Raw genomic sequence first — 120,036 nt, forward strand, 5'->3', positions numbered from 1 at the left:
GCAGACATGTACCAAGTGTCTTGGCTCCTAGCAGTCATTCTCTTGAAGACTTATCTTGCAAGTACTTAAGTTACATCAACATGTATGAAACACTTGTGGCACAATTTGACACTTACCAAGTGTGTGATGGAGGAGGGGGAAATGTGTGTGTTCTCCATCAAGTTGCATATTAGGTATACAATGTAACCGGCTTAATTGGATTACAGAACTGCACTCTTCTAATGTTTGGAAGTTACTGCACCTCACAGCTATTGAGCCTTTGCCTTATCAGAATTGGACCATTGTTTTGCACTTGTACTGCTTTTAATGTTTTAATGTCAACGCCTTAAACGGTGGTGTCACTTTGTATGGTTGGATCTCTCTGCACTGATGTATAGATGTTAGGTCCCCTCCCCCTGAACTGTTTGGCTTCCCTTTCGAACTTCAAGATAACAATTACTTACTGGCACTGTTCTTGAAACTGATTCCTATGCAAGAAAATGGGTTTGTCTATCTTGACAATAAAAGTTTATATTTTTACCTTTCAAATGTAGGTTGTCTTTGAGATCATTCTTCTCTCACATTATTCATGTGATGGTAGTGCCCAGGAGCCCCTGGCATGGACTGGAACCCCCTCATGCTAGGTACTGCACAGTTCCTGTCCCTAAGAGCTTGTGTTGTGTTGTAAAGCATAGAACAAGGAACAGATGGATAGAGGTATACAAGGGAGTATAAGGAAACAATGAAAGAATGTTGAAACTCTGTCCTGACTTTCGTTAAGCGTCTGGCTGGGCCGTGCTCCTTCTTTCCTCTAACTGCCACTGTAATCCTCCTTCCTCGCTGCAGAGGCCAAAATGGCTACCACTGACCCCTACTGGAGGAACAGCAGGAATCTTGTTTGCCAAGAGGAGATCTGCAGTAAGGGTGTTAACCCTTCATACAAGGATGATAGGCTTCATTAGAAGGGAGGGATGAGGGTCTGAGGGGGTCAGTATTCATTCCTATATAATGTAAAAAGCTTCCTGTGCACTCGGCGCATGGCACAGATCATGGAATATTCTTTCCAGCTTGGGATGTGGTGGTGTCCACTACTATAAACATCAAATGCTTCCTTAATAAACTACACAAATAACTATTTATAATGGCTCAAACACAAGTGAGGTGGACACATTAAACTTTTATTTGATTCTGTTATGCAAGCACTACCTTGAATCTTACTAGAGCCAGTGAGAACTGAAGAAGCCTGCCAACTTGTCTAGTAAATACTTTGTCTATTCTCCCCAAATACAGCTCCCATGTATATTCTAGCCACTTTGTAGATGACAGGTGCTTTCAGCAAACTACTGGCAACAGCCTCCCTGGTGGTAAGTCTCGGTGTTAAGTCTGGGAATCAGCTGGCTCCTGTAGAGTGTGGAGGAGCTAATTCTGGAAGCATTGTCCCTGTTAAGGGGAGAAGCTCCAGCATAGTCAGTCCTCCCATCTTTCACAAACGTGGGTCTTTTTAAAATAATGGATCCCTCTGTACAGAGGGATCCATTAGCGTATGACTATAGCGCTACTAGGTGCAAACTTTTACAACTCCTTTTCTAGGACTTGTTGATAGAGCAGGGTATCTAAACCTGCTCTTGACTAAATTCCACTGATAGTCTGGTTACCTTTTAAAACTTCCACTGTTAGTGGGAACTACACTATCGCTTCATATTGGGGCAGTGAGGGGGAGTCTGTTCACTGTAATGTTCTGAAGCAAGTAGTCTTTGCTTGCAGCGGTATAGGCTGGAGGCTGTATATATGCTGTATAAGAAATAATTCAATTAAGCAGACTGAGAACCAGATTTGTCAATAAGAAATAGATTTTTCCATTACAGCTGTTGTCACAGGGAGCGGTTAGGTGCAGATGCTGGACACTTATAATATATAGTGCAATTTTTATAATTGTTTATTGATAGTTGTATAAACTTATTTCAGATTTAGCTGCTTAACCAGAGTTTGCCTGACTGCATTATTGCAGAGAATCTTGAATGCCCTACTTATTAGGGAGTTAATTTTCTCTTACTGATGTTCAGTGGCATTCCTGTTTCCTTTTCTTCTGTCCCACCACCACCACCACCACTAGCGACAAGGTAGGTGAGTTAATGTTTTCTCTTTCACCAATGGAAGTTGGTCTGACAAGCTTTTTGAACTTACACAGAGCTCTTCTTTAGCTTGAAAGACAAGTTTTCACCCACAGAAGTTGGTCCAATAAAAGATAGTACCTCACCCATCCCCCCCCCACCCCCCGTCTCCTGGGACCAGATAGCTATGCCAACTCCCCATGTCTCTCACTGGACCTGGCTTACCTTTGGTGGTAGACGTATGACCCCCACCCCCCTCCCATTTGATATGATGAATACTTAGGTAATCATTTTAAGATGTAAGGAAGTAAATCAGTGAAGGTGTTTTGTAAATAACACACTAGTTTGGTAGATAGGTGGCATGTATTAACTACAGCCTAGACCTCAATGAGGTTTCTTAGAGGAAAGGTGTACGGTGTAGCTGCTAGTGCCGACTATAAATACTGAAAGCTACCTGGGCCTTAGGGAATAATAATTAGTGGGAAGAAATGCTTAGATATGTGAACTGCTTCAAAGTGCTTGACACTTCCCTTCTTTTAAAATTGAAAAGGTATACTTTGACCAGAAGTGCATTAATGCACCTTATGTACAAGAATAGAGTGCTTCACAGTTTATATTTTGATTGCAGAAGTGGACAAACCTGTTCTGGTGGTTGGGGTAGCTATTTTATTTAAATAAAAAGCCTAAATCTATATAATTAATGGTTCTAGCTTGACTTTATTTCCCAGCCTCAGGCAGGGATAATGGAACCATCACCCTTTACATACTATCTTGACCACTACACTATACACTTTTGAAAGAAAAAAAAATTGGAAAGAGCCTGTTAGCTGCGGTGATGACCAAAACTAGCATATACGTATGGCAGTTCCAAAAGTGCCTTCAACGTGGTAGTCTAGCTCTGTGGCTGGTGCTGTGCTGGGCGTACAGATTATTCTCTCCTTGCTTAAGGATCTGAAAGAAGAGTGAGAACCAGGGCTTGGGCCCACAGACATTTTCCTACATGCTTGAGAACTTAGTCTGAGTTAAAAATAGCTGTGTCCAAAACCTTACCTCACCCCTGCTCCGAGCCACACAATTTCCTTTAGTGCATCTTCATACGTCCCTCTCCATCTCCTCTAGCCCTGACAGGAGCAAAGGCCTATAACAACCATCATCAGTGCTGTGATGTTATACAGGAGTTATCCTCAGTTGAATCAAATAGGCTGGTGTGTACACATGCCCCTGGGGGAGAGCAGACCTGGTGTTTCTGTGCATAGCCCATGATGGGCTGGATATCGTAGAGAAATGCTTCAACGGGGGCGTAGGGATGGAGGTGCAGCACCTATTGTTAACCTGTAAAAACAAGTGAGAGCTAGCATTGCCCAGAGGAGACTGTTTGGGTGGCTAACAGACTGGAGGTGGCATTGAGCTGTTAAGCACCAGCAAGTTTCTCTCTCTCACTGGAAGCATGGGATAACAAGCTGACTCTCAGTCCTGGGCACCCCAGAAAGTGTCCATTATCTGTGTTGCTTAATGCGTTAGAAGGCAACTAGATAGCACAGGGAGGGCTTCAGTATAAAAACCTGAGTAGATACTACGTCCGTCTCAACAGTTCTGTCCCCACCTCCCCACAAATAAACTCTGCGCTGTCAATAATCCATTCCATCCTTCTGAATAAATCTCTTCTGACCCTCAAACCAAATCACTCAATTCTGCCTCTGCACACTTATAGTTACATTCACACACTTCCGAGCATCTCCCCTACTCTTCTTGCCTCCCTCCCGGGTATCCAGGGGGCCCTTGGCTCCCAGTTCCTCCTCTCCGCCATTGAAATCAATGGGACACGTGCCTGCTTTATACTGGGTCTGAACTCAGCCCTAATGTTTTCGTTACACCCGGTTCTGTACTAAGCAGCCTACGGGCAAGGAGCTGCTGCACATATATCTAACCCAATTCCCATTGTTGTCTGTGATTATTTGTTTATAATACCAGGAAAATGTCAATGCAATATAAATATCTTGTTTCCATGAGTGTCATGAGGAAGTAAAAACAATACAGCAGAGGTTACAGACATTGTCAGGCATCCAAAACAACAGTTTGAGTTAAAAGACCCATGGCTCGAAGAATGGAACCATTTTCTTTAATATTTGCCTTAACTCAGGCTATGGCCGGGTCACAGCTGCTGCACATGATAGTGCAGCAAAATTGCCAGCAAGTTTCCTTTTGTGTGACAGCCAAAGTTTGCAATTAAGCCAAACGCTAGGAACCTTGTCCAGTAATGAGACCATTACCCATGTTTGTATGCACGATTATCAATGTGCATTCTTATGCTATTTCCTCTGTTATATCAGTGGGCAAGGTGTGCGTGAGGAGACTTGCTGCATCTAGAAGTATTACCCTTTCCAGTTCATTCCATTTAATGTTTGTCATCTAGCAGTAACTGGGTTATTAATACTGTGAGATTAGTCGTGCGTTTTTTTTCTACCTCACTCAGCAAATACAACTGTGTAAACAGGAACCTGATGGACGGAAACAACATTTCTGTTTTCAAAACTTTTTTTTTTCCGATAAGGTGGTCTGTTTTATAGTTTTGTACACACAGTACAGGTTTTAATAACCCCAGGTGCAGCTTCACTATTCTGTTTTCAGCTAACAGAAATGTGTGTGTTTGAAAGTTATTAAAATCCCCGAATGCCCCCGGGTTACAGTGGTGTAAACAAAACTTGGCCTGCAGAGCTTTTTGCCCTGGGACTAAGCCAAGCCCTTCACATGTGTTGGCAGAAAACCCACTCAGTATCCTTCAGACCAAAGGGAAAAGTAGTAAACAATCCCATCAATCACTAGGAACTGCTAAGCACTGAAATGCGTAAGTTTCAACCACCGGTATAGAAAGACATTGATAAATTGCAATCCATCATCCACTCCCCCCCAGTACACACACAGGCTCTCATTTAGCTGTGTAGCATGGCAGAAATATGTAGCAGGGGCTAGTGCTAAGTATGAATAAAGGGTAGGCTGATTTCTTTTAAAAATACAGAGTATATAAAGCACTTTTTGGCAACCATCTCCAAGACTCTTATTTATTTTTTTATTTACTAAGCTGTACGGACTGCAGGCTTTGCTCCAGTGAGCCAGCAGTGGAGAAAGAAAGAAATGATGCAATCTATTTACTTGCTGTCTCTTGGTGGCCATGTTATAATTTTTGTTTCTGGCTGCAGCATAAGATTGTTTACTTCGTAATCCTGGATTGGATTTCTCCCATCATCCCGCTAAAGGGCTGTTGTAAAGAGCAGGCTGTTTTTAGTAGGACATCGCCTTTCAGGCAAGGAGTCCAGTGCGCCTGTCATTGGTGGACCTTTTTAAAGAAAGGTGGATCTGAGAGGAGAGAGCCTCTTTTTCCTGTTGGCATCAGCAACCTTCTAACTGAGGCTAATAATGTTGTGTTGGACAAGTTACAAAAGAAAAGAGAACTCCAGCAGCCGCATGTACAGTATGGGTATTGTTCCACTCCAAGGCGACTATCATTGCTGGCGGTTTCTGTTCTCCATCCAAAGAGAAATCTCCAAAGCCCCGGATCATATTCCTCCTTCCCCCCTCCCCCGACACACACACACATGCCCTTTTCCTTCATGCCCCAAAACCCCTTCGCTCAGGATGGCAAACAGCTCTACTCTTTTTCTCCTCAATGGGAAATGGAGATATGGCTCTGTTAACTAAAAGAGAGGATGCTTCATGATCCTTGGTACACCTATTTCTGTATGTTCACAGATGAGCCTCCTCTTAATGTCATCTCCCTCACACCACCACAAAAGGGTAGGCTGAGCAGTTCCTAATAACATCTTTCAGGCCAGGTCAGATGCAGGCATCCCTTCCAGATCTCTTTGGGGAGCTTGGCATTTTCTTATTATTATTCATTCAGAACTTCTCAGGAAAACTGATTCTCTTTATTTCCCCCACCCCAACCTTTCCCTCTGCAAGTGGCTGTCTGCTTACCGGGCACCTTAACCTGAAAGGATAAACTAAAGCAGGGGAGGGCAAACTATGGTCTGAAGGGCTGGATGTGGTCCCTGGACATTTTAATCTGGCCCTTGAGCTCCAGCTGGGGAGCGAGGTCCGGGTCTTGTCCCGCTCTGTGTGTGCCATGGATCTGCACGGCTCCCAGAAGCATCGATGTGTCCCTCCTTCAGCTCTAACGTGTAGGGGCAGCCAGGGGGCTCTGCACACTGCCTCTGCCCCAAGCGCTGCCTCCTCAGCTCCCATTGGCTGGGAACCACAGCCAATGGGAGATGCAGGGGCAGCACCTGCAGATGGGGCAGTGTGCAGAGCCACCTGGCCACGCCTCCATGTAGGAGCCGGGGGGGGACATGCCGCTGTTTCCGGGAGCTGCTTGAGGTAAACACTGCCCAGAGCCTGCACCGCTGATCCCCTCTCATGCCCCAACCCCCTTTCCCAGTCCTGATCCCCCCTTGCCCTCCGAATCCCTCGGACCCAGCCCAGAGCACCCTCCTGCACCTCTAACCCCTCAGCCCCAGCCCCATCCCAGAGCCCTAACCGCCTCCCCCCCGGACCCCTGCCCCAGCCCAGAGCCTCTTCCCACATCCTGAACTCCTCATATCTGGCCCCACCCCAGAGCCTGCTTCCCCCAGCCATTTCGTGAGCATTCATGGCCTGCCATACAATTTCCATACCCAGATGTGGCCCTCAGGCCAAAACATTTGCCCACCCCTGAACTAAAGGGTAGACCATATTTCTCTAACCTTGCCTTCTTAGTTCGCCTCAAAATGTTGGTTAAAGGCCTGAGCCCACAGGGCACTGAGCATCTCCTAGGAAGAGCTGAGCACTCTCAACTCCAAAATCGCTGGAAGTTGAGGATGCTCTGTGCCTCCCAGGAAGTGCTCAGTGTCTCATAGGATAGGGTCTGCAAAAATGTTTGAAACTATTTACAATATATTATCATACAATTGACTAGATGCGCTATAAAAGATATCACTTATGGTAAGCGTGTTGTCTCATTCATCGTGTGGTGCCATAACTACTTAGTTTTATTTTATGGTTCTCTCTTCTATACCACTGCAACATGGTATTCTTATGCGTAGCACTCGTTCCTGATTAGTTATGTTTGATACGCTTCCCCCACTTTCTGATGTAAAAGAACTATTCCAGACCTCTACTCCACACACTTTAGAGGAGATAATTAGTGGGCCTGAGGCTCAAGTGTGGAAATCTCTGGAGCTACAACATCCATCTGCATGGATGTTAAAGCTCCTATAACTCTTTTCTTTTGACTCCCCAAAGTATTTTGTTGCACACTGCACTACAACCTGCCAACCTGAAGCATATTCTCACCAGCAACTGCACACCGCACCATAGTAACTCTAGCTCAGGAACCAATCCATGCAACAAACCTCGATGCCAACTCTGCCCACATATCTACACCAGCAACACCATCACAGGACCTAACCAGATCAGCCACACCATCACCGGTTCATTCACCTGCACGTCCACCAATGTAATATATGCCATCATATGCCAGCAATGCCCCTCTGCTATGTACATCGGCCAAACTGGATGGTCTCTAAGGAAAAGGATAAATGGACACAAATCAGATATTAGGAATGGCAATATACAAAAACCTGTAGGAGAACACTTCAACCTCCCTGGCCACACAATAGCAGATCTTAAGGTGGCCATCCTGCAGCAAAAAAACTTTAGAACCAGACTTCAAAGAGAAACTGCTGAGCTCCAGTTCATCTGCAAATTTGACACCATCAGCTCAGGATTAAACAAAGACTGTGAATGGCTTGCCAACTACAGAACCAGTTTCTCCTCCCTTGGTTTTCACACCTCAACTGCTAGAACAGGGCCTCATCCTCCCTGATTGATCTAACCTCGTTATCTCTAGCTTGCTTCTTGCTTGCTTATATATACCTGCCCCTGGAAATTTCCACTAGTTGCATCCGAAGAAGTGGGTATTCACCCATGAAAGCTCATGCTCCAAAACGTCTGTTAGTCTATAAGGTGCCACAGGATTCTTTGCTGCTTTTACAGAACCAGACTAACACGGCTACCCCTCTGATACTTGACTGCACTAGTTGTCCACCTGGTAGCTGTCCATCTCCCAGAGGTAGCTGCATTTCAGTGGTGCTTTATGTGCCTAGTGTGTAAAGACCTTTCAGTTTCTTTGAGAAGAAGAGTGCTATAAATGTGTAAATTTTAGTTTTGTTAGTGTAATATATGATAGGGTATGATCCAAACACCATGGGCCATTCCATAGTTTGGTTTCCTACAGTAGCTTTCATCCAAAGATCTCAGAGCATCCCAACATTAAAGCCAACACATCTGTGGGGTAGGTTAAATACCATTGCACTCATTTTGTGGATGTGGAAATTAAGGCTCAGAGAGGTTGAGGGTTTGGTCCTGCCAGAGCACCCTCAAAGGTCATGATGTCAAGACTGCCCAGCAGCACCTCATAGAATTGGGCCCTAAATAACCTGCCTAAAATCACATGTTGGGTCAGTGGCCAAACCAAAGGTAGAAGTCGTGATTCCATGTATTCTAACAATTAGGTGCCTACGGCAGCTTATCCTGAAAAGAATGTAGAAAACCATTCCATTTATTGCCTCTGCGAACTGCTTGTGCTGCATTACAAACCAATAATGAACTAATGCTAACACAAATACCTCTTCTACATTAACTCTTTCAGGACATGCCTCTTCTTTTAATGGCAAATCCAATGTTTTGAATTGCAGGTCCAGCCCAACAGATGTCTGAAGATGAGGGTTAATAATGTTAATATCTGTAAAATATATTATGAGAAAGTTTAATTTAATATGAACTATTACACTGTTATTGAACAAAATGTGTATCTGTAGAATTTCAGTGAGATCTGGCTTGCTTACTTGCTTTCTCTCTTTCTTTCCAAACAAATATATGTTCTTCCTAGTCACTAAGTAAATGCAATGGCGAGGGAAGGCTGGTGGCAAATCACAAAAAAGTCCAGTTTTCTGGATGAGGCACATTAAAGTTTTGTCCCCGGATTAAAAATGGTGATTAGGGCAAATTGCAAACAAAAGGAATACAGTTGGTAATTGCTCCAGGGACACAGGCAAAGTAATCTGTAGCCTGTACATTGAATGTTTATATGTGCCATTGTGATGCTTAAGAATAATCTGTTGTATTCATGGGGCATTTCACAGTAGATCATTAAAAGAATTCCCAGAATCATTAGTGTGCAGGGCATTGACTGCTTTCAGACATTTAGTCAATGATTTGTTCATTACCATTACTGGCACTCCTGCCAGAAGCAACCATTGTTCTGTGTTAACTTTAAAAAAGAGACATAAAATAGTTATTTTATCCCTTTATAGTATTTAGGTCTCTCTCCTGTCCCCTTTCAAGTCAATGGCAAAATACAGCAGTGGAGCAGGATTACTTTGTGGGGAAACTGGCCCAAATCTCCCTCCTTACTCAGGCAAACCCCCACAATGGAACAAAAGTTCTTTGCTGCATTGTGAACACGGGCAGAGAACTTTGACTCTCCTGCACATGGCCATGATGTCTGGCATGTCTCCATGCAGCAGCCAAGAGCTGCACACTTTTTTTCAATTCTTTATGAGGACAGAGGATGTTATTCTGTCTGTATTAGGATCATACTAATTAGAGATGGAAGAGATCATTTAGAGGGCTGAGTTCTTTCCCACACCAGGACAAGATTCAGCTCCCCCAGGCCAAGAATTCCACCTGAAGCAGGAGTATCTGTAATGGTGGACTGTTTTTCTGCTTCCCTCATTTCCCCACAACCTGAGCAGGCCGGTCTGTGCTGTTCTTACTAGTTCGTTTTATTTTTCTCACCCCCACATTTCTGAAACTCATGAGTAGACTTAAATGGTGGTTGCTGAGCTAGGAAGCATTTTTTGCTTAGTTTAACAGCATATTCCTGAGCATTTGTGTCTGCAACAGAAAGGCAGGCAGGCAAGAAATCCAGGGAAGATTCTAACAGAGAAGCGGAGGAAGATGGAGTGGCTTCAGGGATAATACTGAACACTCCGTTGTTGGGTGTTAGAAGAAAATGATTCTTCCTTTAACGTTGTCACAGTACTACTTGTCACTTCCCTTGATTTGGCTGTGCCTGCCCCGGGTATTTAAACCCACCCCAGGTGGGCTCTGAGTCTCAGGCCGGGTCTACGCTAAAAAGTTAGGTCGAAAGAAGCCGCCTTAAGTCGACCTGTTAATATATGTGTCTACACTACTGGGTCCTTCACACCGAACTAAGTTGCCTCTAATGTCGACTTCTGTCATCCACCTCTGCGAGAGGCATAGCGCTTAATTCGATTTTCATGGGTCAACTGCGAGGTAGTGCAGACACTGCATTGTGTAATTCAACTTACTTGGCCTCCACAATGCTCATCTGTGACCACTCTGGAGATCATTCTCAACTCTGCTGCACTGCAGCCAGGTACACAGAAGCATGCCAGCTTGAGCACAGCTGATCATGGAAACTACATGCCCCAAACACACTCCAGCCTGCTCTGCACAGGAGGTGGTGGATCTCATCGCTGTGTGGGGAGAAGAGTCTGTGCAGGAAGAGCTCCAATCGAGCAGAAGAAACGCTGACAGCTATGCAATGATTGCTTGGGGAATGGGGGGAGAAGGGCTACACGAGGGACACGCAGCAGTGCCGTGTGAAAATAAAAGAACTTCACCAAATGTACCAGAAGGCAAGGGAGGTGAACAGTCATTCTGGTGTTGAACCCCACACATGCCGATTCTACAACGAGCTGCATGCGATTCTCGGGGGTGAGCCTACTAGCACCCCCACAAGCAACGCAGACACCTCACAGGTATGTGAGTCAAGGGACAACAAGGAGGATGATATGGTGGATGAGGAAGAGAATGGGAGACAGGCGAGCGGTGGATCCATTCTCCCCGAGAACCAGGAAATATTTTTAACCCGGAGCCAATTTACCCACTCCAAATTGATTCCCCACTGACTGGTAACTGTCTGGCGTTGCAAGCTTCCAAATAGCGATGGCCACTCGCTTCTCCAATGTCAGAGCAGCTCTCATTTTTGTGCTGCTGAACTGCAGGGCAAAGGAAAGTTCTGCACAAAGTTCCTGGAAGGTGGCCTTCTGCATTCAAAAGTTCTACCGCCACTGCTCATCATCTCATACCTGCAAAACGATGAGTCCCACCAGTCAGTGCTTGTTTCATGGAACCAGAAACGGCACTCAGAGTGCAGCTGCTCTGTGATTGCCAGCAGTAACTGTGAATTATTATTTTCAATGGCTTGCTGCAGGGCTGCTTGTAGGACATCGCTATGTTCCATGTGGCGGATCCTGCTTCAGCTCTGGAAATACTGCAGGAGAAGGTGTGAGGTGTTTGAGATGCTCACAGCGAGAGTGCACAACTGAGCAGGCTCCATGCTTCTGTGGTTACAGCTTACGCTTGGTGGTTTTAAGGCATGAAAACCACTGTGTTGTTTGCCATTGAACACAGTGCATCCTGGGATGCTGACACAATGTTCCCATTCTCCCCATGACAATGTCAAAAGGTTATTGTAGGGTGGTCAAAAAGGTGTCAGAAGGTTATTGTAGGGTGGGTTGCGGTACTGTTACCCTTACTTCTGTGCTGCTGCAGGCAGCGGCGCAGTCTTCAGAGATGGGTAGTTGGAGAGCAGTGGCTCCAGGCTGGGAGCCCAGCTCTGAAGGCAGAGCAGCCACCAGAAGCAGCACAGAAGTAAGGATGCCATAGTATCATATTGCCACCCCTTACTTCTGCGCTGCTGCCTGCAGAGCTGGGCCCTCAGTCAGCAGCTGCCACTCTCTAGCCACCCAGCTCTGAAGGCAGCAGTGCAGAAGTAAGGATGACATGGTATGGTATTGCCACCCCTTACTTCTGTGCTGCTGCTGGCAGGGCGCTGCCTTCAGAGCTGTGTGCCCAGGCAACAGCTGCTGCTCTCCAGTCACCCAGCTCTGAAGGCAGTGCAGAAGTAAGGGTGGCAATACCACAACCCCCTAAAATAACCTTGTGGACCCCCCTTCCCCACAACTCCCTTTGGGTCAGGACCCTCAATTTGAGAAACTCTGGTCTCCGCTGTGAAATTGGAACAGTGTAGGGTAAAAGACCAGATTTCTCAGTCTGTGATGGGTTTTTCATGGCTGTGAATTTGGTAGGGCCCTGCTAATCATTTTAATGGCATGTCAAATTATAACCATTTTGATCCTAAAAAACATGAACTAAATTTGTGAGCAATCTTTACTGGCCCTTGTATGTGGCTATTAGTACGTTTATGGAAGGTCTTGATATTGGTGAGTGGTGGAAAAGATGATAGTGCTTAACCAGTATTTGGCTGTCTCATAGTTTTGTGCAAGTGAAACATTGCTTCTCATATCTGAAGACATTGTAAGAGCTACTAGACACTCCTAGAAAGTATTAACTTGATTGGAAATCAGTAATTATAATGTACTCTGTGAGGAAACCAGATTATGCCAATGCTCTTCCCTTTCCACAAATACAGGGCTTGATCTTGTGAGGTGCAGAGCCCCTCCTGGTAAATGCTGAGCTCACTCAGCTTCCAGGATCAGAGTGATCTGGGTGACCTCAATAACAAAAAGAATCAAGCCCAAAGGCTGAAGCATTACAATTACACCTGCACATTTCCAGTATACTTTTTGTGAATCTTTTCATGATGCAGCAATTATACCTACATTTTTACTTTGCTGGCACAGTTTCGTCATAAGGCAGCATTTACCCAAGATGTTCAGTGGTATAAATTGCACATCCATGGAATAGTCTGAAAGCAAGGCCCCTTGCATTCTGTAAAATCTTTGACTCTGGAATTGTAGAAATGTATCATGGATAGTTTATGACAAATTTTACGTTTTCTACCTAGTTTCAAATCTCTCCTCTGTTGCTTTATCTCCCTGTTGTTCATGTTCACAGCAAATAGCTGATCTCTGAGACTGGCAGATGATGTGCACAGACTATCCTGTAGTCTTAGAAAAGGTGCTTCTGAAGAGCAAGGGTGATAGCCACAGCCAAGTGTTTCATCTTTTGGAAAGACACACGGCACGGCTTACGTCCTTAGTACTTTAATAAACTTGGCTCCACTTAGTGAAAGTATTTAATAGCTGGCATTATCTGTAAATATGGAGCAATTCTTTTTCCTGGAGACTGGCAAAAGCTGAGGGTTCATATTTAGCATTCATTAAAGGCTTCTCCGTCCTTTAAATCATTTGCTTCGCAGAAGAATAGTGAAGCAGAAGGTCTGAGGCTGAGTACCCAGATCACTCAAGAAGTGCTTATATGTGACACTTAAAATAACCAGTGGAAATATAGGGTTGCTGTCTGAATTCCAAGTTTTGTGGTGGTTGTCTCATAATTATGTTTCAGAATCCCCACTGAAGCTCAAATTGTTCCCTTAATTCAAGCAAGTTCATAATTAACCATATGTGATGTAGCAAAATACGTGCAATTAAAAATCATAATGAGGACTACAACATTTTGTTTAAAGTTGATAAAACTCCACCAAAGCAAACATTTCAGATTGTGTTTGATAGAATTTAAATGCCAGATCCTCAGTTGGTGTAAACTGGGGTAACTCCACTAACTTCAGTGAAGCGGTGCCAATTTACAGCAGTGGCGGATATGGCTCTAAATTTCTACAGCATTAAAAACTGGACAGGGGGCAGTAGATCCTGAAGATCTCTCAAGCTCAGCAAAGGTTCATTCCTTGGATCATGGAGCCTCAAAGGGGACCAATTTTTATATGATTCAAAAAAACAACCTTCTGTGATTTACTCTGTGATTTTTAGATGTAGTGATTACAATAGCCTTTTCATTCATTACTCTGTAGTTTTCCATCCATTCAAAAAAAGAAACTTTCTAAATCATACCTAGCAAGCAGAACCTCAGGAAGAAAACAGTTTAGCATCTTAGTTCCCGCTCACATTAGGAAAAAAGTCTGCTGCATTTATTCTTCTGAAAAGGGGCATAGTACAGTTGTTCCTTTTATTTTTGCAAGCAGCTTATGAGCAAATGAAATGAAGATGCTAGTCAGACACCAGGCCCTGTTTCAACAGTCCATCCTTATTTAGCAAAGCACATAAGCAGGTGCTTAAATGCTTTGCTGAACTGGGGCACTAGGGTGAAATTCTTCAGGAATACAATTTCAAACGGGTATTTGCTGGACTCAGCTCTTGCTTGGCAGCATCTGTGATCCAATCCCTCTTACCATCTTAAAAGTAGATTTGTCAGAGTTTGTGCAGAAACACTGTCACTTGGCTTGAAAATATTTAATAAAGGTCCTATGGAGTTTGAGTTAAAAGGCAGTGGACAGGCATTCTGGAAAACAAATGAGAATAAGGTAGCATTGTGCTGGATGACTCATATCTTTGAAATGTAGGTGCTGTTGTTTTTTTTAAGTTAACAGCATTACCCTGCAAGGCACAAATGAATAAATAGCATTCTGCAAAATGGGTTGACAGTCTTTTGACAGTCATGGGTTGACAGTCATTTTTCAATGGCTTTCAGTATTAAATCCAGGACACTCTTTCAAAGTAGTCACAATGAAGACTTTGATGGCTAACTATTAATTTAAAAACAAAATTGGCAGTAAAGCGATCCAGTCCATTTTAAGCTTTAACAGCACTTATCCTAATTTTGTTAAAGTGACTTTTTGCTATAGCTTAATTAAGTGACTGATAAGTGAAAGACCATAGAGAAATTGGCAGCTACTGAGATATGAGAAGACACAAAACAACCATTCAAGAAGCCTCCGAAATGTCGTGTGTGTGTGTGTGTGTGTGTGTGTGTGTGATAGAGAAAGGTGGGGTCAGGCATCCCAGTTTATATGTTTGGACACTTTTTTAAAACGTTATCCAATCCTTGCATTTTTAATAGTACAAGTGTTTGGTGGAATTTGATTGTGCAGCAGCCCTTTGGACAGAGTTTCAGCACCTGTGTATAATAAGAAATGCATGTATTGATTCTTTATTGGCTGAAAGAGACTGAAGGTACACTTGCTTGCTATAAAAGGCAATGCAGCAAATAATTGTGCTGTCACTTTATCCTCAAAAATGTGAAATTGACTTTTAGGATGCATTCTCAAGCAGAAGCTTTCAATAGTGACTTCTTGCTGCATATTAGTAAAGGAACACAAATGTCATAGCAAAGATCCATGACTGCTAGGAACAATTCACACTTACTCATGTAGGCTAAATTTGGCACAACTCACACCAGTGCTCTCTGTCCAATATTCAGATTCCCAGCGGCTCTTTGAATCTTTGGGATTTCTCCATTTCACTATCCTTCAGATGATCCCAGTCTGAATTTTGTTATCAGCAACTTTCTTTGTTTGTAGATATATTGTATGTATCTACTAATACAGATGGTATAAAATGCAGTATATGTTTTACATGTATACAAAAGAGACCTTTACAATGTGCATGGATTTCAAGACCCACTGTCATTAACTCAGCAACAAAATACAAACATGGTAAAGATGAAGAAACCCAGTTTTAGTTTGACCATATCCCTTCCCCCCAAGATTTGCTTTCTATTTCCTTCCTTCTCTGCCTTTGATTCAAACCTGTCGGGTTTTTTAAACTTTTTTTTTTTGTCATTAGGAACACCTGACTAGAATGGTCACAACACAGTGTAATCTGAATCTGGTTGTGCTATTTTCAAGACGATTAATTTAGATCTCAAATAAAAAATGTGTTAACTTTGGTTGCTCAATTATTCTATGCTTATAAAAACAGTTATGAAAGGACATCATAGCTACAGAGTTTAAGCACATCAAAATTTGGAAATTCTCTTTTAAGACTGGCAGTGAATATTAACACTCATTAGAGCAGGAGCATTCTGTACAGATAAAATTTTGTAAAGTTTCCATGTTAACCCCATGCTTTCAGTTACTCATAACTTTCTAAAACTCTTACCTTTTAGACTCACATTTTCTAAACTTGGATTGTGCACAAAGCCAAAGCATTGGAGCAGCTAGAACAAAGATGATTCAATTGTTTTCTGGGGCGGGGGGGTTGAGAATGAGAAGAGTGGGGAAAAAATACTTCCCCACTATATACAGATTTTAAAAAATTCTTGCCTCTCTATTTTGGGCTACTCTATATCCAACAAGAGTGATGGCAGAAAGTTGAAATTTCTCATGGAATGATGTGTCATTGAGAAAAAATGCCTTTGTGTATTTGAGTGAAAGTTGGACTGATCTGACTGAATATGGCCCTTTGAAAATAGCATACTGCAAGAGCACTGAATATTTTACACAGGGCTTTTGGTTAAATTCGTACAGAGTGCAGCTAAAGAAGGCTGTGGTGCACCTAAAGTTTGCAGGAGAGGGGCTTCCTACTGACAACCGCCTAAAATATGTTGATCCAGGGATGCCAGTGGAGCCTAACCAACAAACTAGCAATCGTGTATGAAAAATGCCATAATCTGGAACTATTTGCCTTGATGCTACCCGGCAGTAACAAATACTATACATACACTTATGCAGTTCTGAATACATCCAGCAGACAGCTGTGGTGTCACAGATGCATTAACCAGTGTGTTACAAATAACAACCTACCTTTTTTCATAATTGCCCTTATACACTATTAAGGAAAAAATATTGTAAGTCGTTGATTCTACAGATTTTAATATAGTGGCCCCCATAGATCCTTCCACAGACAACTGCCCTTTCTAACCTCCCAATGTCAAGTTCACACCTCCCCTGTGGCAATTAGAATGTTTGCATGAAAAATTAATATCAGGACAGTATTAGTGAAACACGAGGGAAAATCCTTGAATGAGGCCGCTTTGTTACTTCCCCCATTTTTTACGTTTGCTGTTATTTCTTCTTCCCGGATGTAAGACTGTTTTATCGGCACTGAAACTCCTCTGCTTGGCTGAAGCCCCCACAGCTCTAATCTGTCCAGGTCACTTTGCAGTTCAGTTCTATCCTTCTGTTTGTTCACTACTCATCCAATTCAACATCATAAAACTCATTGCAGTTGACTTAACAGCAAACACCTGACAAAGAAAGGCATGAAGGAACCAAAGCAGTTTACAGAGAAGTTATTATGTTTTCATTTTAGTTTCGTGGTCCTAAAAGAGTCCTGGGCTAGGCTCTGATGAGCAGGAAGTTCCACCAGTGAGACAGGAGAAGCTTCATCGACTGTCTGAGACCCACTCATAAGCTGCATGTGGTTAAATTATATATTAGAGGCCAGATGGTAGCCATAAATCTGGCAGATCTGCCATATGAGGATTCTCCCTACCCAGAGGATTCTTGGTGGGGGTATAGAGACAACCATCATAATGGTTCCTACACCTGCCTTCCCAATCCCAGTGAAAGGGGCATGGCTGAGGCCTCAGTAATTCCTGACTATTGGAATAGCCCTTTTAGGGTCATATGCAATGGGGCTTAGATTCGAGTAGCCATGATTCTGCTCTGACATATCCTGGAGACCAGACTAGCCAGCCTCTCACTGGCTTCAGAATCAGCTGAGCCAAAAAAGTAGCCTCAGGATCAGCTGAGGTAAAAAGCCATTTGTGGACCCTTCCTTCCAGTCTTGCACAGAACACACCACACCTGCACCAGTGGATCTGGGCCTATGTATTTTTTAGTCATAGATATAAAAAAAAAAAAAAGATTCCTGAACTTAAAGAGCTTTAAGGTGAGAAATCTTTACTTATTTACAACTCGTAAATGGTTTTCATCACATGCTTCGTCCATAGTCATGAAAAGAAATTTTACTCTTCCATCCAAGCCTCACACAGACTTTTAGGCCAACATTTCCCCAAAACACTTAAGTGCTAAAAATAAAACTTACAGTGCAAACCGGGTTATGGCCTTCCCCGTAATTGTGCTATTGTGAAAACTATTATTATTTTATTGATTGTATTACAATAGCACTAAGATGCTCCAGCTGCAATCAGGCCTCACTATGCTTGATACTGTACAAACACATAGGAAGAGATAGTCCTTGTTTGTGTGAGACTATGTAGGGCACTACTTGGTTCCTGGTGAATAATTCCAGCTGAGCTTTTCTCCCCTCTTGCATGGGTGATCTGGTGAACTCCTGTAAGAATGGCTGCTTTACAGATGGAGGGGAGAGAATACCTTTGAGAAGGGAAGGATCCCCACCCAGAGGTTATTGTACTGTCGAGCTTCAAGCTGGCACTATTTTGTGTTTACTTTCTCTTTAAATTTATTTTATTTTAGTGGTAGCCTTTAAGGAAAAGACCTTGCTGACTGACTCTCCCCTCTCCCTCCCACCCCCTCGAGTTATTCTGACTGCTTATATCTTATTTGATCCTAACTGCAGTATCTGGATTAGAGTTTGTGTTTGTTTTTATATCTAAATCTTTCCTTGGTGCTTGACATTTATGTGCCTCATATTAAACATACCTAAAAGATTCCTTGTTTTTCTCCTTCTGATGATCTGTAGTGTGCTGAAGTGGGTTGGTTGCTCAGATTCAGCCTTAACTTGAAGTTGTGTGCTAAAAGCCAAGTCTCAAAAAAGCAGCCCATCCTAATTGTTGTACGTGTAGACAGACTAGAAGCTTTCCTCATTTGTTGTGTTGCTCAATGCCACATAATTTTGTGATTCATTCATATATATATGTATATATGAATGAATCACAAAATTATATCGGGGTAGAGGTGTGTGTGTGTGTATATATACACACACACACACCTCTACCCCGATATAACGCAACCCAATATAACATGAATTTGGATATAACGCAGTAAATCAGTGCGCGGGGTGGGGGGGACTGCACACGCCAGTGGATCAAAGCAAGTTTGATATAAAGCGGTTTCACTTATAACGCGGTACGATTTTTTGGCTCCCGAGGACAGCGTTACATTGAGGTAGAGGTGTGTGTGTATGTGTGTGTGTGTACTTTGAAAAAACCCCAATCATTTTTAGAAAACTTGCCCATCACCTCTCAGCACTAAACTAACAGTGTGTGTACTGAGAGATAAGTGGTTCTAATGATAAAGAGTCAAGCTGCCACTTATCTGAAGTATATACTGTCTTCCAAGGCAATTCCCCCATTTCAAATGCTTATAATCTCAAAAAGCTCTAAATACCAGTCATTAGACCTCTGATCTTCTCCACAGTTCCCTGTAGCTGTTTTGTAAATACACACAGTAGCAGATGGAAAATGCTGTCTTTAAGCCTGGGCTGTTCCATTATTTTGAAAGGCACCACCTTTGAAGTACCCCAGGAAGTCAAAATGTGGTTTGTCAAAGGTTCAGAAAAATCTCTAAACCAGCAGAGTCCCATATGGCATGGCAGTTTGTCTGTTACACATGACTATTTTTTTCCACAACAGAGGAAAGAGAGTTGTAGAGAGGGCTCAGGTTAGTGCTAAAGGGCCATTTTCACCTTTAATTTACCACAGCGAAAATCAAGAGTAACTCCATGGCGTTGCTTTGATTTTACATCAATATTATTATTGAGAACAGAAGCTGGTCCAATTGATCCATTTATTCCATTTCTCTAACTTCCTTACTAGTGATGCTTCTTACCTTTAGCCAAAGAGAAAAGATGCCTTGGAGTTTGGTACCTGTAACGTAAGGCTCAACTCTGCTTTTACTGAGGTCAGTGAGAGCAGGATCAGGACCTCAACTGGCATGGGAGGTGGTCCGCTGTCAGAATTGGCTCAGCCTTCTCATCACACCCAAATAGAAAGGTATAATATCTCTGTTACAACTAGCCTCATCATCACTTCCAAACTTGGCTCTTTCATTCCTGCAGCATCTCTAGACCTGAAGCCAATTTTTTTTAGGCCAGCTAGAACCTAACATATATTTGCTGTTTCCCTTGCTTGTAATGACAGTTTTTGAACACCCAATTTGAGATCCCGAGGGCCCGCTTTTCAGAAGTGATGTGCGTCCTCAGTTCCAGTTAAAGTCAACAGAAGCTATAAGTGCCTAGGAGCTGTAAAAATCAGGCCTAAAGTGTCTCAAGCTGGGCTTCCAACATCAGAGGCTATTTTTGACAATTTTGACCCACATTTTAAGGCTACTTTGGCTTTGGAAGCCAAATTTGATTCCTATGGAGAAATTACACTAGAAGCACAGGCTAAATTTCTGGAAGCTGAGTTTAGTTCCCAATGAGAATATTCTTTTTTTAGAGAAAGTCCTAGATGGAAAGTTCAAAGACTTTCTGTATCTAATCTATGTATGCTATTGAACTGTCTCCTATCACCTGGGCATCTTTTGCTGGTGTCTTGATGGAGGGCAATCAGGGCCATCCCTAGCCATTTTGGTGCCCTACGCAGCCCCTCTGCAGGGGGGTGGCCCCAGGCCTCTGCAGGGGGGGGCTGGCCCCAGGCCTCCACGGGGGGGCAGGAGTAGGCTTGGGGTGCAGGGGGAAAACCACCCCCCCAGCACAAGCCAGCAGAGCGGGCTGGAGCCGGGTCGCTCCACTTCCTGCTGCCCGGTGAGTGCAGGGCAGGCCTGACCCCACACTCATGGGGCGGCAGGAAGTGGAGTGACCCGGCTCTAGCCCGCTCCGCTCTGCTCCCCTGGCTTCCAACCTTGGGACTTGGGAGGGTTGGGGGGAACTGCCCCGCAGCGCTCACCAGAAGCACAGCTGGGAGCCAGCGGCATGGAGTGGGCTGGGGCCAGGTTGCTCCACTTACCACCACCCAGTGAGTGCAGGCCCGACCCCTACTGCGGCCCTCAGGGGAAAGGGTGGAGTGGGAGTGGGGCTGGGGTGGGAAGAGGCAGAGTGGGGGTGGAGCAGGGGCGGGGCTTTGGGGAACGTGTGGAGTGGGGGCAGGGCTGGGGCAGAGCTGGGGTGGGAAGAGGCATGGCTGGGGTGGAGCAGGGGTGGGGGCCATGGGGGAGAGGTGGAGCAGGGGCTGGAGCAGCACACAGGAAATTTGGTGCCTCAAATTTCCTGGTGCCCTATGCAGCTGCATACTTTGCATATGGGTAAGGACGGCCCTGAGGGCAATGCCCTCACGGGCAGAAAACTAGACTTTGGAAAATGTACGTGAAAGTTGTAACCGGAGGCGTGTCAGAGAGGATGGACGAATAAACAGCTACATATTAACATGCAGACAATACTCCGAGCTATTTTGAATTTGACATTTTGACTCTCTTCTTGAAATAATTAAATCTATCGTTATTCCTATCAGGTGGTGAGCCAATGGGGTAGCCTCAAATGTTTTATTCCCAGGAAATGTTGCACTTTAATCATTTTATTCAATAACCCTGGGACAAGGAAAGAGTAATCACCAAAGTCTGGAAGAACAAGAGTTATTATTTCTAGGGTCATTGAGCTCAAGTATTACCTGACCCTAGGCAAAGTAACCCAGGCTCATCACAGGAGATTAATCTCATTAAAATAGGATTTCTCCAACCTTCAACTTGATGTTGCTGTATTATTCCAAGCCAAGATGCATGATGTATTAAGTGGGGTTGGGTGTGAGGGGGGGAGTCTCATATATCATTTAGATGAAGCTTGACCATTTTTTATTAGCTCAAGCTCAGAAACGGAAACCAAATGCTGGTGACAAATTGGAAAGTTTTGTGAGAAAACTCTGACAAAGAACTACCATCGAAGTAGTTTGTTCCAGATTTGTGGAGATCTTTTCCTTATTTAGGTGCCAATCCTGCAAACACTTATGCATGTGCTTAATTTTGTGTATGAGAGAATACTCCCATTGACTTCAATAGGACCACTCTTGTTCTTTAAGGTAAGCCCATGCAAAGTGTTTGCAGAATTCAGGCCTTAATTTTGATTTTTCTTTTTTTCTATTTTTCCCTGCATTTGTTTCCTGTGTTAACTTGAGTTTTTATCCTATAATATGTAACATGAAACCTTCTGAGGTCAGCTTGCAATGACCTTTATCTTGTTTGCTTGGACTTCACAATGAAAGAAGAGTGTAAGCCATTTCAATCAGTCTTCATTTCCCTTCCCCGCCTTCTGTTTTGCTAGGCCTCTGTGTGCCCTTTCCATGTAAAAATGAATGGGGTGAGTGGCAGAAGAAGAGAAGTGTGTTTTGTTAAGAGCTGTTTTAGCATCACATTCTCTTGTGTGTTGTGGAACATGCAGTGCTGCAAAAGGGGTTATGATGGGGCCAGCAAGCTATGCATAAGCTGAAAATCCATGTCTAAAACCAATAGAAAACCCCCAGATGTTATGCTGCTTGTTGGTAGCTTCCTTTCCTTTAAGCAACTTCAGTCTTCTCCAGCCTTCCTGCCAGGGGCGGCTCTAGACATTTCGCTGCCCCAAGCAGGGTGGCATGCCACGGGAGGCGCTCTGCCAGTTGCCGATCCCGCGGCTCCGGTGGACCTCCTCGCAGGCGTGCCTGCAGAGGGTCCGCTGGTCCCGCGGCTCCACCGGACCCTCCGCAGGCACACCTGTGGGAGGTCCACCGGAGCCGCGGGACCAGCGGACCCTCCGCAGGCATGCCTGCGAGAGGTCCACCGGAGCCACCTGCCACCCTCCCGGCGACCGGCAGAGCGCCCCCCACGGCATGACGCCCCAAGCATGCGCTTGGCATGCTGGGGTCTGGAGCCGCCCCTGCTTCCTGCTCCAGCAGCATGTTTGGCCTCTGTTAGCCAGAGATGGAAGAAGTCACTTTTGGGAACTGCTGTTGTCTGTTCATGGTTGTGAACACTAGAGTCTAGAATGACCCCAAAGCCCTTTCAGCACCAGGATCATTGTCTAAAATTTTCCCAACATTCTATGGGATTTACACATTTGTTTAGGTGTTTTGCTGAATAGGGCTTACGTATAGTGCTTAAAGTTAAGCATGTACTTTGTTGAACTAGGAACCAGATCCCTTAGAGGGGAGGTCCATACAGTCTCAGGGACCCCTCTCCACACAGCTATGGGCATCTGCCCCTTTGTGCCCAGCAGACCCTAGATGTAGACTCAATTGGGAGGATGGAGGCAAAACTTATGCAATAGGATCTGGCAAACTCTCCCAAAGGAAAACTGAAGAGTTCTATTTTCATCATCGTCAGTTTCCCTTATAAGGCCTACTTCCCTGCCTAGCACTACCCAAAGAACTAGGGCAGAGGAAATCCTACTGCATGCAAACTACGGGTAGCCCCACAACTAAACCAAGAGTAGGGTGGAGAATTTGCCTGCCCTTTTGGATCTCTCTTTCTTGTAATACTTGCCCAGCACCTAGATAATACTAGGCTAGGCACATTAGAGATGAAGATAGACTTGAACTGCTACAATGAAATAAAATTAAACTGAGGAAACAATCTTTTAAAATACAAATATAAAATAAAAATGTGCACTCCTAGCAAACTTCAGTCATTTCAAAAAACACAAAATGGGCTCAAGCCTGTGAGGAATGAGCTTCTCCCAGGAGATACTGCGTCTCAACTGCCATTGGAGGCAGTCATTTACAGAGAGGATGCTCAGCATCTCCCAAGATGGGATTCATCCTATGCAAACACAAGTCAGGAGGTGGGCTGTTTCTTTGTTTGTTTTTGGGTGGTTGGGTATTTGTTTGTTTGTTTTTGTACCTTGCATTATTTCATTGTTTCCTATTTGTATGTATGGTTGTCTTTTTCTTTATTTGTACGACCACTGTCCTTCCCATGCTGCTGCTTTTGGATTATCTCTCTGACATAAGTGTTCTGTTCTTCAAAGGTCAGAGAGGGGTCTTCTGTAGGGCAATTAGCTTCTTGTAACTCAAGTGGCCTCCCTCAAGTTTTTCCTTAAAACTCACTTCTCCCCATCCTTCCATTTCCAATGAAGCCTAGTTCTGTCCGCTCTGATCCTCATATCCGATCTCTAATAGTTTGTATTGTCTCTGCCTTAATTAGATTATTATAAGATCCTCTGGGCATAGACCTTTTCCTTACTCTGTGCTTGTAAAGTGCCAAGGAGTCAGCCCTTTGACTATGGATATAAAGGGGAAAAAGTTTCCACCAGCTATGGTTATGATGTTTCAGATGGGTGAAACAGTTCAGTTCCAGTCTAGTTGCAGACACTAAGCTGTTCCTTTAGCATTATATATTTTGTGTTGCTTTTATGTGGCACAATTGACTGCAACTACTGCAGGGACTTTTTGTCACTGGATTACTTTATTGAGATGTTTAATCCATAAGAGACTCTGTGCAATATGATATGCGGGTTTGTCTTAGAGGTAATAATATTGTATTGATGTTTTACTACAATGTTAACCCTGAGCTTGATGAGATATTACAAACAGCATTTATCTTGTATTGTATTGCTGATATGCATTTTCTTGCTTGGAGCTATCTTGACAAAGTGGTGGCTGATACTGGATAGAAAGCATTGTACTTCTTGTGCCTGCAATATTTATGTTGCTCTCGTTTTCCAGCTTTGTTGCTTCCCTCCCCACAAAATGGAGGATCGAGATACAGGATGTGGCATGCCCTTGTATTAGTGAGACATTTCTTGCTGTATGGTTATGATTTTCATCTCTTATCCTTGGAGCTGCATCTGTAGAAATGCAGTAATCTTCAATGCTCCAGTTTTTATAACCTTTTCCTTCATGCTATCTAACACAATAAAACAATAATAAAATCAATGTTTCTTCTAAAGAACAACTTTATATAAATATATTTGAATTTCATATAATTTTCCAAATAATGTATATTTCAAGCCACCACTCCCATGTTGTATATATTGGGTCCACTTTATTTTTTGAACTGGCCAATAAAAATGAGCCTAAATTATTTGAATACCAGTGGAGGAGAAAAGAGAGGATTGAATATGTTTGGATAATTGTGATTTTTAGATGATCAGTGGAATTTTCAATGTGCTTAATAGATGTTTGGGTTTGTGACCCTGTTTTGTATAATAGGAAGCTTTGGATAACTGAGCTTCAGACAATTAAGGTGGAACTGTATATTCAGAGATGTGAAAATTGGGATAGAACTGCTATATCAGATAGGCAATTACAATGCTCAAAACATGCCTGGCATAGAGCACTGTATTGTAGTAATATAAATATTACTATGGTATGCAGCAAAGTTTCTGATGGACAAATGCAATAATATCTTACATTTTATATGTTGTGCCTTTCATGGTAAAGTGTTTCACAAATTACATAAACAGTGGTGACCACTGAAATGCAGCCATCTCTGGGAGGGTGGGCAGCATCAATCATTTTGCTGTACCTAATATAACAATAACAAGGAGGGAATCTCTCTCTCTCTCTCTCACACACACACACACACACACACACACACACACACACACACACACACACACACACACACACCTCTCTATTGTTATAAACATTATCTTTAGTTGGGAATTGGTCCTGCTTTGAGCAGGGTCTTGGACTAGATGACCTCCTGAGGTCCCTTCCAACCCTGATATTCTATGATCTGGCACCTTTAATGGCCACCTCATACAGATGGAACTATTACTAAAGTCTCGTCTAAAGGACACCCCCCCACACACACAGTATGCCATTTAACTATATTGGAGGTGGTAAGCTGATCTATAGGGCTTTCCTGGTGTCTGAACCTTCCTCAACAGGGTCCTCTTGAGGTGGTTCTCCATTAATTTATAATTACATTAAGATGGTCCTTTGATAACATCATTTTAAACCTCAGTATGGATCATGATTTTTGTTCAAAACATATAGATTTTTGACCATTGACTGAATTTAAAGTAGCTGCTAAAGGACTTAGAAAGAACTATTCTAGCAATACAACCAGTGTAGAATGCACTTTCATAGTTCCGTATGAGAGCTCTTCCATTGCAAGCTTCCTTGCACACAGCAAAGAAAACATGGTTGTGTGCTAGTATTTGTGATAATAAAAATGTTATGTAAATTCATATGCAAAATAGGAGCAGCGCTTCAATTCTTGCAAATTTGCCAAAGCAGCTCCCGTTGCCTCAAAATTTGGGTATCCCATTCTAGCTTCTGTAACAACCTGTTATTCTCTTGGAGGAAAAGTAGCCATGGAGGTGAATTTAAGCTGAATAGGGTTCCATGTACTGCAGATATTCTAAAATCATCTAGAAAGGTGGTCTGCAACACATCACATCCCCTGGGAAGAAAGATCCCAGGATGATCAGTCAGCCCAGGTGAATGCCCAGAAGTACTGTGATCACTTACAATCATAGAAACCATAGACATGTAGGACATCTGTCTATCTATGGGTGAGAATAGTATTACTGATCTTTTATTTGATTAAATATTTAAATATCTGTAAAATGTTATAATTTATTTAGCTGCACTTTAGTCACCAGTTTTCATGACACTTGACAGAAGCAGATATTGTCCCGCCCTCAAAATATGTACAATCTAAACAAGACAAACATGGAAAATGGTGATGATGAGCAAGAAAGAAGAAGGAATGAGTGGGATGAAGGAAGCAACAAATATGATGTGAAACAAATGTTAGTGGTAGAAGTTTCCAAGAAAATAAGGAAGGACTTGTCAGAACCCTAGTATTGAACGCACACCTGATAGGTCCTTAAAATGGCAGCCTTAGCTGCTGTGCCCTGGCAGTGCATTCAACCACTGCTCCTGACCATCAGCCTTAGTGCTAAAGGCCCACCGACCCAGGCCTCAGCTTGGCTGGACAGACAGCATTCTCATTGGGTACCTATGAAGACCCCACCAGGAAGAGGAAGGTGTCTGAGAAATAGACCATTGCTGCTGTTTGCTCCCTACACTGCCCTGTTGCCTCACTTGACCTCACCTCCCTAAACAGCTGACCCAGTCCCTTGGATTGAATCTTCTGGCTACTGAAGAGAACTGCGAGGACTCTGACCATTGTCCTCCTGCTACCTGACCACCCACACACACTTCACTATTGCTCTAGATTGGTGCCTCAGCCACCAGGCATTACATGGCTAGAGAGGAGAAGCAAATGGCACTAGAGGAGAGATCAGATGGGCAAACCTGACTAGAAAAGGCAGGGAGAAAGGATGCTTTTCAATCATGGATGGACCTGATCCAATGCCCTGTGAACTCAATGGAAAGACTCCCAATAAATGACTTTTAGATTGGGCCCAGGGAGAAGGAGGTTATTCCTGGAAACTGGGACCCATAAAATAGGTACAAAAATGCAATTGGTGAGGGAGACACAGTGCCTCATCTAAAGCTCTTTTGAAGTCTATGGGGTAGACCTTCCATTGACTTCAGTAGGTGTTGGATCAGGCCCAAAGGGAGTAGAAGAGGAACTGGCTGACCAACAAGGTAGAAAACAAAGAGAAAAAAGAACTGAGATATAGGCAGGGGGAAAGTTGTGCCATGCCTTGGAAGTCAAGACAAGAAGTTTAAACTCAGTATGGAAAGAACTTCAATAGAGTGCAGTAAGTGAGTACCAAATTACAACATAAATGTATGTAGAACTCTGCAGCACACACGAGAGTACAATATACTCTTCTTTCCATACTTGTGTATGTACAGTACATTAAAGAAGACAAACCTTGTGACGCTGTACCCCATAATGCTTTATGGGAATATGACATAACTGGAATATGTTTTGTGCTGCCTGTGCCATGTAACATATCTCTGTAAAGGTTATGGTCCAGTATATCTATTCATCCTATTTGTACACATATATCATTTTGTACTTGAGGTTAAGAACATTGGCTGCATACTTGCTTGATTTCTAAGTAAGCTTTGTGAGGCATTTGGTCAGCTTCTTTAGGAAGAAATTCACAAGGTTAAGTACCCGGTCAGGAAGCACTTGGGGAACAATGCATCTTGGAATAAACCAATCCATATAAGTCTTCCTGGAGACATACATACCATGTGGACAATGGCTTCTGCCTGTAAAGACTGAGAGTCATGCATGGACATGTGACTTGCCCAGGTGACTCCAGAACTCCATCTTAGAGCTGGTATTTGCATGGGAGTGAGGAAGGGGTCTCCACACACAAGAGAGAGTCTATTTAGACCCCTCCATTTTGTTTTCAGCTGGCTAAAGAGGGAGCCTCTCCACCCCCCAGGATACTTGAAAGAAACTGGAACAAAGGACAGTAACTACAGGGGGTGTGAGTGATTGCTGGACCCAGGCAGGGAAGGCAGGGGTAGAAGTAGTCTTGGCACATCAGGTGGCAGCTCCCAAGGGGGCTTCTGTGATCCAACCTGTCACAAACCTCACTGAGGTTTTTTTTCAAAGTTTCCAAAGATTACCAGTAAATAAGTGAAATTACATGGATTTTCCCTGCTATAAATTAACACTTATGAGCTTTTAGATCAAGCATAGTATGATTTTAATATCTGATGTGATGTGCCTTCTGCAGCCTAACAACTTCCAGTCCATCAAGTACATCTGCCTGCAAGTCAGGTCAGAAGCAGGTCCTCCATCCTTAACTCATCTCATCAGGTTCAGGTATAGTGTATGAGTTAGAATAAATTAAAAGATGCTTCCAAGCTGGGATCTTATTTGCCAGTTTTCAGACTGGAAGGCAATTTTCCAGGCAAGCTCTGGCAGATAAAGCTTGGAGAAATTTATTTTAACTGAAGGTAGAAACCTTGAAAGGCTGTTGAAATTTTTACCAGATTGCTAGAATTATTACGTCCCTTTTAAGCTGTCGATGTTCCTAACATTTCTAAGTTGAAGTCATCCTCTTCCTCTGCCACAGTGCAAAAGCATATGCCAAACAGTGACCCTCATCCTGAGGCAACAGCTATAGTGTTGTCCACTTTTAAATGGCAGCATAGAATAAGTTTCAATCCTTTTGATCCCATCTCCACCATCTCCCAGTAAGACGGATCTTCACTTGTTACACTTGGCTAGGTAAAGAGTTTGGTGTTTTCCTGCATAGACAGCTCTGAGGCAATTTTCTCAATCAACATCAAAGTAATTGTCTTCAACTCTTCCTGAAAAAGGAGCATGATCCATTACATATGTTTGTCTTTCAGCATGTTGTCCGTCCAGTTTTTGTAGTTGCATTACAATTTTGTCAGGTCTCTCTTCCTAATAAAGAGCAAACTGGGAAAACAGACAATTATCCATAATACTTAGAGATACTCAGATAGGAGGAAAGGTGTTGTATGTTTCCCTTTTTATGTGGTGAGCATGAAAAGGAAGATTAGCTCTAAATGATATATTAATGTAATCTCTCTGATCCATTTTGGAGGGGCAGTTGTCTCAAATAGTGGAAAAACTGGCTCTGATTTAAAATTTAAACCCCGTGTTACAGACACTGTTCACTTCTGGGGTTTTGAAGGAAAAATAATATAGATAATTAAAATACCTGACTTTGAAAAGTGGCTATTCTGCTTGTGGGGTTTTTTTGTTTTTGTTTTTTGCAACTATTCATAAGGATTTTGGCTACAGAGTGTATGTACACAGCAGATGGAAATGGAGCACACGGACTTTGTTAATGTATGTCATATACTTTGTTGACTCTGGGAATGCCCCTAGGATCATCACTTTAGAATACCTCAGTACATTATGAATTGTAGTGGATGAGGATCTGGCTCTTTCTTTCATTAGAAGTGACAGCACTATACCACTATCTTTTAGCAGTTTTGAGGAGATAAGTGATGTCTCCCTAATGGCAATAAGAGCAAAGCTTTTAACTTGTGTACTAGCTGGCTGTTTGAATTTCAAAATTACCTGGCCCTGACTGAGGTTATTTAGAAGTTACAAAAGAATTGGAATATTTATCTACAACATGGTGCCTTCATATTGCTCTCCAAGTGATAAGATAAAGATGAAGTAATACAAATATGACCAGCTAGACCCTGAGCTGGTGTAAAGAGACCTTCAGTGAATCATTGAAGTAAATGGAGCTGTGGCCATTTATGCCAGGCAAGGATCTGGTCTCATAGACATTGGTTTCTATGAGCCCAGTTGTGAATGACTACACTCCATCAGCAAGAAGGGTTGGGTAGCAACAAGCTACCGGACCCTAGACTCTCAGAAGAGTAGGAAAGTGCACCCCTACCTTATGGATTCCTGCCCTGCATCATCAGGATTCTATTTGCAGAAGAGGTGCTCCCAGCATATCTGCTAATCCTTGTTCCTTTGTCTTGCCAGCCCAAGGCAGGATCTGGCTCATTAGGGTAATATTTTAATGTATAGCACTGCGTCCATCTTAAAGACAAATGATCGTTTTGTGACTACACAGAAAACAAACTCAAAATAGGTTTTAAAATTTTCACTTTGGTAAATAGGATGCTAGCATTTAATGGAAATGTTCTGTACCATCAGATCATCAACCATATCATGTTTGTATTAAGTTAGGGCTAAAAGGTAACTCAGACTACATGTGCAGGGCAGTAAGAAACAGCATCGTCCCTTACATCTCTACTCAGGTGACCTGGTCTAGGTACATAGGAATAAACAGGGCTGTATTTCCTCCTTGGAGCAAATGAGGAAAGAGGTGGGGAACAGGCGCAGACTTGGCTCCACTCCCCTCTTCACTGGCCAGAGTGGTTGAGCCAGTGTAGGGCTGTAATAATTTGCTGCTGGTGTAGGTCAACAGTCAGTTACTACCCTATGAGCAAGGAGGAAGCAGGGATGGAAGTGTTACCGGTAGATAAGTCACACTGCCTCCAGGGGTGGTGCAGCCATTGCTCATGGCTCTGCCTAAAGCTACATTCTGGCCCTTAGATAGAATCATCCTGCCCAACTTTATATTGTTCTTTGACATTTCTAATGGAGACCAAATTTTTAGAAAGCTAACAAGAAATATGATTTAAGAATAAAATACAGATTTTTCTCAGCATGAATTCTTATTGTGGAGCCCTTACGTCTATGGTGTTCATTCTGTCATTTCCATCGCTAACAAAATGCCATTACAAATTCAAAAGGATTTGCAAATGAAAATTGATATTTTTGTTAAGCCTGAGTTCTGGCAGTATAACTGAGGCAAATGGTTTGGTTTTGTTTTTTTGCAAAAAGTGCTAAATACTGGTTTGGAACGCCTGCTGGAAAGCACTTTGCACAGCACACTAATAAAGTGTAAATGCAATATTCATTTAGCATCTGCCCTTTAGAGCATTTTAAAAATACTAATGATATATCATTATACTTTAAAACAAAAAAAAAGGCAAAAAGCTCTTTGGGGAAATGATGTAGGGGCATCGTATACTGCTCAGTGATGGCAAAGAGATGAATTATAGAGCTGTCAGATACTCAGAATTGAAACTACAGCCCTTTAAACTTAGAATGCTTATAAAAGTGCATCAGTTTTAGCTTCAGGAAGATAGATTCTATGTCCTCTGTTTCTGGGGAGATGTTTAAATGAAGGCACTGAGATTCAATAGTGAGGTACATAAAATATAAACTTTATGGATCGTGTCTGCCCTCTGGGTGAAATTCACTTCCGTGCCAACAGACAGAATCAGACGTAAACTCTACTTTGGGATTTAAGTATTGCATAAGTGGCATTTATCCAATGCAAAAGCCTTTTGCTGACCCTTTGCAAAGGAGTGAATTTCACACTGTATTAGCGTTCACGCAGTACTGGCTAAACTTTTTACGTTCTGTCCCTGCATGCACTGAGCTTAATGTAAAATCTGGAATTTATTCTCAGGGGTCATTTCTCCTTTGGCTATTCCAAAGTTTTGATCAGAAATGTGGGGCATATTCCTCAAGACCTTACCGAGGAAAGTCAAAGATGGGCTATCCATAGGCTCTGGCTTTGTACATCTATTAAAAGATACAGGGAGAAATTATGAATAAAGTCCAAGTTATATTAGTTATGGAAATGGAAATCATTGCCCTCCTTGAATGCTGAATGATATCCCAAACACTTCGATATCGAATGACATAAAACTCTGCTTTGAAGAGCATTAGTTAGAAAACAAATTTCAATGAGACAGTTAAAGGACTGCAACTTGGACAAAAGCAGAGTGACTTGCTTCTTTTCTCACTCAGGCAGCTGGGCTCTGAGAGAATGCACCACAATGCTGAAAGGATTGGTGGCATATGGAAACGTTATGTTGTCTACACAGAGGAAGTGATCTCTTCATTGTTTATAGCTGAAGCGTAAACTCAGTGGATGGCCCAAAGAAGATTTAATTGTCAAAGATCTGGACACTAAGTATTCCTTAGACTACATGCCCATGTGGGGACATAAAGGGAAACAATACACATGTAGCCTTTCTTATGTCCCTGTTGGGACTACATGGGCCTGTGTGTCGAGGAATAAGTACAGTTGCTAACCCCTCAAGAGATGGGAAAGGGATAGAGAGGCTTGGCTCTGCTTCCACAATGTGCTGGCCAGCCCAGCTGGGCTGACTCAAACAGAGACGAGAGGAACTTGCTGCTCGTATGGACCAAAAGCAAATTACTCTCATTGCTCTCTGTCTGGAACAAAGGGGCGGGGGAAGAGGGAAATGTGCCTCTCTGAGAAAAACCACAATCTAGCCCTAAATAGTATAATTGTTCATAAGTATCTTGCGCCCCTCTCCCAAATCCCCTGCTGCTTTTGTTTTGGAGTTAAGCCAGAACCTTGAATCTGAGCTCCTTCAAATTTGGAGAGGACTGACTTAGAATCCACGAAACTGAACCTGCCCGTAAGATTTTTTGTTTGAGTTCGATCCAAACTAAAAGGATTGATGGAAATGGGAAGAAAATCATTTCCTGGCAAAGATGTGGCCAACATTTTGTAGGAATGGCCATTTTCACTATATTTCAGCCAATATTTGCAAAACAAAAAAAACAAAACAAAAAACCTGCCAGTTGCCCCAGGTTTCCACTGTTCAATATGCTGAAAATCTCACAAGAGTAGCTTGTGAGATATGGAAACTGTTCAGTCTGAATCCATACCTTTTATTTTAGAATGGATTAGCCTTGAATCCTGAACTTTAGCCTAATCCTAAAATAGACATGGATCCTAATTTTGGGCCTATTCTCCTCTGGTTTACACCAGTATAAATGAGGAGCGACTCTGCTGAAGTCAGCAGAGCTATCCTGGTGTAAAACTGGTCTGAGAGGAAACTCAGACTTGCAGTGTCCCTGGCCCATCTCTGGTTTACTAGTCTGTTATTTATAAAGTGAGTGGTGTTGCTACTGGAAAACTTTTCCAGTGAAAACACATTGCAGATGTCCAAGGGATAGCTGGTGCAGCAACTTCATGTATTTTGGCTATTTGACTGATGTCTGACTCAAATCACAATAGAAATGAGTTCTGTGATCTCATCATAGTCTTTTCTCTTCTCCCTCATGCTTGTGATGTCACAAAACCACCATTTCTATCCACCAGAAGCCCAGGCCTGAAATAGAAAGGGTGTTTGAGAAAGCTAAACCTAAGAGTTTGCCTGTGCTATGCTGGATTATAGCCAGAGCTGTTAAGTCTCTCAGTTACATGAACATTGAACTCACTCAACAAACTAAAGATAAAATCTCCAGAAGGAATTAATTAAAAAAAACAACACACTCTACATCAAAATATGCATTAAATTGACAAAAAGCTTTGCATACTTGGTTCTAGATAGAAAGTAAACCCACTCCCAGAGAACCCTACATACCTGTGGGCACAACACTGTGGTTTCTTTCTTCCCTTTACATCGGAACATTAATATTGTTGTTTTCGCCCCTGGTATCAACAGAGTTTAGCATGGGAGAGTGGGGTATTGGGATTTATTCTGAACAGAAGTTCAAGAAAACTGGTCTCCTTTTTTTTCTCCCCAAGCTTTTGAAAGTCCACTGGGGACCCCTAGTGTTCCTAGGAAGCAGACTCATGTATTTGAAGGTTACATTTGCAGAAGCCTGTTCCAAGATGTGTTTTCAATCGTTTAATATTCTTTTAATATTAGCAACAAACTTTGTTTGATTTTTCTCTCTCTTTTGAGAATTAGGGGTGGAAATATTTCTGGAGAACTCTGAGCACTCCTAAACTCTTGGGTAAAGTATATTTTTGAAGTGCTAAAAGAATAGCACCTGAATGAAAGGAGGTGGTTGGGGTGCAAAGAGTCATCTCTGGATGCAAAATCTTAGTGCCACCAGCACTAGTAGAGTAGGATTGCTCCCTCACCCCTCTACATGTGATAGGAACAGCATATATTGACATACAGTGACAAAGTCCACAGGAGAAGAAATGATTGAGTGCAATGGAGTATAGTTTGTTTTTCTTAACAATATCTACAAAGGATTTAAGTAAGTGATCATCTAAGAAAGAAAAGTTAACAAAATTACTGCAAGATGGCATGGTAATCACTTAACAGAAGCAAAAGCAAATAGCCATCATCAGAGATGTCCAAATGGATCAGGAACTGTTTTAAAAGCTAATAAGTCTCTTTCCCTATGCAGACATCAATGAAAGATTTCTAGGGATTAAGACCTTTTCAACCACTGACAGTATAGTGGTTCCCAAATACACTCACACATAGCTACCTTTCTCCTCGGCAGGAAAAAATCCCCTTTTTGACCTTTGGTGATTTGGAAAAATGAGGCTAGGCCAGGAAGTGGGAGCTGAGGCTGAGCTGTGCTAAGCATTATGCTCCCTGCCAAGAACTGCAGAAAAACTAGAGCGAATGCAGCATAAAGTTAACGTAGCCTAAAGAGGCATTAACTCCTCTGTGCACTCTGGGATCTCTCCCCTTTCCTTCCCTTCCCAGGTCACGTTGCTAAGGTGTGGGCTGCTGGCAGTGCAGGGGCGGTGGCTTTAGAGAAGGTTGTCAAGTGAGTCATTCCATGCTTCTAAGCCCGTATCCGGGTAAGACATCCTGCAGCTTTTGTTCGTGCTTTCCCTGCTTCCTCTATGCCCCTACTGGTGTAGTTGAGCAGGCCTGTGGGCGAGAGACGATGTGCAGACTCCACTTCAAGTCAACTGTAGAGTTCTTGTTCCATGCATATGGACCTAAATTCTGAAAATAGTCCAGTTTCAAAACTACCCCAAATTTCCTGAAGTAGTTTTTCTCCATAGTCAAATACCATTACAAAGGGAAATCCTGTAACTGAATTAATTAAGGTAGGCAACTACACCAAATTTATGTAACATTTGGGCTATTATAGCATTACAAATGTGATCAGAATAAACTGCCCCTTATCTTTCACATTCCTGTCACCAAACTGAAGTCAATCAGAGTAATTTGCACGTTATAAGTGGCTTTCTACATAATGAAAGTCAATTAAGGTGATTAAACCAGAGTTGTTAACTGCAGGTTTTCTTCGCTGATGCTGTTCTTGATGTGCATTCTGTACAGTTTTCAAGTTAGTGAAAGTGCATGGAGAGGAAAGGATTTTTTTAAGGCAGTTAAATTGCCTCTAATTAGCAACACTGTAGTCAAAACATAATGAGTGGATAATAAATTTATATTTGCATAATGGCAATGCTACCAAAATGTACTTCAGATAAACTGAGTTAGATTATAATTAGAGCTGTGTGCTGGGAAAGATAATCCTTTTAATTGACAACGTAAAGCTGATGCCAATGATAAGGGGATTGGAAGCTGCAAGATAAATCCAGGGTGCAGTTTGCAGGCCAGCACTATGGGAACAGGACAGCACAATTCAGGGTACACTTCAGAGGACTGTACAGTGAGCTATGCGAATAATGGATTTTTCAGTTAGCTGGCAATGCTGAAAAATAGGGAAAGAAATAATAATTTGGGGTTGAACCAAAAGGACATTTTTCAAAATTTTTGGCAAACCAAAAAGTTTTTAAAAAAAAAACAAAGTTGCTTTGGGTCAAACAAAATGTTTGGATTTGACAAAACTGAAACATTTTGTATTGATTTTGACCAGTTTACAGTGGTTTGGGTTGATTGTATTTCAAAATTTCCTTCGGTTTTATTTAAAACAAAAGGTTGTTTCAAACTGAAAAATCTAAATGTTTAATTTGACAACGTCAAAGCAAAATATTTTGCTGTTTTGGGATTTTTTTTGAGGGGGCATCTGAAACAGTTTGGTGGAACATACACAAATTGGCAAAACATTTCAGTGTTACTGAGTCTGCATTTGTTGCTGAACAAACGTTTTGGATGAAAAATGTCACCCAACTCTAATAACTGAGCGCTTGTGCAAACGTCCTACATTTCTTCCACAGCATGAGAAAAACCATAAGGCCAGTTGATCACCTTTGATTTATAAGCACTCACACTTCCCTTAACATTTGTGTTGTTGACCACAACAATATGAAATGAAATATAGTTTAAAATAATGTCTGTGCAGAGAATCTAGTTATTGCCATTACTTCATCACTTTCTTTATTTATCATGTGGTAGAATCAAAGGCTGCAATCTGGATCAGGGGCCCACTGTACTGAGCACAGTCCAAACATACAAGAAGTCATGGCCCCTGCCCCAGACAGCTTCTAGTCTAATTTAAAACCCATTGTGGCTAGAATTGAGTGAATTCTAGACAACCTCTGTAATAAAGATGAGACAAAAAGTTGTGATGAAAAGACACTGGTCTTTATTGCTTGGTGCCAGTTCCTTGACATGGAGCTCACATGGGTCAGGTTTACCTAAGGTTAATACCCAGTACTAACTGACTCCAGTGGCTACTGTTCCATCTCCTCTTTATAAAAAAATCAAATGAAAATAAAACACAATTGCAGCCAAACCCAACCAGCACAGACTAACCTGTCAGTAAATACTGCCTCTTTAACTCAATGTTTTTTTCATCACACAGCTACTTGTCCTTAAAACGGTTCCTTCTGCAGAGTGACCAAGATGAATCTTCCCCCGATGCCTGTGACCAGATGGGACATTGTGTTAGTGCTATCAGCACAGGAGCATTGTCAGAAGCATTTTGTAAGCCCACAAGAAACAGAGCTACTGTCTCCCTGAAGAAGTGAGGTTTTTTACCCACGAAAGCTTATGCCCAAATAAATCTGTTAGTCTTTAAGGTGTCACCACACTCCTTGTTGTTTTCATTTTGTTTAGACATGTCGCACAGCTTCTGTAGGCATGGCCCCCAGAATGGGTATGACATATGACCTGCTTGTGGATGGCATGCTGTTACCTGAGCAGTTTGCCAGCCATTTTATGTCTGTAATCTCTCCCGTACAATGGGGATAACCATGGGGCATTCTTGTTGTAGTATTCCTTCTGTCCTAGTTTCCTGATGTATTACTGTTTTGTAACTACTGTACATCAGAAGTAGGTCCTAGGGATTGTGTCCTCCTGTCATACGTTTTGGAACTCATGCTCCCACAGGAATGCATTGTGGTTCTCCAGTGGCCTTGGGCCTGCCACAGGTAGCAGTATGGAGGATTTCATTCTCTTTGATTTCTTAGCAGACCTGCCAGATGTTGCACATCTCATATAGCACGTGTGAAAAATCGGTACACTTTTTTCAGAGGGGATGTATAGTTGCCTATATAAGACAAAGTCCTTAATATCGGGGCATCTGGTCACCCTAATCTCATGTGACACACATAACTTCAGAGGCTCCACACCTTCCTCACATCTGCCTGCTGCACAGCTGGATTCTCATGCAGTGACTCCTCCCAGCCACTAGGGGCCAAGGTGGCACCTGCTTTCTGCCTCAACTCTCCCTAGCCACCATGGAACAGCAGCTGGGAAGTGCAGGGAGGTAACAACAGGATAAATGGTGGGGAGGGACCTGCCCTCCCAGCCCAGGCCCTGCCACCCACCCAGTCGACAGAAGAATTGTGTGTGTGTGTGTGTGTAAATATATATATATTCAACCAGCACTAATAATAGGAGAAATATGACTGCATAAATTGTCAATAAGAACCGGGTTTTGGCAAATTAAAATATACTCTTGCAGCACTAGAAATAATGAACCATAAACAAAAGTTTAATTGTTTCAGAGACTTTTAGTGTAATACAGTTTTTATTACAACCAAAAAGAAATATAGAAGAGACTAATTATAGAAACAGAAATAATTATATGCATAATGCTTTCAGTCTTAAGGAGTTGTTAGTAACAAGGTAAGATTTTTTTTTTTTTAAGTACGTAACTTTTATATTGACAATGACCTCTTAAAATACATTTTGTTGCCCATTTCCTTTACAAACAGGAATGTAAAAGTTAGAAAACTGATAGGCAAAATATATTAAATGATAAACACGCTGTTTCCTTTGGCCTGCTATAAGGATTGTGACACTTCTACACTGGTATCTTAATGTTATATTTATGAATCTTTCTTCCTTTACAGCACTGTCTCCAATGCTTGGAAAATTGGGAAAGGTGTGGCTGAGCTGAAAGCGAAACCAAAACTGTATAAAAGGAAAAAGAGACAAAAAAAGAAGGAAACTGGAAATAAGGAGAGACAGTGAAAGAAGAGATCAGACTAAAAGGACTTAAACTAGTTTTGTGATTTGGACATTAATGATGTCTCCCAATCAGCAGCAGCTATTTCTTGCTGTCCTTCTAGTCTTCAGTGGCCATGTCATGGGTAACAACCTGATGACTGGTAACCTTTCACAAGTTACATGTTCAATTTCAGGCCATGATCCTGTTGTCATAGGCACAGCCTGGGACTTTCCTATTCCACTAAAGGAGTTAGACATTCACGTGCATTGATTTTCAATAGGAGTTGTGTGCCTACCTCTCTCTGACCCCTTTTAAAATGTTTCTTTAACTCCCTACTTGTCCTCTAAACAGTTCCTTCTCAGAGGCCTGTTCAATGACTGAGATGAATCCTCACCCTGGAGCCTGTGACCAAGTGGGCATGTGTTGATGTTGTCTGCACAGGAGCACTGTCAGGAGCATCCTAGAAGCCCGCAAGAAACACTAAATGATGGGCAAGATGGGACCTAACTGTGTTCTATTTGAAGGAATATAAGTACCAAGAAGGTAGTGGGATGGCTTAAGAGGGCAGAGGGGACATAACTAGGAGTATAATTTAATTAATTTAAGAAAGGAAGCATATAAGACGAGTGTCAGGACAAATCTTCCTAGCAATGAAGCTGAACAATAGAATATTCTCCCAAAGGAAGCCTCATTGCTTGAGTCACTTAAAAGTTTCTCCGGCCATTGCACCAAACACAAACTGTCCTTTGCATAGAGTCTGGATGTTATAATAGATCTTTTCCATCTCTAACTTAGGCTATAAAATCAGTCATGGCCAATCTTCTTGAATGATAGATAGAAATAATTATTCTTTGTGAGGAGCTTTTCTTAGCCCTCGGCTAGTTTGAATGGACACCCCATCCTCTCTCTCCCCTACCCCCATTCCCACATAACTGGCTCCATGCCTTTGGGGCAGGAGAGAGGCTTCCACAGAGAGGAGTACTATACTAATGTAGGGCTTCCCTGTTTGGACAGGAACTGCGTCTACTGCAGAAGCAACACCCGCTCCACATGTGGAGGGAGGCGGTGGCAGCCCCTTGTGTTACTTTGCAGTATTGCTTTCTCCTCCAGACCTTTGAAACATCAAATGTCTTCACCATCATGACACCTACAAGGAGGTGAGCATGTCTTACACCTCAGATATTTTTGGTGGGGACATTTGGAGGGATTCTCATGAGTTATGTCTGTTCAGGATGAGAGAGGCATTTGTTCTCCCTGCTGGTAAAACGTGAAGGTCTTTGTCCCTACGCTACTGTGCTGGACCAGAACCCCAACCTTCAGGGGGGCACCATCTCCAAGGATGATAGTAATGATCAGTTAATTTTACCCCGTCTTGTAGTTTTGTTACCTAAACCATGTCTCTCAGGATGCCACCTACAGTTTCGTAGGCCATTTATTTTAGTTCCCTGTCTCCTCATCCTCGCCCTACCTGCATTGCTAAGCACAGCTTTGGCACTTCCCAATGTGACAGAGTACTAGGATCGTAGAGCTGACCAGCACTCTGGTCACTAAGATACAAGTTATTCCCATCCCCCACACAGTATATTTAATTGTAGGGGATGGGAACTCAATAGCTTAATTAGGCAGGGGATTAGTGAGCTAATGAGAACAATCAGTCCATCAACTGCAAACAGTTAAAGGACAGGAAAGACATGCAAGGGAGAAGGCTGGCAGGGGCAGGGGAGACAGGATCTCAAGATGAGGGTAGCTTTCCCTCTCCTTCTCTGGAAAGTGGGCTAAGGGGGAGTTTACTTCCATATACATGTTGCTGCACAAGGCTGAACTGGTGGAGGGGACTCAATAAATAATAATAATAAATAGTGGTGCTAGCAAATGCACAAGTGTCCAGGTTGTTGGAGGTGATCCAAAGAGTGGAAAAGCCAGCCCATTACACCCCAATATCAAACCTTTATGCTTTGATTTCTAATTCCCTTTCCATTTACCTAGCTCCTTGTCCCTCAAGTTATAGCTCTCCCAGCTGCTGTATTGCTGGAATGTCTTTTTTTCCTGTGGCTTCTTCACCGGTAGATCGCAGTCAGCTGGTGGTTGGATACAGGCACCAGACACTGATTGTAGCTGAATATGATGGGGAAATAAAATTTTCTAAAGACAAAACTAATTTGTCCATAGATGAGCTGAAGAAAGAAAATGTGTCCCTGGTTCTCTCCAGTGTCACCAAGCTGATAGTGGTGATTATACATGTAATATCTTCTGTCCATCAGAAAGAGCAACTGTGAGCATCACCCTCAAAGTTAATAGTGAGGAAAGATTAACATCATAAATGTAAATGGCTTTGTTGCTTCTCACATTTCTCCTTTCCTCATGTACTTTTATAACCTCTTCCTGTCCGCTCTGCAACTTTCTATATATCAGCATTACCAGCTTAGGAATTAAATTCACATATATGAGGATTGTCAGGCTACCTAACGTGGTTGTGAAAGGTTCGGTCACAGAGACCCTCTTTGGACTGTCATCTGATGTGCTGAGACTACCTCTGAGCCCATTTTCCCTGCCAGCTTGGGATTTCAGAACCCTGCCTTGTTGAGCCAGACACACCAGCCTGCTGCAAACCCAGGTCTGAACCACATCCCCCAAAGCTGCAGACTTAATTGAAAACAGCTTAAGAAGTGCTCCTATTTCCAGTACCCAGACACCCAACTATCAATGGGATCCAAACCCCAAATAAATCCATTTTACTCTGTATAAAGATTATACAGAGTAAACTCATAAATTGTCCGCCCTCTATAACACTGATAGAGAGAGATGCACAGCTGTTTGCTCCCCCAGGAATTAATTACTTACTCTGGGTTAATTAATAAGCAAAAGTGATTTTATTAAATATAAAAAGTAGGATTTAAGTGGTTCCAAGTAATAACAGACAGAAAAAAGTAAGTTACCAAGCAAAATAAAGCAAAAGATACATGTCTAAGCCTAATACATTTAAGAAACCGAATATAGGTAAATCTCACCCTCAGTGATGTTCCAATAAGCTTCTTTCACAGACTAGAACCCCTTTCTAGTCTGGGCCCAATCCTTTCCCCTGGTACAGTCCTTGTTCCAGCTCAGGTGGTAGTTAGGGGATTTCTCATGACTGCAGCCCCCTTTATTCTGTTCCACCCCCTTATATAGCTTTGGCACAAGGCGGGAATCTTTTGTCTCTCCCTACCTCTCCTTCTAAATGGAAAAGCACCAGGTTTAAGATGGATTCCAGTACCAGGTGACACGGTCACATGTCCTGTGAGACCCCAAGCCTTCATTCTTCCTGGTCTGACTCACAGGAAGGCTTGCAAGTAAACAGAGCCATTTACAACCAATTGTCCTAGATGATGGGAGCCATCAAGATTCCAAACCACCATTAATGGCCCACACTTTGCATAATTACAATAGGACCTCAGAGTAATATTTCATATTTCTAGTTTCAGATACAAGAATGATACATTTATACAAATAGGATGACCACACTCAGTAGAAAGCTTCATAATGATACCTTACAAGAGACCTTTTGCATGAAGCATATTCCAGTTACATTATTCACACTCATTAGCATATTTTCATAGAATCATATGGAGTGCAACGTCACAGTGGTACCGTGATTCCTATTTCAGAATCAGGATGTGCTATCCAATGTAGGGTTCAGCCCTTCTGAGCCCATGGCTCATATTTAATTTCCGTAGCATGGACAGTCTTGGCATTTGGGAGCAGGATGAAGAAGCAATTTTTCATTTCTCCCTCACCAAACACATAAGACTTTGGTCCATCATAACAGGATTTGGGGGAGGATTAGTGAGATAAACTTTGGGTGTAGCATCCAAAAAAATCAAGTGACTCACTTTACATTGATAGTAAAGTGTGTTTGCAGTGGCAGGAGATGTTAAGCTCTTGGCTTCCCCTTGATGAGGCTCTTATGTCCTACTGGAGATCTTGAATTTGACTCCTCTCTGGGGGACTTGGATGCCCTGCGGGACTCTCCTAAATTCCTTGGGCTTGGCTTCTTGAGTGGGTGATGGGAAAAGTAGCAATATTTTCCCAGGCCCACTCCTCATGGTGCCAGAAGAAGCTGTCCCTCTCAGTAGATTGGACAGATCTTTAACACATAATTCTCCCTCCCCTTTTTTCCAGGCATTGATGAAACATGAGCTGGCTACTGCCATCAGCCTTGTCACTGAGCATCAAGTCAGTGTGCACTGAGATGAAGGGGCAGTCCACACTTCTGAGTTATTGTTTCACATTCTGCCAATGCAGACAGACATCACTTTATCAGTTATACTTGGTTCCTATTTTTGAGGCTCTCTCAGCAGCTATAAGCTAGAGACTTCATTCTTTTAAAATGAAAGCTTAAATTCTGAAGAATAAAGTGGCAGCATGAAAGAGGTGTTCATGCTGTATCTGTGTGTACCAGCTGGCTCCCACTCCTTTTGTAACAGGGTAGTCTGCCCTTTTAAGAACCAAGGGGCCAGCCAGCCAGCCCTATTAAGGAGAAGATCCCAACAAGCAAGTGCTGGGCATCATCGGATCCAGCTGGATGGTATCCAGTGATTGGGTCAGATGATTGCCAGCTAGGGGATATAAATGAGGGCCCTAGAGCCACCAGGGAGCCTGAGACCAGGAGAGGGCTAGGAGAATGCTCCCCTGTGACAGCAGCAGACGATTTCTAGAGGGTGAGTAGATTCCGTAGACCCTCATGGACTGGAGAAGGTCCTGGTCATTAAGCTGCCAGAAGGCCCCTCAATCTTAATGGGAACAGGCCTGTTACTTGCTGTGTGTGTGTGAATAAACGAGGCCTTGCAGTAAGGGCTACAAACTGAACTGGACATGGTTGTCTGTCCCAGGCTGGTGATTGTGTCTACCAGCCTACACCTCTGCTCAAACAATTAAACTATCCCCCCCTCTCCTGTAAAGGAACAATGGGTAATGTCTATCTGCATATATTCCATCAGGTGGCAGTGACACAAAATATTACATACCATAGTTAAACAAATCAATTAGTCATCGGCAAGAGCATCCTTTAGGCTGCCTGGGGTCCTTGGCATTCTCTCAAGAAGGAGGGAAGGGCTAAGATTGCAGCTACTCCAGTGTCTTCTCTGCCAGCAGAGGTAAATGCTAATCAAGAAGGGGTATTGGTATGAACTGTAAAGCAGATTTGTGCTGTTCATTTTCTTGTCCAGAACCCTCTTCTCCCTGCATGGAAGGTGACACTAAGTCATCAGTAATTGATGATACCCTTCTTGGTGCATGCTATGAGGACTGCTGGCTGAGTGGATCCCATTCTGACTGTCCAGGAAGCCAGGGGTGCCATGCAGGACATGCGCAGATCCAGTAGGAAATGAGGCTTTGGGCTGCTGTTTGTCTTGTACTGAAGACTTGGTAACTTGCTTCCTTCTGTGGCAGATATTTATCATATCAGATGTTGATAGGGAGTGATCATTGAACTGTTCCTGTGGCTCTTTGAAGTTTGTTTCTGCAATAACGATTGGGTGCACAAGAGAGGCCAGTGTTTCCATGGTCACAGTGCTCTCTTAAATGCTATGCAGCTGTACCTTTTCCTTTTATTGTTTGAGCAGGAGGTTAGGAACTTACTTCCTATCATCAGTTTGAATGTGATCTCTCATCAGTCACTCAACTCACCTGTTATATTCTAATCATTCTTTATCAGATATCATGTTAGTGATTTCACTTGTGACATCATAAGAGCCTTGTATTATTATCCTGGGAAAAGCAGAGTCCAGAATACCACTCTAATCCTGCAGTAGTATTATTCTGTACTTCAGCTGTGGCATCATAGTCTTTCCATGTATGATTAACTTCAGAATAATTTCTTAATTCAGAAGTAAACCTGCTCTTGATTTATATACTCAGAGATGCCGAACAGACCATTCTAGTATGGACTAGATTTCTTTTTGTTGGTTTGTTTGTTTGTAAAATTTCCTAGAGTTCCTATTGTTCCTACAGCTCCACTAGGGTGAGCACTTGTGTAGATATGTCACTGGTGACTTCCAGTTTTTAATTCCCATATTGGCTAGAGCTGTTCTGGTAGGGCTAGATGACAAGATGGTTAGACTTGTCCCATTATTATCACTGCTGGAGGCAGTGTTGGAATATGCATTAGTACTGAATGCAGTTCTCAGGAATACAGTGGCTCACCTGACTGGAATTTCTGACTGTACAAGTCCTGTGCACAAGGATGCACCATAATGTACTTATGAGCATTAGTCTCCATTCCAGGGAGAATCGGGGTAGTGACAGTATACCTCAGGGAAGAAGTATGACCACATCCCAAGTCATGTAATAATGTAAGTCATTACATTATGGAAAGGAATTTCCCACTACATGTGGGAGAGGGACATAAAAGGGTGTCAGAATCCATTATACACTTGAAATACCTCCCCCCGCTCCCCTCCATGCAGTTTTAGCTTTCCAGAGAATCTTCTACACTGCAGGACTGTGAACCCTAAACAGACCTCTGCCTTGAAAACTGCCCTTAGAAAACTGGATGGATGACACCTGAAGAAGGAGCTGTTTTTAGGGTGTGGAAGCCCTTTTTCTCACCACCTATCAATTCTGTGCTGCCATTCCATCATTATTCTACTTAGCCTTTCAATGTGGCTACTATCAGTGTATGCACTGTCCAGTTTTTCCCTCTCATCTTCCCTCAAGCCCCTCGCTGCTCCAACCCCAGAAAATCACAGCTGGGAACCAGTTAACCAGCCATTGTCACTAGAAAATAGTCCCCTAGGTCTTATCACCTGGGAGAGACACAGAACAGATTCACCTTTAAGAATAATCTCACTTGCTACCGATTCTTTGCTTCTGAAAGTGCTGCTGAAAGAACTCCTCTGACGTTTACAGCTAACTGTTTGGAAATAACAGTAAGTTCATAGAGAGCTGCCTCACCCACTATCTGAACCCAGTACCATTCTATCACTTTATAAACGAACCCAGGACCCGATAAGCCATTCCACCCACACACATACACATTCAATGCAAGAAGCACCTTTTGATGTTGCTACACTACAGCATCTTAGAGTCTTAGCTGGGGTGATTTTTTTTAACTGTCTTTTTGCAGCTTCATATTAGCTACTGTAGCACCAGGCGGTCTCACAGCATGAGAGGGAACCTAGGAGGAGTGTCACAGCTATGATAGATTTTTCCATTAAGCATCAGTTGTAACACTGCAGGAGATATTTAACCTAAGAGGACCATTAAAATCAGGACAGATCTGAGCTCACCCAGGAGTGAGGCAATTTTACTTTTGCTCTGACATCTATAAGTCAAGGCAGCATAGAGGATGAATACAATTCCTGACCCTGAGCCATTCCTACCCTTCCTTATCCCTCTGTTTTCTGCTTTCTGTGCTCACAGCTATAGAAAAAGAACAGTCTCCTGGGGAACACTGTATGACTGGAAAAGATGGTGTTTATTGTACTTTATTGGTGGGTCACTGTTTGACAACATGCTGTTTACATATAGCACAGATCTAGTTTTCAAATAAAAGGACAGGATTGCAGTGCTGGAGCTAAAGCAGGTGTGTGTGGGTGGGGGGGAGATTTAAAAACAGTTGACAGAGGGCATGATACAAAACTCACTAACATCAATAGAAAGATTTCCGTCGCCTTCAAAGGCTCAGGCCTGTGGTTGGTAATTGTCATATGCAATGGAAACAAGATCCATTCAGATTCTAGGGCCAGAGAACTTATTTTGCTTCTGCCTTTGCTTTTCCTTTTTAAGTTGACATTAAGGGGAAGGGAGAAGAGGCTCAGGTTCTGTTACACTCTGCAGGTAGTGGCAGACACTGTACTGTCTTCTGTGTTTTCTAGACTTTAAAAAAGAATGTTAGGAAAAAAGACACTGGATGGGCCAGGAAAATAAACAATTCTAAATCACACTGAAATGGTTAATTTCAAATAAATGCTAGGCCTGAGGATGGTATAAATGCTTGAGCCAAGGAACATGGAGGTGTAACGTTTCCTTCTGGTGTTATCTGGACCAGTGATCTGCTAGGCCTCTCCAATCCTTAACTCTGGAAGCCAGCCTTACCCTGCTCTGCTGTGAGAACCCCCACTCCTGGGCTGTTCATGCACAGCCTCTGGCATGGAAGCTGCTCCCAGCTACTTGCAAGCGAATGACACTAGCACTGTACAAGTGTAGTGAGCTACAAACAAAAGGAAAGCTATTTATGTGCTGATCACTTCTATTATCTTTCTGTATCCCCAGAGCACTCTTTGTACTATGATCAAATTGAATAGCAGCTTGTTGTAAGACTGAGGCATGAGCAAATCTGTGCTGAGTGGTGATCAAGTTGGATTCAAGACAAAGTTCTGTCATGTTAAATCAAGATGGCTGGATATAATAGTATTTCTTCCTGCATCATACAATACAAAATGCCATTCATTCTAAGTACAGTGATTCAGTGCAAGACAAATGCAGTGTCCCATCGAAGGTTTCCAAAAGTAAATGACCAGAAATTGATCAAAGACAGAGAAGAAAAGATGTGCTACAGTACCCAAGTAAACGGACTAGAAAGGTGAGAGTGCTGCCATCTCTTTTGGGGTCCATCAAGGAAGATTTCTGTTCCTGATGATGACGTCTAAAAGTTCCTGAGCTTCTTGGAGCCCATGACCTGCAGCCGCACTGAGGAGATTTTCCACTTCCCTAAAGAATACACAGTCATTATCAAGGGAAAAAAACGTTTAAGAACAAAAGTACACAGATAGGAACGAATTAGCTGTGCTGCCTTTCTCTATATTCAGGCTTTTATAACAGCACCCATCACTGTAACACTGAAGAACTTCCTAAGGCCTGGTCTACACTACGGGTTTATACCGAATTTAGCAGCGTTAAACCGAATTAACCCTGCACCCGTCCACACAACGAAGCCCTTTATATCGATATAAAGGGCTCTTAATATCGATATCTGTACTCCTCCCCGACGAGGGGAGTAGCGCTCAAATCAGTATTGCCATTTCAGAATAGGGTTAGTGTGGCCGCAATTGGACGGTATTGGCCTCCGGGCGGTATCCCACAGTGCACCATTGTGACCGCTCTGGACAGCAATCTGGAGTCGGATGCACTGGCCAGGTAGACAGGAAAAGCCCCGTGAACTTTTGAATTTCATTTCCTGTTTGCCAAGCGTGGAGAGCTGATCAGCACAGATGACCATGCAGAGCTCATCAGCACAGGTAAGCATGCAGTCTGAGAATCGAAAAAGAGCTCCAGCATGGACCGCACGGGAGGTACTGGATCTGACGACTATATGGGGAGAGGATTCCGTGCTAACAGAACTCCGTTCCAAAAGACGAAATGAAAAAACATTTGAAAAAATGGTCCAAAGCCATGATGGAGAGAGGCCAGAGCAGGGACTCAGTACAGTGTCGTGTGAAAGTTAAGGAGCTCAGACAAGCCTCCCAGAAAACCAAAGAAGCAAACGGAAGGTCCGGGGCAGGGCAGCAAACATGCCGCTTCTACGCTGAGCTGCATGCAGTTCTAGGGGGGTCTGCCACCAGTACCCCACCCCTGTCCGTGGATTCCGAGGTGGGGGTAATCTTAGCCGTGCCTGAGGATTCTGCGGACGGGGATGAGGAGGAGGAGGAGGAGGAGGATGAGCTTGCAGAGAGCACACTGCACTCCGTTCTCCCCAACAGCCAGGAGCTTTTTCTCAGCCTGACAGAAGTACCACCCCAGCCCTCCCAAGCCACTATCCCAGACAATGAAGCCATGGAAGGGACCTCTGTTGAGTGTACCTTTGTAAATATAAAACATGGTTTAAAAGCAAGCGTTTTTTAATGATTAATTTGCCCTGAGGACTTGGGATGCATTCGCAGCCAGTACAGTTACTGGAAAAGTCTGTTAACATGTCTGGGGATGGAGCAGAAATCCTCCAGGGACATCTCCATGAAGCTCTCCTAGAGGTACTCCAGAAGCCTTTGCAGAAGGTTTCTGGGCAGGGCAGCCTTATTCCATCCTCCATGGTAGGACACTTGACCACGCCATGCATGTAGCAAGTAATCTGGTATCATTGCATGACAAAGCCTAGCTGTGTATGGTCCCGGTGTTTGCTAGCATTCAAGCAACATCCGTTCTTTATCTCGCTGTGCTATCCTCAGGAGAGTGATATTGTTCATGGTAACCTGGTTGAAATACAGGAATTTAATTAAGGGGACAGAGATGGTTGGGCTGTTTGCCTGTGGCTTAAAAGAAATTCTTCCCTGCATTTAGCCAAGCAGGGGAGGGGGTGATTGGCGCTGAGCTTTTTTGCGTTTGGCTAGCTGGGATCTTCCCTACTACCAGCCACGCATTGGGGGGAGGGGTAAAGCGATCATCCCAGAGAATTGGATGGGGGCGGTTCTGGTGCTGCACATTAACAGGAAAGAAGCAGCACTCAACGGGCTTTGCTTGCTATTTGGGAAAGGAGGGCGCTGGATATATGAAGGCTGCAGAAGCTGAAAGACAATGGCTTACCATGGCCGCATGCAAGCTGAATTCTGATGCCTGGACCTGCCTCTGTGATCTCTAACACCAAAGCCGCAGGCACTCAATATTAAGAAGCAAAATGCAACCTTGTAGTGAGATCACATGTGCTATGTAAGGTGAATAGTGTTGTTCACCGTGAAAGAGTATAAACATTTTACAGAACAATGGATCTTTTTAAATACTGCTCTCCCTTTTTTCCCTCCCTCCTGCAGCTGCAAATTTTTCAAGTCTCCCTCCTCCCGAAGGCTATCTCAGATAAGGCGGCGGAAAAAAAAGACGTGAGACGAAATGTTCTCGGAAATCATGGAAGTGACCCGCAGTGAAAGAGCTCATCTGAATGAGTGGAAGGACGTGGTATCAAAGTACAGGAAAGATGCCAGTGACGGTGAGGACAGGAGGGACGAACGTGAGGACAGGAGGGACGCTCGAGATGAGAGGTGGCGGCAGGAAGATCAGTGGTGGCGGGATGCAACTCTGGGGCTGCTGCATGAACAAACTGACATGCTCCGGCGTCTGGTGGAGCTTCAGGAACGGCAGCAGGATCACAGAGTGCCGCTGCAGCCCCTGTATAACCACCCTCCCCCCTCACCATGTTCCTTAGCCTCGTCACCCATCAGACGAGTAAGAACACGTGGAGGGAGGCTCCGTGCACCCGCCCATTCCACCCCAGTGGACAGCCCAACCAAAAGGCTGTCATTATTTTGAAATCTTTTTAGTGGCCTTTTCCTATCCTCCTACCAAACCCCACCCGGGCTACCTTGTCAGTTCTCTCCCTCTTTTTATAATTAATTAATAAAGAATACATGATTTTTAAACGAAAGTGACTTTATTTCCTTGGGAAGCAAGTGGTAATCGAAGGGGGAGGGTGGGTGGCTTACAGGGAATGAGTCAATCAAGGGGGGCGGGAGTTCATCAAGGAGAAACAAACACAACAGTCACACTGTACCCTGGCCCATGATGAAACTGGTTTTCAAAGCTTCTCTGATGTGCACCGCTTCCTGGTGTGCTCTTCTAATCGCCCTGGTGTCCGGCTGTGCGTAATCAGCAGCCAGGTGATTTGCCTCAGCCTCCCACCCCACCATAAAGGTCTCCCCCTTACTCTCACAGAGATTGTGGAGCACACAGCAAGCAGCAATAACAAAGGGGACATTGGTTTGGCTGAGGTCTGAGCGAGTCAATAATGTGCGCCAGCGCGCCTTTAAACGACCAAATGCACATTCTACCACCATTCTGCACTTGCTCAGCCTGTAGTTGAACAACTCCTGACTACTGTCCAGGCTGCCTGTGTATGGCTTCATGAGCCATGGCATCAAGGGGTAGGCTGGGTCCCCCAGGATAACTACAGGCATTTCAACATCCCCAACTGTTAGTTTCTGGTCTGGGAAGTAATTCCCTTGCTGCAGCCATTTAAACAGAGTAGTGTTCCTGAAGACGCGAGTGTCATGAACCCTTCCCGGCATCCCACGTGGATGTTCGTGAAACGTCCCTTGTGATCCACCAGTGTTTGCAGCACCATGGAAAAGTACCCCTTGCGGTTTATGAACTGGGTGCCCTGGTGCTCCGGTGCCAAGATAGGAATATGGGTTCCATCTATCGCCCCACCACAGTTAGGAAATCCCATTGCAGCAAAGCCATCCACTCTGACCTGCACATTTCCCAGAGTCACAACCTTTCGTAGCAGCAGTTTAATGATTGTTTTGGCTACTTGCATCACAGCAGCCCCCACAGTAGATTTGCCCACTCCAAATTGATTCCCGACTGACTGGTAGCTGTCTGGCGTTGCAAGCTTCCAGAGGGCTATCGCCACTCGCTTCTCAAATGTGAGGGCTGCTCTCATCTTGGTATTCTGGTGTTTCAGGGCAGGGGAAAGCAAGTCACAAAGTTCCATGAAAGTGCCCTTACGCATGCAAAAGTTTCGCAGCCACTGGGAATCATCCCACACCTGCAACACTATGCGGTCTCACCAGTCTGTGCTTGTTTCCCGGGCCCAAAATCGGCGTTCCATGGCTAGAACCTGCCCCATTACCAGCATGATCTCCAAAGCGCAGGGGCCCGCGGTTTGAGAGAATTCTGTGTCCATGTCCTCATCACTCTCGTTGCCGCGCTGCCGTAGCCGCCTCCTCCTCACCTGGTTTTGCAAGTCCTGGTTCAGCATAGACTGCACAAGAATGCGCAAGGTGTTTACAACGTCCATGATTGCTGTCTTGAGCTGAGCAGGCTCCATGCTTGCCATGCTATGGCGTCTGCACAGTTCACCCAGGAAAAAAGGCGTGAAACAGTTGTCTGCTACTTGCACGGAGGGAGGGGTGAGGCTGTACCCAGAACCACCCGTGACAATGTTTTTTGCCCCATCAGGCACTGGGATCTCAACCCAGAATTCCAATGGGCGGGGGAGACTGCGGGAACTATGGGATAGCTATGGGATAGCTACCCACAGTGCAATGCTCCGGAAAGCGACACTAGCCTCGGTACATGGACGCACACCGCCGAATTAATGTGCTTAGTGTGGCCGTGTGCACTCAACTTTATACCATCTGTTTTAAAAAACTGGTTTCTGTAAAATCGGAATAATCCCATAGTGTAGACATACCCTAAGAGTTAATTCTCAACATCACAATGCCCTAATTTCCTCCCTACTTCTCCCTAGGTCTTTGGAGCTATGCTTTGTTGTGCTTTCTAGCTCAGTGGAGTTACAGCTGGGCTGAATTTGTATCACTGATCACTCTAAATACACTTTTCAAACAACTGAGTACCTAACTCCACCAAATCTAATGCGGTGTTGTTGAAAGAGAAACATGGGGAAGAGATTTATGACACATAGTAGTTTCAGATCATATGGCTTTGTTCAAATCCATTTTTTTCCCGAAGCTTTAGTTTGAGTTTCAGGTTTGAATGAACCAAAAAACTCCAAAAACAAGAAACAAAAACTCAGTCAAATCTGCTGTGAAACTCATGTTCATACATGGTGATTGTACAAAACACCAAGCCAGGCAAGTTTTCTCTGGATTACTGATGTCACTGAACATTTCATGCAGCTTAAGTGCTCCCAGACACAACATAAAGAAAACAACACTTCATACAGAGAGAGAGAGAGAAAAGCAGGACATTTTCTCAAAGAGCTTCATCCAAAGCTCGTTTCTATTGACTTTCAGTGGCTTTTGGATCAGGCCCTGTCATGGTCTCACCCTCACTTGAAACTGGGGGGTTTCAAGTTGAGGACCAGCATGTATCCCCCCACCCTAAAATCCTAGGGTAGGTCTCCTTTTTGCCGCCACCACCCGGTCAATTACGTGGGCCGGGACACCCCTGTTTTCCCCCTCCTCTTTCCAAAGACATTCCCTGGGGGAAACACAGATCAACTCACAGAGGGAGAAACCTCCCCTCTCCCTTCTCTGCCCGGAGATAAGCCTGTCTCACCACCGAGAGAGAGTCTCTTAGCTCCCTCCCCCTGTATCCACAGTAGAAGGGATTTAATCAAATCTTTATAGAAAGAATTTATTAAAAGAAAAACAAGAAAATACACAATCTCTTTGAATCCAAGCTGGACATTCATAGGGTATAACCTTACTAATTTCTGGAGGGAATCCTCTCTCCTTCTCAGTACAAACAATACAGGCAGAATTAAGAATAATCAATAACAAACACACAGAATTGCAAACATAGGATTATTAGATGAGGACATAAAGTACCTTTCTAATACTCACTATCTTGACTAGAAGAAATTAGTTCAGAAAGATGGAAACTTGCAGAAGACTTGATTAAACATCTGGACCCTTGTAACTCCAAACGGCTAAGAACAACACACACAAGAACAGAGAGAAAAAGTTCCCTCCTAGGAATTTTAAATTCTCTTCCCTGATTGGTCCTCAGGTCAGGTGTTCACCAGGTACTATGTGTTAACCCTTTACAGGTGGAAACTTAACCCTTAACTAACTATTTATGACAGGCCCAAAGAGTGCTTTGACACGAGAAGGACAATTCTATCTGAAAATTTGACTCTCATTATTTCCCCCCCCTCATTGGCCTTGTCTACACTAGTATTTTTCTTAACTTTTCCTCACTATAGTACCATCATCAGCACAGTTCTACTGGCAGCAGTATTAATGTAGAGAGGCCACACGCATTTTAACTGCCATATCAGCTAATCCTGGTTTTAAAAAAGGAGCAGGTCTACACTAACTCTTCCAACCTTTCTATTACTGGAGGCGCTGCATGACTCACAGTGCAATGGTGGGTAGTTTCAACAAAAATGCTAGTGTAGACTCTCCGATTGATAGTGATATTCGGACATCATCTGAGGAAGGAACTAGGATTTAGAAAAGGAAAACGTTACCCTTTGTCAAGTGACATGGTCATGTTCTTCAGCTTTCCCACAGCCAGGTTAAAGGAGGAGTGGGGGTGGCCCTGCTCTGCGGCTTCCCTGAAAGACAAGAAAAAGGAATGTAAGAGGAAAGGGAAAAGAAGGAAACCCTGAGAGAATCCTCCCTGTGAATGAACTAACCCAGGAAAAGAGCAAAGAATGAGAAGGTATGAGTAAATTTACATTCTTAAGTGGGGTTCGTATTTAAAGTGTGAGACCCCCAATTCGGGAAAGCACTTAACCTTGTGTTTTTCCTCATTAGGGATGGCCTTATGCACACATTAGAGTGCTTTCCCAGATTAGGCCCTCTGTTGTTCGCAGGGCCGGCTCCAGAGCCCAGCGGGGCAAGCACCCGCCTGGGGCGGCCCTTTCCCGGGGGGGCGGCAGGCTGGGCCGGCGGACCTGCCGCAGTCATGCCTGCGGGAGGTCCACCGGAGCCCCGGGAGCAGCGGACCTGCCGCAGGCATGACTGCGGAGGGGGCGCTCGTCCCGCGGCTCCAGTGGTCCTCCCGCAGGCATGACTGCGGACGGTTCGCTGGTCCCGCGGCTCGGCTGGACCTCCCACAGGCATGCCTGCGGCAGCTCAACCGGAGCCGCCAGACCTGCGAACCGTCCGCAGCTGCGGGAGGTCCAGCCGAGCCGCGTGACCAGCGGACCCTCCGCAGTCATGCCCGCAGGAGGTCCGCTGCTCCCGCGGCTCGGGGGCGCCTCCCGGGCATGACTGCTTCGGGCGGCCAAATTTGTAGAGCCGCCCCTGGTTGTTCGAAATAGGATTTTTCACCCCTTAAAGAACTGCCGCTGACAAACTGTTTTCACCTTCTTGTGTGTCCATGAGTGAGTGAGTGTGGCAGGAATCAAAATTTGGTGTCTCAGTTCATTGGTGAAGTTACAGCGAGTAAAAATTAACATTTACCACCAGCTGTAGTTTCACTTGCTGTGGCAATTTCCACACTAAGGACCAAATTCTTCCTTCAGCTGTGTGCTCCACTCCTGTTAACTTCAAAGGGAATAGTACATACAGATATGAGGGCAGAATTCGGTCTTAAGCATAGCTAATACTTCAAATGCCATAGTAAAGGCAGCTGCTGTAGCAGGGTATATGTTGATATTTTGATGGTACCCACTATTTATTCTTTCTGGTGTTGCTCTAATGAAAACACATGTAATTGCTCCTGGAAGTGCAGACACACCACAGACTACTTATAATTCCTGTGTGTGTGTATCTGTTCACTGCAGGTTTGCTGCCTACATAAACATCTTCAGAAGTAAGTAGGGAACTATGGATCTGATTAAAAGACCACTGATGTTAGTGCTACAATGGACTTAAGTATATATAAAGTCTGATCCAATCTGCAGGTTCAACAAGCAGATACAGTAACTCCGCACTTATAGTCGTCCCAGTTAACATTGTTTCATTGTTACGTTGCTGATCAATTAGGGAACATGCTCGTTTAAAATTGCGCAATGCTCCCTTATAACGTTGTTTGGCAGCGGCCTGCTTTGTCTACTGCTTGCAGGAAGAGCAGGCCGTTGGAGCTAGCTGGTGGGGGCTTGGAACCAGGTTGGACCGGCAGCCCCCCTATCAGCTCCCCGCTCCCCTAAGGTTCCCTGTGCGGCAGCCGCCTAGCAGGCTAGCAATTGCCGGCAGTTCAGCTGTCCTTCCCAAAATGTGCTGCTCCTGCCCTCTGCCTTGGAGCTGCTCGTGCGAGCCTCCTGCTTGCTGTGCGGGGGAGAGGGGAGAAGAAAGGGGGGCTAATGTTAGGGTATGCCCCTCCCCCCTACTCCTGCCCCCCCGCTTACCCCTTCTCCATATAGAGCAGGGTTGGGACAGGACAGAGCTCAGGACGCAGCTGCTGTCTCAACTTCCTGATATACTTAAACAGGCAGCGTACTTAGAGCAGGGTCAGCGTACTTAAAGGGGTAATGCGCATATCTCTCTCCCACACACACTGTATGTGTCTCTGTCTGTCATGCTGTCTCCCCTCCCTCCATTCATGCTGCCTTGTAGAGTGTGAGGCTACATTAATAACAATGTGTGAACCCTTGAGGGCTCAGCCGAGTGCTAGTTCATCATTTAGCAGCAAGGCATTCCCTGGGAAATATCCCACCCTCTTCCACCCTCTGACTTCACCACCTCAACCAAGCTTCACAATCATCACTGCAGTGTGCAGTATTAAATTGTTTGTTTAAAACTTGTACTCTGTGTGTGTATATATAATAGTTTTTTGTCTGGTGAAAAAAAAATCCCTGCAACCTAACCCCCCACTATTTACATTAATTCTTATGGGGAAATTGGATCTGCTTAACATAGTTTTGCTTAAAGTTGCATTTTTCAGGAACATAACTACAACATTAAGCGAGGAGTTACTGTATTGCAGTCTGTGGTCTGAAAACTGTCTCCCAAAGTTACTGTTTCACTTTCCATTAACTGGGATACTCTTCCATCCATTCTACAATTCCCATGGCCCTATCTGTGCTAGCAGAACAACTGAGCTAAAAGTAAAATGTTTAAAAACCTGTGTTTGAGATGACTCTAATCAAAATCTCCTCTGAACCATTTTAATACTGTCTGATCATGGCATAAACATCTTTTGTAGAGGGACAGTTACCTTACTCTCACAGCAGAAAGCTTTCATGAGCAATAAATTAACAGTGGAGAAAAAAAATCATATGCTGCTGATGTCTCTAAATGCTCCTGAGCCTGTACATTTTTTTCCTCCACTGCCTGCCTGCTGTTCTAGTGTCCTCAGAAGGCTTTGTTCTTGTCCATCACAGCAGGAGCAGCACTCAGAGGCCTCTAGAATCTCTCTTTGTAGGTACTTGTATGGCCCCAATCACCTTAATATTTGAGCACCTGCTGTGTTTTTTTAAAAATAGAAATAACTGATGAGGGGGAAATCAGACAGAGAGGTGAAGCATCTTGCCCAAAGCCATAGAGGGAGTCAGTGTCCAAGTTAGACCATATTGATCTCTCATAAATTAGAGCAATTTGGAAACAAACTACAATACCAGGAAAAAAAATAGTTTGCTTTTCTTCCCTAATCCACTCCTGCAGGAAATCTTCTAAAGACACCTGTGGACCTTTACTCTGGGGACCAGTGTGGGAGGTTGCCACTTCAGTAATCTTTTACTCCACCTTACCTGAACCAATGCATGGCCATCTCCTCATTCTTTTCCACACCGGCTCCTGGATGTGAGACAAAGACATGGCAAAGAAATGAAGAGAATTTCAGTTAAAATGTACAATATGGGGGCCAACATCTATCCACAAGGTAACGTATTGTGTAACATGTTCACAAGTTCTCTATTTGCGCACACACGTATTCTGAAGCCGAGTTACCCTCTGACTTGGAGAAATGTTACCTTGCAGATATCTCTGTCCCACAATGTGTTGGGCATTGGGGTACCCCAGGTGGGCATACATATGAGCCACGTGGAAATGGAAGTTCTCATAGCACAGAAAGATGTAAAGCAGAAGGAGGACGGGGACAATCATAGCCAGCAACTGTAAAGGATAAGGAAAGAGTCATGATAGAGGGAGACATTAAAACTGGACCAAATACAGCAAATATTTCATTGAAAGCACTGAAAGCATCTTAGTCTGCTGCTTTCCAAATAGCAAAGCTAGGGAAGCTTCATGTAATAGCAGAAAATGTAATTTAGCCTTGTGCAATGGATACAGAACCTGATCCAACATCCATTAGAGCCTACAGAATGACTCCATAGACGACAAGAGATATTGGACCAGGCCCCTGCCTTGTCTATACAGCGTGGCAATGTGCACTAGAGGGGTGTGATTTCTAAAGTGCACCAAAGCATTGCCCACTAAGTGGCCCAGTAGACGCTGATGGTGGGCACTAGAAGTTCCCTAGTGAATGTTAACATAGTGCTTTGTGCACTAAAGAATGTTTAGCACATGCCAGTTAGTGGACAACATACTGCTGCACTTTAGAAACAACACCTCTCTAGTGCGCTTTGCCATGATGTATAGATAGGATTGCCAACCCTCCAGAATTGGCCTGGAGTCTCCAGGAATCTGCATAGATCTTCAGGTGACTACTGAAAGCAATCTGGGAGATTTTAATTGGCTATTTTAAGAAAATGACATTACATCATGTTCGGGGGGGAGTCTCCCAGAATAGCTTCAGTCAGAGTTGGCAACCCTATGTGTAGACAAGTAACCTTTGGCTCTGCTGTAGCAAATTAAAATAATTCCATTGTCTAATGGTTCTTTTGTGAGATGAATTTATTAGTTGGTAGCAGGTCAGGATGAGTAATTCATTAAGAAGGTTTTATGAGAATGAGTATTTCTCTTCAGGTGGATGCGTTCACATCCATGTCATCTGCTTCACGGGTAACTAGTTACTCTGTATGGGTCTGACAGCTCTCTTTATAAACTTTGTGATGAAAGGATTTATAGTTTCACCTACAACCAGTGGTGAGCTGGAGCTGGTTCCCACCGGTTCGCAAGAACCAGTTAAATTTAGAAACCGGTGTAGAACCGGTTGCTAAAGGGGTGAGCAGGTGGACAAACTCCGGTCTGCGGCCCACATCCAGCCCGCAGGACCGTTCTGTCCAGCCCGCCTGAGCTCCCAGCTGGGGAGGTTCCCCCAGCCCCTCCCCCCAGAGCTGCAGCGTGCTGAGCCGCTGGCGCCAGTGCAGCTCTGCAGCTCCTGCCACTTTGAGCAGCATGATAAGGGGGGCGGGCCAGGGCTGGGAGAAGGGGTTGGCAGGGCCGCTCGGGGGGAGGGGGGGGAAAGTGGGGCAATTTACCCCTTGCCCCAGACTCCGAGCCCCTCAGGGGCTCCCATGAGAATTTCTGAGGCTCCCCCCCGGCCCTGGCTCTGCCTCTGCCTTCCCCCCTCCCCAGCCCCCTCCCCATTCCTCATCCCCTGAATTAGCGATGAACTGAAGATAAAGTCATATAAGATCAGCGCTTCACTGTAATTAATGCTTAGCTCTTTACATGGCATTTTTCATCCACAAGACAAAGCACTTTGCGAGGAGGGTGATCATTATCCCATTTTACACATGAGGAAACAGCGCCCTGGAGAGATGAAGTAACTTGGCCAAAGTCGTGCAGCACAGCCAGGAATAGAATTTAGGTATCCTGTCTCTTAGTCTAGGGGCCGATCCACAGGACTCCTAAAATAATTATTTTTTCTTGTTTGTATTTTACAAATGATATGTTACTAAGTATTTGCTATTAAAAACATTGGTGTTTGTAATGTATTATTCTCAAAGGATTGTGGGATGTAGATGCAAGGGATTATTGGATTGGGATCTCAGCTAGTCATTGCGTCCAGTTTTGGAGTCACTGGTAAGGAAGATTGACAGCCCCTTCTTTAACTTACAGAAGAAACCTCTTAACTGGTACTTAGAATTGTGTTTAGATTCAACAATGAAAGGAAAATTTAAAAGATAGAGATTGGATAGAAAGAGAGTGGCAGAAGCAACCAGGATCATCTGTGCCATATTCACTAAGCAAGAGACCTGGTTGCAGTGGCACTTTACAGCATTGCAAAGATTAGGTCTAAATCCAAACTTCCTCAAAGTTCAAGGGCACTTGGACTCCTTGTTCAGATTAGTCCATTGTAGACACAGATCTATCCTGTGACATTCAGATCATGATCTGCATCTTAACTGTCCTGAAAGATTCATGGTGAGGAAACTTTGGACCCAGAGTTCTTGGGTTAAATCCTAGGTGCTGAGTAGCCATAGTTCTTATTAAAGCCATCTGGTGCTCAGTATCAGCATCTCCCAAAATATGGCTCCTGATTCAGGTCCATCTCATATCAAAGTTGAGAATTAAATTAGCCACAGGCAAGTGATAATGGAACAAACCTCCCAGTATTCAGATGTCTGGCTGACAAATTTAGGAACATAGGATTTGCTGCCCTGGATTAGACCACCAGTCCAACTAGTGTGTTATCCTCTTCAGGCAGTGACCAGTTCTTCATGTCTGTTACAGCTCCATTTTGTTTCTTAAAGCTGTCCCCTTACTCCATTTTGTTCTTGTTCTCCTCTGTGGCCGCCCCTCCCTGGCTGTTAAGTTGTTTACCAGGGCCTCTGCCCTTCTCAAAGGGAGGGCCCCTTAAGTTGTTTAACAAAAGCCATTGCCCTTCTCAAAGGGATGGCCACTTGCTAAGTGGGACCACTGCCCTGTTCAAAGGGTTAGTCCTGTTATCACCTTGTTAAAACCTGGGCTTGGTGTAGGGTAGGCTCTATCCAGAGCTGCAAGACTATTGTGTTTTTAAGATCCTGGGCATGAGTCATACCTCTATAAACAGACATTTTTGAACAGACTTCAGAAAGGTTCTTGCATTGCTGTTTGAGCGCCCGTTTTGAACCCCCTCCCACGAAGAACTGCTGCCTGAGAGATCTATCAAGACTGCTGTGAAACTTTCTGTACTTTTATTTTATTATTTTAGCTGCTGGCTCTGTCTCCCCAGCACACAGACTCAAGCTAAACCTTGGTCTGTGTCCTAAAACCTCTCTTACCCCCCCCCATCCTGGCTGCTGGCTCTGTCTCCCCAGCACACAGACTCAAGCTAAACCTTGGTCTGTGTTTTAAAACCTCTCTCTTAAATCCCGTGGCACTCTGCCACTGAATATAAGTTTGTGCTGCTGCTAAGTTCTGCTCCTGTGGGCTTTGCCTTGGACTGTTTTCAGCTGTATCCACTGCTGCAGTCACCCTCCCCCTCTTTGGAGCTGTGTCCTGGACACACACCACTCAGCCCTCTGGAACTATCCTTAGCATAAGATGCACGCATTAAGTTAAGTTTAGCATTTACTTTGTAAGTTAGGCTTAGAGAATTGTTGCATTGTGTTTTAATTTGTGTAGTCTTGGTTAAGTTAGCTCATAGATAAGATTTTTGCTGTGTTCTGTATAATTGTAATTGTCTGTCTTCCCACTGCAAACACCCCCCCCCCCGCTTGTTCTCTGTGTCTTCCTAGCCTGCTTGTTCTCTGTGTGTCTGTGCTCCTACTGCCAAACCTCAATTGTATTGCTGAAGTCTAGCACAAAACCCCATTGGTTACTTTTTTCTCTCTGATACCCCTCACATTCTACATTTACACCACTGTGACACATTTTTACCTAAAATTGTTTGTTATTTAACACATTTTATCCATAACTGTTAGTTGGTTATATGCTGCTATGACACACCTTTTTACATAGAAATTGCTAGCTACCTGTTATATTTATACCTCAGTGTTAACTGATTACCCACTGTATTGTATCCTGCTGTGTTGTACCCCACTATTGAAACCCCCTTACTGTTCACCAAAAAGAAACCCCTCCCCAATTGTCTACCTTAACAAACCCCATACCCCTCACTATTGAATTTTCCCTGTTTTTGCATTTTATTAATAAAGTTTATTTTGCACCCCACTCGTGTGGTAATTGCTCCCCAAGATCCCATATACCTGCTGGCAGGGACACTTCAGAGAAAAGTTATCCAAGAACCTTGTAACATACCTAGACACTCCAGCTGATTGCAGTGGCACAAATAATGCATGGGTAAATCTGTGGTGATACCATGGCAATTTTTTTAAGATGACATCCTAGATTGATCCTGTTTATTGCTGAACATCTTCGCAAGGGGAAGAGATGATGGACCACTCCTTGGGAAAGATCATGCAGAATACAATCATTCTGCAGATTGCAGGCCTGAGGGCAAGAAATCATTGTTTCTAAAATCAAGTGTTCTTTGATGATTTTAGGACAGTGCTCCAGAAAAGTCGCTAAAAGAAGGTGACAGTAGTTAATGTTTTACTCTTACAGACTTTTCTTGCATGCATCTTGAGACTTGTAGGAGGAAACAGTCACTTGAAAACCTCTTCCTTCAAACTCTGGAGGAACACAGCAACTTACACATGAATAATTACCATGGCAAATGCTAAGATAAGGCCAGCAATTGATGGTAAAGCAAGCCTGTAAGCTTACTTGCATAAGTCACTTGGGAGGGGACTCAAGAAGAAAGTCTAAAGGAATGTCCACAAGTGACCTCAGTTGAGTGGTCCTGCAAAACTCTGAATCCAGATGTGCGCAACTCATCTGACAGCATAAGAGTGAGATATTGGGAGACATTGCCAAGTTTTTCACCACTTTCCAATGACGCTGCTTATTTGTACTCTACAGGCATGGATAGATAGATTTCTCTATGTTGAAGTAGATGGTTAGCTGTTTTTTTGTTCTTTTCCGTATGGGAAATGACAGGCTAGCTCAGACCTTTTCATCAGCCTTTTGTGTAGGTCACCAATGAGCCAGCTTATCAGCAGGTTTGCAGGTGGCTGCTGCTAATTCATACAAAGCAAACAGGAAGAAAGCTCTATATTTTACAGAGAATTCAAACATCTAGCAGGCTGCCTCACCTTAGAAAGGGCCAATTCAGTCTTTTAAACAAAACCATGATAGTTCATTGTGCAGCACACAGTTGTTAAAGATAACCACTAACAAGGGAGATTCATGTCCCAAGAATCAGTTGGCACTGAGGAGGAACAGTTATAAAATGGAACCCTTGCTTTTAACAGTAACAAGGGAGTGGGATGAGATCCCCTGGTCTCCCCTCAGGCTCGGCTGATATTACCCACAACTGGCACAAACCATTGGCTCTGCTGAAGCATGTATTTGTGAAGCATATTTCAATGTTGTGCATTCAGACTTTGGGACTCAGATAACACCGAGATGAAAGAGGTGAAGAAAACAAGAACTCATTTAATGCCAGCTGCCATTGATACTAAGAGCTTCCCATGGGAGAATGCAGGGAAATACAATTAAATTGGTCCCAGAGTCAGGAAATGTGCAAGGCCTATTTGTCCCCCTTGCATTTAGGAGTGTACAAGGATCAGTGGCTCCAAAATCCTTCCTAGTCTTTCTGCTGTTGACTCATATTTAGCTTGTGGTCCACTCTGACCCCCTAATCGCTTTCTGTAGTACTCCTTCATAGGCAGTGATTTCCCATTTTGTATGTGTGCAACTGATTGTTCCTTTCTAAATGGAGTACTTTGCATTTGTCCTTATTGAATTTCATCCTATTTATTTCAGACCATTTCTCCAGTTTGTCCAGATCATTTTGAATTTTAACCCTGTCCTCCAAAGCACTTGCAACCCCTCCCAGCTTGGTATCATCCGCAAACTTTATAAGTGTATTCTCTATGCCATTATCTAAATCATTGATGAAGATATTGAACAGAACCGGACTCGGAACCGATCCCTGCGGGACCCCACTCGTTATGCCCTTCCAGCATGACTGTGAACCACTGGTAACTACTCTCTGGGAATGGTTTTCCAACTAGTTTTGCACCCACCTTATAGTGTCTCCATCTAGGTTGCATTTCCCTCGTTTGTTTATGAGAAGGTCATGTGAGACAGCATCAAAAGCTTTACTAAAGTCAAGATATACCATGTCTACCACTTCCCACATATCCACAAGGCTTGTTACCCTGTCAAAGAAAGCTATCAGGTTGGTTTGAGATGATTTGTTCTTGACAAATCCATGCTGACTGTTACTTATCTTATTATCTTCTAGATTTTTGCAAACTGATTGCTTAATTATTTGCTCCATTCTCTTTCCAAGTACAGAAGTTAAGCTGACTGATCTGTAATTCCCCGGGTTGTCCTTATTTCCCTTTTTATAGATGGGCACTATATTTGCCCTTTTCCAGTCTTCTGGATTCTCTCCTGTCTTCCATGACTTTTCAGAGATAATTGCTAATGGCTCATATATCTCCTCAGTCAGCTCCTTGAGTATTCTAGGATGCATTTCATCAGGCCCTGGTGACTTGAAGACATCTAATTTGTCTAAGTAATTTTTAACTTGTTCTTTTCCTATTTTAGCCTCTGATCCTTCCTCATCTTCACTAGCATTCACAATGTTAGACGTCCAATCACCACCAACCTTTTTGGTGAAAACCGAAACAAAGAAGTCATTAAGCATCTCTGCCATTTCCACACTTTCTGTTATTTCCCTCTCTTTGTCCCCCTCCCTGACATTGAGTAACAGGCCTACTCCTTCCTTGGTCTTCCTCTTTCTCCTAATGTACTTGGAGAATGTTCTCTTGTTACCCTTTATGTCTCGAGCTAGTTTGATCTCGTTTTGTGCCTTGGCCTTTCTAATTTTGTCCTTACATAATTGTGTTAATTGTTTATATTCATCCTTTGTAATTTGACATAGTTTCCACTTTTTATAGGATTCTTTTATTTATTTCTTTTTTAGGTCATTGAAGATCTCCTGGTTAAGCCTGCATGGTCTCTTGCCATACTTCCTACCGGTATATTTCCTACGCAGTAGGATTGTTTGCTCTTGTGCCCTTAATAAAGACTCTTTGAAAAACTGCCAACTGTCTTCAATTGTTTTTCCCCTTAGACTTGCTTCCCATGGAATCTTACCTACCAACTCCCTGAGTTTGCTAAAGTCTGCCTTCTTGAAATCCATTGTCCTTATTTTGCTGTTCTCCCTCCTACCATTCCTTAGAATCATGAACTCTATCATTTCATGGTCACTTTCACCCAAGCTGCCTTCCATCTTCACATTCCCAACCAGTTCCTCCCTATTTGTCAAAATCAAATCTAGAACAGCCTCTCCCCTAGTAGGTTTCTCTACCTTCTGAAATAAAAAATTGCCTCCGATACAATGGCAGCAGCTGCTCCCACACTAGGGTAGCATACATTAAGAGTCCAGGCTGTGGTCCTCAATTTAGAGGCTCCCTCCTAACTTGAAACCTGGAACCTAGTTCTCCAAGGATACTGCCTTAATTTGCTACTGGAGTGAGGGAGGTTGTTGGTCTTTCCTGAAACTCTGCCCTCTGGTTTCCTTGTCTCTGACTCTCAGACCTGGCCACCTCTACAGAACTTTTTCAGTCATTGTAGGAGTGCTTCAGCCATCTCTCTGAATCATCAACTCTGTCATAGCATAAGGTTATTTCAAATAAGTTGCACCAAGAACCAAGAGCCAAAGTTCAAAGGGTGCATAAACAGCCTTTGCCATGCTCCAGTAAATTCTTAAAAACGACTGTTGTTTATTAGCAAACTTCTCCGCTACTTTATTTGTATTAACTATCACTGAGAGCTCCAGTACACTGTTTACACAAACAGAAGCGGCCTAAGGCACTTTATAGATGCCTTCAGGGATGTCACAATCTAGTATCTGTGATGTCATAATGCTGAGAGAGGATGTACAGGAAAAAAGATAGGATTCAAATTTGACAAACAGATTGCATTAGAAGCTCTGTAAGGTCCTGATCCTAGGAGGTGCTAAGTGCCTCATGTGATATCCACAGTGCCCTCACTTCCCACCTTTCAGGGTGCTCGGCTCATTGCAGGATTTGACCCCATATCAGATCTGACTCTAAGGGATTTTACTGTTCATGCACAACAGCAATGAAGAGAGTATGCTGATACAAATGCAGATAAAGTACAAGATAAGGGAAACAAATGGGAGCATTTTGTAAACTGACGTTTCAATAGCATTTGCACAGACTCAAACCTGTTGAGAATTTATCTGACTGGAACATAGTACATAATTGGATTCCCAGGTGATGACAATCCTACCACCCATCCCACATTCTGGGGCTGCACACTCACCTCCCATTTACTCCACTCGTAATGAGGTGGTTTCTTACTCCTCTGGGAAAGGTTCGTCCCCCCCGTCCCAGCACCATCTGCCTGGTTCCTTCCTTTCTGTTTCCGCTGTACCATGGATTTCATGTTCCTCCACATCTCTCTCTCATTCCTGCTTCGAACAATCTTGCTTTAATTGAGCATGATCTGCTCCCATCCTCAGTCCCTACCCAATCCCAACTCTCCCCTATTTCTGGTTATACACTATTGTTCCCTCTCCTGATTTATGGTACAGATCACCCAGCTGCCTCACTGTGATAAGGAGAATGGATATGTATCCCTCACCAGTGATACAAAGAAGAAACAGACTGAACAGTGTGCATTTAACCATATCAGTGCCAAAGGTCCCCAACTTCCCTCCGAATTTTCCCTGCTAGTATAAGCCTGTCAGTCAGAACAGGTAAGTCTTAGTATCTGGCAAACTTGATGAAGAAAAGAAAAGCTTAAAAAATACAACACAGCAACACAATTTGGTTTTGTCCGGTGCTTATTGTGCAAGAACATATGAAATGATTCACAACAGATGACATTGCAAAATGCAAATACAAATGTTTAGTACCATTATTATTTAATATTTATATTGCATAGGGTCTAGAGGCCCTAATCAGGACTAGCAACCTGTTGTGCTGAGTGCAATACAAAAACATATAGAGACAGTGTCACTATCCCAAGGATCCAATATGTCATACAGGTAGTACCTGCAGATGAGAAAATCAGAAAGAGTTATAGGGCATATGAAAAAATAGCAGGCTAAGAAGTAGAATTTTTTTATGAGCAAGGGAGTTGGAAGCCAGAGGCCAAAATCAATGACCAATTCTTTAAGAACTAACTGTTTTTATAAACAGAAGCATAATATTCTAAACACCATTTGGGGACTTGCAATAGTGGTAAGGCTCTCTCTTCATTTCTAACAAAAGTTGTGTTTTACTATGGAATAACTAAGACACATTAGCTGTCCTGCTATAAAATCCTAGCAGAGACAAGGCACTGTAGTTTTAGTGTGAGGTAAACTAGGTGAGGCCAACTACAGGCAGTGGGTATAATGTTGACCCCGCCTAGCTACTTTGCAGTGAAAACTACAGGCACCTTGTCTCCACTAGGATTTTACAGTGAGATAACTATCAAGGGTTAGTTACTTCACTCTAAAAGGAAAAAAGACAGTTTTTGGCAGTGAAGACATAGCCTAAAACTCCTACAGAAATAACGGTTGCATATTTTACATTTCAGGTACCTATTTTCATTTCTTAAATTATGCTGCCACCAAGTGGCCAATTCATTTTGTTCATTTAAAGTAACGTATTTCAGGAGCTTCTCCCACACTTTTGACAAAATTGGTTCTTGCCTCTCAAAGTGCATAAAGATGTTGATACCAGTAACCAGTGTTTGAAACTGATTACGCTATTTTAAGGAATTAACAACAAAATTGTATCCCATCTCCTACATAATCTGAATAATGTTATTACAACCACTTGTAGCGACATACACAAAATATTTATATTCATTCTGATGCTTAGCCTATGTCAGTGAAATAAATATTCTCATTGATGTATAAAACATACCTTGGTGTTTGTAGTCCTTTGTTATAGGTGGCTAAATTAAGTGTACATAATATTTATTTAATGTTTTAATATCTGATGTGTAATTTATGTTGGTACCAGTTCTACACTTTTCTTTGTCCAGCTGTGTTCTTGATTTTGTAAATGTCACCTACATGGAGGGGAAAACAGGTATTAATTAACTCAGGACATTGACACTAGAAACAAATGGCAAGTGTAACAGACTTACTTATTCAAACAACTCTTGAGCAGCCTCCTAGTAACTAGACAGTGGATCATCCCCCTTCTGCAATAAAACTAGCAGGCGGTATTAATAGATGGGAAAATCCCTCCTGGATTTTCTCTCCCAATGTTCCAGGGGTGGGGTGAGATTCTCCTGACATTCGCCTTTCCATCCCCACAATGAGCCATGATGGAACCCATTCCCTGCTTCCATGAAGGAGCAGTTTGGTTAAGAGTAAAGTACAGTCACAGTCAGGTGGACACCACAGAACTTCCCTCTTTCTGTCCAGTCCCATTTTTTTTCCCACAGAAAGGGCCTATCTCGTCCTACAGTCTCTATTTTTTTCTCCTTTTTACCTTTGAATAAAGGAACTAGAGTTGAATAAATTCTCCAACTTAAACTGAAAGACAATACTTAAATATTTCTGAAATGACTTACAAACTAGAGGTACTTCCCAATTGGCTCTATAGCTGCCTGGCATTGTTGCTGAAAAAGGAAAGGATGCCTGTGAACCTGAGGTAATAATAGGAATCTGCCAGCTGTCAACATCTGGGAGAGCTGGAGAGAAAGACCTCAAGAACAAAGGAACTTGACTGAAAACCAGAAATGGAACTCATGAACATGTTCTTAATTTCTTTCTTTTGTTTAATCTTTGCTTGCCTTTATCCCAAATTAATTGTGTGGTAAATAGATTGATTGAAGGAGGATTATTGTAACCGACTAGTGAAAGAACTGATCCTTGTATTTTCAATCTCTACTACACCAAATTAGTGAGATCATAAAAAAAATGCATTCAGAGTAAACTGAAAGCCACTATACCGGAGGTAGGCAACCTATGGCACGTGTGCCGAAGGCAGCACGCAAGCTGAGTTTCAGGGGCACTCACACTGCCCGGGTCCTGGCCACGGGTCTGGGGGCCGTGCATTTTAATTTAATTTTAAATGAAGCTTCTTAAACATTTTAAAAACCTTATTTACTTTACATACAACAATATGTTTAGTTTAGTAATATATTATAGACTTATAGAAAGAGACCTTCTAAAAACGTTCAAATATATTACTGGCATGCAAAACCTTAAATTAGAGTGAATAAATGAAGACTTGGCACACCACTTCTGAAAGGTTGCCGACCCCTGCACTATACAATCCAAATGTAATTATTTTGTTAGTTCAAGTACACACCCTGCCTACACACCACCATGCCTGAATTTGCTTAGCCCATAAGCACCAATGAAATTTCTGCATAAGAGGGCATTGCCTCTATTTCACTCAAGTATTTAGACAATATTTGGGGCCTTGTCTTTGGTAGGAGGAAAAATTGAGTATATGAGTCAGGTATTTCTTTGGTGCAACCCTGTTTATTTACAAAGAATGTACACAAAACTCTATTTCCCTGAATACAGTAGAAACAAACAGCAGGAGACAGTTTCCTTATTCAGAAATCCAGGTCTGCATTTCCACTGAATACTGTATCTACAAGAAGCTCTGTCTCTCCAGTTTGTCCTAAGGTCATACCCACTATTTCCTCTCTCACTTCCTCTTGACTATCTGGTTGCTTTCTGCCTGTCTCACACATAGTCAATCCTCTCCACTGCAGAGAAACCCTTTAAACCCACATGGCTTAGCTTGTGATTGGCCTAGCCATACAGCTCAGTGCCTTGGATGATGGCTTCCTACCCTGACAACTATCTATCACTACACATAGGAGCATTTAATCACTCTGTCTATTTAGCCTGAATGAATGGTGGTTAGTGCACACATCAACTTTAACCAAGTATCAGAGTGGTAGCCGTGTTAGTCTGTATCGGCAAAAACAACGAGGAGTACTTGTGGCACCTTAGAGACTAACAAATTTATTTGGGCATAAGCTTTCGTGGGCTAAAACCCACTTCATCAGATGTATGGAGTGGAAAATACATATATACAGTACATGAAAAGATGGGAGTTGCCTTATGAAGAGGGGGATCAAGTCTAATGCAACAATTCAATTAAAGTGGGCTATTATCAACCGGAGGAAAAATCACTCAGGGGGGCCCATTTCAAACAGTTGACAAGAAGGTGTGAGTAACGGGGGGGAATTGGTTTTTAGTTTTGTAGTGACCCATCCACTCCCAGTCATTACCTTCTTGTCAACTAAAAGTCATTTCTTTCCTCAGCTGCACTGAGCAAGGAGAAAATAAAAACCTATGCCAACCAGTCTTTATGACGCTATTAATAGGAGCTATAAGGGAATACAATCAACATGTGACTATGATCAAAAGGAGAGTTTATGCCTCTCTGACAAATAACATGCAGCGCAAATGCCATAGTCAGATTTACTGCAGATTCTTAAAACCAACTATTTTTTCCATGCACCATCACTCATGATACAAGAGTGCCAGCAGAGGACATATGATCTTCCTGAACTCTGCTGTATGAGTCAGCAGGGAATGTTAACTAATGCAAAGCCCTATCATTTGACAAAGGTTCTGTCTATACTGCATAATCAGCCATGTCAGGGGAACTGTTACAACAGCATAGTCCCTCAACAAGTTTAAAATATGCTTCAGTCTGGCAGTGCAGGCAAGATCAAACCATGCTAAAGTTTTGAAATTTGCAAGGTAGAAGCACAAATCAGGAACAGAGTTAAAATACAGTTTGGTTCCCTCTCTACTACAAGACCAACATGTTTTATCTGTTTTCAGTGAGAGGAGAATGGGAGACCAGATTGCTCCCTACTCCCTGCCTGGTTGATCTTACTGTGTAGAGGGGCTAGGCCAAAAGTACTTCAAAAGTATTGAAATCAGTGGGCATTAGGAACCGCAATACCTTTGAGAATATGGGCCTAAGTGATATGCAAACAGAAGCTACAAATTAAATAATGAAGAATGAAATAATGCTTCCTTAATAAAGGGACTTATTGTAGTGTAAACATAATATGTCTGATAGCTAGAAACCATACATCTTCAGAAAAGATATGAGTTTAAGCCAGAAATGTACAGAAACAAGATAACATGAGTTTCCTCCTTAGAGAGGAAGGGTATTCTTCTGGTTGAGGCCCTGCACTAGCAGTTAAGAGATTTATGTTCAGCCTTTCTCTGAGACATTAGCCATGTCAATCAATCTCTCTGTGCCTTAGTTCCCCAGCCATAAAGTGGAAATAATAATTATTTCTCTGATCCTTGTCTAGTTACACTGTAAGATTTTGGGACAGGGCCTGTCTCTCACTAGGTGTTTGTTTAACACCTAGTAAAATGTAGCCCTCTTCTCAGTTGGGGTTTCTAGGTGCTACAAAGATATAAATAATAATAATGTGCTAATGACAACACATGTTAATGAACAAAGCAGCTTAGCTAATATGGAAACAGGGTCTCATAATGGGAAGCATCAGGCTACCTTAATAATAGGCAATGATACCAGCCCTGTCCTAATAAAAGCAAGCAATAAAAACTCTACCATCACTGGCTTCACAGCCTGGACACAGATGCCTATGGGCAGGCTGCCCCATTGTCTTTGATAGTATCAATACCATTATACAACCCCAGTGATCAGCCCTAATCCCTTTTCTTTACAGCTGCTAACATCTCTCAGGGCTTGTCTATACAAACACTTAGTTCATGGCAAGTGGGGTGTAAATCTGCCTTGCACTAGCATGGCCTGCACCAAATGTCTGTGTGGACCTTACTGCCATGTACTAAAAGTTCCTTAGTGGGCTTTAATCTACCCACTCTGAAACAGAAATAAGTTAAAGTACACTAAAAATCCTTCTGTGTGCAGCAGCAGGATCAACAAAGACACAGTGCATTACAGGGTAGTGCCGGGTAGATTTAAACCCCATTTTGCCACAATTTGTTTTCATATAGACAAGCCCTTAGACTCAACATTCAGTACTTTATCTCTTTCCCCATGAACCTTTAATTTTGAAGGGATATTTTGCCTCCTTAAAGGGATCTCTTCTAATTATTATGTGACCAATCAACACCCACCATTCAGCCATCTCCTTCAAACAGCTGAATAACTCCACGCCATGAGGCTGTGTATACTCATTATAAAAAGGGAATCAAGCCAATTTTCTGGTGTTGTATAATGAGAGAGGTTTTAGGAGTGCATTGCTGTAAGACCATGGATGTGGTAAGGTACCCTTATATCATATCATACAATATATAGTGCTTAGACTTCATTTGTTCTTGTGCAACATTTTTGTTTACAAACTTTCTCTTACTCTTTATCTAATTAGTTTGGCCTTTCACCATTAGGATATTGCTAGTTCCTTTTTCAATGTATCATAGCTTTTTGTATTATGGTAGCACTAACAGTACTTTTTTGAATAATGCACTAGGCTTCTATAGGCATACTCAAAAAGAGACTTGTTGGCTAGCTTAGGCTTTGACTAAACAGAATTACACTTTTTTAGGTACAAATTTTTGCATGGATACTCCTTTTTGGTTTAAACATGTCTTCTAACAGTAAGGAAAAAATGGTATGTTAGGCTTAAATGGAGTTGAGTGATAACACACAATTAACTAAATCTGTTCAAGATAATACCTCTAGTTAGATTGAATCACATGAAAGTGAAAAGTTTGGCTGAAGTAGCTATGTAAACAACCAAAGGAGTGGAGGGAAGGGAAGATAGTTTTACCACAGACAGGCTATTTTTGTTTCTTCAGCTCTGTTCTTACAGAGCTCTCTTCTATACTTCCTAGCCCAGACTTGTAGGAAGAAAACAAGTTACCTTTTACTATGCCAACTGTACTATTTCTAGAATGTCCTGTGGAGCCCAGTTCCCAATCACTCTGTAGGGAAAAGAGAGGAACTAATCCTTTGAGGCACCTCATATTTGTAACTCCATATCCAAATCACTTGGCTAAACAAATCTAAAAGGTACTAATCCATGCCAACATATTGCAGAACACATGCTTATATGAGTAGCCTCAGCTTTAGCTTTCTACAGAGCTGCAATAATTAGTAATACTTAGAGTACTAGTAAGCACTGATATGGAAGTGAATTTCCAAAATGATGTTTGGAAAAGCATGTTGCTGTCTCTAATTTTTCATTAGATCTCGCTATTGTATTCAAGTTTTGCACCGGGTCTCTCATTCTGATTCAGTAAGATTTGATAAATCTAGCTCTAGCACAAAAGCCTAGAATATGATCCCATACGCAGTGTGGACTACCATGCAAAAACAGCATGAAGTGTGACCTCCCAGTATTCTATTAGTGAGTAGTGGCTGGTGTTCAAAATAACTGGGCTTCAGTTAGCAAGGTGCCCCTTGTTTCGCCTTCTATTGTCCCCAGCAGGCTGAATATTTCTCAAAAGTGGTAGGGGAAGGAAAAAACCTGGGAGATATTGTGGGGGAAGGGCGGTGTTATAGGGAAGAATTATGGTGGGGGACAAGGAAGGATGGTTGGCAGCTGAAAAGTAAAAGAATACCCTCTCTTATCTCCTCCCCTTTTAGAACAGGGATATTTTTAATCTAAAGTGTAGACTGAGGGCAAACAGTACTTCTCCTGTTAATGTGCTTTCATAGTCCCATGCTGTCCCATGACTGCCTCCTTGCTGCTATCACCACCAATCCACCCAAATCTTCATTCACAAGCAGATCCCATTGCACACAATTTGTTCCCCTCCAGTTTAGACCCACCCCAAGCATCTTCCAACCAATCCCCCATTTGCTCAGAATATCTATGCTTTCTAGTTGGAAGCCACTCCTCATACCTAATCTCTCCACCGTTCAGAATCTCCCCCACTCCAAACCCAAAGTATAGGATGTACACATCTCCCACATACACACAACACTCCAGCTCAGAAGAGTTACAGTATCTGAACAACCTGCCCTGCTTGTTGCTGCACTTGGAGAAATGGGGAAGGGCTCTGGCTGCAGAAAGCCCTATATCTTTTCTCTGAAGTTGAAGAAAATCAGCACCACAAAAGCCTGGTACTGTACTCTCTTATTGGTATCTCCTAGACATGTTTCCCTATGAGTTTCTGCCTTTCCTAGCATGATGGCAGCACTAATTTTGATTGGGGCTCTAGGCACTAATGCAATACAAATGTATTAAATATGTACTCCCCTTTGTAGAAGGAAGGTCTTACGTTTATTAAAGCAAAGGAGTCTGAGTCACACTTAGATTCTATTCATAAGCTCACACAGACTTTGTGCTTTTTAGGCAAATAACTATTCAGGACCAGCCCTGTAGGTGTACACTACACTCTTATTTGGGAACAAGAATGCCTTGTTCACATTTCGTTTAACCAGTTCCTGAATATCTCCATGTGTAGACAAGCCCTTAGACAACAGTGTTTAGTGTCTTTCTTGAAAATCAGGCCATAAATATATTTGTCACTTACCTGTTGAAAATGGTGATACTTGCCTATCTCACAAGTGTGTTCTGTCTGTCCAGACTGTCAGACTGATCTCTGGATGAAAAGCTATGTAAATACAATAGAATTATTTCTAACACTACTTTGCATCTGAGAAATAGGATGTGGATCCCATTAAAACTAATATTATAATATAAAAAGGCAGGATTAAGGTTTGAGTTGTCAGGAAATGCAAGTTAGGTTTTAAGTACCTACCTGTACAACATCAATGTTGCATGAAGATCTGCACTTGGTGGGGTTTGTTGTTGTTGTTGTTTTCCCTTCCAAGAAAATCAACAAACTTGCAAATAACTCTTGCAATTGGGATTTGAAACATGCACCTTACTGAGGTGGAGCTCAGACATGCTGATACAGTCTACTTTGACACACACTTCTGCAACATGGCAGTTACATCTTACATTTTTGTTTTTTTGGTTCTGTCTATAGTAAAATTACAATTGTGGGGGTCCTGCTATAACATAGCCCATCTGTATGCAATGATTGGGGAAGGAACTGGTTACTAAACAGTTAAATAGTTTATTTAAGCATGGATTATTCTTGCAGTGTCAGTGTGACCTTATCTATCCATACTTTGGAACATCATCAGCCAGGCTGATTGCAGTATGGACTAAATTTACAAAGAAACTTTGGCAAAGTGATATTCAGCTTCACAAAACTTCTAGGCAATTAGAAAATCACTGGCATTCACAAAGCCTGAGTTAGGTGCTTAGGCTCCCTGTGGGATGGATGGGAAGAAGAGTGAGCATGCTAGGCAGCTCAGCTACTACAATAGCCATGAGAGATGCCAAGCTGAGAGGGAGGGTGTGCTAAGCCCCACACCTCTCTTGGAGCTAGATGCTAAAAACCAGGCTGCAGGGAGTTGCTGCCTTCTCCGTGTGGGATTCTCTGTTGCAAACCTTCTTTTGGTGCTCTAGCAAGAGGCCTGAGGGGGACTTGACCTCCTTCATAACTTTTAGTCCAGTAGCTAGGTTTCCCACTCAGGATGTGGAAGACCTGCAGTTCAAGTCCCGCCCCCACACTCACTGTAGGGTGAGAAAGGATTTGAACAGGGCTAAAGGCTGGGCAAAGGGGTATTTGGATATGGGGCTCCCTCAGTCTCTCCCATTAAAGCTGTCCAATGTGGATAGACAACCTTTTTTAAAAAATCACTAGAGCAAGAGGACTGGATGTTTTGGGGGGGGGGGAGAGGGGGTGTCACATCCCAGGTGAGTGCTACAACCACCAGGCTGGCTACAGAGTCCTTCTCATACTTGGACTCTCTCTGCCCAATATCCCAGTGATTAGGGCACTCATCAGTTATATAGGAGACTAAGTTCAAGTCTCTGCTCCAAATCGGGCAGTGCAGGGATCTGAAAACAGGTCTCTCTCATCCCAGGCAAGTGCCCTAACCACTGAGTTATTAGCTCTAATAGATGTGTGTGTTGACACAAGAAAAGGCTGACCTGCCTTAGGCACCTCGCTCCAGAAGAGGATTTGTGGCTATGAATCCTGAGCCAAGACAGGTATTTAATTCCTTTGAAGAATTTAGGCTCTGCCCCTCGACATTTCCTACTGGAGAGTTTAAGCAACTCCTGCTCAGACTGCTGGCTCTTTTGTGAATCCCATTCATAGGTACTTAACTTTTCCCATGCACTAGATGCCTCACTAGTGGCTGAGAATTCCACTGTTTGGCAGGACATACATAAACATTTTATCTGTGGATCTAAACCTAGGTATCTAAAGAAGCAGACAGGGGCCTAGAGCAGGGGTTCTCAAACTGGGAGTCAGGACCTCTCAGGGGGTCATGAGGTTATTACAGGGGGGGGGTCACGAGCTGTCAGCCTCCAACCCAAACCCTGCTTTGCCTCCAGCATTTATAATGGTGTTAAATATATAAAACGTTTTTTAATTTATAAGGGGGGTTGCACTCAGAGGCTTGCTGTGTGAAAAGGGATCACCAGTACAAAAGTTTGAGAACCACTGGCCTAGAGGGATTCTCAAAAGTACCTGAGTGCCCTACTCCCATTGACTTGAGTGGAAACTGAGTGCTCATCTTTAGACATCCAACAAAGAGTCCTGTGGCACCTTATAGGCTAACTGATGTATTGGAGCATAAGCTTTCGAGGGTGAATGCCCACTTCATCAGACGCATGCAAAAACCCATGAAAGCTTATGCTCCAATACGTCTGTTAGGCTATAAGGTGCCACAGGACTCTTTGTTGCTTTTTACAGATCCAGATTAACACAGCTACCCTTTGGTACTTTAGACATCCAAATACCTTTAAAAATGTGCCCCCTTGTCACCAGAGACACTTAACACAACCATCCAATAGTCTTCTCCCTCTAAAATAGAATTTATTTAATGGCACACACAGCATTTGCATCTTGAAATACCTAGAAATGCCACCTATGTTTAGATTGTCAGATAATTGCAACTTTCATTGAGCAAGGTATGCTCAGGATCCACATAAAGTAACTTGTTACAATAAGAAGAAGCCCTGGTATTTATATTGTAACTTATAAAACCCACCCCTCGCTAATTCTTTGGGGTGTATGTACATAAAAATATACTACAACTTTTGACCAAAGTTAGTGACCCCTGCCATCCCCCTCTCTCAGGCAAAAGTCTGAAAATGACCTTATCTTGTACTCATATATAGAACTGGTTGACTTTTTTCCTGTCAGCATACTGATTTGTCAAAATTTTAACCATTCTGCAGAGATGGTACCATTTTGATGGCGGCCAGATGGAGAGCAGGCAGAGTTCTAATGGAATCCTGCCAGGTTTTCTGCCTGCTGGACTGATGAGGAGCCTGGGAGTGCTGACTCCCAAGCTCATGGTTCCTTGACAGCCTGAGTTCCAGGATACCCAGCCAGGGTGACTCCCCCTGTGACAGGGACTCTGTGATTTTCCTTTTCATGGAGAACTTCAAAATTTTAGCTCTTGTTTTAATTCTGAAAAAATCAAACTTTGAGGTAAATAATCCTGTTTGAGGATTTCAGTTTCTCAGCATAGCTATGATAATCTAGTAGGATGGGAAATGAATTCATAAATCAAGGGTGCTTCACTGAGAATATCCTGCCACTACATGTTCCAATTTTATGACAGCTGACTTAGGTACATAGGAATTGCCATACTGCATCAAACAGTAATGTCTTTGGTCTCCTATCCTGACAGTGGTTCATACCAGGCCATTCAAAGAATATTGCAAGATGCCTAATGGAGTTATGGAAAAATCTGTCCAGGAAGGTTTCTTCCCCCGCCCCCCTCCCCCCCAAGCTCCTGGCAAAATGTCTACACAAGGTTTTAGCTGAGTTTAGATTGCCAATTAATTTTAACTGAAGGTTTGGGGGACTTCTTGTGTAGACATACACATCCATAGGCTGCAATATGCCTTCAAAGGATTGAGCTTGAGAAGGGTGAGCAGTGAGAACCCTTATTAATGATGTTAAGCTAACTCAATTGGAAACATCTTCCTTGCCCCTCCACACATAACTGGAGCCCTTATGGCTATGGTACCCTGTGGCTACAATGAGTAACTGTCCTGAGCCTCTTTGAAAGAAATGGGCAGGTCCTAAAGAAATCCACCCTCAGGTCTGAGTCTGGGGTAAGCAGGCATCAGGTGGGCAGTTGCTGCAACAAACCCTGTTGTGGTAGTGAAGAAATGTAACATGGCCAACTCTTGCAATAGGTGGTATCTTCTTTAAAGTCCAGCCCCGTGGATTTATGTGATTTACATGAGAATCTCATTGGCTTTTATTAAAACCTGTTTCTAGCTGCCCTGTTCAGGGGCAGAAACCTAAGACGTGACCTGTGAGCACTCTACAGGCTCAAGCCCCAGGGACAACGACACCCCCAGCGTTTGATGCTCCTGATCTTTAAAGCCGGCCCATGTGGGGGGAGGGCGTGTGACTCATGCTTTCTGAACGCCAGAGTTTGGCAACGCTGCTAGCTGCACCCGCCGCAGGCACCCCCTGGGCTGCGATAAGCCCGCGGGGGATGCGGGATAGCTGCAGGCAGGCACGGGGCAGGGGCCCCCCGGCTTCTCCCAGGAACTGGCGTTGATGGAACGACAGGAACCGCGCACTCACCACACCCGAGAGCACGGAGGGGTGTGGGTGACGTCACCTGAAATATGGGCGGGGTCTCCCTTAAGGACTGGAGTAAGCGGGTCGCCCGCTCCTGTCAGTCACACAACACCGCCAGCCCCTCCCCGTCGTTGGCATATGATTGGTTCCGGAGCCTTAGCTAAGGCCCGTCTCCACTCTGCGGTGATTGGCTAGTAGTGGGATCCGGGTTCCCGGATGCGGGCACGTTCAGCGGTTATAAAGCGCTGGCGGAAGGCGGGAGCGGGCGCAGTTTGAATCGCGGCGGGTGCGGGAGAGGTGGTGTAGTTGGGTAGGCTCGGTGTGTGGGGGACACGCTCGCTCTCTCCTACCCCGTGTGGCGCTGCAGCAAAGCTCACAATGGTAAGGGAGCCGCGGGAACCGGCCTCGGTAGGGCGCCGCCTTGCTGCGGCAACGGGAACGAGCCGCAGCGGTTGGCGGGGCGGGGCGGGGGGGGTAGAAGCATGCGAGGGAAAGAGGTTAACGAGTGGGTGGTTGCGGGTGTACGAATGGGAGGCACTAGCTAGTGCTAAACCTGTCGGGGGGGGGGGAGGAGGAGACGGTGGTGCACGCGCACTAGTGCCGCCGCCGGGGTGGGAGGAGAGTGGTTGAGGCGCATGCGCTCAGTTCGTACCACCAAGCGTGGAGGAACAAGGCGCGCGCGGATCAGTGCTGGCTATAGGTAGGAGGCGCATGCGCGGGGTGGGCGCGTCTTGAGGTTGGAGGCGCATGCGCGCGATGGGCGCATGGTGCGTCTGCTGCTCGCGTCTAGGGCGCCGACTGCCTTCGCCCCTTCAGTTCCGTGTGGGGCAGGATGGAGCACGCCACGCTTGGGGCAGGTGCTGCTGCTCCTCATAGCCTCTCTTTGCATTAGGCTGGCGGTAAAGCTGGGAAAGACTCCGGGAAGACCAAGACGAAGGCAGTGTCCCGCTCACAGAGAGCCGGTCTGCAGGTGAGGACTGGGCGAACTGTCTGCTTATAGCACACCCGCCCCGAACTGGGAGGGGGTTTGTCTGAGGGCCCTCCAAAGTGACAGGGGAACATTCCATTTATTGCAAATCTTGTGATATTTGGTGGCTTATTTTAAAAGCCCCGGCTCCTTAGATGTGATTACATGATCTCATTTTCTTAACTTCAGCTCGTTTTTCTTCTCTTGAAACAAGAATGCCAAGTTTTTCTGCGCTTTCTGGGCAGAATCTCTAGTGTCCTTGTTATAAGTATGTAAGAATCTCTATTTTGGAAGAGGTTGACTCTTGACCCTCAGGTGGCTGGGTTTGGCTGAGACAGGCCCTCAGCAAGTTTTGCTGGGGGGAGGGACTGAAACTATGCCATTAATAGTAGCAGCAGCAGCCACTGACCTCATTATACAGTGGGTGATAGGAAAGCAATTTCAGTGTATTCTCAAATGGGATGGTGATCCTGCTAGAAGTGCACTCAAATTGCTACTGTAAATGCAGACATACTTATGCCATATATCCAACATCAGCTTGGTCTGTTCTTTTTTGCTGCCTGGGTGCTATCTATACACAAGAAAGAGGTGTAAGGATTGCAGCTTTACAGGCACTCTTACCCCAGTGATATCTGCTACATAGTCTTATCCATTCTGATCTCTTGCAGTTCCCTGTTGGCCGCATCCACCGACACTTGAAATCTAGGACTACCAGCCATGGACGTGTGGGAGCCACAGCTGCTGTATACAGTGCTGCCATCCTGGAGTACCTGACAGCTGAGGTGAAGTTGATGAGGGGGAGAGGTGGAAGACAGCTGACACTGCTGGCATTGCATAATGACCAGGGCTGCATGTGTTCTGCAATTCTGTGATCATAGAATTTGCTGTAGAGTTGTGCTCTAGAACCTCTGCTTCAATCTTTATTTTGTTTTAGAAATTCACTTTAGTTAGTAAAGATGTGTAAACTGATGTCCCTAAGGGCCTGGTCTCTAAAAAGTTAGGTTGAGACAGCTTCATCGCTCAAGGGTGTGAAGAATCCACATTGACCTAGCATTATGTACACAACATATTAGATTGTTTCAACAATCTAATATGTTGTGTACATAATGCTAGGTCAATGAAAGGTCTCCTGTTGATCTAGCTGCTGTTTCTCAGGGAGGTGGATTACTTATGTTGATGGGGGAACCCCTCCTGCTAGTGTAGGTAATGTCTACACTTGAAATGCTGCAGTGACAGCACTGCATCTGTGCTGCTGTAGCATTTAAAATTTACTCAAGGCCTCATCAGCAGACCTGAAACTGGCTTTAAGATGTGAGCTACCCCAGTTATGTCATATGGAGGGGTATGGACTCCCTGACTGCAGTTGTGGGACTTGGCATTTTTCCCCAAGATGCCACCAAACTCTGCATTTTTGTTGTAGAATGAGTAGCTTCAACTATAAGCTCTCTTGTGGAAGGGATGAGAATGAAGAGTATCTTGCAGTGCAGTCAGTTACAGAACTTAATGGTGCATGCTGCAGAACTTTGTGTAACTAAGCCCTGATAACACTTTATGTAGCTTAGCCTATACTGCCTGCCAGATACTGTTTCAGAAATGTCATTAACTACTGCAATCTGTGCTTGATGGGTAGGGACTGAAAGTATTTTTTTCTGCAGGTTCTTGAGCTGGCAGGAAATGCATCCAAAGACTTAAAAGTGAAGCGTATCACTCCCCGTCACTTGCAGCTTGCAATAAGAGGAGATGAAGAATTGGACTCTCTCATTAAAGCAACTATTGCTGGTGGTGGTATGTAACTTCAACTCATTACTATTCAAACTAAACTTAAAGTCAAATAGGCTTCTTGCCACTGATTTGCTTTTTACAAACATCATAATACACAAAATACTGTCTTTCAAATGATACAGGGAAAATCCACTTCAACCTTGCCTTAATTCTTGTATTTTTCATCTTAGGTGTAATACCACATATCCACAAATCTCTTATTGGAAAGAAAGGACAACAGAAAACGGTCTAAAGGATACCAGTATTCCTTGTTATCTCAGGACTCTTACTACTTAACAGTTGTCCAGTGTTGGTGATTCCAGTGGACTGTATCTGTGAAACACAATTTTGCCTTTTTATAACTTTGAGAAGCTAAAGCTCACTGAGCATTCTAACAAACCAAATTTCTGCATTGAAGTCTTAACCATATTTAAGTGTTACCATGGCTTCAAAGAAGCTGTTGTATCTGTAGGGGTTTTTGATTGAGGTGACTGTTTTAGATCTGTTTGATTTTAATGTGAAACAGAAGTTTAAGAAATGTTTGGTTTTGTACAGACTCTTCATCCACTGGAGTGGAAGTATTCAATAAATGTTATATCAATACTAGTCTGTGTGCATTAGCTATTGCTAAACTTTGATAACTCTTAAGACCCATCAGACACAGTTCTTGACCAAGGAAATGTTATCCTACTGCTGCTATAAATGGTAAAATGCCTTAATTTGATTCAAGCAAGCTCTGTTGGCAAAATATCATTCTGCTTCAATTCTGATCATACTTAGGTGACCCCATATTATCTGTAACTGTAATCAAGCAGTGTAGATTGTAAGCTTAAAGCTGTTTTATGGGACATATCAGTATGTGGCATGGAGCTTGATTGCACAGGGGGAGGGGGGGCGGTAATCTGTATTATAGCGGGCTCCCTCTGCTTATTGTCTTCAGTACTGTTCTGTATAAATGGCCCCAAAGCCTAAAAAATACAGCATTTAAAAAAACAACAACAAAAAAACCACACCTTTCTCCTAGATTGTCACAGTTGAGTAAAGATTTCTAATGCTTGTTCTCACTTTTTATATAAACTCATATTACTGCATGTTTTTGCTGAGGTTATCTGGCATGTCCTAACAAATGGTGCCTTTCAATATTGCACTTTACTATCAACAGTAGAGCATCACTAGTAATGATACAATATTGCACTAACCTTAATGGGCCCTTGAGCTTGTTTAACTATACACTACTTAGCAGGAATAGTGCTAAGCTAGAGTCACAGTGCCTGGCTACAACTAGGTTTTTACAAACTTTGTAGTAGAGGCATCTTAAAGTATACTACATGAGGGGTAAAATAAGAACAGTATGAAGCAAAGTAGTACATCCATTATTTAGATTACTCTAATCTTGAACACTTGATTTTACAGCCTCCCTTGGTTGGTGGGGAAATCTTAAAACTACTCAAGCATCTTTTTTTTCCTGCATACCTGTCCTATAGCTATGAGGCTTTAACTGTTGAAGGTGTCCATTAAAGCTGTGGTCAAATTTAGGAAAATGACCTATAGCTGAACTTTTCCAAGTCATTTTTAAACTTAGTATAGGTTTATTTTGAGGCAAGCTTCCACTGGAGGTGGCAGTTGTAATTTAGGCCAAGCCTGAGCGGTTACTAGCTCTAAAGTGCCATCTGATCTTGCTCATATATGTGAAAATGAGCAAGTACAGGAACCTTGATCTAAGTAGGGTCTGTATTGCCACCGCAAGTGGAATTGCAGCCTGTTTAGGTGGTATGAATCCCTGCAGATGCAGCCTGGAAGTAAAGATGCATTCTGGAGAGCAACTTTTACAGCGCTTCTAGTGCTGCTGCAAAGTACAGTACTTTATTCTCTCTACTGGGACAGAAGTAGCATTCAGCAGAGGATCAGTTTCCTGGGATTGAGCAGGTCATTTTAGCCTACAGGATAAAGACCTGCTTTGTGAGGATAATCTATCACTATAACCTCATAGAAACTTCTAAATCCTATAGCATATTCTAGTGGCTACACTGTAAAATAGTTTGACCCAATTCCTGAGTTTGACTAGATACATACTAAATGACAACCAAGTACTTCATTATTTACTTTTAAAATGAGGTGCATTGCTCTTGTAAGTTAGTCTCTTCTACACGACCAGCATGTAGTGGCAAATGAATGATTTCTGGGTGGAAGAAGGAAAGAACTGTTTAAGGTTAAAAGATGGCTGTTACCATTTTAAAGAACTACTGCCCTCCTCTTTCCCCCAATCTAAAGAATAAGGGGAAATGGAGTACTCGAGCTAGAACCTAATTCTGCTGTTAATAACTGTCTGATGCTTGGAAAACAGCCCACGGAATCTGAAAGGTTTCCATAATTACTATTAGCCCTTATATTCATGTAGCGAGTTAGTCATAGTCTCCTGTAAACGGTGGAACTCGCTGGGCTGGAGTGCAGTCATCAAACGCCTAAACGAGATTCAGTGACTGGTCTCCGCCCGGTTTTCACAACACCCCGGGACCGCAGCTTGCCATTGTCCCTTGCTCTCGCTTTGGTTTGTTTAGGAGGCATGTGCCATGGAGGCGGTACAAGCTGTCGCCGGCTCATGGGGCGCTGTGAGAGCGGGCCACGCCGGTTAGAGACACTTAGCCCCGCCTCTGCACTCCGCCCCCCCGGCGCCCCCCGCACGGCCACCTGCCCGCTGCTCACCACGCTAGCGCCGGGGGCGCGTGATGCCGCTGGGAGCCCCGCAGCGCTGCTGGAGGAGGATGCGGCCGGGCAGGGAGGCGTTCAGGGGCCCGCGCGCCGGAGGACACGAACCTCCCCCAGCCGGGGGCCGCGTCCGGCGGCGCAGTGCGCACGCGCGCCGCCCTCGCGCAGTTTGGCCCGGAAGCAGCCGGCGGCCCGGCCGGTGGGAGCCGCGCGCGCTGGTGTTGCCGTAGCGGCGGGGAGGATGCGGCGCGCCGGGATGGCTCGTACGGCGTGAGGCGGGGCCCGAACCTCCCAGCCCCGGCTCCGCTCTGGCTTCAGGCCCCTTCTCTCTGCGCTGCGGCGGGCGGAGGCGGCGCAAGGAGAGGCCCATGGAGGGGAACCGGGACGAGGCGGAGAAATGCATCGAGATCGCCCGGGAGGCGCTGGAGGCCGCCAACCGCGACCGGGCGCTGCGCTTCCTCCACAAGGCCCAGAAGCTTTACCCGACCGAGACCGCCCGAGGTGAGGCCCGGACTCCCTCCCCGGCTGGCCGCCCCGCCACACTCCTCCCTTGGGCCGCGACCCGCTGCCGCCCCCGAGGGGCCGGAGTCTTCCCCGCTGGCCGAGCCCCCCCAGCCCCGCTGGCCGAGCCCCCCCAGCCCCGCTGGCCGAGCCCCCCCAGCCCCGCTGGCCGAGCCCCCCAGCCCTTGGGGAAGCCCCAGACTAGCTCTCCTCGGCCTAGGGTTTCTGAGGCTCCATCTCGCCTGCTTGTTGCTTCCCCTCTTCTGTGTTTGCCAAACATAACACCTTGGGTAGGGCCTGACCACCGGAGGGGAGACACTAGTGACCTCTGGGCCAGCTTCACCCAGTGTGCCCTCTTTGTGGCTGTGCCCACGAGCCCAGGTGCAGCCTGGTGAGCAGAACATGGCAGTGGACTTTATGCCTGTGAAATCGCTCACCTTGGACTTCAAATGATGTGCACAGAAAATTTCACGTGTGACTGTACATGTGTGTGTATACAGATGCAGGCCCAGGTGAGGGCCCTAGAAGTGAATGTTTGTTCAGGTATAGTCAGACTGGTCTGGCTGTAGACATGTAGCAGGGAAACCGAACAGTAAGAGGTTTAACTGTTGGGCGATTGGCTGTTCGGGTATTTAAAAGGAGAAAGTGGAGTGGGGAAGAGAATCCTTTGCCTGGAATCAGGAATTGAAGTCAGCCTAGACAAGCACAAGTTCAGCCTTGTTCTACTGCACTGGATCATAGACTCCTATTTCGTACAAGTTGCCAAAGAGTATTTCTACCCAACAGCTAGACATGGCCCGTGTCAACTGCCGGTGTCTAGTTGCTGTGTAGACGTACCCTAAAAGGCTTGAAGAGCTAGTTGAAATTCAGAGAAGCACTTCACTAAAACACTTAATACTTAGCTAAAACAATTGGAAGGAATATGATCAGTAAGCCTTAACTGTTAACCCCAGGCTGGCTGGCCGGCCCTAGTGTTCCCGTGCTGGCTGGAATGGGCCCAGCCACGCCAACCAGTGGGATTGGCCTAAGCCGCTTAATTGGTTAACCATTTAAATCAGCAGTTCTTAATCAGGGGTCAGAGGCCCCCTGGGGGTCCACGATCAGGTTTCAGGGGGCCGCCAAACCGGGCTGGCATTAGACTCATTGAGGCAGGAAGCCCACGCTGGCCTGACTCCATCACCCGGGGCTGAAGCCACAGCCTGAGCAGCTTAGCTTCACAGGCCGCCCCGGTGGTGTAGGGCCCCATGCAGTTGCCCTGCTTGCTTCCCCCTAATGCCAACCCTGGCTTTTATATGCAGAAAAACAATTGTTGTGGCACAGGTGGGCCATGGAGTTTTAATAGCATGTTTTGGGGGCGGGGCTCAGAAAAAAAAGAATCCCTGTTTAAATGACATATTTTTAATTGTTTAAACAGTTAACTTTTTAAAGGGTATTTACATCCCTACTTCTCTTGTTGAAAGAATTTATTGTGGATTATTGTTTGCACTTTTAGCCACCAACATGGCTGAATTGGGGCAACCATTACTGCAGATGTGCTTTACACCAGGATTCACTGCACTAGTACAAGTTGCTCTACTCCATTGCGAACTAGGTCTATACTAGTCTTTGGCCAGTTATACGCTGACATTTGAAAAAACATTAGCATCTTTCTAGCAGTTGTTTAAAAGATGGCTCCTTAGAGGAAACAATAGCATGGTTTCAGATTTCATTATCAGCAGGGTCATTGCCTGTCTAAGGGTATGTCTTCACTATTAATGTTAAAGCGCTGCTGCAGCACCAGCAGTGGGAGAGAGCTCTCCCAGCGCTGTAAAAAAACACCCCCATGAGGGGAGTAGTTACCAGCGCTGGAAGTGCGGCTGGGAGCACTGTCTACACTGCCACTTCACAGCGCTGAAACTTGCATCGCTCGGGGGTGTTTTTTCACAGCCCTGAGCGAGAAAGTTTCAGTGCTATAAAGTGGCAGTGTAGACAAGGCCTTAGGGTCTTCTAGTCATGCTATGCCAGAAGTTTATTCTAGATGGTAGTGCATGCAATGACTTGTTGAGTTTCCAGTCTCCACTTAAATTCTCTTTATTTTCTTCAAAGGATAAGTAAGTTTCCTTTTATATTCTTTTTACTGAAATGAAGATTTCCACACAAAATTAAATACTGCAGCATAGAATATTTCAAATTAAGATTGCACTCTAGGGTGATGCTCCAAAAATATCAAGTCTAGGCGCTGCAGGTTCCTACTGAAATATCAGGTATATATTTACCAAACACTTTTCCTCCTCCTGTGCTTACCTGTGAAATTTTGTGAGCAAGCAAAAAGTGAGGGCTTATAACATCTGTGTTTTTTGTTTTTTTTTAAATTACAGTAGATTGCTTTTTCTAAAATAAAAGATAGATATATTAGGGATCATTAAGACAAGGGAAATCCATTGCCCCCTTATCTCTGAGCAGAGCCCTATGCAGAATTGATAGGTCACATACTTTGCACCTCTTTCACCTTGCCTGTATGTCTTAAGTAAGTACTACCACAAGCCTGTGATAATCCAAAACACTTGCCATGGCTTAGTTGGATGGCCTTCATGAAAATATCCTTTGCCTATAAAAAGGAATATTGGGTTGGAAGCCAGGAGACTGAGTTTGTTTCCCCTCTTACACTGACTAGAGTTAATAATATTATACATTTCACAGTCCCTATGGTAGTGGTCACCAACTGTTGGATCACGATCGACTGGTCGATTCTGGAGACTCTCCCGTTTGATCATGATCTCCGATGATGCAGTGGGGCTGCTGCTAAGGCAGGCTCATTGCCTACCCTTGCCCCATGCTGCTCTCGGAAACTGCCAGTGTGGCCCTGGGGGGCGGGAGCGAAGGGGGTCTCTGCATGCTGCTCCTGCCTGCAAGCACCACCCCCACACCTCCCATTGGCCAGGTATGGAACTATGGCCAATGGGAACTGCGGGGGCAGTGCCTGCAGAGAGGGGTAGTGTGCAGAGACACGCACACATACACACACACACCGGGCTGCATTGGCCATTTCCAGGAGCAGTGTGGGACCAGAGCCACCCAAAGTAAGTGCTGTTCCCTTCAATGGGCAGGTTCTGAATGGCTCTGCAGCATTAAGACCAGGGGTAGCGTGAGTACAGCAGGCTGAGAAGCCTCCCAGAGCCAGCCCCCAAACTCCCTCCCAGAGCTTGCACCACTTACCTCAACCCTCTGCCCCAGGCTCAGTTCGGAGCCCCCTCCCCCACTGTAAACCCCTCAGCCCCAGCCCAGAGCCTGCACCCCCTCCCAAACCCAACTCCCTGCCCCAGCCCAGTGAAAGTGAGTGAGGGTGGCAAAGAGCGAGTGACGGAAGGTGCGGGGGATGGAGTGAGCAGGGCAGGGCTTTGGGGAAGGGGCAGTGTAGATCCTGGGTTGCTCTTAAATTCAAAAAGTGATTTTGGGTGTAAAAAGGTTGGAGACCACTGCCCTATGGTCTTATGCCCCTACTTTAGGAGGCAGGCAACAATTTCCATTATATTTATAGGTGAGGTTTCTGGGACTCATGCAAGGAAATTTTGGGAATACAACCCAAGACTAATATGGCAGACCTAAATTTCACCCACTTTGCCACACTACCTCTCAGAATGAAGATGCCAAAAATGTGCTTGACTGTGATGTCTGTAAAATGAACTTTTGCTGCATACCTTTTTTTTGCAAAGTATTTTTTTCACTGCACAGAATGGATGCTTAATGGGGCTATAATGTATAGGACCCTTATTTTATTCATTATGGAAACTGATACGTGTATCATGAATGAAACAAGGCATTTTTCAGGTATCCAACTTGAGACACCTAGAGCCTGATTTGTTCGAGCACCTACAGTTCTATCTGAAGCCAATGAGAGTTGCAAATGCCCACTACCTATGAAATATCAGGCCCTAAGAGTATGTCTACAGACTCTACACTGCAGTGTGAACCCAGGGTTAGTGAGACTTGAGTAGTTGACCTGTAAGGGAACCTTGGGCTTGAGCATCTACATTGTATTCTACCCTAGGTTAAGAATTTTCTGACCCATGCTCAAACCTAGGGCTCTGTTGTCCACACTGCAGTACACAGACCTGAGTCAAAGTAACCATATCCCAGAGTCCCAAGCACTCTCGCCCCCACCCCTGAAAATGTGGCCACTCTAGCCCTAGGACTGTGGTCAGGGGCAGCTCCAGACCTCAGCATGCCAAGCGCGTGCTTGGGGCGGCATGCCGCGGGGGGCACTCTGCCGGTCGCCGGGAGGGTGGCAGGCGGCTCCGGTGGACCTCCCGCAGGCATGCCTGTGGAGGGTCCGCTGGTCCCGCGGCTCCGGTGGACCTCCCGCAGGCGTGCCTGCGGAGGGTCCGCTGGTCCTGCGCGACTTTGGTGGAGCCGCGGGACCAGCAGACACTCCGTAGGCACACCTGCGGGAGGTCCACCAGAGCTGCGGGACCGGCAGAGCGCCTCCCGCGGCATGCCGCCCTGCTTGGGGCGGCGAAATGTCTAGAACCGCCCCTGACTGTGGTGCACTTTGGGAAGACTTTACTGCTGCCCTGTAGATTATTAGGAAGCAGGTCACTTTACAAAATGCTTGATTGGTTCACTCTCCATTGCAAACCCAGAAGGCTCTCTGATAATGTTTTTGCAGATCGCTAATCAGAAGAAAATCCGTTAACACTGACCTGAACTGCTGCTTTGCAAAGGAAGTGTGGCTTCCATTTTCAATAGAGTGGATTGCAGAATGTTGGGTTAGAGAGGACTAAGGAAGTTGTCCCAAGGAATTGTGTGATACTTCTAGATGACTCCTGGGACCTCAGTCAAGCTGGGCTGCCTCTACCCTGCAAAGTCTTAGGGCTCAGACCCTCCAGCCCTGGCTTGACAGAAGCTCAGACTCTCCAGCCCTGTAAGGTCCTGGGTCCAAGTCCTGGGTTAGCACAGTTAAAGTGCAGACATGAAGGGGGCTCGTGCATAGGCTTAGATTGCAGTGTAGACATACCCTAAGTGTCTTAAACTGGGTACTCACAAATTAGTGGGCTCTTCCAGAAATAGGGATAATATATCTCTATCTCACCAAGGTGTTGAAAAAAAATTGTGAGGTGCTATTACTGTGATGAGTGCAATAGAAAAGCCTTTGAGTAAAATTTAAAAAAAAAATCTATATTCAGGTCAGGATTTGGATGATGTGCAGTAGATAAGGAATGGAATCACATTGAATGATGAGGATAAAATGAAATATGGAATAGCTGCCTCATTATCAGAGTTCCATCCCTTCTTTGCAGTGAATGGAGCAGGGGTCCTGTGGGAAAAATAGTATATCACATTATTTAAAGATAATGCACACATACACAAACAGGCAAAATTAAGATTTCATGGGCAACATTAGTTCTGGCTCTTCCTAACTCTAATGCTTGATTTGAAACCTTAATAATGGTCTTTGGAAGTTTTTTGTTTTTTTTTGTATGGAATATACTATTTATATTCTTAATTATATTTGGACCATCAGGTGGATGCTCTAGATTCTTAGAAGATCTGGAAACTATTGAGAAGTGTTTGGGACTTTTTAGTATGTCTACACTACTATTTTTTAGGAGATTTCCCACTGTCCCACCAGTGCAGCTCCCTCTGTGGTAATAATGATGAAAATGCTAGTATGGACAGGCCTTAGGTGTTTTTTGCTACTAAGTCGTCCAAGCCACCACTGTGTGTTGTGGCAGACTTTACAAAAAGGATGTAGAGAAGGATTTAAGAACATAAGGATGGCCGTACGAGGTCAGACCAATGATCCATCTAGCCCAGTATCCTATCTTCAGACATGGCCAATGCCAGGTGCTTCAGAGGGAATGAACAGAACAGATAATCACCAAGTGATCCATCCCCTATTCCCCATTCCCGGTTTCTGGCAAACAGAGGCTAGGGACGCTTCAGAGCATGGTTTTGCATCCCTGCCCATCCTGGCTAATATTCATTTCTGGACCATGAACGTATCTAGTTCTTTTTTGAACCCTAGGGGTTCTAGTTCTCTCTTCTCAGCCTCTTGGAGAGAACAGAGTTATTTAACGACTAAAACTCCAACAAGCTTAAAAAGTGAGTGGAATCTTTTTCTTCAGGAATTTGTAAAGCATTGTGTTGTTGATAGTTTACAAAACTATGTAGTCTGCCATCTCGTTCTATAAGGTGACTTTTCAATAGCTCTGGCCTCTAAATTAGCCCCTTAAGTTACGATAAAGTTGCTCCCCATCTATTGATGGGATAAATACCCACTGACTACATGAAACCAAAATTTGAACAAAGTCACAGTGCATCTTTCATTGCATCTTAAAAATTGGCAAATTTGAGCTCTGTTGGAATTTAAAAAGGAGGGAAGGCTATTTAAGGGCCAAGTATGAGTATGCCCTACCACTAGTGTCATGAGTTCAGCCTTGGGGACAGCTGTAGGGTAGGTCTTCAGACAATAATCAATACTTTGAATTTCACTTGTGAATGGATTGGGAGCTAGTGTAGAGTGTGGAGCGCAAAACTGTATTGATGTTGGCCCAGCCCAGGTTGGACATGAACAGCCATGTTCTTGGTAGCTGAAGAGTCAGAGTGGCATTCAAGGATACCCCTAAATAGAGGGCATTACAACTTTCTAGCCTGGAAGTGACAAAGGCATAAGAACTACGATGTGGTCCATTTCTGTCTTTGCTTGTCTCTCGTCACTGTAATATCTGAGCAGCTTTCAATCATTAACGGTATTTAATTTCTGTAGATTTAATGATATTTTATTTATTTCCCAAAGGAAGACAACAGTCCAGGGGCGGCTCCAGGCACCAGCGCAGCAAGCGCATGCCTAGGGCAGCAAGCCGCAGGGGGCGGCCTGCTGGTCGCTGTGAGGGGGGCAGGTAGGCGGCTTTTGGCGGCGCACCTGTGAGAGGTCTGCTGGTCCCGTGGTTTCGGCGGCAATTCAGCGGCGGGGATGGCGCGGCACCGGCGGACCTCCCGCAGGTGCGCCGCCAAATCCACGTGACTAGCGGACTGCCCGCAGGCACATCACCAAAAGCCGCCTGCCTGCCATGCTTGGGGCGGCAAAACACCTAGAGCTGCCCCTGCAACCATCCATTGGTTTGTGTTCAGTTCACATTTGGCTGGGTATCTCAGGCATAAGTGTTAGAAACTTAATATTGTTATAAAGAAAAACCATGTATTCTTCTGCAGAAATTGATGGCTTAAACCCCACAGTAGCCAGGGAAAGCTTCCTACTCGTTACAGTACTAGCAAATAAGTGAATGGACTTTTTTATTTTTCAAGATATTTATATATCTTAACTTATATGTCAGTGCCTGATGACTTCTGTTTCTGTGAATTGCCGCCTCTTTATTGGAAACTAAGGGTGTCTTTTGCATTCTTTTCAGCGCTCTGGGGATATGTCCTCACCATCCACAGTGTACCCTTCTTGGTGTATTGCTTTTCTTAAGATTAGTGTCCTTCTAGATAAAGAAGATTGGCTAAGACTCACTTTTTTTCCTCCAAGAACCATTCCTTAATCTTCTGTTATGACATGACACACTTCTGCTCCTTGAGTCTCAGCACTTTGCCTTGTATAGCACTTCCAGCCCTTGGTTCAGGAAAAAGGGCAAAGAATTAAGCCCAAGATTTCTGTATAAGTACCTTCATATCTGTTGTTGGGCCAGTCCTGCAGTGGTCCCTAGGAGATGAACTAAACAGTAAAGAACCTATTTTAGTAGTTCTCAGACTCTGTGTACTGCTGATGGTCTGTGGAAAGCTGATTCCTCCTTTCTATTTTCAGGAACAGGCAGTCCTCGGACTTAAGACACAATTGGTTCCTGAAAATTGCATCATAAGTCAAAACGTCATAACTTGGAACCGCAATGCACTCCATTGCGGGACCGAGCGTCATAAAGTCAAAACCAGTTGTCATAAGTTGAATCAGGGTGTCAAGTTCAGAAGTGCTGTTTGTCATAAGTTGAACGTCGTAAAGTTGAGGACTGCCTGTACTTATTCAGGCATTTAGGCCTTTCATTGCAAAGAGAGATGGATGCCTGTAAAAGCAGCTGGAAAGTGAGGAACCAGCCCAGCTGTCTCCACCACTCTATGTTGATACATTAGAAGAGAAGAAGGAAGGGAGACTGGGGGGCACGAGTCGACCAGTTACCAATTTCTAAATGCTTTCCCTTGTAAGCAATTGCTTGCTATAGTTGCTTCAAGAATTTTGTGCTTGTGAATAGAAGGGGTGAGGGGGGATCCATAAGACAATCTCTTAAGATGTGGACCACATCTTAATGAAAAAGTTTCAGAGCCCCAACCCTAATAGGTCTCTTCCATCTGCAATGTGTATTATGATATTATGGTTATACTGTCTCTTTACAGTTTTGTTGGAAGCAATTATGAAGAATGGAAGTGCTGCTGGGAGTGCTCCGTACTGCCAAAAGCCAGCAAATGGCAATGGTCAAAGTAAGCCCAGTAGCACAAAGGACAGCAGTGCATCTGCAGCAGGTGAAAGTGGAAAAGGCTACACCAAAGATCAAGTGGAAGGAGTACTCAGGTATTGACTTACATAAGCAAATCACCTCTTGTATCATATGCATGTGGATATTATTCACTTAAGCTTCCAGGTAAAGAATCTAAAGAGGCATCTCCTAGATCTAGCTCACCTTTAGAGTAGAGATGCTTGTACTGAATGGAGACTTTTTTTTTTAATAATACAAATTGTGATGTACATTCATTCCTTGTGAGAGTATTATACCGATCTACATTGCAAATATCCCTACCTGTTAGAAAATCCAAGGTAGTTATTGAGGAGCTGTCATGGCAAAATGACTGACTGTGGAAGTCCTGATGTGAAACCTACAAGGCAGTGTTTCTAACTTAGATATTTATAAGGTGTCTAAAATATACTTCTTCAAAGTGAGACTAAAAATCCAGGGGTTAGAACTGAGAGGAGAAGTATTAATACATTCACAGCTAACATTAAAATTTTCAGGACAATCACACTATGCACATAGGTTTTAGATTAATTTGAATATTAAATCAGCTCCTTACTGGAGGGAGTTGTCTGTGGAACCCCTTGACTAAATGACCTCAGCTTGGACTACTAATTCTACCCCTGGGCCTAATGTAGCACAGGAATTTTATAGTGGAAGAGTAGAGCCAACCACAGTTAAGGTTGCACCGTGATTTTCATTCTGTCAAGATTAATCTAAAAGACAGAATTTTTTGAGTATCATTTTAAAATTTTCCTTGTAGCTTGAGCAATGTTTGCTTGATTTTTTTTTCACCCTTATGGCAATTTGTGGGGGAGAAATTATCATTGAGACCTGCTATAAGAGTTTTTAAAAGGTCCACAGGACCTTTGGACCTTTTTCCCCCAAGGACAGCACTTTGAGGGATGAAAACAATAGTTGTCCTTTTTGGTTTGTGTAGATTGGATAAATTCTCTTAGAAAGTAAAAACATTGTTTTTTAACATAAAACATAAGTTACTGTTGGCAGTATCCTGCACATTAGTCAGTATCAACTGTAAGCCAGTGTTTAGAATAGGGCTCCCTGTTAAAGATTTGTTTCCTGAAGCTCAGTAACCCCTTTGATCATACCAACATTGATAAAAGTTGCTTTTTTTGGTTACACCCAGTCCCATTGTTCAGAAAATTAGTGTGGAACGTGCATCATGATTAGATTGCCCTAGTGCTGCTGCTTACTGGAGTTTTTCATCATCTTTCTATTTGATGTCATTTTCTTTGACAATACTTGTAACAAAAAATGTGTGTGTGCATGAGGATTTTAGAACACTTTGAAATATCAGCTCTTATCTTGAAAGCAAAGCTTCCAGTTTCAAATTTCCAGAAGGAGCCCCTACAGAATGCAGGCAGCAAGCAACACATACAGTAGAACACCAGCGTTATGAACTGTCTGATCAACCACACGCTTCATTTGGAACCGGAAGTACGCAATCAGATAAATATAGTATAGTACTGTTAAATGTAAACTACTAAAAAAAAAAAAGAAACATTTACAAAAAAAAAAACTATTAGATGAGGTAAGGAGTTTGTTTCAGTTCTTGTTTCATTTAAATTAAGGTGTTAAAAGCAGCATTTTTCTTCTGCATAGTAAAGTTTCAGAGTTGTATCAAGTCAATCTTCCGTTGTAAACTTTTGAAAAAACCATAACATTTTATTCAGAGTTATGAACAACCTCCATTCCTGAGGTGTTGTAACTCTGAAATTCCACTGTACGGAGAAAGCTGCCAAGGGCAAGACCTGAACTCACAGTATATGGGTGCTGCCGATGTTCAGTGGCCAGAGCATGTTGCTTTGAGTCACCCATTAGTAATTCTAACATCATGCTCTGTGCAGGCACTTGAAGCGTGACCTTTAAGAACATAAGGCACAAATCAGAAGGGACCCCAGAGCTGCCAAGTATCATCGCAAGCAACCACATCATACAATCCCACTCATAAACGTGTCCAGCTCTCCCTTAAAACTAATTAATTTGTTAGTGCCCACAACTCCTATTGGGAGGCTGTTCCAGAACATCATTCCTCTGTTGGTTAGAAACCTTCTACTTTCCAGCCTGCATTTGTTCATGGCCAGTTTATACCCATTTGTTGTTGTATCAGCATTGTCCTTTAGCTTAAATAGCTGTTTACCCTTCCCCCACCCCGCCAATGTATTTATATAGAGAGCAATCATTCATATCTTCTCTTAGCCTTCTTTTTTGCTAGTAAACAAATCAAGCCCTTATCTCCTCTCATAAGATAGGCCCTCTATTCCCCTGATCTTCCTAGGTAGTGCTTCTCTGTATCTGCAACAAATGGGTTTACTGCGTTGGTTTTCATCAGTGTTGCGCTAGTATTGTTGGTAGATAAAATATAAACAAGCACTGAGGTGCTGTGTTTTTAAATGTCTTCCATATACACAAGGGACGTGGCTCACCAAAAAGCTACCATTACACCATAGCTATAGAGCATTGCATGATAGTGCAAACAAGTTGCTCAATGGGGAGAAGTGTAAGATGCAATAACTCGCTGTTGATTGCATAAGTACAGAGTGATATGCTATGAATAGTAAGAAATGTTGAAAAGAGAGCTACTCGTTCAGCGCAGAAGTTTGAAATCTCACATACTGAGAAGCACTTCTCTCGTGAGCTGAAATGTATCTGAAAATAAGTTATTTTTTAAAATGTGTGCATCTTTCATGCTAATAGTGATCATCTTGTTCAAAATGTACATAGTGACAGTAGTATAAGAGCCAAATGCAGGACAGATCAAACCAGCTCCCTCCTGTTTTAATACCATCTCCACCTCAAAACCTCTACTTTACTCTACTACAGAAGTTCTACTCACAGCTGAATTTACAGTAAACAAACATAACAAAGACAGGAAGGGGCCATACAGCAGTGGGAGAAGCTTGGTTTTCCCCCGGCCCACCCGGGTTTTAATTTAATACAGACACACATGCCATCCTCCCAATCCCACAAAACTATAATAGGGTCCTGGACAGGGTTACAACTTTTAGGAATGACAATTGCTTGAAGATGGTGTGACCGAGTGTCTCGGATGGGCCACGCTGAGAATGCTACACTCAGGGCAGACTGCAAGAAACAGGGCATACAATACCCCCAAACTGTTGGTTTGTTCTGCAATTAGAGTCAGCAGACCAGTATCAGAGAGCTTCTGCAGCACCACCCTGGTTAACAAGAAGCTAAACGCAGTCCCCTTTAGGCAATGCAGCCCTTGGCTCCCATCTAGGCAAACTGGTATAATATAATGAGAGGTTCCTGCAAACCCAATTCACCATATATGAGGTTCTACTAATCCCAAAGGATCAGACATTTACCCCAGGTCAATACGAGTGTCTCATCTTACCCAAATGTCATGCTGTCAGTCTATCCGTAGTAAACTAACTCAAGATTTATTAATATAAATATTTATTAATAGAAGAAAGTTATTGAATTGTTAAAAGATTATATACATTACAAATGCTTGCAAGGTCCTTATATCAGATTTGTAGCAGTGATGGATGAGTCTGCTGGCTTGCAAAAGTCTCTCTGGAATAATTCCAAAAGGTTATTATCCAAATGCATCTTATGTAGAGTCCGTTAGTCTTTCCTTGCATTTTCCAGGGTATTCCAAGTAACTACTTGGGAGATCTCAGTCCTATGGCTTAAACTTTCCCTGTTTAAAGTTCAGCAGACAAGAGATGCAGGATCAGACTCAAGGTTTCACTTTTATAGATGAAGAGGGCTGTCAGGTGCTTTGAGCACAGCATATGACTGAGGAGTCGTCTTTGTTGAGCATGCACTGTCCCACCACTTTGAAATTAACATTCAATTCCCTGTGTATACACCGTAATCTAGTTACACTAGAAGACAACATCCGGTCATTCATCATAACAGGGATAGATAAGATGAAGACAATGTAGATGATATTAGTTTCTGCAGTATCTCACATCTTCGATCTTAAGGTTAACTGAACACATTCGTATACAGAATGTAAGGCAATTAAGGCATGAAAATATTTAGCATCTAAAAGCTAATTTGGTTACATTGGTTATATTCTAACAGGATACAGGTACACAGGCAAACACATTTAGCATCTACCCTTGATTTCTGTTACTACAAATGAATGGGTTAGTGATTGCTGTCTAGTACAGCTGTTTGATATTCACATGCAAGTGAATTGTCCTGATACAGTTGTAATGCCTCTTGTTAAGTTGTTATGGGTCATACACAGGTTGGCTGGTTTGCCAGTATCACAGGTGGATACATGCCTTGCCATTCTGCTAGAAGCAGCACTGCAGAACACCTAGAATGGTTCTGTGGACTACCAGAGATCCACAGAACACATTTATTCTAAACTGTTTTTATACACTTTTTAAAACTTCTTTAACAAGGAATTAGTTGTGAAACATGTTAATCCTTCCTGTTCCTTTCAGTGCTGTCAAGTGTGGTTATGCAGCTGTCTCTGGCAGCCCCAGAAGAGGAGTCTAGGAAACACAGAAATGTTATATTTTACATCTTTTTTTAATAAAGCAATTTAAAATGCGTAAAGGTTCCAGGTCTTATATTCTTAAAAAATAATATAAAAAGCCTTAGCACAAATAGGTTGCTCAATACCTACAATTTCCTGCTGTGATTAGAAATGTTGCTACGGTTGAGATGCATTCTTGGGAAGAATTAGTTGAAGTATTGCATTTCTTGCCGTGTCTTGTGTTCTTTTATTCATACAAGAGGAAAGCTTGGAGGAAGAGTCCTTAATCTGAATTGGAACTGTGCCAGTCCCTGAGAGTGATAAGATAATAGCAACAAGAATTTTACCAGACAAGATTAAAATTTACTGTAATTGCAGTTTACTTGAATTTAGAAATGTGTTCAGGCAATTTTTAGCTTACTTTCTATTGATCCAAAACTATACAGCAAAGACTGCAAGTCATGGGGCCCTATTGAAGTCCAGTCCAATCTTTCTTCGTCTGCTTCTGCAAACTCAGTGAAAAGAGAGAGACCATTTTGCAGTCTTAGTGTAGAGAATGATCCAGAACATGGATGAAAGGGTTTAAACAGATAATGTCACGAACTATTGTCACTGCTTAGGTTAAAAAACAAACTGAAAATGGAAGTATGAGCATTCATTATGGATTAAAACCAAAAAACAAGCAAAGAAATTGGAACATTTATTTAATTAGGTTGTTAGAAATGTGAAGTTTTCAGCAATCATGTTGACTTCTAAACCAGTGGCTCTCAACCTTTCCAGACTGCTGTACTCCTTCAGGAGTCTGATTTGTCTTGCATACCCCAAGTTACACCTCATTTTAAAAACTACTTGCTTACAAAATAAGACATAAAAGTAACAGCACGCTGTTACTGAAAAATTGCCTACTTTTTTATTTTTACCATATAATTATAAAATAAATCAACTGGAATATAAATATTGTACTTACCTTTCAGTGTATAGTATATTTAGAAGTATAAGCAGTCGTCTGTATGAAATTTTAGTTTGTACTGACTTCGCTAATGCCTTTTATGTAACCTGTTGTAAAACTAGGCAAATATCTAGATGAGTTGATGTTCCCCCTGGAAGACCACTGTATACCCTCAAGGGTACGCATACCCCGATTGAGAACCACTATTCTGAACAGTGCAAGCTAGAAGCTGCAATATTTGGCTTTCAAGAGAAAACTGACAGAGGAAAACCCTTCTAGGCTTTATGGAAAAGTTCCTGCAGCAGTTATAAATTGGTCAGGCATCAAAGTCCACCTGATTTAAAACTGCCCTGTGAGGGAGTGTCAGCTGTGATATCCTCAAAGTCCATTAAAGAACTCCATGAAATCTCTCAGGAAAGCAATCCCACCCTTCACCTCACCACTCTCTCTCTCTCTCTCTCTTTCTCTCTCTGGGCATGACAACCAGACTTCAGAGGAACATGAATTGTACATCTGTTTTGGTTTTTACTGATGTGAAGTGTTATTTAGATACTATTAACCTTAACAAGAAAGACTAAATTACTTTGAGTTAACTTGTGAAACAATTGATGTGCTAGTACAGACATCTTTGGTTTTGGACAAGTATTTTGCAGTTGGTAATGTACAGTTTTTCATTTCTCTGTTCACCTCATAGACAACTGGTGTGAATTGAAGCTAAAAGTTGTTAAACAATTTAACCTGTGTTTTTTTGCCTTAATTCTATGAGAATTTTTTGTATGCTATAAAGATTTTTGGGGTGAGTGATATTAGTTGGATGGCATTGGAGTGTTCAAATGTTTTTAATAACTTTTTTAACGTTAACAAACTCTGTTAATTAGTGGTCCAGATACTGAAGACTTTAAAGGAAACAATGAATTCAGAAATTAAGGCAAATGGTTTTGTGGTCATCATGCCTAAGCACGGACTTCGTTACTTAAGCACAGGAAAAGTGATCCCTCAAATGAGACACCACTTGATCAATCTGTGATCTCAACAATACCTTGTAAAATGGTCTGGCCTGACTTCTTAGGCTAGCATACTTTTAATTATAGAATTCCCTTTCCTGTATAAAATTTCTTCATTTCATGAGCTAGCCAAAGGCTTGCTTACCTTTTTACCTATTCAGCTTTGGTGATTGTTAGGGCTGGTCTTCGCACAGTTTTGGGAGCACTGTGGCAGTATCACTTTAGAAACTGGCATATTTAAAGCAATACAAACTTCTAGCGTGGATACACTTACAGACCAGTGTGAAGGTGCTTATTTTATTCCTATACATTATAGTATTATGAAACCCCTAAAAGAAAGCGTTAGTCTGTAATGGTAGTGTTAGCCATCTTGCTGCCTACCAGTCAGGAGGCCCCCTACTTGGGTGCTTTATTATTTAATTTCTGGGCATTAACTTTTCTATTTTTTGCTTGCACCAAATATTTTCTTCCAGTTTTCACCAAATGTCAATGTACTGCAACATTGGCAAACTCTGCTAGTTTAGTTATACAGGAGAATCCTGCAGTTCCAAAATACCTTACTTATGTTCCTGAACTCACTATCCCATAATTAACTTTGGATTTAAAATTAATGTCCTGCTTTTGATCAAACCTTCCTGTTCCCATGGATTTTAGGGTGTTCTCTGTCCTCTGTGGCTTCTGTCTCCACCTCATTTCTGGGTCTTTTGAAATGCAGCAAATGATTATATCATTGTCCTATATTACTGTTCCTGTTGGGGTAAAACAAAGTTTTAAGTGTCAAAGTTGTTAAAGCTTTGTGTAGAGTTAATGCTATGTTAAGCATTCTAGGTCATCAGAATATAGGATTAGTGCTATTTTATTGATTATTTCTTTGGATTTATGCAAGCAGTTTATAGAAGTAAAATAGGTTTCTGGGATCCACGTGTATTCCTGTCTATAAAAATCTCTCACGTTGTTGCTTAAGTGCATTTCTTCTCTGAAAAGTGATTTTCGGAATGGCATTGTGAGGTGGCATTTGATATTTTCTATCACTGGATATCCAAATCAAATCTTCTGTTTATATATTAAAACATATTTGTCTTACTACCCATCCTGCTAAATCAAATTGGGTTATTTCTGATTCATGGCAGCATTAGCAAAAAAGATTCTCTGACTCTGTCGAAGCTGTATAAGCCAGAACAGAATCCAGTTCCCTCTCTTACAGTTGTATTAGCTTCATAGCATAAAAAGGATTAAAAAGTGTAATTTCTGAGTACACAAAATAAAGTGTGCACAGTAAAATAACCTTTGTGCGAGAAGGTGCAATTTTTATAAATTAATTTCTAGAATATCTTTAGTTATATAAATATACGAATTTGATATCTGCAGTCACCTCTCTGTTTGTAGTTATGTTCAAATGTTATATTTAGATCTTTGCTTGAAATCTTTTCGCTTATTCTTTTCTGCAGCATAAAGAAAAGTAAAAATTATTATGAAGTACTTGGAGTGTCAAAAGATGCAGGTGAAGAAGACTTGAAGAAGGCTTACCGAAAGCTTGCTTTGAAATTTCATCCAGACAAAAACCACGCACCTGGAGCAACAGATGCTTTTAAAAGTAAAAAAAAAAAAAAAATCTACAATTAAACTTTGTACATGGAGAAAGCCTTTTAGAATATAAGGGGCCCATCTACTGTACAGAACTAGCTGTGTTAAAACATAGTGGTTTAGTACTGATTAATCCTATCTGCATAGAATAGACCAAGCAACAGTTTGTTGTGTAGGTCAGAAAAGGCCCTTAAATAATTACTTTTTCAGAAAATGATTGGTCGTATGTATAAATTAAGGGACATCTCAATGTATGCATGTAAATAAGACAGAATGGTTAATTTAATATGAAGACATCTTATATGATTATGCATACTATGCCATCACAACATTTACATATTTACCATTGCTTTTGGTCCATGGGGCATTTGTAATAAGAAGGGCTTCATAGCTCAAGAACAGTTCTTACTGGTGGTAGCTGTTACAAAACCATGTTTTCAGATATTTCTATCTTGTAGCATCCTAGCTAAAAAAACGCAAAATGAGAAACAGATTTGCATTACTTAGTATATCTATACTGGCAATGAAAGTTTTATAATGTTAACATACAAGAGAAATTAATTAATGAAGACAAGTAATTTGTTTTCCAGTGTAAACATTGACATTTGCCATTCTAAGCATTTAGACTGACTATGCAAAATCACATCAAGAAAATTCATGCTTGGTTTAATGCCAGTGCAGTTGGATGAGATATAAATTTGATTGTGCCTTTGCTATTGGAGGCTTTAAAAAAAACAAGCAGTTTGCATCAAAGTGCAGTTTTCACTCAGTCACATGATATGCTATGTTACCTTTTTCTTAGTTTTGTGTGTATAACTTTTTTCAGACAAAAACAGATTTGTTCAAAACAGACCAAATTCCAACTGCCTTTTGACCAAACCCTTGCTCAATTTAATATCCAGAGAGCTAGGACTGCCAAGATTTCTCCTGGATCAGGCTAAATTGCTGATAAGAAAGCTTTTGGTGAAAAAGCATCCTTTAATATTGCATGCATACTTGAAGGAAAACGTGAACTTTTCTGAAATAATTGTTTTTCTCAAGTGTAATCTAACTATGGTATCTTTTCATTCTTTCATTTTACATGGTCTTTTGTTGAGTGATGGAACAAATCAAAATACTATCAAGGCTCTTATTTCTAGTTTAAACCCTGAACAAAACTTTCTCTGTGGACCTCGCCAAAAGTACTAATTATGACACATTAAGGGTTTAAGATGGGAAATAGATTACTCATAGCAATCAATTTAATGCTAATAATTGTCTTAATGTAGTTACACATGTTCTTGATAGCTAAACTTTATTCTGTAAATTATATAATTTGTTTTAAAAGGTCACTGCCAAATTTAAAAAATAGTTTTTAGATTTTTTCACCTTGTGACTAATAATACTTTCAAGTATTAACTTTGAGATTTCCAAAATCAAACTTTCACTATTTCACTCTTCATTCAGGTTGGACGCTTTAAACTAAATTACTCGTTTTCTGGTTCTTCAGCAAATGCACATTACTTCAGTGTATGGGTTGAAAATGGTGCAGGGGAATGTTGGAGTCCCAACTGCTTTAATAGGAGTGTGTATTTTTCTTAACACTTCAGAAGTATCATTTGATCAGTCTCTGGAGTACTACCAGACACGTATTTATAATTTACTAATCAAGAGGGTTGTTGGGTTTTTTTGCTTGGCTTTTTTTTTAAGAAAACCTACTTAGTGTAGTGCTTGAGGACTAGTAGATCACATGGTATGAAATAAGAATGTAAGACTATTTTCTCAATACAAAAACCAGATGAAGATTAAACTCACTTTTCAAATCTCTTGGAACATATTTTACTAAGTTGTCCAAGAGTGTTGTCTTTTTATTTTAATAACATTGCTCAGTCTCTTTTTATTTCCTCTAAATTCTGTTTTTAAAAAAAAACTTTTTGAATTGCTACGATGAGTTATTAGCCGTTTGTGATCTTTCTTGGCACAACATAAGCGAAAAAAAGATTACTTTAAAAAAATCTTGTGTAAAATATTTTTTGCGATAGGTTTTCTTCATGTGTATTTGTTATGAGCTGACTGACTTCTCTCTAATTTCTCTCCACTACTGAGGATGTCAAACTCTCACCACCAACTTTACCCTGAGGCAGAGTAACCTTGATAACTGTATTCAAAGTGTATGGTCTATAGCACGGTTTCCGTGTAATCTCTGTAGCTTGGTCTGTCATTTAAAAGCAGCACTGCTAGCAGTATCACATGACAGTTTAAAAAATATGGCCCTAGCTGCACCTCAGTAACCAAGATCAAGCACACACAGGTCAGGTAATTCCAAAAGTTAAGGTTGATTCACTAATATTAACTCTCATGTTGTATGTGTAGTATTTTCTATTTGTCTTTCTCTTATTGAATGTAAATCTTAATGTATTATTCCTATTAATATAACCCATAAAATATACAGGAGATGCTGCATGGTAGAGCTAATGTTGTTGGATCAAGCCAAACTTTTGCAATTACCTGACTTTTGAGTTCACATTAAAGCTATGTTTTTTTAAATTGCAGTGAGGGGGAAATATTTCAGCAGATGAAGACATTCCTTTGAAGATATAAACATAACTGTCCAGCCTTCTCTAGCTACTTTACCATGATACAGGGCCTTGGAAGGAGTAGGAAACCTAAGATGTTTCTGGACACCCTGTTCCACTGCAGTTAATTTTGTAACATACAGTGTCACCTATGAATGATGCTAGTCTTCAGCAAGTTCTTGACTGAAATTACAACTGTAATTACAGAACAGCTCTTACTGTTCATTTGTGTGAGCACCCTTTGTTCCCTGTTTCAGAGATTGGAAACGCATATGCTGTGCTGAGCAATCCAGAAAAACGAAAGCAATATGACCTTACAGGCAGTGAAGAGCCGGCATGCAATCACCCTGGCAATGGTAGATTTAATTTCCATAGAGGTTGTGAGGCTGATATTACTCCAGAGGATTTATTCAATATGTTCTTCGGAGGAGCGTTTCCATCAGGTATTTACTCATTAATATTTCTTGGGCATTTATCAGAGCTGTACTACAGAGTTCATATGATTTTTAGAATATTTAATCCAAAATATTATTTTCCTAATCTACTGTAAGCAAGTTATTTTCTTCTGTGTATTGCTACATATTAAAGTTGTTAGTTTCCTTTTCTGATTGCTATGGTGACCTGAGGAGAACATGAAATCATAAATTCATAAATATTGTAGGTTTTCAAAAATAAAACCTAGTTTATTTAATGCACCTTTCAAAATATAAGAAGTTTAAATATGAGCTATTTTAGATGTCACACTCTGTATATTAATTCCCCAGTCTATAGTCATCAAGGCATTTTAGTTTCACGCTCATCTTGCGTGTTTATAACTGGTGTTTTCTTGACTATTGATGTTTCTTTTTGTAGGTAGTGTTCATTCATTTTCTAATGGTCGAGCTGGCTACAGTCATCCTAATCAACACCGTCATAGTGGACATGAGAGAGAAGAGGAGAGGGGTGATGTATGTTTGAGTGTTTTTGACCTGAATCTACTGCTAGAGAAAGAAGATTGTAGTCGTATACATGGCATGATTGCAGGGGAATCTTTTGCTCCATAGGAACACCTAAATTTGCAAGTGAAATATTTTACAGGCCTAGTGTGGGGCAGCCTAGCTCCTTTGGTAAACAGACATGAAGATTTGCATAAGGTGCAGTACGCAGAACAAAAGGTCCCAAACTAACATCCTAAATTATTTAAGTTAGTTCCTGGTCACTAAGAGCTTGTCTGTATTTGAAAATTAATTCGGATTAAGTAGGGCAGATTGATTTAAATCACCAAGTGGAAACCCTTGATTTAAATAATCAATTTTAATGAACTTTTCTATCCCTAGTTCAGTTATTTTTCTAAAGAAAGTCTGCATCCTCATTGGTTGATATAACTATTAACATATGTTGATTTACAACTAAATAGTCTTTACACTAGATGTGGTACATCTTTTTGCTACCTAGGAGGGTACACTCTAACTATATGCATTTATTTAAGCAATTATATATCATAACATTTTCAGGTTATTAATTTTACATTTCACTATTTTAAAAATAGTGACATATTGCTTATATACTACGTAAATTTTGCTTATCATGTGTGTCAAGCTGAATTAGGATGGTAACTGGAATTTAATTAAACAGCACAAAATTACAGAATTTATTTTTATTAAAACAACACTAAATGTTTTGGCTATATAAACTTATCTTATCAAAACGTTGCACATTTACAACTAAATTATAATAAGTTTAGGCGTTAACATAGTTTGTATTAAATTGAGATTTCATTTTTAAACAGGTTTATTTTTAAAAATGAACTTATTATAATTTTAATAGCAAAATAAAAAAATCCAATTTAAGAGTCCGATTTTTTTCCACCTTGATATTAAGGTATGAAGTTAATTTAAAACACAATAGGTACTCCTGAGGATAACTTCATAGGTGGATGCTCTTGTTCTGGAGTAAATGTGCCTTATTCCCATTTATCTTAATTTAATCCACTTTTAAAGTAGATTAAGAGCATTCACACATGCAGTTACTTAAGAATAGCTGTTCTGCACTAACTACAGACAAGCCTTAGGTGTGGCCTGCTGTGTACCTGCATTTAGGTACTTATTTGACGTCTACAAAAACCTGATCCAGTCTATTGTCAGTGAAAAGACTCATTGACTTCAGTGGGCGTTGAATTACATCTCTGGAGTTTTAAATGCATCTCTTCAGTGTTGTATGATGCAATATCTATTGCATTCCTGTTAACTAATTAATGCCATTTTTACTTAGATTGTAAGGTGCTTGGGACAGGGAAAGCCTTTTCGTTGTGCAGTGTCTAGCACAATGGGGTTCTAATTTTTGTTTGGGGTCTCTGGGCACTATTACAGTACAAATAATAATTATTAGTGGCTTTGGGGTAGGGATATCTGACAGTGCCTAAATTTTGTAGTTGGTCTACAAAGTAGTTGGTCTTTTGGATTTTTAGATTATTAAACCCTGCCAAATTTGCATACTATCTTGATCCTGATTTTAGGAAATGTCCAAATCTTATCTGTTCTGTTCCATAGGGAGGCTTCTCTATGTTCATACAGCTGATGCCTATTATTGTATTGATCCTTGTCTCTTTGTTGAGCCAGTTGATGGTTTCTAATCCTCCATATGCCTTATACCCAAGATCGTAAGTAATGCTGATTAAATTTGTTAAAAAAATACTTCTCCATTTTTAAAATGCCCTTTTTATTTCTTTGCATGTCTTTTTAACATCTGCACTGCGGAGTCATCATCTACTTGCATAAAGTCAGGAAGTTGACAAAAACAACCTCCTGACCTGTGGTGTTAAGGTCTGAATTATAATGAAAGGTGGAGAAATTCTCTATTCTCCCCTTTGGCCCAGAGTAGACTTTGTTACAATATTTTATCCCTGCCTGTCTGGAAGGGAGTAAAGGTATTGAAACTCATAGCTATTTAAGATGGAGGGGTATCTAAAACTCCATTTTTTTCTTGAAAGAAATAACTCCCTTGACAAATCATCCAGGAGGTAAATAGTGAATAGATTTAGCCTACTTGCTATCTCTGCTTGAAGGGTTCTCACTGTCTTGCAGAACTGCTGGACTTCACAGAAGGAAGGCTCTTTCTCCTGCAGAGTTTGAGCTCCACAGGAGAGAGATATTCTTACCTTTTGAGACTAAGCTCCTGTGATACAAGCACCACTCCTCCAGAGCATGCACAAACCATGAGTTTTCAATCCACAGTATGCCAGCATGCAGGTGGATTTGTCAAGGGCTGCAGTAAAACATTTTCGAGTGAGATGCTGCTGGTTTTGATTGCTGCAGGGTAGAGACCTAATTTTTTATTTTGCCAGGTTCCAGTGTTGTTTGTTGTTATATACACCTTATTTATTTATAAGGTTTTTAAAACAAAGATGACTTACTAAAATGACTTTTGGAGATGGAGAGAGGTAGAAGGCAGAAGTTCTATTTTCATATGAATGTAAACATTTTCTTCTGTTAAACATGACATTCACACTGCTTTTCATTACAACTCTGACTTATCTGTACCTTGAAATAGTGTACTCAGTGAAACCTTATTGCTGCTCTTCACCAATGGCAACATTTGAAACATACACATTGTGTATACAAAAAGAATAACAAGCACATGTCTCTTACAGTGGTACAGGGCAGACCATCAAAATGAAAACAGAAAACCTGGGTGTCATTTATTATGTCAACAAGGATTTCAGAAATGAATACAAAGGAGTGTCATTACAGAAGGTGGAAAAGAGTGTGGAAGAGGACTACGTGTCTAACATTCGAAATAACTGTTGGAAGGAGAGGCAGCAAAGTAAGTTTACCCAATGAGTAATGTTTGGCACTTCTCAAAAACATGTATTACCATGAAAAGCTTATTTCTGTGTTAGAATAGAATTAAGTGATGATTTTTTACTAAAAAGCGTTTACATGTGATTTGCATGAAAGAACCAATACAAAGGCCAGTCTTTCACATTTCTTGCATTTTAAAAATACACCAAGTAGTCTGTGTTAATTCCCAAGGTTTTCACTTGATGACTGAAGGAAACAACTGCCACCTACAAAACGATAGATTATTTGTTGTGTTACCTGTGATCATTTCTTAAAAAGTGAACTGCTGTAATTTTTTGGCATTGAATGACAGACTTATTAATTTGACTACTTTGGTAATGGAAAATCAATACTCTTCATTTACCCCTACCCTGAGACAGCTCACAGAGCAGTTCTTAATCTGTTTTATGTCATCCCTGTTATGGCAGAATCACTTCTATTCCCACACATCCACTTCCTTATTAGCCATGTAGCTTAGCGTTTGTTCCTCAATCCATACATGGGGGCAAGAATGCTTTTTTTTTTCTTAAATAAACACCCACTGAAGGAAAGTAGAAGGAAAACTTACTCTGACCTGACATCTGGAACTTTCTGTATTTAGTCCTGGACCAGACTAAAAATGACAAATTGAAATTTCAATATCATGTACATCTTTGGGGCCCAAAATAAATGTTTCACATTCTATCATTTTATCTGTCTCCCCAAGAACTAGCAACTTGTGCAATACCAGATCTTAAAAATAAGGTTGTTTAGCCTATTAATTTTTTTCTTACCACTTTAATTCAGATATAATTTAACCAGCTACTTTTTAAAAGGGATAGAGCTCAAATCCAATCTTTTAATACATGTGAGCGATATAAAACATTGTCAGATTGTGAAAGTACGGCTGCAAAAAATCACATCAAAACTGAAGTGAGAAAGCAAAATGACCTGTTTTTTAACATCTAATATCTCACAGCCTACAGGGACTAGATATTCTTTGGACCAGTACAAAAGTTTACAAAACCATAAAGTCTTCCAGTCACTGGTCATGGACCAATCAACAGACATAAACAAAAATTAGATCCCTATTTTTTGTCCCTTCAACATAAATTAATATCCTTTAGAGTAAAACTTAGAGCTCATCCTCATTAGTACTAGAGTTGGACAAAATAATTTTTTTCCCATGGAAGATTTTGAACAAACATTTTTCATTCACACTTTTTGAGAAATTTTGAAATGAAATTAAAAAATTTTAATTTAAAATTTTGAGTTTTGAATTCTGATATTTTTTCTCCTCTCCCCCTCTTCACATTCCCCTTTTTTCCCCCCAATTAGAAACACTGATGCGATAGAGGTTTTGGGGTTTTTTAAGTGTGTGAAAGTAGGAGGGGGTGCACTTCCTCACTTGTTTATGGAAAGTAAATACAAATAGTACTTTCTCTAATTCGTTTTTACTTTTTTTAATTCAGATTTTTTTTTAAAGAGTATATTCTCCACCTTCTCACACTAAAAAAACCCACACTTCTATCCATCATCATCCTGAGGGGAAAAGTACAAAAAAGACAGAGAGAGAAATAGTTTTTCCTGCTTTCTGAGGTTTGTTAATCTCTGTTGCCCCTTATGCTTGCTTTTTTCCAGTAGTAAAAGGTGGGGGGAGTAAACAAGGGTGAAAAGGGGGTTGGTGAAGATTCCAAAAGTAAAAATCAAAATAGTTCAGTTTTGAAACCTAAAGTAGTTAGAAATGAAAACTTTCATTTTGAAATTTCCTGTCATAAAATGTGGTCAAATAACATTTTCCTGCTTAAAAAAAAAATGGTTTTCAGCTAAATCCTATTTTTCTACAGGATACTTTTGCTATTTAGACTAGGAAACATACAGATTTATTTTAGATTTTTAAATGTCAATGTAACTTCTCTTTAAAATATTGCTTAACAAAATGAGACATGCTCGGGTACTAAGATAATAAGAGTGCATAGGTACCATCTCATAATAGATGCAACACAATCTTTTTGTGAAGTAATACCATAATTTTACACACCAAATTGGGTTTCCTGCTTCAGAATTCTTAGGCAGTCCATTAAGTCCATTGTTGTTTCTCCTTGATCTATTTTTTTCATATCATCCAATTTATGCTACATTTCTCTCTCTCTGCTCTAGCAGTGCTGCGCTATCACTTGTTTCTCCTAAGCCAGAAGTTTCTAGCACAGTGACTCAATATTCAACATCAGTAACTTCCTTCTTTACTGCTCCAATCTTGGATGTCTTATCATGTCTTGTAGTCAAACTCAAAGATCTACTCCCTAATGTCCGCCCTGGTTGGTGGTTGATTTTCTTCAGCCCACTCATTCCTCCCTGTTTTGGGTGCTATGTCTTCAAAATGAAGTCAGAGGCATCCCCATACTGTGAGCCTGAAACACTTCTTAGTGAGATTTTTTTTTTTTTAATTTGGGAATGTTTTTGAATGGTCTTTCCTCTGCAACCCTGTGGTCTGCTTTCTAGGGGAGTGGGGGATTAGCAGATATGGGGGATGAGGGATCAATAGAGGCAGATTACTTTGCTATCTCCTTAGAATTCAGACATACAACAGCCATTTAGTTCAGCCACTTGCTGATCCCCTACCTGGATTTGCTATTTTAACCATATTATAGTGAACTAAATATTCAAATTGACAAGTTTAAACCTGGAAGAAAATAAAACCCCAAAGTCCGCCCCTGCTTTGATGGGATATTTTTAAAATCAATTTTTGATTTAGAGAACTTCTACAGAATTCCTACCCTCCACATCCCTCCCTACCTTTTTTTTTTGGCAGCATCTTGCATTATGCAAAAACCACTGTAAAATAGAAACAAAGGTGTTAACAAAGGGACTACACAATAACTTCAGTTACAGAGTTGATCAGTCAGAGCTCTGGGGGACAGAGAGCACCTATGGGGCTGCTCTCTCCACTTGGGCCTCTTAACAGTCCTCACTGTGACATTTCATCACTATCAGCAGAAAGATTTAATTATGAAAAAAGAGGGTCTGCAGCTTGTACTCAAAGGGAATAAGCTGCAGTTTTTCCAGAACCTTTCTGTCCTAACTAGAGCTGTGTGCAGAAGTTACATTTGCAAACACTTTCAAGATTTTGGAATTTGGCTTCATTCTGAATCAGAATGGAAGCCTAAAACTTTACAATGATCTGTGAAGGAAAATTCCTGAAGAAAATCATTTCAGGTTGAAATGTTTTGTTATGACAATCTAAATGTTTTGTATAACACAATACAAAAATTAAAAAACAAAAATCAAAATAGTCATTTCAAAATGAAAAATCTAAATGTTTCATTCCAAAAAGTTGAAATGTGATGTTTCAACATTAGAACTTTTTTCAGGGTTTGTTTCTGAAATGAAAGTGAAATGAACCTATTTTTGCAAACAGTTTCAGTTTAGACAGTACCACGTGTTCCGGTGGAATATGATTCCATCAAAATTCTCCAACCAGCTCTAGCCCAAGCTTTAAAAAAAGAGGGGGGAGGGGCTAGGGGAGATTATAGCAGCTGTCGGGATGACAGAGCTCTGCTAAAGATGGGGATTCCCACTTAAACTCTCAGCTTCAAAAATCAGTATTATATAGTTAGTCTTGAAACGAGGGGAATATACACTCCAGTTTCTTAGAAATCCACATTTCAGACATACAAGACGATACCCCAGAGGTAGAAAATATGATGATCTGATTAAAAAACATTGGCAGATTCTGAAACCAGGGAAAGGAGGGTAGGAAAAGACAATACTCTAGAGTACGTACTGGCAATGGCAGAAGTGAAGCTGAACAAGAGTAGAGTCAGAAGTTTAACTCTATTTAATAAATACATCGGAAACAATATGTCCTAGATGGTGTAACGAGGCTCACTCTGTAATATGGTAATGCCCTGTTAAATTGGAGGGATTTGATGATAATTTCTCATTATGCAGTAATATAATCATTTTGTTTGTGGTGTTTACATGGTTAAAACTTCCTAAATAGCTTTTAAAAACAAAAGAAATAACAAATCCTACAAATTAGAGTTTCTGTATGTGTAATAAGTTATTCCTGCTTTGTATTTTATTTATGAAAACATCTGCTCCGTGTTCAGTGGTGGCTTTTTAGATGTCATTCTTTGCTATTTTAAAAACGTCTTTCCAAAGCTGTTTTTCTTTAATGAATGATTTATTAGTTAGAATTTTATCCTGAGACCAAAAAAGAGACGTTATACACATCAGATACTCCACAATGTAGGGCTGGTAGGCACTCCTGTAAAACAGAACACAGGGATTATTTTGTGCCTGAGAAATTGGTATATTTAGTGAAAGCCTGTTACCAGCATTGAACTTCAAACTGGCAAGCAACGCTGAAGCCTGCAATAAAATTACACATTGATGTCACTATGATTATTAGTTGGGAGCCGCAAACAGAGTGATGCAAGGTGTGGGGAGGATTTAGATGTCAGATGCTTGGGGTAGTTTTGAGTGAGAGAGTCCTACATACATGTGCAATTAGTACTTTAACCCTAAAAATCTTTTTCTTTTTTAAGAAACAGATTTGCTGTACGCAGCAAAAGTATACCGAGATGATCGCCTCCGAATGAAAGCAGACTCCTTGCCAATGGACAACTGCAAAGAACTAGAAAGGCTGACCAGTATCTATCGAGGAGGATGAACTAGAATTTTAGCTGTGCATCCTTAAGTACGCTATTATATCTCCTCCTGTCAAGTGAGAAGAGATTTAGTTTCATCCTGAAAGTTGAAAAGAGGGTGGATGTAAAACTCTACTGTGTAGCTGTTTCCAGAATCCTTATGATGAAATTTCATTTAATGGCTTCTTTACCTACTATGAAATATAGAACAAAGTCAGTTTACATATTTTAATTGTTTAGATTTTATTTCAAAGGCTTCCGTGAATTCTTTCAGCAGAGAGAGTAGCTCAGAAAGGATGCCACACTTGTAGAGACTTAGTCATAGTGGTTCTCCTCTAACATATTTGTCATGTAAATATCTATGGAAAGAACACTTTGTGTATATACAAGTTAAATGACTTTCTATTTAAAATCTCAGAAATTTAGCTCCATAAAATATTTTGTTTCACTGATGAAATAAATAGTATGACTACATCACTCCTTATTCAGATGTCAAGTGTGTGTAGTTTAAACAAAAAATTTTAAACACTTTATCTCTAACTTTATGTACAATCTTCAGGCTTCACCAGCTTAGAGGAACTTGATATTTTAAAAATATAGCAGTATATATTCCTAAATATATGTTGGAATAAATTGATTTGGCATAGAGTAGCAGTTAGCTGTTGTTTTTAAGAATTTCTGACCAATACTAAGAAAACCAAGAGCTTCACTAATCTCTTTTAAAAGTAAATATTTGTAAAGTGCTGTACAGAAGTTATGAACGTTGCTTTTAGGACTTGGAGTAATTTACAGCAACCCTGCCCTTTGGTATTTCAGTAGTATACAAGTCCATAAGCATGTTGAACATGCATTCCCAGGTTCCTTATTTTTCACTGAAAAGGTAGAAGGAAAACCTGCAATAGTAATTAGAGTTAAAAAAAATACCAATATGTTTTCTCTCGGGTGATTTGCAGTTTCTCATTTCACGCTAGTATCCTAAAACTAATTCCCTTTCACTCATCACAAGTGGAACAGGAAAATCACTGCTCAAGTCAAGATTTGTGCCTTTTAACACTTCTGACAACTAACTATTAAATGGTTAGCTGGTTTGTAATATTCTGCTGTGATCAGAGCCCCACAAATTTGATCAAGTACAGGAACAATAAGAAGTTACAAGATAGAAAGTTGTTTCAGTCCACAATGTTGCTGGATGGACTTCCAAAGATGAGAAAACATACCATTTAACTATTAAATAGAATGAAGTATAATTTAATTCCATGGACTGAACATGTAAGTTATATGTATCCTCACATGCTGTCACAAAGTAAGGGACATTTTGAAACAGCTGGATACAGGGTGTATGCCACCTATAGAAAGAAATAAGTGTTTTGAGTGTAGTGGGTGAAATTTCAACATCATTGTACTGTTTGTCAACGCAACATAGCAAAATATTTTGTCTTTCATATGCGAATTCTGGCTGTTTGGTAATAAGGGCAGTACATTGTTTTAGAGAATTTCTCTCTTTAAATTTATCAAATTGCGAGGAGACAAATTCTGCTCTCAGGTTATAACAGTGTAACTACTTAACTGAAGTCACTGCCCTATTCGCTTCTTTGGGCTTACTTTAGATTTACACTGGTGTACTTTGTGAGCATAGTTAGTCCTTAGAGCCACATTAAATGCTGCTAATTTGAGTGGCCCTTAAACCTTTTGTGTGTACCTTTTCTAAAGTGTCTCACTGGAAATGCCCAATATTGTATATGGTTGTGTAACATGGAACAGGCTGGCTAGTGACATAAAAAGCTAATAGCTAAACCAAAACATTCTTGGTCTTTTGAAAGAAGTAGTCTTCATAGTACAAATCAAAGGTCAACTTCAAAGCGAAGAGCTGAAAACTGAAACGAAGCAGGGTTTCTGTGCAGAATGTCCCCACTAACCAGGTTTTGGGGCAAGGAGAGAGGAATGATGTATCATCGCATTCATCTAAATATTTTAGAAATCATCCAAATGTTTGCAGTTTGCCTTAGAAGTAAAGCAAGCAAGCAAATGTGGATTCCCTCAATTCTAAAAGTATCCTGAAAGCATCATAAATATGCTAATTTGGAGATCAAAATAACATCAAAGAACTTGTCAAATTCTCTATATTGTCTTAGTAGAGGAATTTTTTCAATGGTCTTGAACAAATGCACTGGCCTCCTGTTTCATAGATACACCTGTATGCTTGTGGGTGCCATTTTTTCAGTGAACACAAAGGGAAATGATTTCATAGTGTGTTTATAAAATATTGGGGCTGTGAAACCACAGTTAAGAAATGTGCTTAATAAAGCTGCTTACAATAAAGATATAATTACTGCACTGTTAGAACTAGGGTGCTACATTCCATTGAATTATAAATTATTAGAAAAACAATTACCTTCCTAAGAATATTCTGTTTAAAAAACATGTCTTGATTGGTTGAAAAATGCTGCTTAACACTTGCTAGATTAAGTATTTGCAGTCTCTCTTACTGAGACCAGGGTATAGGGACTGGGGAAGTCTGGGTATTACTTCCCATACCTGCCTACCTTAAAGGTGATCTGTAAGGATTCTTTTAAAGTTGCACAGAACCTGAATTTCTCAACTGAAAAATAAGCTGAGAAAAATCATGTAACAAAACAGATCCTTGTAGGCCAACTTGATATGTAATAAAGAAGCAAAACCAAGCCCATTTATTTCCTTTGCAAAAGTGACCTTTAAAAAAAAAACCCACAAAATAACATCTCTGTTTTAGTCAGTTGAGAACCCTGATTTGTTACCAGTTTAAGGTAATATATATTTTGCACATTTGGTAAACATTTCCGTGGATGTTCTGTTTGTTTAACTAAAACCAAACTTAAAAATGAATTTAGGACTTTAAAAAAACTTATTTGTAAGATTAAAAAGACAAAGTTTATAGCCATTAAAATATAGTTAGCACTTTATTTTAAAGGGACAGAGTCAACTTAAAAACTTCCCTCTGGAAATCTTTGACCTATTATTGTTACAAGTAACAAGTAAGAGTGCTATTATTGATAGATTAAAGGGGAAAAGCAGTATCTATTTTTCAAGATTGTTTATTTTGTAATAGTTTCACTGACTGACTCACTATTCAAGGGAGTCAGTGTCCTCTGTGTGGATCTTTCACACAGCAACAAGCAGAGGAATACATAGGAAAATGTGATAGTAAAACCAAAAACTGACAGGGGAACTCAAAGGTAGGCATAATTACCTGAAACTTTCACCCTTTTTATTTAATTCACCAAAGTGATCATAAGAATGGCCATACTGGGTCAGACCAAAGGTCCATCTAGCCCAGTATCCTGTCTTCCGACAGTGGCCAATTCCAGGTACCCCAGAGAGAATAAACAGAATAGATAATCACCAAGTGATCCATCCCGTTGCCCATTCCCAGCTTCTGGCAAACAGAGGCTAGGGAAACCATCCCTAGCCATCCCGGCTAATGGCCATTGATGGACCTATCCTCCATGAACATATCTAGTTCTTGTTTGAACTCTGTTGTTGTCTTGGCCTTCACAACATCCTCTGGCAAAGAGTTCCACAGGTTGACTGTGTGTTGTGTGAAGAAATACTTCCTTTTGTTTGTTTTAAATCTGCCTATTTAATTTCATTGAGTGACCCTTAGTTCTTGTGTTATGAGGAGAAGTAAATAACACTTCCTTATTTACTTTCTCCACACCAGTTATGATTTTATAGACCTCTATCCTATCCCATTAGTCATCTCTTTTCCAAGCTGAAAAGTCCCAGTCTTATTAATCTTTCCTCATATAGAAGCTGTTCCACACCCCTAATCATTTTTGTTGCCCTTTTATGTACCTTCTCTAATTCTAATATATCTTTCTTGAGATGGGGCGATCAAATCTGCATACAGTAATCAAGATGTGGGCATGCCAGAGATTTATATAGAGGCAATATGATACTTTGTCTTATTATCTATCCCTTTCCTAATGATTCCCAACATTGTTACCTTTTTTGCTTGCTGCTGCACATTGAGTGGATGTTTTCAGAGAACTATCCACAATGACTCCAAGATCTCTTTTTGAGTGGTAACAGCTAATTTAGACCCCATCATTTTATATGTTGAGATTACATTTTCTAATGTGCATTACTTTGCATTTATCAACACTGAATTTCATCTGCCATGTTGTTGTCCAGTCACCCACTTTTGTGAGATCCCTTTGTAACCCTTGTAACTCTTTGGAATTAACTATCTTGAGTAGTTTTGTATCATCTGCAAATTTTGTCACCTCACTGTTTATCCCTTTTTCTGGATCATTTATTAACATTGAATAGGACCAGGCCCAGTACAGAACCCTGGAGACACCACTATTTACCGCTCTCCATTCTGGAAACTGACCATTTATTCCTACCCTTTGTTCCCTATCTTTTAACCAGTTACCAGTCAATGAGAGGACCTTCCCTCTTATCCAATGACAGCTTACCTTGCTTAAGAGCCTGCACTGCAGCCTTCTCGGCTTCTTTTCCAAAGAGAACAAACATCACATTCCATTGATATATTGTAGGTGTGATCAAAATATTTCATTATTTAAACCCCCTATTTTCCTGTCCCTTTTAGTACTTGTAGTGTCACTCTAGCAGAAACCAGAAAATGTGGAGCTCAGATTTCTCAGGCCCTTGGAAGTAATTTTGCTGAAGATACAGTACTTAATAACAATTTTACATAGCCAAATACTTTTTCCCCTCTTAGGATCTGAGTTTGCAAGCAGACTTCTGTATACAAACACCGTAAAGCTGCTTTCATTGAAATCAGTAGCAAAATTCCATTTAATTGAAATCAATGGCAAACATACCATTTATTAAATACAATACAGTATAATTTAATTCCATGGACTGAGTATGTATGTTATATGTATCCATGCTGACAAATTAAGGGACTTTCTGAAGCTGTGGGATACAGGGTACATGATCCCTATAGAAAGAGTGAGTGTGTGTTTGAGTTTAGTAGGTGACAGTGATGCAGTTGCTCTTTGGGGACTTTCAGTGGGTCTCAATGTGTGTGGGGGCGGGTGGGGGGGGAAACAAGTGGAATTAACCAATTGCAGGATCAGGCTCATAGCCCTTAGCAAAGCCATTGCATTTTACTTTTAAATCATTCTTGGTGTACAGTAAGGAACAATGTAATCTTAAACCTCTGTTTACCATTCACCTTCACCTCCCCCCCCCCCCATGTAGCCATTTTAATTATACCAGAAGCTCCCATGATCTGTTAATGAGGCCGTTGATTGCAGTTGAAGATTTTACAGGGATCTTATTTCATTGGGAATCTCTTTAGGAGTTACCTTAGTACCACCAAATCCATTATCCTATCCTATGTTCCTATTATTATTTTTGGTAGGAGACGGTGCGTCCTCAACTTCCATAAAAACTAATTGCCCTTTTCATATTTTGCAAGAATGATTTGTATCTCTTTATGCCTGACCTGGTGGTTGGTTGGTTTTTAACACAAGGCCAAATGTTCAAAAGTATTCAGAATTCGTTGTGGAGCTGGATTTTTCAAAAGCTCTTAGCTCCTATTTAAGCACTTAAAGCAGTCAGATTTTCAAAAGTTCCCAGCAGCTCCTATTTAGTACAATATGAGCTGTTGGTGCTGAGCTCGTTTGAAAATCTGCCCCTGTGGCCTTGGGGGGGTTGAAATTGTTCTTTATGTTACAAGCATCTGAACAAGCAAAATACTGAATATTTACAACCACTATTTGTATGTTATAAAAATACAGGCAATCTTGCATTATGTGACACCATATTCAAAAGGGGAAATGAAGTTATGTTAATACATATATAGTATCATGCAGATCCATTGTCATATTTAATCCATGCACATGCAAATACTAATATATGCATACACATATATTTCTATCAAAATGCATTTACAGGAAATGGGCCTCAATAGGGAGGAGCAAGTAAGTCATGAATTATCTTTATAAGGTCTCTGAGCATTTCAATCTTTCACCTTCTACTGTTACCTTTGAGAGTAACGTTGTTGGCATTCAGTTAAAAAAATTTGTTTTTTTTAATCCATTTGCTCTTGGGGTATTAACCATCATAGCAGAAACATTTATAATATTCTGAAAATGGGTAAAATTCCCACAATGCTTGATTATTGTTAATTGACAAACTTTCAATTTTGATCTTTCAGAATCTTCACCTTTTTCCTAACCGAGTCAGCCTACCACTTGAACTGTGTGGATTGTAATCCACTGAGTAACCACGTGGTAAATTTAGGTTCATGATCATGAACCAACACAAGAGTCCCTTTCGTCCATTAAATCTGCATGAGCCATGGAGATAGAGGAATGAATGAACACAGTGATCAGCGTGTCCAGTTTTGGGCATTTAACAGAATAGATGGCTGCATCTACATTTCTAATCCCATTAGTTTTAGCTGTAGAAGGCGGGGGGTTGGGGGGGGGGGAAGATAGGAAAAACTTGGAAAAAGAAACCCATCCTTTAACCTTCCTGCAGATCTAGTCTGTGTGTTTAAGGGAAAGTAGGTGGAATGAGGCCTCTTGGTATAATCTTTTGGATGATTTTGTAATCTTGAAGGAAAGCTTCAGGTTTCAGGCTCCGTTTTCAGTTTGGTTACTCACTATTAAAGATATGAATTTTTCCAATGTGTTTAAATAATTTCCTTTTTAAGCATGTTGAACAGAAACCTAAATATTCCTTATATTAAGGGTTATGTGAAATGTGGTTTTTAAAGCTTCTTTGCATGTATAATTTCCCTGACAAGTACATGATTCCTTTTCACTCAATACCAAGGTTTGCTGGTCTTGGGACCACGAGACTTGTGAATACTGTGTATGCATGTGTGTATGGGTGTATATATTTCTTTTCCAGCTAATACCTCAAACTTGTGATAGTTTAATATTGTGCCACTGTAAGTTTGCACAGAGCAGAGCTTCCATTAGGAATTAAAATTATCCATCCAATTTCAAGGATTCTGGTGTCACTGATCTTTAAATGATTTTTTTTTCCAGTATGTAAGCGTTACCATTACAGCCAAGGTGGGCAAACTTTTTGGCCCGAGGGCCACATCTGGATATGGAAATTGTACGGTGGGCCATGAATGCTCATGAAATTGGGGGTGGGGTGCAGGAGGGGAGGAGAGCTCCAGTTGGGGATGTGTGCTCTGGGGTGGGGCCAGAAATGAGGAGTTCAGGGTGTGGAAAGGGGCTCTGGGCTGGGGCAGGGGGTTGGGGTGCAGGATGTGTGTGAGGGATCCGGCTGGGGGTGCAGGCTCAGGTGGGGCTGGGGATGAGGGGTTGGGGTGCAGGAGGGTGCTCCAGGCTGGGATGGGGGGGGTTCAGAGGGCGGGAACAGGGCTGGGGTGCAGGAGGGGGTCAGGGGTGCAGGCTCCGAGTGGCACTAAGCTCAAGTAGCTCCTAGAAGCAGCGGCACATCCCCTCCCCAGCTCTTATGCAGAAGCGCAGCCAGGTGGCTCTGCCCTGTCCGCAGGTGCCGCTCCTACAGCTCCTATTGGCTGTGGTTCCTGGCCAATGGGAGCTGCAGGGGGCAGTGTGTGGAGCCTCTTGACTGCCCTACACATAGGAGCCAGAGGGGGGAACATGCCACTGCTTCTGGGAGCTGCATGGAGCAGGACAAGCCCCAGACCCCACTCCCCAGTGGGAGCTCGAGGGCCAGATTAAAACATCTGGAGGGCCAGATGCGGCCCCCGAGCCATAGTTTGCCCACCCCTGCATTACAAAGTCCATTCTTAGAAAATTATACCCTTTTGTTCTGCTCAACAATCTGACAAGGTAAAAAGCATTTCTCAACATGAATAAACTGTGAAATGTGGTTGGAAATGGCTTACATTTCAAATGACATTTCTGAAGCTGCTGCTGGCATTAGCTGTTCTACTCAGTTCTGACTGATATTATACAAGTGTGTGTTGGAAAATGTAAATTCCCTCACCTGCTTTAAAAATCTGAAGGAATTTAAGTGTTTGTTCTTCAGACTTATAAAAAAAAACAGTGCAGGAGAGGTTATACAGTCTTTGCAACTCACGTTCAAGACACCTAATAAATGTAATGGAAGCCTTGCAAAAGAAATCTGGTGAAAAGAAGGTAGTATCTTAACAAAGAAGATCTTGTTTTATTTTGTCTATGGCATTTTCAAGATTTAAAGGTTGTTTAAAAAAAAAAGACATGTCTGATTTATAATATCTAATGTAATGTTAGACATATCAAAATAAAATTATTTTCAGTGTGAAAATGTGCAAAAATCTTACTTTTTTTACATGTTAAAGAAAACCTCTTGTTGACTATTCATTGTAGTTCTGTTTTAAATTCAGTGGCTTGCATTTAAAAGGAACAACTATTTCACTGTATGCTCAGCTCATGTAGATATTGAGAACTAAGAATAGGAACATACTTTATCTTATAAGATCAATTATTCCTTTTTAAAGCAAAGTGTTCTAGCTACTAAAATGGTGTCTAATCTTAAATTATTCTTATATTTTGAAAATACTGAATTGTTTTAGAAATTGACTTTTCTACACAGCTATTAATTACCAAAATGAGGACTGCCAATTTGCAGTAAACAATTTTTCATTTCCACTGGGAAAAACTACTACTAATCATAAGCAATATTCTGGTGCCACTAATTCCCTTTAACCAAATGACTTAGAAGGTGAAAGTAACAAGATTGTACCATCTATTAGTTTGTGGTTAGTTTAAATGTAGTTGAGACATTGGGTGATGGTGATGCACGCAAACATTAAGGCTGTGGACTTTGGCAGACCTGAAACAGGTTCTGTGATTTATATCTGCAACCCTAAGCTTAAGGTGAAATCCATGCCCCACACTGCAATCAGTGGCAAAACCCCTATTGATTTTAATGGGGCCAATCCTGCTCACAATTATTTGGGTTTATGTATTTGTTACACGTTTCTGAGATTAATATTAAAAATGGGCATAAGATTTACTATGGTTATATATGTATGATGACTTTAAGTAACAAAGTTCCTCTTCAAATTGAAAAGAAATTGAGTAGCAGAATTAGAGCACATACACACACCTCTGAGTGTGGAGGTGGGAATCAGCCTCAACCCTTACAATGTATTAAAGCCAGGTGGGGATCTAATATAATTGCATGTCTACATCTTATATAATTGGATGGCACATAATCTGCCTTATATAAGAATGAGCAAACTGCAGTGATAAAGGAACTAAGCTATGCAGAAAAGTGGTGTAAAATTAAAATTCATCATTTTGGGGGAGATTTTTTTCAAAAGATGACTGGACAGTGCATTCCTGGGAAGGAGCATATAAACAGCAAAAGTCTAAATTTATCAAAAATGGCATACTTGAACACAACCCCCATTTGGATAATCTGCCTTCTAGTGCTAAAAGAAGAAAATGATTTTTAAATCTTGGAGAGAAATTCATAAAATGATACTAAATTTCCACTCTTGTCCTGTTTGTTTATATAAAAATCATCAAGTACAGCATTTAACTTTAATAACTGTTTTTAAAAATATAGCAATGTGACTTACTAGAACAAATGCTGCTTACCTCCTCTACATGCAAAATGGCAAACACAGCAGGTGAGCCTTTGTCACTAATTTTTACTGAACTATATAATAATTTTTTAAAACTACAACTTGCTTGGTCAGCGGCACTGCAGGGTGGAAACCCCTCCAACAGGACTAATGGATAAGACATTTGAAAATTGCCCTTTGAATT

General features: G+C 42.2%; 4 protein-coding genes and 1 long non-coding RNA gene across 16 annotated transcripts in view; 4 read left to right on the forward strand and 1 right to left on the reverse strand.

Moving 5' to 3' along the window:
- Positions 1 to 503, forward strand: part of DDIT4L (DNA damage inducible transcript 4 like) — a 5,895-nt gene extending 5,392 nt beyond the window's left edge. For all 5 annotated transcript variants that reach the window (XM_045018746.1, XM_045018744.1, XM_045018743.1 and 2 more), the window contains one exon: positions 1 to 503. This exon is cut by the window's left edge and continues 2,040 nt beyond it. The gene's annotated coding sequence lies outside the window, so the exon portion shown is untranslated.
- Positions 504 to 24,192: 23,689 nt separating this feature from the next.
- On the reverse strand, positions 24,193 to 77,094 carry LOC123371303 (secretory immunoglobulin A-binding protein EsiB-like). Of its 5 annotated transcripts, none has more exons than XR_006579752.1 (9): positions 76,922 to 77,094; positions 72,781 to 72,861; positions 66,233 to 66,380; positions 64,638 to 64,785; positions 56,414 to 56,555; positions 56,192 to 56,237; positions 53,024 to 53,110; positions 46,724 to 46,872; positions 24,193 to 24,582 (listed from the first exon to the last, which is right to left on the reverse strand). XR_006579752.1 is itself a non-coding variant. In XM_045018749.1 (9 exons), exons 5-9 carry the CDS (start codon positions 64,770 to 64,772, stop codon positions 46,776 to 46,778), a joined length of 507 nt encoding a protein of 168 aa, XP_044874684.1. In that variant the 5' UTR covers positions 64,773 to 64,785; positions 66,233 to 66,380; positions 72,781 to 72,861; positions 73,009 to 73,073; positions 76,922 to 77,094; the 3' UTR covers positions 45,642 to 46,775. The 5 variants fall into 5 exon arrangements, 4 of the variants coding, with proteins under 4 accessions (XP_044874686.1, XP_044874684.1, XP_044874682.1 ...); XM_045018749.1 differs by lacking the exon at positions 24,193 to 24,582 and adding an exon at positions 73,009 to 73,073 and having other exon boundaries at positions 45,642 to 46,872; XM_045018751.1 differs by lacking the exon at positions 46,724 to 46,872.
- LOC123371305 lies at positions 34,574 to 39,335 on the forward strand. Its single transcript, XR_006579754.1, has 3 exons — positions 34,574 to 34,672; positions 36,592 to 36,713; positions 38,087 to 39,335. It is a non-coding gene; the product is annotated as an uncharacterized LOC123371305 (long non-coding RNA).
- LOC123371304 (histone H2A.Z) lies at positions 70,431 to 80,218 on the forward strand. 2 transcript variants are annotated; one of them, XM_045018752.1, is made up of 5 exons: positions 70,431 to 70,561; positions 77,774 to 77,851; positions 78,517 to 78,630; positions 79,504 to 79,633; positions 79,801 to 80,218. In XM_045018752.1, exons 1-5 carry the CDS (start codon positions 70,517 to 70,519, stop codon positions 79,860 to 79,862), a joined length of 429 nt encoding a protein of 142 aa, XP_044874687.1. In that variant the 5' UTR covers positions 70,431 to 70,516; the 3' UTR covers positions 79,863 to 80,218. The 2 variants fall into 2 exon arrangements, with proteins under 2 accessions (XP_044874687.1, XP_044874688.1); XM_045018753.1 differs by lacking the exon at positions 70,431 to 70,561 and adding an exon at positions 77,125 to 77,262.
- Positions 80,219 to 82,486: 2,268 nt separating this feature from the next.
- DNAJB14 (DnaJ heat shock protein family (Hsp40) member B14) lies at positions 82,487 to 117,406 on the forward strand. Of its 3 annotated transcripts, XM_045019400.1 has the most exons (9): positions 82,487 to 82,816; positions 91,181 to 91,355; positions 99,178 to 99,323; positions 102,126 to 102,311; positions 102,721 to 102,815; positions 104,397 to 104,506; positions 105,497 to 105,669; positions 110,216 to 110,367; positions 116,487 to 117,406. In XM_045019400.1, exons 1-8 carry the CDS (start codon positions 82,684 to 82,686, stop codon positions 110,338 to 110,340), a joined length of 1,143 nt encoding a protein of 380 aa, XP_044875335.1. In that variant the 5' UTR covers positions 82,487 to 82,683; the 3' UTR covers positions 110,341 to 110,367; positions 116,487 to 117,406. The 3 variants fall into 3 exon arrangements, with proteins under 3 accessions (XP_044875335.1, XP_044875334.1, XP_044875336.1); XM_045019399.1 differs by lacking the exon at positions 116,487 to 117,406 and having other exon boundaries at positions 82,488 to 82,816; positions 110,216 to 110,794; XM_045019401.1 differs by lacking the exons at positions 91,181 to 91,355; positions 116,487 to 117,406 and having other exon boundaries at positions 82,713 to 82,816; positions 110,216 to 110,794.
- The last annotated feature ends 2,630 nt before the right edge of the window (positions 117,407 to 120,036 follow it).

The sequence above is a fragment of the Mauremys mutica genome, chromosome 5, assembly GCF_020497125.1.
Source record: "Mauremys mutica isolate MM-2020 ecotype Southern chromosome 5, ASM2049712v1, whole genome shotgun sequence".
Taxonomy (NCBI): domain Eukaryota; kingdom Metazoa; phylum Chordata; order Testudines; family Geoemydidae; genus Mauremys; species Mauremys mutica.

Bases quoted from the DNA above. Each gene is read 5' to 3' on its own strand.
- LOC123371303 (XM_045018747.1), bottom strand. From the start codon at position 64,772: ATGTGGAGGAACATGAAATCCATGGTACAGCGGAAACAGAAAGGAAGG. The intron at 56,238-56,413 runs GTAACATTTCTC...TCTCACATCCAG, and splicing joins GGGACAGAGATATCTGCAAG to GAGCCGGTGTGGAAAAGAAT. The intron at 53,111-56,191 runs GTAAGGTGGAGT...CTTGTCTTTCAG, and splicing joins ATGGCCATGCATTGGTTCAG to GGAAGCCGCAGAGCAGGGCC.
- LOC123371304 (XM_045018752.1), top strand. From the start codon at position 70,517: ATGAGAGAGGTTTTAGGAGTGCATTGCTGTAAGACCATGGATGTG. The intron at 78,631-79,503 runs GTGAAGTTGATG...TTTTTTCTGCAG, and splicing joins TGGAGTACCTGACAGCTGAG to GTTCTTGAGCTGGCAGGAAA. The intron at 79,634-79,800 runs GTATGTAACTTC...TTTTCATCTTAG, and splicing joins AGCAACTATTGCTGGTGGTG to GTGTAATACCACATATCCAC.
- DNAJB14 (XM_045019400.1), top strand. From the start codon at position 82,684: ATGGAGGGGAACCGGGACGAGGCGGAGAAATGCATCGAGATCGCCCGG. The intron at 91,356-99,177 runs GTATTGACTTAC...TCTTTTCTGCAG, and splicing joins CAAGTGGAAGGAGTACTCAG to CATAAAGAAAAGTAAAAATT. The intron at 102,312-102,720 runs GTATTTACTCAT...TTCTTTTTGTAG, and splicing joins CGGAGGAGCGTTTCCATCAG to GTAGTGTTCATTCATTTTCT.